Source organism: Pseudophryne corroboree, chromosome 2 (genome assembly GCF_028390025.1).
Source record: "Pseudophryne corroboree isolate aPseCor3 chromosome 2, aPseCor3.hap2, whole genome shotgun sequence".
Taxonomy (NCBI): domain Eukaryota; kingdom Metazoa; phylum Chordata; class Amphibia; order Anura; family Myobatrachidae; genus Pseudophryne; species Pseudophryne corroboree.
Window position 1 is genome coordinate 760,709,685 of NC_086445.1, and position 144,179 is coordinate 760,853,863.

A 144,179-nucleotide genomic window follows, 5' to 3' on the forward strand; every position below is an offset into this window, starting at 1 on the left:
AACAATCGTCGCTGTCGGCAGGTCATGCATGAAGGATGTGGACTGTCGTCCACGACCTTCATGCAGGGCTGGCGGGGGCGTAACGTCACTGAGCGATATGAGCGGTCATATCGCTCAGTGTGTACAGTCGGCCGCCGGCCGGCCCGGGAGGGGGAAACATTAGACGATGTCGCTCACAGAGCGACATCGTTTAATGTGTATGGGCCTTTAGACTTTGGTCAAAATATTTTGCTGCCTTTGCAGCTGATGCAGGGAGGGGGGTAGGCGGCAGCAGCCTGTGACTGAGGCTGGAGGTAGACGTGAAATGCATTGCTTGTACGTGTGAGTGCGTGGTGTCAGGTGCTGTGCGTGTATATGTGTGTGTGTGTCAGGTGCTGCCTGTGTATCAGCTCCTGTGTGTGTGTATGTGTGTGTCAGGTGCTGCGTGTATATATGATTGTGTCTGATGGTGCGTGTGTATGCGTCAACTGCCGCACGTGTGTGTGTGTGTCAGGTGTTGCGGGTGTATATGTGTGTGAGTATCAGGTGCTCCGCGTGTGTACAAGTGTATGTCTGGTGCTGTGCATGAATACGTATGTCTGTGTCAGGTGCTGCGCGTGTACATGAGTGTGCGTCAGGTGCTGCGCGTGTACATGAGTGTGCATTAGGTGCTGCGCGTGTACATGAGTGTGCGTCGGGTGCTGCATGTGTACATGAGTGTGCATTAGGTGCTGCGCGTGTACATGAGTGTGCGTCAGGTGCTGCGTGTGTACATGAGTGTGCGTCAGGTGCTGCGCATGTACATGTGTGTGCGTCAGGTGCTACACGTGTCTATGTGTGTGTGAGTAAGGTGCTGCATGTGTATGTGTGTGTCTGATGGTGTGCGTGTATATGTATGTGTCAGGTGCTGCATGTTTATTTTATTGTGTCTGATGCTACGTGTGTGTGTGTCAGGTGCCGCACGTGTATATGTGTGTGTGTCAGGTGTTGCGCGTGTATGTGTGGGTCAGGTGCTGCATGTTTATTTTATTGTGTCTGATGCTACGTGTGTGTGTGTCAGGTGCCGCACGTGTATGTGTGTGTGTGTGTCAGGTGTTGCGCATGTATGTGTATGTCAAGTGCCGTTCCCCTTCTTCCCATCCCAGCTCTCTCTGTAGAATACAGCTCTACCCAGAGAGAGGGAAAGACCAGGGGGCTGATCACTGCACTGCTCACTTTTTGGTCATGAGTTCGGCCTCCTGTTTCTTCCAGTGCTGTGTTCCTGCAGCCCAGCCCTCCCTGTTGTGCCAGAGAATCAGCCCTTCCTTCCCCTGCCAGAGAGAGAGCCCGAGGCAGAGACACTCTTCCCGTAGCTGGCTTACCCCCAGTACTTCAGCACTGGCCATGCGCAGAGCCGGCCCTAACCAATATGATGCCCTAGGCAAGATTTTGGCTGGTGCCCCCTAGCACCACCGCTAGTTCCGCCTCTGACCCTGCACCCCTTTCCCAGCACCATCACCCCCCACCCATAGCAGTCCTTTTTTTTGTTTTCCTACCACCTGTAATTTAAATAAGAACAGTGTGCACATTTGGCCTTACACATATGCCGCACATTATTAGTGCCCTTATACACATAATGACACACTTAGTGCCCCTTACACATATGTTACACATTATTAATGCCCTTATACACATAATGACAAATGTAGTTCCCAGAGTGAGTCAACTGTCAGCTCTGCTAACGTCGGGTGCCTATGTTTTTATGAAAATTCATCTTATTTGCATTGCTACGTTGCTTGGAAACACAAGCAAGCTTCTGCTGATTAAAATGATATGTGGCATGCCTATATACTGTGTGCGACTGTGGCTGTATCTGCATACGAAATGCTACATACAGAATATAGGCATGCCGATATCATTTTAATCAGCAGAAGCTGCTGATGCCCCTAGGCATACCAGATGCCCTAGGCAATTGCCTAGTTTGCCTATACCTAGGGCCGGCTCTGGCCATGCGGCAGTCAACAAAGGAGACCAGCAGGGGGTTCTGGCAGCATCAGCTGTGGCCGCAGCTGGATCGGGGAGGCCTGTAGTGTCTGAGGTGGGCAGCACTTCCTCCGCCGCTGTCACCTTCCCCTGCCGGAGAGAAAGCCAGAGACATACCCTTCCCGCAGCTGGGCTACCCCTAGTACCTCAGCGCTGGCCAGGCGGAAGTCTATGGAGGGGACCGGCAGGGGTTTCAGGCCGCAGCAGCAGCGGCCGCAGCCAGATCACGGAGGCCTGCAGGGTCAGAGCTGGGCAGCACTTCCACCAACACTGTCACCTCTGTGCTGGGCATGTACACCAGTCCGTAAGGACGGAGGTTTCCACAACAGGCAGCAGTATAATGAGTCAGACAAACTCATTACACGCTGCCCACTGCTGCGCCGCATGCCCTCAATGGAGGAAGCCTAGATGCGGTCCCCAGCGGTAGCAAGGGAGAAGGGTGATCACATCACCCTTCAACCCGGCACCTCACAATCAGCAGGGGATCAGCAGTAGCTTCATCTCTCTCTTCCTCTCCCTCTCTGACAGCACAGCAGCCCTTCTGGGTCCCATGTAGCTCTGCCCCCCTGCTCACAGTTTACTCGGCCTCTCCTGATTAAAAAGAAAATAAGAGCCTGACCTGCTGCTCAGATGCGAGGAGGAGACGGGCGGTAGGTCCTCTGTGAGTACACTACACAGTCAAAATTAACTCTGACTCCTCACAACAGTGTGGACTGCGGGCGACGTCAGACGCCAATTTGGGTGTGCTTGCCGCACTACCTGCCCATCAAGCCCAACGTGGTGCCATGGTGCCAGCCCCGCCCACTATACGGATTCCATTTTGTATTAGGAACCCTAACAGCATTCCGACATCCCTCCCTATGACGCTGCCATCCATACACTGCCGCTCTCATACATCCGCACACTGCCGCTCTCACACAACTGTACACTGCTGCTCATACATCCATACACTGCCGCTCTCATACATCCGTACAACCCCGCTCTCATACATCCGCACACTGCCGCACTCTTACAGCCGCACACCATCGCACTATTACAGCCGCACACTATCGCACTCATACAGCCGCACAGTTATACAGCCGTACATTGCCGCTCTCATACATCCGCACACTGCCACTCTCATACATCCGCACACTGCCGCTCACATCTATACAAACATAGCCTCCATACATCTACACATCCAATCCCCGCGCAAGGGAACACTGAAATCACTATCACTTTTGCCCGGGGTGTGACCACAGCCAGCCACTACTCCGGCCACCTTCTTGTGACACCAAAATGCATCTTACCTATCATCAGGGTGGTGCTGCTGCTGGGGGTGGGTTGCTGCCTCAGTCTCCAGGTTGGTGCTGCGATTGGAGGGGGTACTGCTTCCCTGTGCTGCCACTGTCTCCCGGATCATCGTGCCACTGGCTGAATTGCAGCTGACGCTACTACTGCCGGGAGTAACAGCTTCCTGGCTGTTGTTGCTGGTGGCTGCCTACTGCTCATTGCCGCCGGAACACTGACCAGCTCGGCAGTAATGCTGGCGGAGGAGTAGTGGCGGTGGGGTGGGGGTGCCTGCTCCCTTCCCTCGAGCATGCCGCAGTGTAAAAAAATAAATAGAGAGCATACCAGGGTGAGAGTCTGTATGGATCACAGTGATTACACGGGGCACAGCATAAGGACACCTTGCTGTGAGGGGCTCTGCCCACACAGATTGCTGCACCCTCTCTGATGTCAGCCGCTGCCCTCTCGTTCTCTGGGCGGCCAGTTCCAGTGTGAGGTAGGAGAGGAAGAGAACACACAGGAGAGCAGCCCTGATATATAACAGAGGTGGAAGTTCTATAGGCAGCAGAGACGGAGACCAGCCAGCCAGTCTCCCAGTGCCCTGATCACTACACGCCGCCAGCACAGCATTACAGGAGGGTCCTATAGTGCTGCCCTGAGCTAACAGGTGTGTGTACCAAGTGTACCACAGTGTGCTGCGCCCTGGTGTCTCTGAGAGGGGTGAGGTCACCGTGCCGCTTTAGTATATGGCTTTTCCTTAGTACTGTACGTTACAGCCCTGCACTAGTAGTGGCAACTCTGCCCTATGTGAACCTGTGAGGTTATTTTCCTATTAACAGAATAACCGGGGAGAAGGCGGCCATATTGCGGCTCTCAAGTGAAGGCACTCTAGTACACCCCCTGCTGGCGGCCACTGTGCAGACGCAACAAATTGAAATGCCCGATCTCTATAATGGGGCATATTTCTCTTAATTAAAAAAAACCTGTAACTTTCTGAAAAACCACAACCCCAAAAGGCACTTCACTGGGACATGCTCTATCTAATAAAACAAACCCCAAGTCATATACATATATATATATATACACACACACTCATGTATATACATGTATACACAAATACCCGTATGTACATGTTTATGTATGTATAATACATTGATACAGTACATTATATTTATGAATTAATTGCTTCCCGATTCTGCAGCAGCATCATCAGCACCACCAGTGTTACTCACAGTCACTTCACACTGACTGCTGCACAACACATCACTTAATTTCCGGGCCGCCCGCCACCTGGTGAAGAGACATGGGAGATGAAGTACCAGCAGTGTGGCGGAAGTATTGTGAATTAGTTACCCACACACTCCTTGTGACACCTGCTCCCCGTCTGCCCTCCCTCCCACCCGCCGCCTGCCGTCCGGAACCCGCACTGACAAGTAAGTCTCAGCAGAATGTGTCTGCCGGCGGCTCCCAGTCCCCAGTGGTGTGGCGGCCGCGGCACACTAGGACTGAGAGACCGCAGCCGGAGAAAAGCACAGGTGGGCGGGAGGAGAGCATGGGCGGACATCACCACGTCACATTGCAAGGTGACGCCAGTCCCCCCAGTGAGGCCGCCGACAAATGCACTCAGCATAGTATTAGCAGCAGGCAGAGGGGGGGCGGGCGCAGCGGTGGTGGGAGGTACGGAAATGAGCTGCAGTCTAGGCTCCACCGATCACACACTCAGCGATCACTGTGCTACAGCAAGCGTGGCGTGCAGCGGTGCTGGACATTAGGGAGTGCCTGTGCGCACCAGGCACCCCCTGTACGCACGCCTATGCGCTACCACCCCCCATATGCCACACTACATCACTATGCTATAGCCCTCCCATATGCTGCATTTCATAATTACACTATACCCCCCATACAACATACTACATCACCACACTACTCACAATAAAATTAAAACATCCCAGTTCCTCATTCTTAATGAGCTCACGTGAGTTCTCTCCCCAACGGAGCTCCAGACCAAGTAACAATGAAGACACCAGCAGCGTGTAGGGGGCAGGCCTGGTCCACTTGTCAGGAGAGAGCAGTCACTGGAGGGTAAGAAGGGGGCGGGGCCTAGTCCTACAGACGGGAGAGAGCACAGACAGGAGAGAGCAAGGTACAGGGGTAGAAGGGGACGGCTGATGTGAAGGGGGCGGGCCTATTCTTACAGGCTTTCAAAATTCGATTTTTTTAAAAATTCGACATTTGAAAAATTCGACTTTTCTGCAATGGTACAAAAGCGGCAATTCGACAAAAGTATATTCAATTGAAGTTGGTAAATTCGACAACAGTGCTTTTAAACAGTAAATTCGTCATTTTCAATCAGCCACACTTTGCAGGCGGAATCTAATAAATAATAAGAATTTACTTACCGATAATTCTATTTCTCGTAGTCCGTAGTGGATGCTGGGGACTCCGTAAGGACCATGGGGAATAGCGGCTCCGCAGGAGACTGGGCACATCTAAAGAAAGCTTTAGGACTATCTGGTGTGCACTGGCTCCTCCCCCTATGACCCTCCTCCAAGCCTCAGTTAGGATACTGTGCCCGGACGAGCGTACACAATAAGGAAGGATCTTGAATCCCGGGTAAGACTCATACCAGCCACACCAATCACACCGTACAACTTGTGATCTAAACCCAGTTAACAGCATGATAACAGAGGAGCCTCTAGAAAAGATGGCTCACTACAGCAATAACCCGATTTTTTTTTTTTGGTAACAATAACTATGTACCAGTATTGCAGACAATCCGCACTTGGGATGGGCGCCCAGCATCCACTACGGACTACGAGAAATAGAATTATCGGTAAGTAAATTCTTATTTTCTCTAACGTCCTAAGTGGATGCTGGGGACTCCGTAAGGACCATGCGGATTATACCAAAGCTCCCAAACGGGCGGGAGAGTGCGGATGACTCTGCAGCACCAAATGAGAGAACTCCAGGTCCTCCTCAGCCAGGGTATCAATTTTGTAGAATTTTACAAACATATTTGCTCCTGACCAAGTAGCTGCTCGGCAAAGTTGTAAAGCCGAGACCCCTCGGGCAGCCGCCCAAGATGAGCCCACCTTCCTTGTGGAGTGGGCATTTACAGATTTTTGGCTGTGGCAGGCCTGCCACCGAATGTGCAAGCTGAATTGTACTACAAATCCAACGAGCAATAGTCTGCTTAGAAGCAGGAGCACCCAGCTTGTTGGGTGCATACAGGATAAACAGCGAGTCAGTTTTCCTGACTCCAGACGTCCTGGAAACATATATTTTCAGGGCCCTGACAACGTCTAGCAACTTGGAGTCCTCCAAGTCTCTAGTAGCCGCAGGCACCACAATAGGTTGGTTCAGGTGAAACGCTGAAACCACCTTAGGGAGAAACGGAGGACGAGTCCTCAATTCCGCCCTGTCCGAATGGAAAATCAGATAAGGGCTTTTACAGGATAAAGCCGCCAATTCTGACACGCGCCTGGCCCAGGCCAACAGCATGACCACTTTCCATGTGAGATATTTTAACTCCACAGATTTAAGTGGTTCAAACCAATGTGACTTTTGGAACCCAAAAACTACATTGAGATCCCAAAGTGCCACTGAAGGCACAAAAGGAGGCTGTATATGCAGTAACCCTTTTACAAACGTCTGAACTTCAGGGACTGAAGCTAGTTCTTTTTGGAAGAAAATTGACAGGGCCGAAATTTTAACCTTAATGGACCCCAATTTCAGGCCCATAGACACTCCTGTTTGCAGGAAATGTAGGAAACGACCCAGTTGAATTTCCTCCGTCGGGCCTTACTGGCCTCGCACCACGCAACATATTTTCGCCAAATGCGGTGATAATGTTTTGTGGTTACATCCTTCCTGGCTTTGATCAGGATAGGGATGACTTCATCCGGAATGCCTTTTCAGGATCCGGCGTTCAACCGCCATGCCGTCAAACGCAGCCGTGGTAAGTATTGGAACAGACAGGGTCCTTGCTGGAGCAGGTCCCTTCTTAGAGGTAGAGGCCACGGATCCTCCGTGAGCATCTCTTGAAGTTCCGGTTACCAAGTCCTTCTTGGCCAATCCGGAGCCACGAATATAGTGCTTACTCCTCTCCATCTTATCAATCTCAGTACCTTGGGTATGAGAGGCAGAGGAGGGAACACATACACTGACTGGTACACCCACGGTGTTACCAGAACGTCTACAGCTATTGCCTGAGGGTCCCTTGACCTGGCGCAATACCTGTCGAGTTTTTCCCAACGGTTTATAATCATGTGGAAGACTTCTGGGTGAAGTCCCCACTCTCCCGGGTGGAGGTCATGCTGAGGAAGTCTGCTTCCCAGTTGTCCACTCCCGGAATGAATACTGCTGACAGTGCTATCACATGATTTTCCGCCCAGCGAAGAATCCTTGCAGCTTCTGCCATTGCCCTCCTGCTTCTTGTGCCACCCTGTCTGTTTCCGTGGGTGACTGCCGTGATGTTGTCCGACTGGATCAACACCGGCTGACCTTGAAGCAGAGGACTTGCTAAGCTTAGAGCATTGTAAATGGCCCTTAGCTTCAGGATATTTATGTGAAGTGATGTCTCCAGACTTGACCATAAGCCCTGGATATTCCTTCCCTGTGTGACTGCTCCCCAGCCTCGCAGGCTGGCATCCGTGGTCACCAGGACCCAGTCCTGAATGCCGAATCTGCGGCCCTCTAGAAGATGAGCACTCTGCAACCACCACAGGAGGGACACCCTTGTCCTTGGTGACAGGGTTATCCGCTGATGCATCTGAAGATGCGACCCGGACCATTTGTCCAGCAGGTCCCACTGGAAAGTTCTTGCGTGGAATCTGCCGAATGGGATTGCTTCTTAGGAAGCCACCATTTTACCCAGAACCCTTGTGCATTGATGCACTGAGACTTGGCTCGGTTTTAGGAGGTTCCTGACTAGCTCGGATAACTCCCTGGCTTTCTCCTCCGGGAGAAAAGCCTTTTTCTGGACTGTGTCCAGGATCATCCCTAGGAACAGAAGACAAGTCGTCGGAACCAGCTGCGATTTTGGAATATTGAGAATCCAATCGTGCTGCCGCAACACTACCTGAAATAGTGCTACACCGACCTCCAACTGTTCCCTGGATCTTACCCTTATCAGGGAATCGTCCAAGTAAAGGATAACTAAAATTCCCTTCCTTCGAAGGAATATCATCATTTCGGCCATTACCTTGGTAAAGACCCGGGGTGCCGTGGACCATCCATACGGCAGCGTCTGAACGGATAGTGACAGTTCTGTACCATAAACCTGAGGTACCCTTGATGAGAAGGGTAAATTTTGACATGAAGGTAAGCATCCTTGATGTCCCGAGACATCATGTAGTCCCCTTCTTCCAGGTTCGCAATCACTGCTCTGAGTGACTCAATCTTGAATTTGAACCTCTGTATGTAAGTGTTCAAAGATTTTAGATTTAGAATTGGTCTCACCGAGCCGTCCGGCTTCGGTACCACAACAGTGTGGAATAATACCCCGTTCCCTGTTGCAGGAGGGGTACCTTGTTATCACCTGCTGGGAATACAGCTTGTGAATGGCTTCCAAAACAGTCTCCCTGTCAGAAGGAGACATCGGTAAAGCCGACTTTAGGAAACGGCGAGGGGGAGACGTCTCGAATTCTAATTTGTACCCCTGAGATATCACCTGAAGGATCCAGGGGTCTACTTGCGAGTGAGCCCACTGCGCGCTGAAATTCATTGAGACGGGCCCCCCACCGTGCCTGATTCTGCTTGTAAAGCCCCAGCGTCATACTGAGGGCTTGGCAGAGGCGGGAGAAGGTTTCTGTTCCTGGGAACTGGCTGATTTCTGCAGCCTTTTTCCTCTCCCTCTGTCACGGGGCAGAAATGAGGAATCTTTTGCCCGCTTGTCCACGAAAAGACTGCGCCTGATAATACGGCGTCTTCTCATGTTGAGAGGCGACCTGGGGTACAAACGTGGATTTCCCAGCTGTTGCCGTGGCCACCAGGTCTGAAAGACCGACCCCAAATAACTCCTCCCTTTAATAAGGCAATACTTCCAAATGCCATTTGGAATACGCATCACCTGACCACTGACGTGTCCATAAACCTCTACTGGTAGAAATGGACAACGCACTTTGACTTGATGCCAGTCGGCAAATATTCCGCTGTGCATCACGCATATATAGAAATGCATCTTTTAAATGCTCTATAGGCAAAAATATACTGTCCCTATCTAGGGTATCAATATTTTCAGTCAGGGAATCCGACCACGCCAACCCAGCACTGCACAACCAGGCTGAGGCGATTGCTGGTCGCAGTATAACACCAGTATGTGTGTAAATACATTTTAGGATACCCTCCTGCTTTCTATCAGCAGGATCCTTAAGGGCGGCCATCTCAGGAGAGGGTAGAGCCCTTACAAGCGTGTGAGCGCTTTATCCACCCTAGGGGGTGTTTCCCAACGCACCCTAACCTCTGGCGGGAAAGGATATAATGCCAATAACATTTTAGAAATTATCAGTTGTTATCGGGGGAAAACCACGCATCATCACACACCTCATTTAATTTCTCAGATTCAGGAAAACTACAGGTAGTTTTTCCTCACCGAACATAATACCCCTTTTTGGTGGTACTCGTATTATCAGAAAAGTGTAAAAACATTTTTCATTGCCTCAATCATGTAACGTGTGGCCCTACTGGAAGTCACATTTGTCTCTTCACCATCGACACTGGAGTCAGTATCCGTGTCGGCGTCTATATCTGCCATCTGAGGTAACGGGCGCTTTAGAGCCCCTGACGGCCTATGAGACGTCTGGACAGGCACAAGCTGAGTAGACGGCTGTCTCATGTCAACCACTGTCTTTTATACAGAGCTGACACTGTCACGTAATTCCTTCCAACAGTTCATCCACTCAGGTGTCGACCCCCTAGGGGGTGACATCACTATTACAGGCAATCTGCTCCGTCTCCACATCATTTTTCTCCTCATACATGTCGACACAAATGTACCGACATACAGCACACACACAGGGAATGCTCTGATAGAGGACAGGACCCCACTAGCCCTTTTGGGAGACAGAGGGAGAGTTTGCCAGCACACACCAGAGCGCTATATATATACAGGGATAACCTTATATAAGTGTTTTTCCCCTTATAGCTTTAATACTGCGCGTAATTAGTGCCCCCCCTCTCTTTTTTAACCCTTTCTGTAGTGTAGTGACTGCAGGGGAGAGACAGGGAGCTTCCCTCCAACGGAGTTGTGAGGGAAAATGGCGCCAGTGTGCTGAGGAGATAGGCTCCGCCCCCTTATCGGCTGCCTTATCTCTCGTTTTTCTATGTATTTTGGCAGGGGTTAAATGCATCCATATAGCCCAGGAGCTATATGTGATGCATTTTTTGCCATCCAAGGTGTTTATTATTGCGTCTCAGGGCGCCCCCCCCCAGCGCCCTGCACCCTCAGTGACCGGAGTGTGAAGTGTGCTGAGAGCAATGGCGCACAGCTGCAGTGCTGTGCGCTACCTTGTTGAAGACAGGACGTCTTCTGCCGCCGATTTTCCGGACCTCTTCTGCCTTCTGGCTCTGTAAGGGGGCCGGCGGCGCGGCTCTGGGACCCATCCAGGCTGGGCCTGTGATCGTCCCTCTGGAGCTAATGTCCAGTAGCCTAAGAAGCCCAATCCACTCTGCACGCAGGTGAGTTCGCTTCTTCTCCCCTTAGTCCCTCGATGCAGTGAGCCTGTTGCCAGCAGGTCTCACTGAAAATAAAAAACCTAAACTAAAACTTTCACTAAGAAGCTCAGGAGAGCCCCTAGTGTGCACCCTTCTCGTTCGGGCACAAAGATCTAACTGAGGCTTGGAGGAGGGTCATAGGGGGAGGAGCCAGTGCACACCAGATATTCCTAAAGCTTTCTTTAGATGTGCCCAGTCTCCTGCGGAGCCGCTATTCCCCATGGTCCATACGGAGTCCCCAGCATCCACTTAGGACGTTAGAGAAAAAAGGTTTTTTTTTGGTAATAGCATATCTATATTAGAAGGGATTAGGTACTTGGTTTGTCTTTTTTGGAGGCACAAGTATTATTTATATATTTTTTAAAAGATTATTATTATTTTTAAATGGAATGTAAAAAACCCGGAAAAAAAAAAATTGCGTGGGGTCCCCCCTCCAAAGCATAACCAGCCTCGGGCTCTTCGAGCCGGTCCTGGTTCTAAAAATCCAGGGAAGAAACAGACAGGGGATCCCCCGTATTTTTAAAACCAGCACCGGGCTCTGCGCCTGGTGCTGGTGCAAAAAATACGGGGGACAAAAAGAGTAGGGGTCCCCCGTATTTTTTACACCAGCATCGGCCTCTACTAGCTGGACAGATAATGCCACAGCCGGGGGTCACTTTTATACAGTGCCCTGCGGCCGTGGCATTAAATATCCAACTAGTCACCCCTGGCCGGGGTACCCTGGGGGAGTGGGGACCCCTTCAATCAAGGGGTCCCCCCCCCAGCCACCCAAGGGCCAGGGGTGAAGCCAGAGGCTGTCCCCCCCATCCAAGGGCTGCGGATGGGAGGCTGATAGCTTCGAGAAAATGTAAAGAATATTGTTTTTTCCTGTAGTACTACAAGTCCCAGCAAGCCTCCCCCGCAAGCTGGTACTTGGAGAACCACAAATACCAGCATGCGGGAGAAAAACGGGCCCGCTGGTACCTGTAGTTCTACTGAAAAAAAAATACCCAAATAAAAACAGGACACAGACACCGTGAAAGTATAACTTTATTTCACACCTGCCGACACACACATACTTACCGATGTTGACACGAAGCAGTCGGTCCTCTTCTCCAAGTAGAATCCACGGGTACCTGAAAATAAAAGATAATTATACTCACCTGATCCAGGTTCCAGATTAAATCCACGTACTTGGCAAAACAACAAACCGAACACCCGGACCAGACGGACTGAAAGGGGTCCCATGTTTACACATGGGACCCCTTTCCACGAATGCAGACATCCGAATCTCGTGAGAATCCGACAGCGGGATGATGACGTTCGGGCGCGCTCGGGTTAGACGAGCAAGGCGGGAAGGTTCGAACCTGCCTCGTGTAAAATGGGTGAAGTTCGGGGGGTCCGGATTCCGACGAACCGAACCCACTCATCACTAGTATGTGCGTGTGTGTGTCAGGCGCTGCGTGTGCGTGTCAGGCGCTGCGTGTGCGTGTCAGGCGCTGCGTGTGATTGCGTGTGCGTGTCAGGCGCTGCGTGTGAGTGCGTGTCAGGCGCTGCGTGTCAGTGCGTGTGCGTGTCAGTGCGTGTCAGGCGCTGCGTGTCAGTGCGTGTGCGTGTCAGGCGCTGCGTGGGAGTGCGTGTCAGAGTCAGGCGCTGCGTGGGAGTGCGTGTCAGCGTCAGGCGCTGCGTGGGAGTGCGTGTCAGCGTCAGGCGCTGCGTGGGAGTGCGTGTCAGCGTCAGGCGCTGCGTGGGAGTGCGTGTCAGCGTCAGGCGCTGCGTGGGAGTGCGTGTCAGCGTCAGGCGCTGCGCGGGAGTGCGTGTGAGCGTGTCTGTCAGGCGCTGCGTGTGTCAGGCGCTGCGTGTCTGTCAGGCGCTGCGTGTCTGTCAGGCGCTGCGTGTCTGTCAGGCGCTGCGTGTCTGTCAGGCGCTGCGTGTCTGTGTGTGTGTGTGTCAGGCGCTGCGCGTCTGTGTGTGTCAGGCGCTGCGCGTCTGTGTGTGTCAGGCGCTGCGCGTCTGTGTGTGTCAGGCGCTGCGCGTCTGTGTGTGTGTGTCAGGTGCTGCGTGTCTGTGTGTGTCAGGCGCTGCGCGTCTGTGTGTGTGTGTCAGGTGCTGTGTGTCTGTGTGTCAGGTGCTGCGTGTGTGTGTGTGTCAGGTGCTGCGTGTGCGTGTGTGTCAGGTGCTGCGTGTGAGTGTCAGGTGCTGCGTCTGTGTGTGTGTGTCAGGTGCTGCGTGTGTGTGTGTGTGTGTCAGGTGCTGCATGTCTGTATGTGTGTGGGTGTGTCAGGTGCTGCATATCTGCGTGTGTCTGTCAGGCGCTGCATGTCTGCGTGTGTGTGTCAGGCGCTGCATGTCTGCGTGTCAGGTGCTGTGTGTGTGTGTGTGTGTGTGTGTGTGTGTGTCAGGTGCTGTGTGTGTGTGTGTGTCAGGTGCTGTGTGTGTCAAGTGCAGCGTGTGTCAGGTGCTGCGTGTGTCAGGTGCTGCGTGTGTCAGGTGCTGCGTGTCTGCGTGTGTCAGGTGCTGCGTGTGTCAGGTGCTGCGTGTGTCAGGTGCTGCATGTGTGTGTGTGTGTGTGTCAGGTGCTGCGTGTCTGCGTCAGGTGCTGCGTGTCTGCGTGTGTGTCAGGTGCTGCGTGTGAGTGCATGTGTCAGGTGCGTGAGTGTGTGTGTCAGGTGCTGCGTGTGTGTGTCAGGTGCTGCGTGTGTGTGTCAGGTGCTGCGTGTGTGTGTGTGTGTCAGGTGCTGCGTGTGTGTGTGTGTGTGTCAGGTGCTGCGTGTGTGTGTCAGGTGCGTGTGAGTGTGTGTCAGGTGCGTGTGAGTGTGTGTCAGGTGCTGCGTGTGTGTCAGGTGCTGCGTGTGTCAGGTGCTGCGTGTGTGTGTGTGTCAGGCGCTGCGTGTGTGTCAGGCGCTGCGCGTCTGTGTGTGTCAGGCGCTGCGCGTCTGTGTGTGTCAGGCGCTGCGCGTCTGTGTGTGTGTGTCAGGTGCTGCGTGTCTGTGTGTCAGGTGCAGCGTGTCTGTGTGTCAGGTGCTGCGTGTGAGTGTGTGCGTGTGTGTGTGTCAGGTCCGTGTGAGTGTCAGGTGCTGCGTCTGGGGACGGCCGGACACACGGCGGGGAGATGGACGGACACACGGCGGGGAGGGCAGGAGAAGTAGAAGAAAAATAAGAAATGATGGCATACATCCTGCCGACGCTCCCGCTGAGGTAAGTGGACCTGCGGCTATCTCCTCCCGCTGACACTCCTGAAGGGGACCCGGCTTCCTCCGGCTTCTTCCGGTGTGACTGCTCCGTCGTTCTCCTCCCCCAGTAAGGCTCCCTCCGTCGCTCACGTCCCGCGATCTCCTCCGGATCTTGTAGACGCTCCCTCCTTCTCGTCCTCCCGCCGCCTGCAGCTGTCCTCGTCATGCACGAGACACTGCTTCCCGCTCGCTCCTCATGCCCAACTGCCAGTACAAGCCAGTGAAGCTCATCTGTGTTCACCCCCTGCTGGCGGCCACTGCGCAGCCGCAACAAATTGAAAAGCCCTATCTTTATAATGGGGCATATTTTACTTAATTAAAAAAAAATTATAACTTTCTGAAAAACCACAACCCCAAAAGGCACTACACTGGGGCAAGATCTATCTAATAAAACAAACCCAAAGTCTTAATTTGTCCTCTATCCTGAGTTATGCCTTCCCAAAAAAATTCTGATTCACTCTATGGGAATACGTTGTCAAAAAGCCACAGAGGAAATCGCAGAAAAAAACTGACAGTTGGAAATTTAGGTTACTCCCAATTCCTCACTTTTTATTATTTTGCCCTGAAATTTGGCATGCAGCACCGGGTGACGATTCTACGTGCCCATGCCAAATTTCAGCTCAGTACGTCCAGTCACTTTTGAGTTGTAGCCCCTCAAACACCATGCCCCCATCTCAGAAATTCCCTATGGGAGAATTCCGTTTGTTCGATTCAGCCTTAATATAAGGGCACGACCGTGCCCTTATAATATATATATATATATATATCATACTTGCCTACCTGACCCTCTCCATGAGGGAGAAAATGCTCTGTTCCTGGACTTTCCTGGTAATGTATGATTGCCATCACCTGTGGTGAAACACCTTTCTTATCAATTAACTAGCTCACCACAGGTGATGGCAATCATACATTACCAGGAAAGTCCAGGAACAGAGCATTTTCTCCCTCATGGAGAGGGTCAGGTAGGCAAGTATGATATATATATATATATATATATATACTAGTGCTGGGCAACGATTAAAATTTTTAATCGCAATTAATCGCAGAATTTCATGCGATTAATAGCGATTAATCGTATTGTTAGCCGACTAAAGACAATAATGAATTCAAAAGTAGTGTATTGCGCACTTTTAGTACTTCTATATGAACTACACAGCAAAAACATTTGGTTGTTTTCCCTTAACACAGTAGCATTTAAAAAACTTTAAAAATTAAAATTAAAAAATAAAATATGTTTTCTGAGAATCTAAATCTGTTTTCTTACCCAGATTTTTCTTCCCACCAGATTGGACAGATATATTTTAGGTGTGTAACCTATTTACTGCTCTGCACCAAGCCAGTTGCTAAGACACACAAGGTTATTTACATTTTCAGATGATAAAGAAACTCTCTTCTTCTGTACAATATGACCAGCAAGAGAAAACAACCTTTCACAGGGTACTGATGTTGCAGGTGTGGCCAAGTACTTCTGTGCAATGGAGGCCAGCCTGCTGTGTGAGCCTGCATGTTTGGACCACCACTCTAATGGACAGGACTCTGTACTGATGGTGGGCTCCGCTCTGAATCGACGCACACTGTTCTCAACTGAATCTTCCTCCTGTTCAGAATCAGACTCTGATGAAGCAGCCAATAGGGCTAACTTTTTATTTGGTGGCTCTGATGTTGTTGCTTCCACAGGTTTCTCTGCAACAAACCTCTGTTCCTTTAGTAAGTTGGTGACTAAGGCCCACACCTCACCCCTCTCAGCTCTGGGTATACACTTGAGGTCCTTGAATCTAGGGTCCAATGCGGTAGCAATCTTCAGATATGCAATGTTGGCATTTTCTTTGCGTGTCTCCAGGTCTGTTCTGAATGTAGACTTAAATTTGACCACGTAGGCTGGGTCATCATCTGAACTCTCCATGACCCGAGAGAGATGGCAAAAAGCAGGCAGAACCACAGAGCATGAAACATACTTTTCTCCTCCCAGAAGTTCAGTCACATACCTGCAACAGTAAAAAAAAATCAAACCCATTTCTTTGGGTACGGGAGAATGTGTGCCGACTTTATCTGAAATGTTCCACTCCTGTGCAACATGAATAAAATGTTCAGCGCACGTTTCAGCAAAATGTCTCTCTTCTGTTTTCATTACAGTCAGAGCATGTGAATGTAGCTCCCAGTGTTCATCAATATAATGCACTGTAACTCCGAGGTAATTATGGTTACCCAGCGATGTCCAGTAATCTCCAGTGAGAGCAACATGTGGTACACATTGTAACGCCATCGCTTTTGTAGTACTCTCCTTTTCATACAAGTCATGTATTCTTCTTGTGATGGTGCGTCTTGAGGGAGGCTCATACGTGCTGTCATTCATTGCGATCCTAAGAACATTCCTCAGACCGACATCTTCGACAATACTAATTGGCCTGCAGTTTGTAGCTATCCACTTCGCTATGTTATTTGTTAGCTTTTCTTGCTTTTGTTTATCTATACTTCTCCCATACGCTGTATCCAATGTAGTCTGCCGAAGCTTGCCTCCACTGTTTGTTTGAGTGGGTGAGTTGCTGGCATCAACGGTGTGTATTGCATTTAAGTGATACTTCAGACTTGAAGTACTCCGGTGATAAGAAAATTCAGCTTTGCAGTGTTTATAAATAACTTTGGTTTTATCAACTGTGCCATCTGGTAGAGATTTAAAATGAAAATGTCCATGTAAGATTTCGGTTCCTTTCTCCATTTTCTGTGAAAACATTTTTAAATAAATAAAATAAAATTTATTAAAAAAAAGTAAAACAAACTGTATTTTTTGTTTATAGCAGATTAGGCACCCCAGCAATAAAAGGGAGTATAATAGCTCAGCAGGGAGACCTTAATGAACGAAGGAGGCCCAAACTTCCACTAACTCTCCTGTTAATATAAGCAATATCAGCCCCAATGTACATAATGTACATAAACCCGTCACATCCAGTCCCACAGCGGCGTTGATAGAACTTGCGCACACGCTGCGGAACCATTCTCATCCAGTCCCACAGCGGCACCCGCCAGAGAAGAGAAGGGCTGCCCTGCTCGCTGCAACCCACGCGACTGAGGTTTCTCCTCAGCCGCGTAACTAAGTTACCCAGTTCCGGCCAGCGCGCGCTACGGGATCCCACTCACCCAGTCCCACTGCTTGTGTTCTAGCTTAGAACTCTTAGAGCTTAGGCTCTGTATAAAAACCAGTACTCACAGAGATATTGTGAAGATGTCTCGGTCTCAAGAGGTTATGGCGGCTGGCGGCTTCCTCCTCTCCGGCGGCATCCGGTGGCTACCTCTTCTCCGGCGACATCCAGCGGCTTCTCCATCAAGGGGGTCAGATGAATAACTGCTTCCGGCGGCTTCTTCCGGCGCAGCAGCATTAACGGCGTTAACAATGTTATCGCCGTTATTGCCTTATGGCGTTAACGTGTTAATAACGCGTTATCTTGCCCAGCACTAATATATACATATATATTCAATGCATCCGAAATGCATTCACAGCGCTTCACTTTTCCCATATTGTCTATGTTACAGCCAAACTGGAATAAATTGATTTTTTGTCCTCAAAAATTCTACACACAATACCCCATAATGACAACCTGAAAAAAGTTTTTTGTGATTTGTGCAAATTTATTAAAATTAAAAAACTAAGAAATCACATGTACACAAGTATTCACAGCCTTTCCCATGAAGCTCAAAATTGAGCTCAGGTGCATCCTGTTTCCACTGGTCCTCCTTCAGATGTTTCTACAGCTTAATTGGAGTCCACCTGTGGTAAATTCAGTTGATTGGACATGATTTGGAAAGGCACACACCTGTCTATATACTGTAAGGTCCCACACTTGACAGTGCATGTCTGAGCACAAACCAAGCATGAAGTCAAAGGAATTTTCTGTAGACCTCCAAGATAGGATTTGGGGAAATCATCCAAGGCACAAATCTGGGGAAGGGTACAGAAAAATATCTGCTGCTTTGAAGGTCCCAATGACACAATGGCCTCCATCATCCATAAATGGAAGAAGTTCAGAACCACCAGGACTCTTCCTAGAGCTGGCTGTCCGTCTAAACTGACCGATTGGGGGAGAAGGACCCTAATAAGGGAGGTGACCAAGAACCGGTCAGAGCTACAGAATTCCTCTGTGGAAAGAGGAGAACCTTCCAGAAGGACAACCATCTTTGCAGCAATCCATCAATCAGGCCTGTATGGTAGAGTGGCCAGATGGAAGACACTTCGTAAAAAGCACATGGCAGCCTGCTTGGAGTTTGCCAAAATGCACCTGAAGGTCTCTCAGATCATAAGAACAAAATTCTCTGGTCTGATGAGACAAAGATTGAATTTTCCGTGAATGCAAGGCGTCATCTTTAGAGGAAACCAGGCACCACTCATCACCAGGCCAATACCATTCCTACAGTGAAGCATGGTGGTGGCAGCATCATGCTGTGAGGATGTTTTCAGTGGTAGGAACTGGGAGAATAGTCAGGATAGAGGGAAATATGAATGCAGCAATGTACAGAGACATTCTGGATGAAAGATAGAAAAGAGAATTACAGCGCTAAGGATTTAAATGAATAAATCCCAGATGGAACGTGAGGGAATGAAGGTCCTAAGAAGTGAGTGTATTTGCTGCTATTACAAGACCTCCATTCCCTCACATTCCATCTGGAACCAGTTTGGCAATAATCAATGGATGGTTATACATCTAATTGCCTAATATTATGAACTGCCCAGTCGTCTAAAAGGGTTTAGGTCATATTTCAATTGCAGCTTACACCTATTACCTAATTGAATAATTTTTAGCTTGTTTTTTAATTATTCATGTGTTAATATTTTATGTATTATATTAAATTGTGATTTATTCATTTAAATCCTAAGTGCTGTAATTCTCTTTTTGTATCTATTATCCAAACAGGGAGACTATCTCCCATTATACAGCAGCTGGAAAAGCACTCATTGTAGCGCCTCAATCTACATACTTGGTATATAAAATCTTGCACACATCCTGGATGAAAACCTGGTCCATAGCGCTCTTGACCTCAGACTGGGGCGACGGCTCATCTTTCAGCAGGACAACGACCCTAAGCACACAGTCAAGATAACACAGGAGTGGCTTCAGGACAACTCTGTGAATGTCCTTGATATGCCCAGCCAGAGCTCAGACTTGCATCCGATTCACTGGAGAGATATGAATATGGCTGTGAACCGACGCTACCCATCCAACCGATTGGAGCTTGAGAGGTGCTGCAAAGAGGAATGGGCGAAACTGCCCAAAGATAGGTGTGATAAGCTTGTGGCATCATATTCAAAAAGCCTTGAGGCTGTAATTGCTATTGTTGTTTTATATATATATATATATATATATATATATACTGTATATAATGTCTGGTACTCCAGCAATACCACAGCAACACGTCTGGTCCCCTTCCACACAAAATTGTATGTGTTGTAACAAATACAGGACAGCACTCTGGAACTATCACTCATGTAATCACCAAAGGGGTCAAAGTGTGATCAACATCTCAGGGATCATGTCTCTTTTATCGAGACATAAAATTTATTATTTAACAAATACACTTCTGATGCAGCTGATGTAGGTTCCTGATCGAGATGGGCACCTTACCTAGGCAATGCACCTCACTGCATAATCTTGCAATTAATGGAGGAAATGGTAAAAAGGGCGGAGCTGGACATATTTGCAAATCTGTGTACAGCATGTCTACATTTTTGCCCCCTCTACTCTTGTTTTGAATCTACAGTAATGAGAAATGTAAAGCTTCTTAGAAAAGACTAGAATATCTCTTAGAAATATTTACACCTATAAAGTGAAGAAGTCACAGTGTCTTGTCATTGACCCAATTTGGGTTATTGCACATAATGGTTATAGCTGTATGCTGTAATAAGTGTTTTTTTAAATCAGTGCTCAGGGCGTGCTAGCACAATAACATTCATTGTGAATCTGTTTTTCCATGATGTAGTAAAGCTGTGGTTTCAGTTATTAGGAAGAACGAATGGAAAGACTTGTGCAAGATGATTTATTAAATTATTCAATCATACCAATTATTTATCTAATAGAGTAAGTTGGCACAAAATGCACAACAGTCTGTTAGATGCAGAGGAAATTCAGCTAAAGATTTGTAAAACACTGCTGAAAATATATTACCTTATGTTTGCAAATGATTTTTCCCATTTGACTTCATGAGAATCTAGATCTAATTCATCCTCACACCACCAACACCACCCAATCCTCCCCACACACACACACACCACCACGGAACACATTAAGAGGTTGATTCAAAGCTGATCGTAGATGTGCTAAAATTAGTGACATGCGGGGGGAACGCCTAGCACAAGGCTAGCCCACCCTGCATGTGCATAATTTTTGCATCTTCTTCTCCAGCCCCCATTGTAGGCTATAGGCTACACTTCACAAAACATTTTGTGAGAGGGTTCTATAGGATCACTCTCTGGCATCCACCACTCATGCATATGTGGCCAGCAGACTGCATATGTGCGGTAAAGAGATCACTTATACAATCACTTTAGTTTTACAAATCACAGGGACAGACCATAAAATATCTGTGCGGTAGATCATTTTTTATAATTATAATTATTGTGTCAAAAGCCTGAAATAATAAATGGGACCAGCAGCAGCATTCATAAGGGGAAATGTTTCTTCGCACAAGTCATCATGGTTTATAAAGTAATGACAGTCAAAGCTATAAACTTCATATAGAGCCTCAATAAATTAAGGACAGATGTCCTCAATGTACAGTATGTGCCATGGCCTCCCTCTCTCAATACCCACTTGGATATTGTTAGCAATAGACCTGGAGGATTGCCCTTTAGATAAGCTATAAAAGAGGGGGTGGGGGGATTATTTGGAAAGAGGGGTATAACTACACAGCTTTGTGCCGTCCTGCAGGCCCCAAAATATGAGGGTTGGGGTTGCTGCAATGTCTTTAGCAATGCGCTCGCATTTTAGTGGGGGGGGAGAAGACCCAGCAAGTGGAGCGGCCCTGTGCTAAGCATCCCATCGCATGCTAAAGAATGGAGTTGTAGTTTTGCAATTTATCGCAAAACTACAACTCATGCTGAATTATTCCCTAAAACCCCTATGGAAAGCAGATGCACACTATTAAAATGCTGTGAAAGCAACTTGAAATACTGTATATAACAAATTTATAACAAAATATACAGTAAGAGATATGCTGCTACACTTCAATTGGATCAATTAGTACTTTCTTTCAATGAGTGCTCAGAGAACACAATTCCTTAGAAGTATACTCTTTTTGGTGAAGGGCATGTTAAAGTTTTTTGTTAAGCTTGTTGAGATTATTTATTGGTTAATATATTTTATAAGCTTTTGTTTATTTAAATTTTTTTATTTAATTTTTTTCTTACCAATTGTAAAGGATCCACTGTCCTATACATGGAGCAAGCTGCACCATCCTGACTTTGGGCCTAATTCAGACTTGATCGTAGCCGTACAAGTACAAAAGCATAGCACAGCGGCGATACTTTTGTACTTGACGAGTAGCTCCCTACCAGTGCAGATCCAGCGCAGCTCCAGCGCGCTGGCAGGGAGCTACTCATTACTGTCCAGGTTGCAGCAGCTGCGTGTGACGTCACGCAGCCGCCGCTGCCCACCCGCCACGCACGGTCAGGGCATGCCTGCGTTGCCCGGACCGTGCCCTAAAATGGCAGCCAAACGCCGCCGGACCACCCCCTCTCGCCCAGTGACCGCCTCTGCCTGTCAATCAGGCAGAGGCGATCGCAGGGCTGAGATGGACGTCGGCTGTCTGGCATGTGCCAGAGCACTGCGTCGCCAGCACATGCACAGGCGACTGCGGCGCCAGCCCAATGTGCAGTTCAGACCTGATTGGTTGCTGTGCAAAAATGCACAGCAGTGATCAGGTCTGAATTAGGGGGGTCATTCCGAGTTGATCGCTCGCTAGCTAGTTTTAGCAGCCATGCAAACGCTATGCCGTCGCCCACTGTGGAGTGTATTTTAGCATAGCAGAAGTGTGAACGCATGTGCAGCCGAGCTCTGCAAAAACAGTTTGTGCAGTTTCTGAGTAGCTCTGAACCTACTCAGCACTTCCGATCGCTTCGGCCTATTCGTGTCCGGATTTGACGTCATACACCCACCCAGCGAATGCCCAGCCACGCCTGCGTTTTTTCAGACGCGCCTGCATTTTTGCATACACTCCCTGAAAACAGTCAGTTGACACCAAGAAACGCCCCCTTCCTGTCAATCTTCTTGCGGCCGTCAGTGCGACTGAAAACTTCACTACAACCTGTGCACAACCACAACGGGCTTTGTACCTGTACGACGCACGTGCACATTGCGGCCCATACGCATGTGCAGAAATGTCGATTTTTAGTCTGATCGCTGCGCTGCGAACAACGGCAGCTAGCGATTAACATGGAATGACACCCTAGGCCCCTTATGTCTAACAATGATGCCACATGTTTGCAGTTCTTCTGTCTTTCTGAAGATAGTCATTCTGTATGTACAGTAAGCTATTAGCAATAAAGCAATAAAGAAAATAGCTAAGATTTCTTTGTCTTATTGAATTAATTATGAGGTTTCCTTTATGGTTTTATACAGTAGCTGTTTGAAAAGCTGGTCCTGTTTAGCTTATAGGTACATCATTGTATAAAGGTTTCTTCTCAGAGAATGTTACATAGTTATTATTTGTGAGGAACAACTATTTTATATACTAATAAGAGATGAACTTAATTATATATGACCAAATGGAAACTCAGTCAGTTCATTCAAAAATGATGGTTACTTTTATAGTCTATACATCTTATAAATCAAAGTCTTTCCGTTTGTCTGATTGAGAAACTCTTAAACCACTGAACCAACTGAGATGCGATTTTCACAATTGTGTATGTCATTTTCCCAGGCATGCTTAGGCTAAGTATCATCACGATCGGTCATCAGGGGGCTGTGGGTGGGAACTATATATAAAGGTGTGTTATATTGACCGAAATCCCACTAACGTGATTGGACATACTTCCAGCTGTCAGCAAACCCCACAGAGTCACCGCTGTATCACTCCACAACACTAGCATCATTCACAGAGACACTACTCACAGATAGAAGCACAACACTGCCTCACTGACAGCAGCACATCACTGACTCACTGAGAGCAGCACATTACTGCCCTACTGATGGCAATCCATCACTGTCCTACCAAAAGCAGCACATCACTGCCCTACTGACTGCAGCACATCACTGCTCCATTACTGCCCTAATGACAGCAGCACATCACAGCCTCACTGACCCCCTCACCACCTTCCTGACAGCAGCACATCACCGCCTTGCTGACGGCAGCACATTACCACCTTTCTGACAGCAGCACATCCCGGCCTCACTGACAGCTGCACATCACTGCCTCACTAACAGCTGCACACCACTGCCCTGTTGACAGCAATACATCACTGCCCTGCTGACAGCATTACATACCTACCTTGCTGCCAGCAGCACATGCCTGCCCCATTGACAGCAGCACATCAATGCCTCACTAACAGCAGCACATCACCGCCTTACTGACAGCAGCACTCACTGACTGCAGCAGATCGTAGCATCACTGACAGCAGCACTTCCCTGCCTCGCTGACAGCAGCACATAACTACTCTGCTGACAGCAGCACATAACTCCCTCACTGAAAGCAGCACATAACTCCTTCACTGAAAGCAGCACCTCCCTACCTCTTTGCCAGCAGGACTCATTGACAGCAGCACATAGCAGCTTCTCTGGCAGCAACACATCCCTGCCTCACTGACAGCAGCACATTACTGCTCTGTTGACAGCAGCACATCCCTGCCTCACTAAAAGTGGCACATTGCAGCCTTACTGACAGCAGCACATCACTGCACTGCTGAAAGCAGCACATCACTACCTCACTGAAAGCAGCACATCACTACCTCACTGACAGCAGCACATCCATACCTCATTGACAGCAGCACATCACAGCCTTGCTAACATCAGCACATCCCATTCCCTACTAACATCAGCACGTCCATGCCTCATTGACTGCAGCACATCACTGCCTCACTGACACCAGCACATAACGACCATACTGACAGCAGCATATCACTGCCCTACTAACAGCAGCACACTACTACCCTACTAACAGCAGCACATCACTGCCCTGCTAACAGCAGCAAATCGCTGTCTCACTGAGAGCAGCACATCACCACCTCACTGACAGCAGTACATCGCAGCCTCACTGACAGCAGCACTGCCATATGTCGAAGTCAAAAATATTACATAGAGAGAACATACAGACTCCACACATTATGAGTTGCTATACGTGCAAATACGCGCAGCGAGCACTGCAATATATGGTAACATACGTATTTACACAGACATGCCACAGAGAAAGATTCGACACATATTTCATACAGCACATTATTATAACATATCAAGCGCCAGACATCATAATGTTTTAAAATTATATAATGGAGTAACGTCATGTATGTGTATCATTGGAATGAAGCAAGATGGACATGTCGTGTTTGATATTAAAGCAACCAGATTAATGTGTATATCAATTTGATGCCTGTTATTAAGTTGTAGCTCATTGCAACAAGTAGATATGATTAAATGTATGAAAGCTAAAGTCACTCTTATTAGAACAATAGATTTCCTGGAAGACAGCATGATTGTAGCCTGGAGCCAGTGGCTATCTCATGTGATTACACCATCAAGGCTGGACCTTGCTTGCATATGAACTGACCAGTGACTCATCATGAATGAGAAAGTTCCCTCCCCTAGACTAGTCTGTGCACTCCCCCAAACTACATAGTACATAGCTGATTGCAGACACAAGAGAGCTCTCTGTTCTTTTTCCCCTGGATCCTGAGTGAGATGCAGTGTTGGTAATATTTTGCTTCTGTTAGCTGGAGTTGAAACACAGCTAAAGATGGAGGAACTGGAGTGTAAAAGCATTGAGCAAAATATGGTAATTGTATCGCTGGCCATGTATGTATTTGAATTAGTTTGTAATTACTGTATAAATTGTAACCATGTAACTATATATATACTGTACATTGTGATATATTGAATACCTATCCTTTTAATAACAAATATATACATCAATGAGCTTTGGAACTCAGATAATGTGTGGGTGTATTGTTTTCTCTTATGGGATGCAGTGATTAGTGCACATTCATGGCACATGGTAATAAGATGCGCAGGCATCCACAGTATATATTAGAGCAGACATTTTAAATAGTTGTTAGAAAGCAATTTGACTTTTACAGATGGGGCTGCGTCTGCGATATCACATTCTTAATGATGCACTGTACATTACAAGTGCGGCTGTGGTCAACCGGCTAATGATGGACGCATCGCGACATGCTGATGAATCACATCCACGTGTATTGTTGTGTTATTAGTAAGGCGCTGATATGAAATTCAAGGGACAATGTGTTTCTCATAATATTTAAGATTCTACAGCGTATTTTTATTGTTGCAAAACAAAGTTCAAATAAGTCACATTGTGTTTGATTCAGATTGGATTTTTATCTGTTAAGTAGATTTAAAATACATTTAAAAGCTGCTGCATAGCCATGATATAGCTGTGTTAGCATGCTGAGAAAATGTGTATATTTTTAAACTCAGGCCTAAAGTAACATTGGTGCCTGTATACAGTATTCTAGAAAGAGAAAAGAAGACTCTATCTTGGGGGCACTCTTTGAAATATAAATAGGGCCAGATATACCCTTAGGTATCATTAAAATATAACCTTTAATTGTACCTTTAAAATTAATAGGAATTTGAAAAGGAAAAATATATAAACACACACACAGGTTTATTCATATACACCTTGGGATCACTTGTCTATCACAAGGAGTTCAAAGAACACTGATTGCTCACTATGGAGCTTATTGGTTCAGAGAACACTGATTGCTCACCGAGGAGCTTGTTTTAATTATTTTTATTCAGATTTTTTTATAACCAATTATGATCTCTCACTGTTTAAACAACCATATCATGAATAGGTATTGATTTACCGAACGTCAGCTCCTATATTCTCAAACACATGTATAATTATAAAAATTCAAAATTTGCCCAAATGGTATATACACAGTGTTGAGAGAAGCAGAATGCCCATCATATTTATATGGTATCTTATGCGCTCATTAGTAGCCCGACATAAATAGTTGGTATAGAGAGAAAAAAGGAAAGAGTAAAAAAGATGATCAGTATGCCATGGTACATTGCTTCTACTGTCTCACCGTCATGAGCTCAAGGTTTTTGTTAGCTCAGCGGCCGGTGGATGAGAGGGCAGCAACCTTGAAATTTCTGACCAGAAAGAGGATAAGTGGCCGTACTGCTTTCCCTGTTAGAGCGGATGGAATGTCTCGATATCCTAGGACATTGCAGGACACTGCACCGCAATCCAGGGATGAGTGTTAACCGAAATTGAGTACAATTCCTGCCTGTTTAATTTTCAGGTAATTGCAGGGAGATGATAGGGAGTGGTTCAATGTTAAACCAGTGCCGTGCACATTCTCACATAGAAATGCATTTATCAAAAAAGCCGTTCTCCACACAGGCTATTAGCAAAGTACTTTCCCAAATTTATTTTCAGGTATACTTTATCGGTATACTAATATTGTTAGGCTCACTTAACATAATTAATTATTTTCTCTAACATTTGACCATAGGTCACTGAACAATATGTGTTGGGCTAAAAGGTAGCAGCAAACCCAGCTACAATGAAAAGTTTTTATGACCGCAAACCCAGTCCAGCCGCTGAGATCTCTTTTCGTCATGTACTCTGGTCACTAGGACCGGTGCAGCGGACGGCAAATATGAAACAGCAGCGCTTCGGGTATTACTGGCCGGAAAAAAGATTAGTAGCTGTGCTGCTTTCCACGTTAGAGCGGTTGCAGCGCCTTGATATCATAGGACAGAGCAAGGACGCTGCACCATCTTTTTGATGCCAGATAGTGCAGTGAAGTGAGCAAGCCTACGGGTGAAAATGCGTTTTGGCACGGCTGGAATCAGCATGGCAATGTCGCCTTGTGAAAGTTAGAATCACTGGTCCTACAACCAACATACGCTGCTCCGTCCAGAAGTCCTGCTGCCTTTAGAACGGTAATCTTCCTATTTTCAGCTAGCTCTCATCCACGGATTGTGGTGCAGCGTCCTTGCTCTGTCCTATGATATCAAGGCGCTGCAACCGCTCTAACGTGGAAAGCAGCACAGCTACTAATCTTTTTTCCGGCCAGTAATACCCGAAGCGCTGCTGTTTTCATATTTGCCGTCCGCTGCACCGGTCCTAGTGACCAGAGTACATGACGAAAAGAGATCTCAGCGGCTGGACTGGGTTTGCGGTCATAAAAACTTTTCATTCTAGCTGGGTTTGCTGCTACCTTTTAGCCCAACACATATTGTTCAGTGACCTATGGTCAAATGTTAGAGAAAATAATGAATTATGTTAAGTGAGCCTAACAATATTAGTATACCGATAAAGTATACCAGAAAATAAATTTGGGAAAGTACTTTGCTAATAGCCTGTGTGGAGAACGGCTTTTTTGATAAATGCATTTCTATGTGAGAATGTGCACGGCACTGGTTTAACATTGAACCACTCCCTATCATCTCCCTGCAATTACCTGAAAATTAAACAGGCAGGAATTGTACTCAATTTCGGTTAACACTCATCCCTGGATTGCGGTGCAGTGTCCTGCAATGTCCTAGGATATCGAGACATTCCATCCGCTCTAACAGGGAAAGCAGTACGGCCACTTATCCTCTTTCTGGTCAGAAATTTCAAGGTTGCTGCCCTCTCATCCACCGGCCGCTGAGCTAACAAAAACCTTGAGCTCATGACGGTGAGACAGTAGAAGCAATGTACCATGGCATACTGATCATCTTTTTTACTCTTTCCTTTTTTCTCTCTATACCAACTATTTATGTCGGGCTACTAATGAGCGCATAAGATACCATATAAATATGATGGGAATTCTGCTTCTCTCAACACTGTGTATATACCATTTGGGCAAATTTTGAATTTTTATAATTATACATGTGTTTGAGAATATAGGAGCTGACGTTCGGTAAATCAATACCTATTCATGATATGGTTGTTTAAACAGTGAGAGATCATAATTGGTTATAAAAAAATCTAAATAAAAATAATTAAAACAAGCTCCTCGGTGAGCAATCAGTGTTCTCTGAACCAATAAGCTCCATAGTGAGCAATCAGTGTTCTTTGAACTCCTTGTGATAGACAAGTGATCCCAAGGTGTATATGAATAAACCTGTGTGTGTGTTTATATATTTTTCCTTTTCAAATTCCTATTAATTTTAAAGGTACAATTAAAGGTTATATTTTAATGATACCTAAGGGTATATCTGGCCCTATTTATATTTCAAAGAGTGCCCCCAAGATAGAGTCTTCTTTTCTCTTTCTAGAATATTTGGTTTTCTGACTCTGGGGAGCAACACCAACCCTGTATTATGGTGAATCTACCCGAGTAATCATAGGTATTTGGTTTTCTTTAAAGAATTAACCCCCCTCGTGTGTTCATTTTGTGTGTAACTGTGTCATCCAGGCACAAACAAGGGGGTATCTTGTTGCGGATCATCACAAATGTTTCTTTCTGCCTGTATACAGTGTAATTTCTTTGTGACAAAGGAGCTGCATGGTCTGTCCTCCATTTTGGACTAAGCACATGGCCTGTCCACCATCTTGTGTAAACCTCATGGATGTGGAAAGGGGAGGAGCAGTGGCCATTTTAGGAAGGTAATTTTCTAAATGGCTGATTTTCAGTCTGCTCAGAACAATCAGTTTTCTTTGTCACAGTTTCCACATATCTACAAATTCAGCACCATTTAGGAATTTATTAAACCCATGCTATAATCAATTACAAATAGTTTCAATTGGGCCTAGTGAGAGTAAATGGTGAGGTAAGTGAATGTTTTCTTGTCTGTGTGTAATAACCTTACATCAAGTGGGGGGTTGCACACAGATATAAAAAGGAAAAAAATAGTTTTTTTTTTCCTTTCCTTTCTTTCAAGACTTGTGGAGTCTGTTTACTAGGATAGCCACTGAAATGCAAATTAACTTGTGTGACTACTTTTTAGTATAGGCAAGGCAAATATCTTTGATATGCAAATTAGAGGCCCTGAGAGAAACTAGTCATTCAGTGTGCCCACAAATACATATGACGGGGTTTCATAGAAGTGCAGTATATAGTGGGTGTATGTGTATGTGTATGTATATGTATATATATATATATATATATATATATAATATTATTATAATAATTATGTGTATATTTATATCACTGTATGTTCTGCAAGATAGCTATCCGATCTGAATCATAGCATTTAAATCATAGGTTATTGCAGTCATTATAGATCTGTGTGAAATCAGATACATTTGTTTGTTATATAGATAAATTTGAAATAAATGTATTTAAGGGTGTAATTATAAAACAAAAAATGCAGTTCTGGCCTGGTTGTTAAGGTTTATACAGAATAAGTGTGGGTTGTGTTAAGTGAGCGATTATAGTTAGTATTGCTCACATTTATAGAGACTGTGTGGTTTGTTGAATTACGGACGTATGTTGTACACGTGGTACGGACAAAATACAGGAGCGCACATAGCGTAAAGGCACGCACGGTCACGTGTTTATGCAAGGTTGCGTAGGATTACGGATACTAAGTACAAATCACACGATAATTGTTCAATTAAAGGCGGGATAGTATACATTTAATACAATAGCACATAACTATCCAATTTCAAAAGCAGATTAGTGTAAAACTTTGTTTAGATGGTACTGCCTTTGGGTTAAAACCATCAATCGGAGGGAGTGGTATTTTCTGTACAGAAAAGAAAAACAAGGTGTATTTGAGTGAGTGAAAGCGGAGTGAGTGGAGCTTAACCCCGGAAATTTGGGTCCCGTGGAAACACTGGGTTAGTAGAGGCCCGGTGGCGTAGGGTTCGCTACCTTGCGTGATCAGAACTAGGTGGTCTAGGTGATCTAGGTGGTCTAGGTGTCCCAAATCTAGGTTGTCTAGAGTGGTCTAGGTGTTATTGGTGGTCTACAGCAATTGTAGGGCATATAAATAACTAGTATTTATAGGCTGTGTGATTGAATCGTATGTCCGTGTGTTCTACACAGCGCAACGTGATACCAAGGTGCCATATGCACTGTGGAAAAGCATACGCAGACATGATTGTATAGACAAAGGGTTTTTTCTTTGATAACGTCAGGAAATCTCCCTGGTGGGCTTCCATTGGAAAGGGTGAACAATAGTTATCTAATTTCTCTGTTTTTCACCCTACAAAAATTCCAGTGCAAAAATACCGAAAAGGAATTTTTCGCTGCCTCTCTCAGGAAAATATTCTAACAGAACCTCCACCGAAAGAAGTTAAGGTGCTGTAAGGTCTTATAGGAGCCCTAAGTTGGGTACATTGCGATCCACTATCGACAGTGTATTGTTGTACAGGCCAGCGTGGGCGAGAGCGAGTGAAAGGCGCTCGAGTAACTTTCACTGTCTGCTTGCATTGAGTATTTTGGTGTTTGTGGGAATGGCCGAGAAGGCAAGACCCACAAATATGGGAGCCAGTTGCTCAAGTGAGAGACGTTTATGCAGGGTTCAGGCTGGAGAATTGTGGCCAAAAGGGTTAGCAAGGTTTATTATGTGTGAGAAATATGGTTCACACACGGAGGCTTTTTGCAATGAATGGGTACGTATGACTGCTGAAGATAGGGCATCATTCCCTGGGGTTGGTGAGTTTGATCCTAAGTTATTGCAGGTGGTATGTCTAACCAAAGTCATATAAGACAAGAATGGAAATATAAGAACTGTTTGAACTTGTAGCAACAATAAACAAGTAGGAAGAAAAAGAGAAAGCAAGTACACCACCATATGTAGATGTGGAAGCAGTTACGGCCAACATACAAACTATAGAAAATAATAAAAATATGAAAAAATATGAATGTAACCTATATATGTACTAATGTATGTCGAAGTTTTATTTAGGAGGAGAAGGCGACCTGATTGGTTTCAGCCATTTCTCATGCACTCAGAGGAGTATCCAACCGGTAAAACAAGAGCAGTAGCCTGCGGGGGAAGTGTCTGAGACCAGTGGAACTGGTAAGTATGGTATCATTCGTGTACATATATAGTGAAACCAAAAAATAAAATAAAATAAAAATCAAGAAAGTAACGACAGAAATGGAGAAAAACCTGTCCGCACATTAGTATTTGCCAGTAGGAAAGTGGACAGAGACAGGGTAATCCCTGGGTATTTCTTTTAGTTACCATATAAGAAGTATTCATTCCTAGTAATGCCCCTAGTCAAGATGAGCTAGGAAATGTTTGTTGGACCATGTACAGACCCTTAATACGGGATGAGAAGGATTGAATGAATACTTTGCATGACCTAGAAGCTTGTTAATTTTTTTCCTCTTTTTGTCTTTTGCAGTACTAGAAAATTCTCCATCTGGATAAGATCACTGGAAAACAAAAATTCGGCAAATGGGAGGAATGAAAGAAGTGCAACATTACCCTTTGACAAAAACCTGCTGAAGTTACGGATGGGCCACCACAATGCTAAACCCTTTCCTTTCCTTCTTTTTCCTAACAGCATTGGCCCTTGACTAACTTAATCGACAGAGATTTTGTTAAATGTGAAATACATATAATGTGCTCCCGCTCAGGAAGTGCAAAGTATGTTAGACACCCACGAAGACTAATGTTACATTACACTGTTCAAGGTTCATGTCCATCACAGGTAGAGGAAATTATCTCACAGATACCGGGTTCCCTATGATCTTAAGACAGGGCCGGTTCCAGGGCTTCTGGCGCCCCGGGTGGCATTAGGGGGTGTGGCTTCGTACATGGGGCGTGGTCATTTACGCCCCCTGTACAGACTGAAATGATGTGCGGTGCGCGATGACATCATCGCGCACCGCACAGTAAAGGACCTCTCCACGAAGGGAAACTAGACGCGTACGCGTCTAGTTACCCTTCCCAGCGGCAGCGGGGTGGCAGCGGCCAGCGGCAGCAGGGGGGCAGCGGGCAGCAGGGGGCACACAGCAGCAGCGGATGTTGTCCTGGTGCGGCGCCCTCCGGATGGCACCCTGCTTGCCCGTGGCAAGATCCGCTACTGACTTAAAATGGAAAGGACACTGGATTGATGGTGAATGTAGCCCCAGTAGTAGTACAAAGAAAAGGTGGCAGGATAACTCAAAAAAAATCCTCAGTATCCTCTAAAGCCAGAGGTAGAATTAGGAGTGTACCCCGTCATAGAGCGGCTGCTACAGCAGGGCATCCTAGTCAGGACATCCAGCACAGCCAATAGTCCCATCTTCCCTGTGAAAAAAGAGTGGGGGGGAGGGGTTACAGGCTAGTGCAGGATCTAAGGGGGAAAAACAAGATAGTTGAGAGTCAATTCCCCGTAGTTCCCAATCCAGTTGTCATTTTAATAAAATCTTCTCCACCTCTACAAACTTATCTGTCACCAACCTCTATTCTGTTTCTCCACAGTTTCCTCTTCATCTTTTGCGTTCATACAGGGTGGTACAATACATGGACCCGATTACAGTTCAAACACTACATGCCTCATTGGTCTTTCAGAGTTCTGCCCGAAACCAGTATATCTCACCAGCATGATAACACCAGTATTACTGCAGTGTGCCTTGTCATGCACAAAGGGTGGAGGAAGGATTTGAATACTGGTGAAGGGAAATTTTGTATAGACACTGATATGCCTGTAGGTGAATGGCAAACCTGACATTTTCTTTTTAATTTTCTTCTTCTTTCTCTCCTCTAAAGATGTTCTTTTCTTTGAGTTATGCTCATGGTACTCTACATTGCAAACACACAACAGTTAAATTAAGATACAAATTTGTGTTCCCTACAGGAAAAGGAGGTCTGGAAGTCGAAGGGCTGTGGTTTGGAGTCTCCAGGACTCTGGAGAGATGGACAAGGTAAGCCAGTGGCCCCCAGAGCATATCTCACAAGCCTAGCTGAGGCGGCATATGGTCTGACTCACCTAGGGTAAGGAAGGTATGTGCAAACTGGTAGGAGCCTACTGGAGTGCACCAGGGTACTCTTCTCATGCAGGTAAGGAAGCAATGACATGTCTTACTTGCTTGAGGAAGAATATTGGTAAGGCAATACCAACAGAGCCATCCCATATCCCTCCTGCAGACGGACCTTTTCAGGTAATACAAATCGACTTCGTACAGTTAACACCCTTTAGGAATTATTGTTATGTATTGGTGTGCACTGATGTTTTCTGAAAACTGGGTAGAGGCATTTCCTGCCACCACGGATGCTGCTGTGTTTACCGCAAAGAAAAATTGCACAGAAATTTGTGTGTAGATAATGGTACCCCTAGAAGTAGGAGCAAAGCTTGAAATTGGACTATTGTGGTCATAGACACTGCCACAAGTATTATGTAGCATTGGAACCACTCCCAGACCTTCACTTAACGAATCACCCTCTTCTAAATTTTTGTTTTGTTTTTGGGGGGTTTTGGAAGACAACCTCATGTCATTAATGATCCGCACAATGATCAGAAATACACCAATGAGGTGACAGTACAGTACCTTATCGAGATGAGCCAGCATTTGAGAACTTGACTAAAGAACTTGAAATTGTTGATTCCTGGTATGCCAAATACTAACTGTCTTGATTGTGAACCAAGAGACTGTGTGATTGTTCTTACGCTCAGGTTGCCTAATAGACAGGTGGGAAGGACCGTACCAAGTTTTGTAGACAGGATTATCCCAGTGAAAGTAGCCGAGAGAGAGACTTGGGTCCACGATTCCCATTGCAGGAAAGTCGGTAGTCCGGAAGTAACTCGTAAATGGAGTGAGATAGCAAAAGTATTACCAGAGAGTCTGTTCCGTGAAGACTGAGAGGTGGCACTATTGAACACTACCTGAGTGTACTAAAGTATTACAGAAAGACCAGACCAAACATTTTTTTTTCAGGACATTCTATTTTTGCGAGGTTTTTCATGAGGAGTCAAGTGTGGGACTGGAACTGGTTCTAGAGGAAGGAGTGGTTTCCTTATAGGATCCCAGGATTAGCCGACCAGTTTGTTAAAGCCAGAGAAAAACAAAGGTCTAGTAGTTACGGAGTTCGGAGGTAACGTGATAGGCTATTGTCTGAGGAATACTGTATTTTGTAGTTATTGTGACCCCATATTTGAAGATGAGTGCATCCAGAGATGTCAGTCTAACAATAGATTCGACACATATTTCATACAGCACATAATTATAACATATCAAGTGCCAGACATCATAATGTTTTAAAATTATATAATGGAGTAACATCATGTATGTGTATCAATGGAACGAAGCAAGATAGACATGTCTTGTTTGATATTAAAGCAACCAGATTAATGTGTATATCAATTTGATGCCTGTTATTAAGTTGTAGCTCATTGCAACAAGTAGATATGATTAAATGTATGAAAGCTAAAGTCACTCTTATTAGAACAATTTATTTCCTGGAAGAGAGCATGATTGTAGCCTGGAGCCAGTGGCTATCTCATGTGATTACACCATCAAGACTGGACCTTGCTTGCATATGAACTGACCAGTGACTCATCATGAATGAGAAAGTTCCCTTCCCTAGACTAGTCTGTGCACTCCCCCAAACTACATAGTACATAGCTGATTGCAGACACAAGAGAGCTCTCTGTTCTTTTTCCCCTGGGTCCTGAGCGAGATGGAGTGTTGGTAATATTTTGCTTCTGTTAGCTGGAGTTGAGACACAGCTAAAGATGGAGGAACTGGAGCGTAGAAAGCATTGAGCAAAATATGGTAATTGTATCGCTGGCCATGTATGTATTTGAATTAGTTTGTAATAACTGCTTACTGTATAAATTGTAACCATGTAACTATATATATACTGTACATTGTGATATATTGAATACATATCCTTTTAATAACAAATATATACATCAATGAGCTTTGGAACTTAGATAATGTGTGGGTGTATTGTTTTCTCTTATGGGATGCAGTGATTTGCAATGTATAGAGCACATTCATAGCACATGGTAATAAGATGCGCAGGCGTCCACATTATATATATTAGAGCGGCATTTTTAAATATTTGTAAGAAAGCAATTTGACTTTTACACATACTAACAGCAGATCATCACTGCTTCATTGACAGCAGCACATAACTGCCCTGCTGATAGCAGAACATCACTGCCCTACAGACAGAAGCACATCACTGCCTCACTGACATCAGCACATCACCACCTCATTGACCACTGTTCTAATGAAAGCAGCACATCACAACTTCACTGACAGCAGCACATCACCACCTCACTGACAGCAGCAAATTGTAGCTTCGCTGACAGCAGCACATTACTGCCTTAGAGACAGCAGCACATCATCGCATCACTGACAGCACCACTCATTTACACCAGCATATTGCAGCATCACTGACTGCAGCACATCCCTGCCTCACTGATAGCAGCATAAAACTGCCTCACTGACAGCAGCACTTTATTAGCTTACTGGACATCAGCACATCCCTGCCTCAATGACAGCAGCACATTACTGTTTCACTGACAGCAACACATCACTGACTCACTGACAGCAGCACATTAATGCCTTACAGACAGCAGCACATCACTGCCTCACTAACAGCAACACTCATTTACAGGAGCACATTGCAGTATCACTGACTGCAGTACATCTCTGCCTCACTGATAGCAACACATCCCTATCTCACTGACAGCAGCACATTGCAGCCTCATTGACAGCAGCACATCACTGACCTACTGACAGCAGCACATTACTGCCTCACTGACAGCAGCACATCCATGCCTCATTGACAGCAGCACATCACTGCCTCACTGACAGCAGCAAATCACTGCCCTAATAACAGCAGCACATCACTGCCTCATTGACAGCATCACTGCTCTGTTGACAGCAGCACATCACTGCCCTACTGAAAGCAGCAAATTACTGCCTCACTGAAAGCAGAAAATAACCGCCTCACTGACCGCTGCTCTACTGACAGCAGCACATCACTGCCTCACTGACTGCAGCACACCACCGCCTCACTGACAGCAGCTCATCACTGCCTCGCTGACAGCAGCTCATCGCAGCCTTGCTAACATCAGCACATACCTACCTCACTGATAGTCCTACCTTATTGCCAGCAGCACATCCCTACCTCACTGACAGCAGCACATCACCACCTTGCTGACAGCAGCACATCACTGCCCTACTGACAGCAGCACAACAAAGCCTCACTCACAGCAGCATATCCCAGCCTCACTGACAGTAGCACATCACTGCCTCACTGACACCAGCACATCACTTCCTTACTAACAGACATACATACACATTTCTGACAGAAAAATGTCAAAAAATTACAAAATTACTACATTACTCATAGGACCTGACATCAATCCCCACCAAAGATGACTGGTGCAATGATGATCTATTCAAATAACATCAACAAAACTATTAAACACACCGGACAAAATAATATGGACTGTAGAAAGACAAGTAGTATAAGTTCTACAATGTGGACGTGAACATGCGTGTAGGTGGTGGCACTAAAACTACTGGATGATCATTGTGAATGTCTGAGGTATTAACACAATGTGAATTTGTTGAGATAGTGTTTCTTTTTCAGGTGGAACCATGGGTCGTACATGTGATGTGACTGAGTGGCAAAAGTGAGCCATTGTGTTTGGCCGAGAGCATGTCCATAGCCTGGAGGAGGTGGAGCCGTTTGTTGGTGTGCCCTTGAAGACAGTAAGCAATATCACTATTTTCGTGGGCACACCAAAGGGCATTTAGACCACTCCATCCAACGCTTGGCATTGGACTTAGTGATTTGAGGCTAGCATGCAGCTGCTCATCCATTCCATTAAGCTCCCACTGCAGTTATTGTGCATACATTAATGCCAGTTGAAGTTTGGAACTCTTCAGCTATGGAATCAGCAGAACATTGGCAACATTTACACACCATATGCCTTAGCAGTGGTTTACTCTACTCTGTGCTTTATGTAGTCTTCTGTATCATGGCAGAGTTGCTGTTGTTCCTAAACACATCCACATTCTAATAATGGCCCTCATTCCGAGTTGTTCGCTCGCAAGCTGCTTTTAGCAGCATTGCACACGCTAAGCCGCCGCCTACTGGGAGTGAATCTTAGCTTAGCAAAATTGCGAACGAAAGATTCACAATATTGCGAAAAGATTTATCTGTGCAGTTTCTGAGTAGCTCCAGACTTACTCTTCCAATGCGATCAGTTCAGTGCTTGTCATTCCTGGTTTGACGTCACAAACACACCCAGCGTTCGCCCAGACACTCCCCCGTTTCTCCAGCCACTCCCGCGTTTTTCCCAGAAACGACAGCGTTTTTTCACACACACCCATATAACGGCCAGTTTCCGCCCAGAAACACCCACTTCCTGTCAATCACACTCCGATCACCAGAACGCAGAAAAAACCTTGTAATGCCGTGAGTAAAATACCAAACTGCTTAGCAAATTTACTTGGCGCAGTCGCAGTGCGAACATTGCGCATGCGCAATTAGCGGAAAATCACTGCGATGCGAAGAAAATTACAGAGCGAACAACTCGGAATGATGGCCAATATCACTTACAGTTGACCATGGAATTTCATGAAACGTCTTATTACAAAGGTGGAATCCTATCACGGTACCACACTTGAAATCCCTGAGCTCTTAAGAAGGACCCATTTTGTATTACAAATGTTTGCAAATGGAGACTGCATGACTGGGTGCTTGATTTTATACACCTGTGGCAATGGGTCTGACTGAAACACCTGAAATCAATAATTAACAGGTGTGGGCAAATACTTTTGTACATATAGGGGGTCATTCCGAGCTGCAACTTTTTGCTGCCTGTGTGATCAACTAAACGCAGCCTATGGGGGAGTGATTTTTTGCATCGCAAGGCTGCGATTGCTTGTGCAGCCCTGTTATGCAAAAAAAAGTTTTGTGCAGAACAAGACCAGGGTAAGAATTACTTATCCTGTGCGATGAATCCAGCGTTGCAGGTCCCGGAATTGATGTCAGACATCTGCCCTCCAAACGCCTGGACACGCCTGCGTTTGCCGTACCACTCCCAGAAAATGGTCAGTTGACACCCCGGAACCCCTTCCTCCTGTCAATCTTCTTGCGATCGCGGAAGCGATCACTTTCTTTGTTCTGCTTGTCGTTGCCCAGCAATGACGCGCCTGTGCATTGCGGCCACTGCACATGCGCAGAACCGACCCGTTCGCACCGCTGCGATATACAGAAGTGTGCGAACAGGTCGGAATGACCCCCATAGTGTGTGTGGGTGTCTGTGTATTAGAGATGAGCGCCTGAAATTTTTCGGGTTTTGTGTTTTGGTTTTGGGTTCGGTTCCGCAGCCGTGTTTTGGGTTCGACCGCGTTTTGGCAAAACCTCACCGAATTTTTTTTGTCGGATTCGGGTGTGTTTTGGATTCGGGTGTTTTTTTAAAAAAACACTAAAAAACAGCTTAAATCATAGAATTTGGGGGTCATTTTGATCCCATATTATTATTAACCTCAAAAACCATAATTTCCACTCATTTTCAGTCTATTCTGAATACCTCACACCTCACAATATTATTTTTAGTCCTAAAATTTGCACCAAGGTCGCTGGATGACTAAGCTAAGCGACACTAGTGGCCGACACAAACACCTGGCCCATCTAGGAGTGGCACGGCAGTGTCACGCAGGATGTCCCTTCCAAAAAACCCTCCCCAATCAGCACATGACGCAAAGAAAAAAAGAGGCGCAATGAGGTAGCTGACTGTGTGAGTAAGATTAGCGACCCTAGTGGCCGACACAAACACCGGGCCCATTTAGGAGTGGCACTGCAGTGTCACGCAGGATGTCCCTTCCAAAAAACCCTCCCCAATCAGCACATGACGCAAAGAAAAAAAGAGGCGCAATGAGGTAGCTGACTGTGTGAGTAAGATTAGCGACCCTAGTGGCCGACACAAACACCGGGCCCATTTAGGAGTGGCACTGCAGTGTCACGCTGGATGTCCCTTCCAAAAAACCCTCCCCAATCAGCACATGACGCAAAGAAAAAAAGAGGCGCAATGAGGTAGCTGACTGTGTGAGTAAGATTAGCGACCCTAGTGGCCGACACAAACACCGGGCCCATTTAGGAGTGGCACTGCAGTGTCACGCAGGATGTCCCTTCCAAAAAACCCTCCCCAATCAGCACATGACGCAAAGAAAAAAAGAGGCGCAATGAGGTAGCTGACTGTGTGAGTAAGATTAGCGACCCTAGTGGCCGACACAAACACCGGGCCCATTTAGGTGTGGCACTGCAGTGTCACGCAGGATGTCCCTTCCAAAAAACCCTCCCCAATCAGCACATGACGCAAAGAAAAAAAGAGGCGCAATGAGGTAGCTGACTGTGTGAGTAAGATAAGCGACCCTAGTGGCCGACACAAACACCGGGCCCATTTAGGAGTGGCACTGCAGTGTCACGCAGGATGTCCCTTCCAAAAAACCCTCCCCAATCAGCACATGACGCAAAGAAAAAAAGAGGCGCAATGAGGTAGCTGACTGTGTGAGTAAGATTAGCGACCCTAGTGGCCGACACAAACACCGGGCCCATTTAGGAGTGGCACTGCAGTGTCACGCAGGATGTCCCTTCCAAAAAACCCTCCCCAATCAGCACATGACGCAAAGAAAAAAAGAGGCGCAATGAGGTAGCTGACTGTGTGAGTAAGATTAGCGACCCTAGTGGCCGACACAAACACCGGGCCCATTTAGGAGTGGCACTGCAGTGTCACGCAGGATGTCCCTTCCAAAAAACCCTCCCCAATCAGCACATGACGCAAAGAAAAAAAGAGGCGCAATGAGGTAGCTGACTGTGTGAGTAAGATTAGCGACCCTAGTGGCCGACACAAACACCGGGCCCATTTAGGAGTGGCACTGCAGTGTCACGCAGGATGTCCCTTCCAAAAAATCCTCCCCAATCAGCACATGACGCAAAGAAAAAAAGAGGCGCAATGAGGTAGCTGACTGTGTGAGTAAGATTAGCGACCCTAGTGGCCGACACAAACACCGGGCCCATTTAGGAGTGGCACTGCAGTGTCACGCAGGATGTCCCTTCCAAAAAACCCTCCCCAATCAGCACATGACGCAAAGAAAAAAAGAGGCGCAATGAGGTAGCTGACTGTGTGAGTAAGATTAGCGACCCTAGTGGCCGACACAAACACCGGGCCCATTTAGGAGTGGCACTGCAGTGTCACGCAGGATGTCCCTTCCAAAAAACCCTCCCCAATCAGCACATGACGCAAAGAAAAAAAGAGGCGCAATGAGGTAGCTGACTGTGTGAGTAAGATTAGCGACCCTAGTGGCCGACACAAACACCGGGCCCATTTAGGAGTGGCACTGCAGTGTCACGCAGGATGTCCCTTCCAAAAAACCCTCCCCAAACAGCACATGACGCAAAGAAAAATAAAAGAAAAAAGAGGTGCAAGATGGAATTGTCCTTGGGCCCTCCCACCCACCCTTATGTTGTATAAACAAAACAGGACATGCACACTTTAACCAACCCATCATTTCAGTGACAGGGTCTGCCACACGACTGTGACTGATATGACGGGTTGGTTTGGACCCCCCCCAAAAAAAGAAGCAATTAATCTCTCCTTGCACAAACTGGCTCTACAGAGGCAAGATGTCCACCTCATCATCACCCTCCGATATATCACCGTGTACATCCCCCTCCTCACAGATTATCAATTCGTCCCCACTGGAATCCACCATCTCAGCTCCCTGTGTACTTTGTGGAGGCAATTGCTGCTGGTCAATGTCTCCACGGAGGAATTGATTATAATTCATTTTAATGAACATCATCTTCTCCACATTTTCTGGATGTAACCTCGTACGCCGATTGCTGACAAGGTGAGCGGCGGCACTAAACACTCTTTCGGAGTACACACTTGTGGGAGGGCAACTTAGGTAGAATAAAGCCAGTTTGTGCAATGGCCTCCAAATTGCCTCTTTTTCCTGCCAGTATAAGTATGGACTGTGTGACGTGCCTACTTGGATGCGGTCACTCATATAATCCTCCACCATTCTTTCAATGGTGAGAGAATCATATGCAGTGACAGTAGACGACATGTCCGTAATCGTTGTCAGGTCCTTCAGTCCGGACCAGATGTCAGCATCAGCAGTCGCTCCAGACTGCCCTGCATCACCGCCAGCGGGTGGGCTCGGAATTCTGAGCCTTTTCCTCGCACCCCCAGTTGCGGGAGAATGTGAAGGAGGAGATGTTGACAGGTCGCGTTCCGCTTGACTTGACAATTTTCTCACCAGCAGGTCTTTCAACCCCAGCAGACTTGTGTCTGCCGGAAAGAGAGATCCAAGGTAGGCTTTAAATCTAGGATCGAGCACGGTGGCCAAAATGTAGTGCTCTGATTTCAACAGATTGACCACCCGTGAATCCTTGTTAAGCGAATTAAGGGCTCCATCCACAAGTCCCACATGCCTAGCGGAATCGCTCCGTGTTAGCTCCTCCTTCAATGTCTCCAGCTTCTTCTGCAAAAGCCTGATGAGGGGAATGACCTGACTCAGGCTGGCAGTGTCTGAACTGACTTCACGTGTGGCAAGTTCAAAGGGCATCAGAACCTTGCACAACGTTGAAATCATTCTCCACTGCGCTTGAGACAGGTGCATTCCACCTCCTATATCGTGCTCAATTGTATAGGCTTGAATGGCCTTTTGCTGCTCCTCCAACCTCTGAAGCATATAGAGGGTTGAATTCCACCTCGTTACCACTTCTTGCTTCAGATGATGGCAGGGCAGGTTCAGTAGTTTTTGGTGGTGCTCCAGTCTTCTGTACGTGGTGCCTGTACGCCGAAAGTGTCCCGCAATTTTTCTGGCCACCGACAGCATCTCTTGCACGCCCCTGTCGTTTTTTAAATAATTCTGCACCACCAAATTCAAGGTATGTGCAAAACATGGGACGTGCTGGAATTTGCCCATATTTAATGCACACACAATATTGCTGGCGTTGTCCGATGCCACAAATCCACAGGAGAGTCCAATTGGGGTAAGCCAATCCGCGATGATCTTCCTCAGTTGCCGTAAGAGGTTTTCAGCTGTGTGCGTATTCTGGAAACCGGTGATACAAAGCGTAGCCTGCCTAGGAAAGAGTTGGCGTTTGCGAGATGCTGCTACTGGTGCCGCCGCTGCTGTTCTTGCGGCGGGAGTCCATACATCTACCCAGTGGGCTGTCACAGTCATATAGTCCTGACCCTGCCCTGCTCCACTTGTCCACATGTCCGTGGTTAAGTGGACATTGGGTACAACTGCATTTTTTAGGACACTGGTGAGTCTTTTTCTGACGTCCGTGTACATTCTCGGTATCGCCTGCCTAGAGAAGTGGAACCTAGATGGTATTTGGTAACGGGGGCACACTGCCTCAATAAATTGTCTAGTTCCCTGTGAACTAACGGCGGATACCGGACGCACGTCTAACACCAACATAGTTGTCAAGGCCTCAGTTATCCGCTTTGCAGCAGGATGACTGCTGTGATATTTCATCTTCCTCGCAAAGGACTGTTGAACAGTCAATTGCTTACTGGAAGTAGTACAAGTGGGCTTACGACTTCCCCTCTGGGATGACCATCGACTCCCAGCAGCAACAACAGCAGCGCCAGCAGCAGTAGGCGTTACACGCAAGGATGCATCGGAGGAATCCCAGGCAGGAGAGGACTCGTCAGAATTGCCAGTGACATTGCCTGCAGGACTATTGGCATTCCTGGGGAAGGAGGAAATTGACACTGAGGGAGTTGGTGTGGTGGTTTGCGTGAGCTTGGTTACAAGAGGAAGGGATTTACTGGTCAGTGGACTGCTTCCGCTGTCACCCAAAGTTTTTGAACTTGTCACTGACTTATTATGAATGCGCTGCAGGTGACGTATAAGGGAGGATGTTCCGAGGTGGTTAACGTCCTTACCCCTACTTATTACAGCTTGACAAAGGGAACACATGGCTTGACACCTGTTGTCCGCATTTCTGTTGAAATAGTTCCACACCGAAGAGCTGATTTTTTTGGTATTTTCACCAGGCATGTCAACGGCCATATTCCTCCCACGGACAACAGGTGGCTCCCCGGGTGCCTGACTTAAACAAACCACCTCACCATCAGAATCCTCCTGGTCAATTTCCTCCCCAGCGCCAGCAACACCCATATCCTCCTCATCCTGGTGTACTTCAACACTGACATCTTCAATCTGACTATCAGGAACTGGACTGCGGGTGCTCCTTCCAGCACTTGCAGGGGGCGTGCAAATGGTGGAAGGCGCATGCTCTTCACGTCCAGTGTTGGGAAGGTCAGGCATCGCAGCCGACACAATTGGACTCTCCTTGTGGATTTGGGATTTCGAAGAACGCACAGTTCTTTGCGGTGCTACTGCTTTTGCCAGCTTGAGTCTTTTCATTTTTCTAGCGAGAGGCTGAGTGCCTCCATCCTCATGTGAAGCTGAACCACTAGCCATGAACATAGGCCAGGGCCTCAGCCGTTCCTTGCCACTCCGTGTGGTAAATGGCATATTGGCAAGTTTACGCTTCTCCTCCGACAATTTTATTTTAGGTTTTGGAGTCCTTTTTTTACTGATATTTGGTGTTTTGGATTTGACATGCTCTGTACTATGACATTGGGCATCGGCCTTGGCAGACGACGTTGCTGGCATTTCATCGTCTCGGCCATGACTAGTGGCAGCAGCTTCAGCACGAGGTGGAAGTGGATCTTGATCTTTCCCTAATTTTGGAACCTCAACATTTTTGTTCTCCATATTTTAATAGGCACAACTAAAAGGCACCTCAGGTAAACAATGGAGATGGATGGATACTAGTATACAATTATGGACGGACTGCCGAGTGCCGACACAGAGGTAGCTACAGCCGTGAACTACCGTACTGTGTCTGCTGCTAATATAGACAGGTTGATAAAGAGATGTCGTAGTATGTATGTATGAAGAAGAAAGAAAAAAAAACCACGGTTAGGTGGTATACAATTATGGACGGACTGCCGAGTGCCGACACAGAGGTAGCCACAGCCATGAACTACCGTACTGTACTGTGTCTGCTGCTAATATAGACTGGTTGATAAAGAGATGTCGTAGTATGTATGTATGAAGAAGAAAGAAAAAAAAAACACGGGTAGGTGGTATACAATTATGGACGGACTGCCGAGTGCCGACACAGAGGTAGCCACAGCCGTGAACTACCGTACTGTACTGTGTCTGCTGCTAATATAGACTGGTTGATAAAGAGATGTAGTAGTATGTATGTATAAAGAAGAAAGAAAAAAAAACCACGGGTAGGTGGTATACAATTATGGACGGACTGCCGAGTGCCGACACAGAGGTAGCCACAGCCGTGAACTACCGTACTGTACTGTGTCTGCTGCTAATATAGACTGGTTGATAAAGAGATGTCGTAGTATGTATGTATGAAGAAGAAAGAAAAAAAAACCACGGTTAGGTGGTATACAATTATGGACGGACTGCCGAGTGCAGTCTGCTTACGGTTTAATTATTTATTTGTGTTTATTGCTGCTATCACACATGCATTTTGAAGGACCATCTCTCAGCACACAGGTGCAAGTATTTGTAATTGAAGGCGGTACGTATGGGAGTTAAATAAGGGCTAAGACAGAATGAGCCCTATAGTCTTGAGGAAGTCCCGAGTCCCGGGACGAAACGCGTTGACGTCATCTCCCTGTCTGTCTGACCACACACTGACGGAAGGATCCACACGCACTGAGCCGCTGACCGGAGTTCCCGATTGTCAGCCTGCCAGCACCTGAGAGTGTACTACCTCCAGCGGTCTTAGTACAAGCGGCGGCTCTATCTCAGACGCTGATCAGAAAAACCCGCTGTCCGCCTGCCAGGACCTGAGAGTGTGCTATCTCCAGCGGTCATACTACAAGCGGTGGTTACATCTGAGACGCTGACTGGAGCTCCCGTTGTCCGCTTGCCAGGACCTGAGAGTGCAATATTTCAGCGGTCACACTGCAAACAGTGTACTGGTATCATACCGATCCACCTGCCCGCCAGGACTGAAATTAATAAACTACTCACCGGCGGTAAGCATTACAGTTTGAAGCTATACAGAATCTGTATTCCTCCGGGTGCGTGCATTCTTATACTGGACATTCCCGCAGGTCGGGTAATAATTCAGCAATCAATCCTCTGCACTGGGACGCCAGTAGCAGGAGGATGTGAGAGACTTGCATGTGATACATATTGGCAGTTGTTACAGTACTTATATTCATTGTGACACAATTGGATGTAACAGATTGGATAAGTCTGTTTAGTGTCACTCATATACACTGTTGCCAATAATACAACTATACTGTTGCTGCCAAGCTCTTTCAGTATTAGTGGATTCTATCTGCCTTCTATTATAGTGTGTGGAATATACAGAATTTTAGTTATTCATGTATGTGTGTCATTTTATTTGAGTAAAATAATTATATATAAATCAAGGCAGACTCTCTGTTGTTTATTTCGGTGGTGAGTGAAAGCGAACACCTACTGATATATATATATATAAATAATTACAAATGGTTTAAATTTAAGCGCACCATTGTTTTTCCTTTTTCTTTAATACGGACTGCCGAGTGCCGACACAGAGGTAGCCACAGCCGTGAACTACCGTACTGTACTGTGTCTGCTGCTAATATAGACTGGTTGATAAAGAGATGTCGTAGTATGTATGTATAAAGAAGAAAGAAAAAAAAACCACGGTTAGGTGGTATACAATTATGGACGGACTGCCGAGTGCCGACACAGAGGTAGCCACAGCCGTGAACTACCGTACTGTACTGTGTCTGCTGCTAATATAGACTGGTTGATAAAGAGATGTCGTAGTATGTATGTATGAAGAAGAAAGAAAAAAAAACCACGGTTAGGTGGTATACAATTATGGACGGACTGCCGAGTGCCGACACAGAGGTAGCCACAGCCGTGAACTACCGTACTGTACTGTGTCTGCTGCTAATATAGACTGGTTGATAAAGAGATGTCGTAGTATGTATGTATAAAGAAGAAAGAAAAAAAAAACAAACACGGTTAGGTGGTATACAATTATGGACGGACTGCCGAGTGCCGACACAGAGGTAGCCACAGCCGTGAACTACCGTACTGTACTGTGTCTGCTGCTAATATAGACTGGTTGATAAAGAGATGTAGTAGTATGTATGTATAAAGAAGAAAGAAAAAAAAACCACGGGTAGGTGGTATACAATTATGGATGGACTGCCGAGTGCCGACACAGAGGTAGCTACAGCCGTGAACTACCGTACTGTGTCTGCTGCGACTGGATGATAAATAATGATATAAAATATATATATATATCACTACTGCAGCCGGACAGGTATATATATTATATAATGACGGACCTGCTGGACACTGTCTGTCAGCAGAATGAGTTTTTTATAGAATAAAAAAAAAAACACCACACAAGTGAAGTCACACGACGAGTGTTTAACTTTTTCAGGCAATCACAATATAGTATACTACTAACTATACTGGTGGTCAGTGTGGTCAGGTCACTGGTCAGTCACACTGGCAGTGGCACTCCTGCAGCAAAAGTGTGCACTGTTTAATTTTAATATAATATGTACTCCTGGCTCCTGCTATAACCTATAACTGGCACTGCAGTGCTCCCCAGTCTCCCCCACAATTATAAGCTGTGTGAGCTGAGCACAGTCAGATATATAATATATACATAGATGATGCAGCACACTGGGCTGAGCAGTGCACACAGATATGGTATGTGACTGTCTTGTACTCCTGGCTCCTGCTATAACCTATAACTGGCACTGCAGTGCTCCCCAGTCTCCCCCACAATTATAAGCTGTGTGAGCTGAGCACAGTCAGATATATAATATATACATAGATGATGCAGGCATGCAGCACACTGGGCTGAGCAGTGCACACAGATATGGTATGTGACTGAGTCACTGTGTGTACCGTTTTTTTCAGGCAGAGAACGGATATATTAAATAAAACAACTGCACTGCTGGTGGTCACTGTGGTCAGTCACTAAACTCTGCACTCTCTTCTACAGTATCAGCCTCAGGTCAATCTCTCTCTCTCTCTCCTAATCTAAATGGAGAGGACGCCAGCCACGTCCTCTCCCTATCAATCTCAATGCACGTGTGAAAATGGCGGCGACGCGCGGCTCCTTATATAGAATCCGAGTCTCGCGAGAATCCGACAGCGTCATGATGACGTTCGGGCGCGCTCGGGTTAACCGAGCAAGGCGGGAAGATCCGAGTCGCTCGGACCCGTGAAAAAAAACATGAAGTTCGTGCGGGTTCGGATTCAGAGAAACCGAACCCGCTCATCTCTACTGTGTATATATATATATATATATATATATATCAGAGATGAGCGAGTCCAGTTCTCTGAGAACTGGACCGACTAGAACATAGCATTCCAAGCTGGGTTCCAAGTCTGGCTTGCGGTTTCCCGCTTGATTTCAAAACAAGGCAAAATGTCACCATTTCACTCAGATTATCGTTGGTTTTGGAGTCTATATAGGCATACGGTGATTGGCGCCATTTCGCTTCAGCTGTGGAGCCTGTAGTGAGAGGATGTGCCTGTGTTGTGTCTGCCCAGGGGTGATGTGTTGTCCATCCAGGGGTGCTGCAGTGTATCTATCAAGGTGCTGGAGCTGCTTTATCCAAGAGTGCTCTGCCCATGCTGTGTCTATCCAGGGATGTTGCAATGTATCTATCAAGGAGCTGGGGCTGCTTTGTTCAGGGGTGATCTGTCCTTGCTGTGTCCATCCAGGGGTGCTGTGTTGTCCATTCAAGAGGTGCTCTGTCAATCTAGGGGTGCGTTCCCAGTGTACAAATAAAATGAAAGAAAAAAATAAAGAAAAAAAATTGAAAAAATAAATAAAATAAATAATAAGAATAACATTTTATATATATATATATATATATATATATATATATATATATATATATATATATATATATATATACGAGATGGAGAAACTGGCGCCACTTAAGGGGTCTAACCGAAAAAGTAAAAATCCACTGCAGACACAGTGTATATCATTCTATATATTCTGCTTTTTGGAGGGCAACGGGGCGCGGTATGTGTATTGGACTGATTGCCGGTCATTAATGTGGATTATATATATATATATATATATATATATATATATAGTGCTATTCCCCAGTGTACTATAATATTATTTTTCTGTGACACTGCCTGTCAGTCCACAGTGTATCATACACATGTTGTGACACTATATAGGTGGTCCATCCCCAGGTGTGCTCTGTTGTACATAAAGGGGTGCTGTGTTGGACAAGGGACTGCTATGTTTATCCAGATGTATGCTGTCAATCTAGGGGTGCGACCCCAGTGTAAAACAAAAAAGCAAATAATATAATTAAAAAAATAAATTAATAAAAAAATAGAAAGAGAGAGAGAGAGAGATTTGTGCTGTACCCCAGTGTACTATACTATTATTTTTCTGTGACAGTGCTGGTAAGACTGCAGTGTATTATACACGTATTGTGACACTGTAGGTGGTCCGTCCCCAGGTGTGCTCTGTTGTACATATAAGGGTGCTGTGTCAGACAAGAGACTGCTGTGATCATCCAGGGGTGCTCTGTCAATCTAGGGGTACGACCCCCAGTGTTAAAAAAAAAAATATCAAAGCCAAAAATATAATTTAAAAAATATATCTATATTTACTTTTGTGCTATCCGCCAGTGTACTACAGATGTGTCCACATACACCGTTCCAATATCCTGCCATGTAAGGCACGGCTTGGCATGCTATATACTGTGTACTAAGATTTAGCCATGCTTTGTGATTTTTCTTAATTTGCTTTTTTAATATGCTAGTATACTATTATTTTTCTGTGCCACTCACTGTTGTTTCCATAATGGGTGCAGTGTGCGCTGTGCACACGGGCCCCTGAGTCCAGAGGGGGCCCCCACCGCACACGCTGCACCCATTTTCTAAATACTCACCCCTCCAGAGTCCCACGGCGGTATTAAAACTCTGTGAAAATGGCCCAGCGGCCATTTTCACGGAGTTCTGCGCATGCGCAGTAGAGAAATCTCAGGGAAAATGGCCACCGTGCAATTTTCCCGGAGATATGTGCATGCACAGTAGTCTAGGCGCTAAAGTGCTCAGACTCTCAGCACTGCCGGAAGAGAGGAGGGGGCCCGATCGGAGGAGGCTGCACCCGGGCCTCCTACTCTCTTGAAGTGCCCCTGGTGACACTGCTGGTCAGACCACAGTGTATCATAGATGTATTGTTACACTGTTGGTGGTCAGTCCCCAGGTGTGCTTTATTGTACATAAAGGGGTGCTGTGTCTGACATGGGACTACAGCAGCATGTACAGTATTATGTGACACTGTAGATGGAAGTGAACTACTGTGTAATATATATTCTGACTCATACACGTATTGTGTGACACTGTAGGTGAAAGTAAACCACAGTGTTATATTATTATTTATGACTCATACACGTATTGTGCAAATAAACATAGGCAGAGAAAGCACAAACAAAACTCTAAAAGCTATGTGTGCAAATGCTAGGAGTTTAGGAATAAAATCCCAGAACTAATTGCAATAATGACAAGGGATGATCTAGACATTGTGTCAGAGTCATAGCACAATGAAAATCATGACTGGGACATACTTTATTTAGGAAGGACAGAATTGGAAAAATCGGAGAAGGGGTAGCAATGTATGTAAAAAAAAGCATAAATACTACCTTAATACAAAGTATTGAAGAAAAAACTGAGGCCCTTTGGGTGACCATAGAAACAGAGGAGAAGTTGATTATTTGTATTGGCGTGTTATACAGGCCACACGGTCAGGAAGAGGAAGTCGACAAGAACCTATTGCAGGACATAACTAAAATGGCATTAAAAGGAGAGGTAATAATCATGGGAGACTTTAATCTTCCTGATGTAAACTGGGAGGTGTCTGTTGCTAGTTCCACTAGAAGTAGAGACATTTTAAATTCCCTTCAGGGAGCATCCATCCACCAATTGGTGAGGGAGTTGTTAGGATCTCCTGCTCTGTGCTGCCACGTCGCCATGGCAACCGGGAGGCAAGTGTTAGCGAAGTAACCTGAGCGCAGCTGATACTCCGGTCCGGGTTTTTACTGTGTAGTGGTTACAGGCTCTGTGCACGGCAGGGAATCCGGCGCTGGTTTTGTGCTCACAGTCTGAGAGGTCTGAGTGGGGCGTGGACAGCACCTGCTATATAAACCATCCTCTCAGGCTAGGCAAATGCTGCTGAATCTTTGTTTGTTAGTCAGTTCCAGAGAGTTAGCTAGTACTGTGTGACTTTGTATTTACTTGTTGCTTACTGCGAATAGGCCTTGGGATTCGGTACTTCATTCTGCCAATCCGGACCTAGCAGTAAGACTGGAGTCAGTTGTTTGACCTGCTGGGGTTCTTTTGGTATTCTGTGAACCCAGCAGGTTTGCGGCTGTACTCTCAGACCTGCTTGCTTAATCCTCCCACACTGTGCAGGGCGTCCAGGTGTCAGTTTAGTGGCAGTAAGCTGAACCTGTGCCCTGCAAGTGGGGGTTAGGATTGTGGATACTCTCCTTGTGTCTATATTTCTATCTCTGACCAAGGAGTTTATTCCCACACCCGTTGGTAACCCTTTGGGGTTTTTTCTGTTGCTCTTAGCAACATCATTTCAGGTGCTCCACATGTTAAATCACTACACATCGCTTCATTGTCCGCTCTATTCCATCTGAGCATTCCTGACACTAGGGAGACACCCAATTCCTGAGCCTTTGGGCTTCTCCGTTCACTTTGTGTTTATTAGTTATTCCATCACCTCCTGTGTATGTTATGTTATACTGTCTGTGAGTTCGTTTGCTTCGCTTCCCTCTCTGTTCATACACCGGTATACTCCTGTTAGCACTGGTGTGCGTAACAGGAGTACACTCGGAAAGATGCAATATTTGACTTAATACTTACAAATGGAGACATAATATCGGGCTTAAAAATGGGTGAAAACCTGGGATCCAATGATCATCAAGCAGTATGGTTCAGAATAAAGACAGAGACTGACTCATCCCATACAAAAACAAAGGTGTTGGATTTTAGGAAGGCTGATTTTGTAGGGATGGGAAAATGTGTAAGCGATTCTTTGGCAGAGTGCAGGAACTTGGAAGCAGTGCATGAGAGGTGGGAAACATTAAAATGTGCAATATTAAAGGCAACAGACTTTTGAATCAAAAGTGTTAGGAAAAACACAAGGAAAAGGAAGCCAGTGTGGTTTGCAAAAGAAGTAGCAAATATTGTGAAAGCAAAAAAGATTGCTTTTAGGAAATATAAGCAGACACAAAATAATGAAGACAAAGAGATATATCTTGTTAGACAGAAGGACACTAAGAAGGTAATCAGATATGCAAAGGCACAAGCTGTGGAGAAAATGGCCCAGTCAGTGGGTAAAGGAAGCAAAACTTGTTTTAGGTATATAAGCGAAAGGAGAAAAACAAAAGGCGGAATAATAAAACTAAAGACAGAGACTGGGAGTCTTGTTGAGGGAGACAATGTAATAGCAGATCATCTTAATAATTATGTTTGCTCAGTATTTACTATTGAAAGAGAGGGGAAGGGGCCACAGTTAAGTTGCAAGGATATTCAGGAAAATTAAACAAGTACATTTACAAAGGAGAAGGTTCTAACAGAACTCTCAAAGCTGAAAGTGGACAAATCTATGGGGCTAGATGGGATACATCCAAGGATACTAAAAGAACTTAAAGAGGTGCTGGAAGCACCATTGACAGAAATATTCAACCAGTCATTAGCTACAGGAGTAATTCCAGAGGACTGGAAAAGAGCAAACGTAGTCCCACTACACAAAAGTGGAAGTAAGGAAGAGGCGAACAACTACAGACCAGTGAGTCTTACATCAGTAGTAGGGAAATTGATTGAAACACTCTTAAAAGAAAGAGTTGTAGATTATTTAAAATCCGGCAATTTACAGGATCCCAAACAGCATGGATTCACTGGGGGGAGATCATGTCAAACAAATCTTATTGACTTTTTTCACTGTGTGACTAAAGTGATGTATAAAGGTGGAGCTATGTATATAGCTTATCTAGACTTTAGTAAGGCAGAGGAGCCTTGTGAGAAGAAGAAGGTAGAGTATGAAAAGGGATTGGAGGTGCTGGACACGCAGAGTGAGGAGCTGGTAGGAGCTGAGTAACAGATGCAAACCGGATGGTCACACTGGTGAGAGCAGCACTGCAGAGAAGAAGCAGGGGGTGCTGCCAGAGAGCAGAGAACCGGGTGAGCAAATGTGAGATGTTGAAGCCGGGGACCAGACAATGCCAGGCCAACTGAAAGGCTTAGACGCTGTGGCCATCTTGTGCTGAAACAGGTCCAGCTAATGAGTACATCTCCACAGTAGTTCTGAGTGAGTACACAGAGACTGTTGTTATTATTATTATTGTGAGCAACAGGCAAAGTGCCAAGTCCAAGTGTTCATTTGTCAAATGCTGCACATTGTAACTGGAATAAGCAGTGTAATACAGTCCTTCAAAGTAACATCTTTCAAACCAGCCCCTGCTTACGTGCAGCTGTTAAGACAAACACACTCTGTGTAAGAACAGCTTAAAGACATACTTAGTGTCCTTTAAGGAAAAAGAGACTGAGTTATTTGTGCAAGTGAAATTAAGTTATTTTACATGGAAAGGACTGAGTTTATTTACCCATGGAAACCTTACTGCATTTGTTGAGAGACACTAATATACAGTACCTTCGCTATTTCATCCTCTTTGCATAGAATTACTTACAGTGACATTCTTGTTAACCTAGGATTCATTGTGTTCATGTGTGCCATCGCCCCCATTTCGTCCCCATTGTAAAACTGTGGCACTTCAGGATTTAAAAAGAGCAGCAACATTATGTGCTGGTGAAGATTGAAACATCCTTGTTAAGGAAAGCTAAGCATATAGAAACTGTCATTGTGAATTGTATTTTCATCACTCTTCTCATCACCACATTATTATTGTGTCATATTGCTATAAGCATATATCTGTGATTAGAGTGATTATCCTATTGAATTACTAAATGTTTTCTGCATGTCATTAGCTAAAGTCCACTGTGATTTACCAATCTTTTTTGATCCAAGTCAGTCTTGTGATTGTCTAATTTTTGCCAAACAACTAATCATCTTCTTTAATCCAGAGTTCATTGCAGTTCAATAAAAAGACATCCTGCTGTCTCATTCTTTGTTGTGTATTAATCTATCCTACCTCTCTGAACAAGGTACTACAGACAAGTATGGGGAAGAACACTTCAGAGAAAAGGTCTATCACATAGCCTCCTAACATCTGTGATACCTCTTCCAACCACTTAGACATACCCACCAACCCCAGGATGTTACACACATATATAGCAGTTTATTAAATATGTTTATTCAGGAATACATTTTCTTAATTGTTATAGAATTATATAATAATAATAAAAATAATAATAATAATATGTTGTCACTGATAATTCCATTTCCAATAACTCTGAGCATTAAACATTATAGATTTGAAGTGGTGACACCTTATTTCTGCAAATGTAGATCTTGGTTTGCATGTGTAAACTGAAAGAATGTCAGTAATCTACCATAAAATTCTTTTTTTACAGTTTAATTTCTGTTTTAGTTGGTATTTAAATTAATTATAAGTAGAGATGTGCATTTTTCGTGTTTTGTGTTTTGGATTTGGGTCCGCTGTAGTGTTTTGGATTTGGACGTGTTTTGGCAAAACCACCCTTTCGGATTTTTGTTGGATTCGGATGCATTTTGGATTCGGGTGTTTTCTTAAAAAAAAACCCTCAAAAACAGCTAAAATAATAGAATTTGGGGATAATTTGGATCCTATAGTATTATTATCCTCAATTTCCACTCATTCTCAGTCTATTCTGAACACTTCACACCTCACAATATTATTTTTAGTCCTAAAATTTGCACTGAGGTCGCTGGATGACTAAACTAAGCGACCCAAGTGGGCGGCACAAACACCTGGCCCATCTAGGGGTGGCACTGCAGTGTCAGACAGGATGGCACTTAAAAAAATAGTCCCGAAACCGCACATGATGCAAATAATAAATAAAAGAAGAGGTGCAAGATGGAATTGTCCTTGGGCCCTTCCACCCACCCTTATGTTGTATAAACAGGACATGCACACTTTAACTAACCAATCATTTCAGTGAGAGGGTCTGCCACACGACTTTGTCTGACATCTCTCCTTGCACAAACTGGCTCTACAGAGGCAAGATGTCCACCTCCTTCTCATTGACCGATTCCTCACCCCTTTCACTGTGTACATCCTCCTCCTCCTCACAGAGTACTAATTCATTCCCACTGTAATCCACCATCACAGGTCCCTGTGTTCTTTCTGTAGGAAATTGCTGTTAAATGTCTCCATGGAGGAATTTATAATTAATTTTGATGAACATCATCTTCTCCACATTTAGTGGAAGTAACCTCCTACGCTGATCGCTGAGAAGGTGACCGGCTGAACTAAACACTCTTTCGAAGTACACACTGGAGGGGGGGCAACTTAGGTAAAATAAAGCCAGTTTGTGCAAGGTCCTCCAAATTGCCTCTTTTTCCTGCCAGTATACGTACGGACTGTCTGACATGCCTACTTGGAGGCTGTCATGCATATACTCCTCCACCATTTTTTCAATGGTGACAGAATCATATGCAGTGACAGTAGATGACATGTCAGTAATCGTTGGCAGGTCCTTCAGTCCGGACCAGATGTCAGCACTTGCTCCTGACTGCCCTGCATCACCGCCAGCGGGTGGTTTTGGAAATTTTTTCCTTTTCCTGGCAGCTCCAGTGGCGGTAGAAAATGAAGGAGGAGCTGTTGGCGGGTCATGTACCGCTTGAATTGACAATTGTCTCACCAGCAGGTCTATGAACATCTGCAGACTTGTGTCTGCCGGAAAGAGAGATACAACATAGGCGTTAAACCTGGGATCGAGCACGGTGGCCAAAATGTAGTGCTCTGATTTCAACAGATTGACCACCTGTGAATCCTGGTTAAGCGAATGAATGGCTCCATCCACAAGTCCCACATGCCTAGTGGAATCGCTCCATTTTAACTCCCCCTTCAATCTCTCCAGCTGCTTCTGCAAAAGCCTGATGAGGGGAATGACCTGGCAGTGTCTGTGGCAAGTTCAAAGGGTTGGAGAACCTTGCACAACAAGGAAATCATTCTCCACTGCGCTTGAGTCAGGTGCAATCCCCCTCCTTTGCCTATATCGTAGGCAGATGTATAGGCTTGAATGGCCTCTTGCTGCTCCTCCATCCTCTGAAGCATATAGAGGGTTGAATTCCACCTCGTTACCACCTCTTGCTTCAGCTGATGGCAGGGCATGTTCAGGAGTGTTTGCTGGAGCTCCAGTCTTCGGCACTCGTTGGCTGAATGCCGAAAGTGGGCAGCAATTTTTCGGGCCACCAACAGCATCTCCTGCATGCCCCTCTCGTTTTTCAAAAAATTATGCACCACCAAATTAATTGTATGTGCAAAACATGGGATGTGCTGGAAATTGCCCAGGTGTAATGCACACACAATATTGGTGGCGTTGTCAGATATCACAAATCCCCAGGAGAGTCCAATTGGGGTAAGACATTCTGCGATGATGTTCCTCAGTTTCCGTAAGAGGTTGTCAGCTGTGTGCCTCTTATGGAAAGCAGTAATACAAAGCGTAGCCTGCCTAGGAATGAGTTGGTGTTTGCGAAATGCTGCTACTTGTGCCACCGCTGTTGTTGCTGTGGGAGGCAATACATCTAACCAGTGGGCTGTCACAGTCATATAGTCCTTAGTCTGCCCTGCTCCACTTGTCCACATGTCCGTGGTTAAGTGGACAGTGAGTACAACTGCATTTTTTAGGACACTGAGGGCACTTTTTCTGACGTTTGTGTACATTCTCGGTATTGCATGCCTAGAGAAGAGGAACTTAGATGGGATTTGGTACCGGGGACACACTACCTCAAGCAATTCTCTAAGTCCCTGTGAACTAACGGTGGGTACCGGATGCACGTCTAACACCAACATAGTTGTCAAGGACTGAGTTATCCGCTTTGCAACAGGATGACTGCTGTGATATTTCATCTTCCTCGCAAAGGACTGTTGGACAGTCAATTGTTTACTGGAAGTAGTACAAGTGGTCTTCTGACTTCCCCTCTGGGATGACGATCGACTCCCAGCAGCAACAACAGCAGCGCCAGCAACAGCAGCAGTAGGCGTTCCACTCAAGAAACCATCGGAGGAATCCCAGTTAGGAGAGGACTCGTCAGACTTGCCAGTGACATGGACTGCAGAACTATTGGCGTTCCTGTCTAAGGAGGAAATTGACATTGAGGGAGTTGGTGGTGTGGTTTGCAGGAGCTTGGGTACAAGAGGTAGAAGGGAATTAGTTGTCAGTGGACTGCTTCCGCTGTTACTCAAAGTTTTTGAACTTGTCAATGACTTCTGACGAATGCGCTCCATGTGACGTATAAGGAAGGATGTTCCTAGGTGGTTAACGTCCTTACCCCTACTTATTACAGCTTGACAAAGGCAACACACGGCTTGATACCTGTTGTCCGCATTTCTGTTGAAATAATTCCACACCGAAGAGCTGATTTTTTTTTGTATTTTGACCAGGCATGTCAATGGCCTTATTCATCCCACAGACAACAGGTGTCTCCCCGGGTGCCTGACTTAAACAAACCACGTCACCATCAGAATCCTCCTCGTCAATTTCCTCCTCAGTGCCAGCAACACCCATATCCTCATCCTGGTGTACTTCAACAGTGACATCTTCAATTTGAATAACAGGAACTGGACTGTGGGTGCTCCTTCCAGCACTTGCAGGGGGCGTGCAAATGGTGGAAGGTGCCACCTCTTCCCATCCAGTGTTGGGAAGGTCAGGCATCGCAACCGACACAATTGGACTCTCCATGGGGATTTGTGATTTAGAACGCACAGTTTTTTTGCTGTGCTTTTGCCAGCTTAACTCTTTTAATTTTTCTAGCGGGAGGATGAGTGCTTCCTTCGTCATGTGAAGCTGAACCACTAGTCATGAGGAACATAGGAGAGCGCCTTAGCCTTTCCTTGCCACTCCGTGTCATAAATGGCATATTGGCAAGTTTACGCTTCTCCTCAGACGATTTCAATTTAGATTTTTGGGTCATTTTACTGAACTTTTGCTTTTTGGATTTTATATGCTCTCTACTATGATATTGGGCATCGGCCTTGGCAGACGATGTTGATGGCATTTCATCGTCTCTGCCATGACTAGTGGCACAAGCTTCAGCACTAGGTGGAAGTGGATCTTGATCTTTCCCTATTTTACCATCCAAATTTTTGTTCTTCATTTTTTAATGTGTGGAATTATATGCCTGTAATATATCTGGAATTAGACGGCAGTAATGTCTGGAATTAGTTACCACTAGATACTGTAGATACCAGATACCACTGTGACTGGAATGATGATGACCTATGCACAGTGACAGGACACTACCCCAGCACCCTACAGCAGAAATGATGCAGCACAAGACACTGTACTAGTATTAGTAATGTAGTATTACTGAACACCACAAGACAATGAGCAGTGATACTGAGCACTGATGATACTGAGCACTGATGATACTGATACTACGGAGAACTGACACTGAGCAACACGATTAGCACAAGACACTGTACTAGTATTAGTAACGTAGTATTACTGAGCACCAGAAGACAAGGTGGTAATTCTGAGTTGATCGCAGCATCAGCAAAACCATGTGTACTGCAGGGGGGACAGATATAACATTTGCAGAGAGAGTTAGATTTTGGTGGGTTATTTAGTTTCTGTGCGGGGTAAATACTGGCTGCTTTATTTTTACACTGCAATTTAGATTTCAGTCTGAATACACCCCACCCAAATCTAACTCTCTCTGCACATGTTATATCTGTCCCCCCTGCAGTGCACATGGTTTTGCCCAACTGCTAACAAATTGCTGCTGCGATCAACTCTGAATTAGGCCCAATGAGCTGTGATACTGAGCACTGATGATACTGAGCACTGATGATACTGAGCACTGATACTGAGCACTGACGATACTGAGCACTGATACTGAGCACTGATGATACTGAGCACTGTTTATACTGAGCACTGATGATACTGAGCACTGATACTGAGCACTGATGATACTGAGCACTGATGATACTGAGCACTGATGATACTGAGCACTGATACTGAGCACTGATGATACTGAGCACTGATGATACTGAGCACTGATGATACTGAGCACTGATACTGAGCACTGATGATACTGAGCACTGATGATACTATGGAGAACTGACACTGAGCAGCACGATTAGCACAAGACACTGTACTAGTATTAGTTATGTAGTATTACTGAGCACCACAAGACACTGAGCACTGATGATACTGAGCACTTATGATACTACGGAGAACTGACACTGAGCAGCACGATGCAGCACAAGACACTGTACTATTATTAGTGATCAGCACAAAAGCACTCTGGAATTGTCACCCCCCAAATACCACTGTGACTGGAATGATGATGACCGATGCAGTCACAGGACACTACTACCAGAGCACCCTACAGCAGCAAGATGCAGCACAAGAGAGACACTGTACTAGTATTACTGAGCAGCAATAAGCACTGATACTGAGCACTGATACTGAGATTTGACACTGAGAGAACGTAGCCACGTCCTCTCTGTAGACTCTACAATGCACGAGTGAAAATGGCGGCGACGCGCGGCTCCTTATATGGAATCCGAATCTCGCGAGAATCCGACAGCGGGATGATGACGTTTTGCCTCGATCGGGTTTTCCGAGTCAGGTGGGAACAAACGAGCCGGGCTTGGACCCGTGTTTGACACGTGGAGTTCAGGGGGGTTTGGTTCTCGGAGAACCGAACCCGCTCATCTCTACTTTAATAAGTTGCAAGCACAACACACCGGTGAAACTTCTCAGACTCTTCACAAACCTGCGATAGTACATTATGCCGTGAGTGGTCTAATGATGAGAAGTGCTCATACTCCATCCCCAGCATTTGTATCTTCCTTCCAGGAACTCTCCCAGAGGGGCACATTTTATAGTTGGGCAAAGATAGTAAGATAGATCGATAGACCGATCAATCGATAGATAGATAGATAGATAGATAGATAGATAGAAACTGAATCAAGCATGTTATATGTAGTGATGTGCACCGGACATTTTTTGGGTTTTGTGTTTTGGTTTTGGATTCGGTTCCGCGGCCGTGTTTTGGATTCGGACGCGTTTTGGCAAAACCTCCCTGAAATTGTTTTGTCGGATTCGGGTGTGTTTTGGATTCGGGTGTTTTTTTACAAAAAACCCTCAAAAACTGCTTAAATCATAGAATTTGGGGGTCATTTTGATCCCATAGTGTTATTAACCTCAATAACCATAATTTCCACTCATTTCCAGTCTATTCTGAACACCTCACACTAGAGATGAGCGGGTTCGGTTTCTTTGAATCCGAACCCGCACGAACTTCACTTTTTTTTTCACGGGTCCGAGCGACTCGGATCTTCCCGCCTTGCTCGGTTAACCCGAGCGCGCCCGAACGTCATCATGACGCTGTCGGATTCTCGCGAGACTCGGATTCTATATAAGGAGCCGCGCGTCGCCGCCATTTTCACACGTGCATTGAGATTGATAGGGAGAGGACGTGGCTGGCGTCCTCTCCATTAGAATAGATTAGAAGAGAGAGAGAGAGAGAGAGAGATTGTGCAGACAGAGTTTACCACAGTGACCAGTGCAGTTGTTGTTAAGTTAACTTTTATTTAATATATCCGTTCTCTGCTATATCCGTTCTCTGCCTGAAAAAAACGATACACAGCAGTCACACAGTGTGACTCAGTCTGTGTGCACTCAGCTCAGCCCAGTGTGCTGCACATCAATGTATAAAAGCTTATAATAATTGTGGGGGAGACTGGGGAGCACTGCAGGTTGTTATAGCAGGAGCCAGGAGTACATAATATTATATTAATTTAAAATTAAACAGTGCACACTTTTGCTGCAGGAGTGCCACTGCCAGTGTGACTAGTGGTGACCAGTGCCTGACCACCAGTATAGTAGTATATTGTTGTATACTATCTCTTTATCAACCAGTCTATATTAGCAGCAGACACAGTACAGTGCGGTAGTTCACGGCTGTGGCTACCTCTGTGTCGGCAGTCGGCACTCGGCAGGCAGTCCGTCCATCCATAATTGTATAATCATATACCACCTAACCGTGGTATTTTTTTTTCTTTCTTTATACCGTCGTCATAGTCATACTAGTTGTTACGAGTATACTACTATCTCTTTATCAACCAGTGTACAGTGCGGTAGTTCACGGCTGTGGCTACCTCTGTGTCGGCAGTCGGCAGGCAGTCCGTCCATCCATAATTGTATTATAATATATACCACCTAACCGTGGTTTTTTTTTCATTCTTTATACCGTCATAGTCAGTCATACTAGTTGTTACGAGTATACTACTATCTCTTTATCAACCAGTGTACAGTGCGGTAGTTCACGGCTGTGGCTACCTCTGTGTCGGAACTCGGCAGGCAGTCCGTCCATCCATAATTGTATTACAATATATACCACCTAACCGTGGTTTTTTTTTCATTCTTTATACCGTCATAGTCAGTCATACTAGTTGTTACGAGTATACTACTATCTCTTTATCAACCAGTGTACAGTGCGGTAGTTCACGGCTGTGGCTACCTCTGTGTCGGCACTCGGCAGGCAGTCCGTCCATCCATAATTGTATTACAATATATACCACCTAACCGTGGTTTTTTTATACCACCTAACCGTGGCAGTCCGTCCATAATTGTATACTAGTATCCAATCCATCCATCTCCATTGTTTACCTGAGGTGCCTTTTAGTTCTGCCTATAAAATATGGAGAACAAAAAAGTTGAGGTTCCAAAATTAGGGAAAGATCAAGATCCACTTCCACCTCGTGCTGAAGCTGCTGCCACTAGTCATGGCCGAGACGATGAAATGCCAGCAACGTCGTCTGCCAAGGCCGATGCCCAATGTCATAGTACAGAGCATGTCAAATCCAAAACACCAAATATCAGAAAAAAAAGGACTCCAAAACCTAAAATAAAATTGTCGGAGGAGAAGCGTAAACTTGCCAATATGCCATTTACCACACGGAGTGGCAAGGAACGGCTGAGGCCCTGGCCTATGTTCATGGCTAGTGGTTCAGCTTCACATGAGGATGGAAGCACTCAGCCTCTCGCTAGAAAACTGAAAAGACTCAAGCTGGCAAAAGCACCGCAAAGAACTGTGCGTTCTTTGAAATCCCAAATCCACAAGGAGAGTCCAATTGTGTCGGTTGCGATGCCTGACCTTCCCAACACTGGACGTGAAGAGCATGCGCCTTCCACTATTTGCATGCCCCCTGCAAGTGCTGGAAGGAGCACCCGCAGTCCAGTTCCTGATAGTCAGATTGAAGATGTCAGTGTTGAAGTACACCAGGATGAGGAGGATATGGGTGTTGCTGGCGCTGGGGAGGAAATTGACCAGAAGGATTCTGATGGTGAGGTGGTTTGTTTAAGTCAGGCACCCGGGGAGACACCTGTTGTCCGTGGGAGGAATATGGCCGTTGACATGCCAGGTGAAAATACCAAAAAAATCAGCTCTTCGGTGTGGAGGTATTTCACCACAAATGCGGACAACAGGTGTCAAGCCGTGTGTTCCCTTTGTCAAGCTGTAATAAGTAGGGGTAAGGACGTTAACCACCTCGGAACATCCTCCCTTATACGTCACCTGCAGCGCATTCATAATAAGTCAGTGACAAGTTCAAAAACTTTGGGTGACAGCGGAAGCAGTCCACTGACCAGTAAATCCCTTCCTCTTGTAACCAAGCTCACGCAAACCACCCCACCAACTCCCTCAGTGTCAATTTCCTCCTTCCCCAGGAATGCCAATAGTCCTGCAGGCCATGTCACTGGCAAGTCTGACGAGTCCTCTCCTGCCTGGGATTCCTCCGATGCATCCTTGCGTGTAACGCCTACTGCTGCTGGCGCTGCTGTTGTTGCCGCTGGGAGTCGATGGTCATCCCAGAGGGGAAGTCGTAAGCCCACTTGTACTACTTCCAGTAAGCAATTGACTGTTCAACAGTCCTTTGCGAGGAAGATGAAATATCACAGCAGTCATCCTACTGCAAAGCGGATAACTGAGTCCTTGACAACTATGTTGGTGTTAGACGTGCGTCCGGTATCCGCCGTTAGTTCACAGGGAACTAGACAATTTATTGAGGCAGTGTGCCCCCGTTACCAAATACCATCTAGGTTCCACTTCTCTAGGCAGGCGATACCGAGAATGTACACGGACGTCAGAAAAAGACTCACCAGTGTCCTAAAAAATGCAGTTGTACCCAATGTCCACTTAACCACGGACATGTGGACAAGTGGAGCAGGGCAGGGTCAGGACTATATGACTGTGACAGCCCACTGGGTAGATGTATGGACTCCCGCCGCAAGAACAGCAGCGGCGGCACCAGTAGCAGCATCTCGCAAACGCCAACTCTTTCCTAGGCAGGCTACGCTTTGTATCACCGCTTTCCAGAATACGCACACAGCTGAAAACCTCTTACGGCAACTGAGGAAGATCATCGCGGAATGGCTTACCCCAATTGGACTCTCCTGTGGATTTGTGGCATCGGACAACGCCAGCAATATTGTGTGTGCATTAAATATGGGCAAATTCCAGCACGTCCCATGTTTTGCACATACCTTGAATTTGGTGGTGCAGAATTTTTTAAAAAACGACAGGGGCGTGCAAGAGATGCTGTCGGTGGCCAGAAAAATTGCGGGACACTTTCGGCGTACAGGCACCACGTACAGAAGACTGGAGCACCACCAAAAACTACTGAACCTGCCCTGCCATCATCTGAAGCAAGAAGTGGTAACGAGGTGGAATTCAACCCTCTATATGCTTCAGAGGTTGGAGGAGCAGCAAAAGGCCATTCAAGCCTATACAATTGAGCACGATATAGGAGATGGAATGCACCTGTCTCAAGTGCAGTGGAGAATGATTTCAACGTTGTGCAAGGTTCTGATGCCCTTTGAACTTGCCACACGTGAAGTCAGTTCAGACACTGCCAGCCTGAGTCAGGTCATTCCCCTCATCAGGCTTTTGCAGAAGAAGCTTGAGGCATTGAAGAAGGAGCTAACACGGAGCGATTCCGCTAGGCATGTGGGACTTGTGGATGCAGCCCTTAATTCGCTTAACAAGGATTCACGGGTGGTCAATCTGTTGAAATCAGAGCACTACATTTTGGCCACCGTGCTCGATCCTAGATTTAAAGCCTACCTTGGATCTCTCTTTCCGGCAGACACAGGTCTGCTGGGGTTGAAAGACCTGCTGGTGACAAAATTGTCAAGTCAAGCGGAACGCGACCTGTCAACATCTCCTCCTTCACATTCTCCCGCAACTGGGGGTGCGAGGAAAAGGCTCAGAATTCCGAGCCCACCCGCTGGCGGTGATGCAGGGCAGTCTGGAGCGATTGCTGATGCTGACATCTGGTCCGGACTGAAGGACCTGACAACGATTACGGACATGTCGTCTACTGTCACTGCATATGATTCTCTCAACATTGATAGAATGGTGGAGGATTATATGAGTGACCGCATCCAAGTAGGCACGTCACACAGTCCGTACTTATACTGGCAGGAAAAAGAGGCAATTTGGAGGCCCTTGCACAAACTGGCTTTATTCTACCTAAGTTGCCCTCCCACAAGTGTGTACTCCGAAAGAGTGTTTAGTGCCGCCGCTCACCTTGTCAGCAATCGGCGTACGAGGTTACATCCAGAAAATGTGGAGAAGATGATGTTCATTAAAATGAATTATAATCAATTCCTCCGCGGAGACATTGACCAGCAGCAATTGCCTCCACAAAGTACACAGGGAGCTGAGATGGTGGATTCCAGTGGGGACGAATTGATAATCTGTGAGGAGGGGGATGTACACGGTGATATATCGGAGGGTGAAGATGAGGTGGACATCTTGCCTCTGTAGAGCCAGTTTGTGCAAGGAGAGATTAATTGCTTCTTTTTTGGGGGGGGTCCAAACCAACCCGTCATATCAGTCACAGTCGTGTGGCAGACCCTGTCACTGAAATGATGGGTTGGTTAAAGTGTGCATGTCCTGTTTTGTTTATACAACATAAGGGTGGGTGGGAGGGCCCAAGGATAATTCCATCTTGCACCTCTTTTTTCTTTTCTTTTTCTTTGCATCATGTGCTGATTGGGGAGGGTTTTTTGGAAGGGACATCCTGCGTGACACTGCAGTGCCACTCCTAGATGGGCCCGGTGTTTGTGTCGGCCACTAGGGTCGCTAATCTTACTCACACAGCTACCTCATTGCGCCTCTTTTTTTCTTTGCGTCATGTGCTGTTTGGGGAGGGTTTTTTGGAAGGGACATCCTGCGTGACACTGCAGTGCCACTCCTAGATGTGCCCGGTGTTTGTGTCGGCCACTAGGGTCGCTAATCTTACTCACACAGTCAGCTACCTCATTGCGCCTCTTTTTTTCTTTGCGTCATGTGCTGTTTGGGGAGGGTTTTTTGGAAGGGCCATCCTGCGTGACACTGCAGTGCCACTCCTAGATGGGCCCGGTGTTTGTGTCGGCCACTAGGGTCGCTAATCTTACTCACACAGCTACCTCATTGCGCCTCTTTTTTTCTTTGCGTCATGTGCTGTTTGGGGAGGGTTTTTTGGAAGGGACATCCTGCGTGACACTGCAGTGCCACTCCTAGATGGGCCCGGTGTTTGTGTCGGCCACTAGGGTCGCTTATCTTACTCACACAGCGACCTCGGTGCAAATTTTAGGACTAAAAATAATATTGTGAGGTGTGAGGTATTCAGAATAGACTGAAAATGAGTGTAAATTATGGTTTTTGAGGTTAATAATACTTTGGGATCAAAATGACCCCCAAATTCTATGATTTAAGCTGTTTTTTAGTGTTTTTGGAAAAAAACACCCGAATCCAAAACACACCCGAATCCGACAAAAATAATTCGGTGAGGTTTTGCCAAAACGCGTTCGAACCCAAAACACGGCCGCGGAACCGAACCCAAAACCAAAACACAAAACCCGAAAAATTTCAGGCGCTCATCTCTACCTCACACCTCACAATATTATTTTTAGTCCTAAAATTTGCACCGAGGTGGCTGGATGACTAAGCTAAGCGACCCAAGTGGCCGACACAAACACCTGGCCCATCTAGAAGTGGCACTGCAGTGTCAGACAGGATGGCACTTCAAAAAAATAGTCCCCAAACAGCACATGATGCAAAGAAAAAAAGAGGCGCAATGAGGTAGCTGTGTGACTAAGCTAAGCGACCCAAGTGGCCGACACAAACACCTGGCCCATCTAGGAGTGGCACTGCAGTGTCAGACAGGATGGCACTTCAAAAAAATACTCCCCAAACAGCACATGATGCAAAGAAAAAAAGAGGCGCAATGAGGTAGCTGTGTGACTAAGCTAAGTGACCCAAGTGGCCGACACAAACACCTGGCCCATCTAGGAGTGGCACTGCAGTGTTAGACAGGATGGCACTTCAAAAAAATAGTCCCCAAATAGCACATGATGCAAAGAAAAAAAGAGGCGCAATGAGGTAGCTGTGTGACTAAGCTAAGCGACCCAAGTGGCCGACACAAACACCTGGCCCATCTAGGAGTGGCACTGCAGTGTCAGACAGGATGGCACTTCAAAAAAATAGTCCCCAAACAGCACATGATGCAAAGAAAAAAAGAGGCACAATGAGGTAGCTGTGTGACTAAGCTAAGCGACCCAAGTGGCCGACACAGACACCTGGCCCATCTAGGAGTGGCACTGCAGTGTCAGATAAGATGGCACTACAAAAAAATAGTCCCCAAACAGCACATGAAGCAAAGTAAAAAAGAAGCGCAATGAGGTAGCTGTGTGACTAAGCTAAGCGACCCAAGTGGCCGACACAAACACCTGGCCCATCTAGGAGTGGCACTGCAGTGTCAGACAGGATGGCACTTCAAAAAAATAGTCCCCAAACAGCACATGATGCAAAGAAAAAAAGAGGCACAATGAGGTAGCTGTGTGACTAAGCTAAGCGACCCAAGTGGCCGACACAGACACCTGGCCCATCTAGGAGTGGCACTGCAGTGTCAGATAAGATGGCACTACAAAAAAATAGTCCCCAAACAGCACATGAAGCAAAGTAAAAAAGAGGCGCAATGAGGTAGCTGTGTGACTAAGCAAAGCAACACAAGTGGCCGACACAAACACCTGGCCCATCTAGGAGTGGCACTGCAGTGTCAGACAGAATGGCACTTCAAAAAAATAGTCCCAAACAGCACATGATGCAAAGTAAAAAAAGAGGCGCAATTAGGTAGCTGTGTGACTAAGCTAAGCAACCCAAGTGGCCGACACAAACACCTGGCCCATCTAGGAGTGGCACTGCAGTTTTCTAGCGAGAGGATGAGTGCTTCCATCCTCATGTGAAGCTGAACCACCAGCCATGAATATAGGCCAGGGCCTCAGCCGTTCCTTGCCATGCCGTGTCGTAAATGGCATATTGGCAAGTTTACGCTTCTCCTCAGACGCTTTTAATTTTGATTTTTGGGTCATTTTACTGAACTTTTGTTTTTTGGATTTTACATGCTCTCTACTATGACATTAGGCATCGGCCTTGGCAGACGACGCTGATGGCATTTCATCGTCTCGGCCATGACTAGTGGCAGCAGCTTCAGCACGAGGTGGAAGTGGATCTTGATCTTTCCCTATTTTACCCTCAACATTTTTGTTCTCCATTTTTTAATGTGTGGAATTATATGCCAGTATCAATAGCAATGGCCTACTACTATATATACTGCGCACAACTGAAATGCACCACAGGTATGGATGGATAGTATACTTGACGACACAGAGGTATGTAGAGCAGTGGCCTTCTGTACCGTACTGCTATATATTGATAATGCTAAATTCCCTTGTCGTATAAACAACCCTTTATGAAGCTAAGAACACTGTACGCTGTTTACTTAAGAAGTACCGTAATGGTACGCTAGTTGCGTAACGATCGCTCAGCCGTAGGCGAGACGCTCAAGCGTCACGTTCGCTCACGGCCCAGCGATCACAGGACACGTTATTGGCTATGACTAGAGTAATGATTCGCTATGGCGTAGCGGACGCTCGAGACCACGAGGAGATCACCAGCGGCGCAGACGCTCACAACGCTATACCTTTATGTCTAAACCTTATACCAATGAAATACACGGAATACCTTAATGTGAATACAGGGTGTAAGTGCAACCTTGTGTAACCTGACTAACTACAAAGCTGCTTGAGCGTCACCGACGCTCAAGTGAACACTTAACACTATAGGAAATACACAGATACTGGTTTAGGGTCCAAAGCCTATTAACTGTATTATATCTAGTATACTTGTAAAAAGGGGATAACAGTACAAATGATACACTACAATATAACAAAGACTTCCTAACCAAAATACAATACTATCTAATACAATACAATACTAGTCTAGGGGAGATACGAGAGAAAGAGAAGGGAAAGAGAGAGAGAGAGACGGAGAGAGATGAGAGAAATTGGCTCACAGAAAGACAATGATAACGGAGAGAAACTTACGCACAAGGGTAAACGATCGCATGCGCCTGGACATCCAGCACCCGATTTTCAGCAATGAGAACCGTTGAAGAGTGAGAGCTGGATGTGGTCGGCCTGCCTATTTATGCCCCACACACAATGCAATCCTACAGTCCCTACAATCCCATTGTCCATTGGACGTCGGAATTCGGCCCTGCATCATAACAAAAGGTCATAGGTTGATTCATACAGGTGGGCTGTGACGATTTCAAACAGCTCAGGTGGGTGGGGAACTAGGTTTCCCGCCGCATACCTGAGTATGAGTAAATAGTAGAAATGGACATAAACTTCTTATGTCCATAACTATTCGCACGAGCGATTAATACGCTCCAAACCAACACCGGAATATTGCTAATTAAATACTCTTCCGATGGGTACCAAACACTGCTGTATGATTCCTGTTAGACCCTTCGTACGATACAAAGAGGGATTCCTTAGCTCAGGGACCTTCTATATTAACCAAACTTTCAGAAACTATCAAAGGGACCATGATCTATAAACTACATTAATTGTGAAAATATGTAACGAATGAGTCGCACGCTACGACTACATAAACTCTACCGTAAATACGCATACCGCGCCTGCGAGTGCACGCTATTGCGGGTATGCGCCTTCACGGGAGAGCGTACGCATGCGCAGCACGGACCAGTGTGCGGTGCAAATATGGCAACGTGCATAGAGACATTTTTCTGACTTTGACAATATTATATACTGGTGGTCAGCAAACTGTGCAAAACTGAATGCACCACAGGTATGGATGGATAGTATACTTGACGACACAGAGGTAGGTAGAGCAGTGGCCTACTGTACCGTACTGCTATATAATATATACTGGTGGTCAGCAAACTGTGCAAAACTGAAATGCACCACAGGTATGGATGGATAGTATACTTGATGGCACAGAGGTAGGTAGAGCAGTGACCTACTGTACCGTACTGCTATATATTATATACTGGTGGTCAGCAAAATTATGCACTGTACTCCTACTATATACTACAATGCAGCACAGATATGGATCGTTTTTCAGGCAGAGAACGTATAATACTGGTGGTCACTGGTCAGCAAAACTCTGCACTGTACTCCTATATAATACTGGTGGTCCCCAGTCCCCACAATAAAGCAGTGTGAGCACAGATATATGCAGCACACTGAGCACAGATATGGAGCGTTTTTCAGGCAGAGAACTTATAATACTGGTGGTCACTGGTCAGCAAAACTCTGCACTGTACTCCTCCTATATAATACTGCTGGTCCCTAGTCCCCACAATAAAGCAGTGTGAGCACAGACATATGCAGCACACTGAGCACAGATATGGAGTGTTTTTCAGGCAGAGAACGTATAATACTGGTGGTCACTGGTCAGCAAAACTCTGCACTGTACTCCTCCTATATAATACTGCTGGTCCCCAGTCCCCACAATAAAGCAGTGTGAGCACAGATATATGCAGCACACTGAGCACAGATATGGAGCGTTTTTCAGGCAGAGAACGTATAATACTGGTGGTCACTGGTCAGCAAAACTCTGCACTGTACTCCTCCTATATAATACTGCTGGTCCCCAGTACCCACAATAAAGCAGTGAGCACAGATATTTGCAGCCACCTGAATAAAACTGAGAGGACGCCAGCCACGTCCTCTCACTATCATTTCCAATGCACGAGTGAAAAATGGCAGCGACGCGCGGCTCCTTATATAGAATCCGAATCTCGCGAGAATCCGACAGCGGGATGATGACGTTCAGGCGCGCTCGGGTTAACCGAGCAAGGCGGGAAGATTCGAATCTGCCTCGGAACCGTGTAAAATGGGTGAAGTTCGGGGGGGTTCGGATTCCGACTAACCGAATCCGCTCATCACTAGTTATATGGTACTCCTACCTCCATAGAATTAAATAATAAAAATTTTATTATGCTCTTATAGTAAACGAATACCAAAATATGCCCTTTAAAATGGACATTTAAGTTCTATTTGCTCCTTTAAATGGATTTTCAGATCAGTATGCTGAACTTAATGTTTCTTAATGTTTAAATGCTTTTTGCAACAGGAAGACATAAATTATTAAAACCAAGTGTCTATGTATTAGACTAACTCTGACTTTATTTCAATGTTTAAAGCTACGTATCATACATTAGGTAAAACTTGCTTCCAATAGATTGATATTGAATACCTTTCTTTGTTTTTGTATGTGATTCAGATTAACCAGATAATGCATACCTCACTTTAGCACACACCTAAAGGTAAGTATAAGTAATGGCTTTGGGGTTAGGGTTAGGTACTAGGGGGAGGGTTAAAGTTAGGCTTTGGGGGTAGGGGGGTTAGGCTACTGGAGGGGACAGTTAAGATTAGGCTGTAGGAGGGGGAGGTTAGGGTTAGTCTGCAGTACAGCTTGGTTAGAATTAGGGGTAGAGTAAAATATTTACTGTGATCTGTTGGTATTCTGATCGTGATTTTGTGCCCAGCCCCACAACAGTACAGTGTTTTAAAAGGGTGAGAGAAGTCAAAGGGGCTAACCAATGGTTTGGAATAGGGATGAGCGGGTTCGGTTCCCTGAGAACCAAACCCACACGAACATCATGTCCCGAGCCCGGATCTGAGCCCACCCCGGGACTTCACACCAGGCTCAGAAACCAGAATAAGGCAAAACGTCATCATCCCGCTGTCGGATTCTTGCAGGTTTTGGAATCCATATAAGGAGCCGCGCGTCACCGCCATTTTCACTCCGGAATTGGATAGTGTAGCGAGAGGGCATGTCTCCTCATTGGCTGTGCGAGAAAGTGGTGTGGTGCGTGGGGTGGCCACCTGCTCTTATGTGTCATTACAGTGCTGTGTTGGGCTGCATCAGTCCAGTGGTGGTGTCTTGTGCTGCATCAGTCCAGTCACAGTGGTGGTGTCCTGTGCTGCCATAAGTCCAGTGCTGCTGTATAAGTCCAGTCCAGTGAAGTGGTGCTGTGTTGTGCTGCATCAGTCCAGTGGTGGTGTCCTGTGCTGCCAAAAGTCCAGTGGTGGTGTCCTCTGCTGCCATAAGTCCAGTGCTGTTGCTGTATAAGTCCAGTGAAGTGGTGCTGTGTTGTGCTGCATCAGTCCAGTGGTGGTGTCCTGTGCTGCCATAAGTCCAGTGGTGCTGACGTATAAGTCCAGGGGTACTGCTGTATAAGTCCAGGGGTACTGACGTATAAGTCCAGTCCAGTGGTGCAGCCATATAAGTTCAGGGGTACTGCTGTATAAGTCATGGGGTAGTGCCATGTAAATCATGGGGTACTGCCATATAAGTCCATAGGTACTGCCGTCTAAGTTCAAGGGTACTGCCATATAAGTACAGTCCAGTGGTGCAGTGCAGCCATATAAGCCCAGGGGTACTGCCGTATAAGTCCAGGGGTACTGCCATAAAAGTCCAGGTGTACTGCAGTTTTAGTCCAGTCCAGTGGTGCAGCCGTATAAATACAGTGGTACTGCCATATAAGTCCAGGGGTACTGCCATATAAGTCCAGTGGTACTGCCGTATAAGTCCATTGGAACTGCATTATAAGTCCAGTGGTACTGCCGTATAAGTCCAGTGGAACTGCCGTATAAGTCCAGTGGTAGTGCCGTATAAGTCCTGTGGTACTGCCGTATAAGAAGGGCAGTCTGTTCGTATATGCCCCAGGAGTATAAGGACCCTATGCTGATAGCTGAGGGTCCCCACTTTCCAGTGGTACCAGATTTTTAAAAATTGGCTCTGGGGAACCGGAGATATCCGACTTGAAAGCAGTGGTCCCCATCCAAGCCTGTTAATTGCTTTCCCAGCCAGATATCTCGGGTTCTGTCTGATTCAGAATTTTTCTGAGGGCATAATCCTAAAGCTGTGACTCTCCCCTTTTGGTGGACACTGGCAGCTTGTTTCTACTATTCCCAGAACCAGAGATATCAGCTTTGTTTTCAGCAGCTTGTCCTGCTCCAGCTCCACACGCCTAATATGCAGTTTTAGATTTTCATTGGTGAATTGATCTGGCTCCTGAACTCTGATCCCCATGTACCCAGAACCTCCTGAAAGGTGGGACTCTCTCGTTTTTTGTACCATTCAAAGCTAAGAAATATATTTTCAGGAACTTGATATATCTGCAGTCAAGAAAGCTGTCAGGCTCCGGAGCCTTACCTCCAGCGGGGTGCTCCCGGGGGTTGCCGTCCCGCTGGTTGGCGGGGCTGCAGTGGCAGGGAACTGCTAGTGGTGGGTCCTCCTGGATGGATGTGCAGCTGCTGAGGGCTAGCGGTCTGGAGAGCTGGGAGCTGTGGCAGGCATCGCTGCAGTAAGGTCCTCTAGTGTGACACAATATAGTGTGTCATTGTCAGAAGCTGGCTAAAGCTGTGTGTTAACAGCTGAGTATGTCTCCTGTGCTGGAGGCAGCCATGTTGGAGACCAGAGCATTACTAATTAAGTTTCCATTCTGTGTCCAGCCAATCCTGCGTGTTCCCTCCTTACAAAAGGGGGTTGGCCCAGAGGGAGATTGCCAGTGCTTCAAGTTACCTCATTGTGAAAGGTTCTCCAGCTCTGTGCTCCCAGGTTACTTCTGGTGCCCTTGCCCTGGTTGCTCTCATCTATCGGTTAAATAAACACTGCTGCAGTCCTGCTGTCTATGTCCGTCGCCACTCATGGAAGCGCTCACAGGGTCCCAGGTTGTAGAGGAGCTCCAGGTGCTAACAGCAGTTTTCTCAGACGTCTTCATTTTTTCAAAGTCCAAGTACTTCAGCCTCGTCTTTCAATCAAAAATCACAAGTCTTCATTTCTTCAAAGTATAAGTTCTTCAGCCTCGTCTTTCAATCACAAATCACAAGTCTTCATTTCTTCAAAGTCCAAGTTCTTCAGCCTCGTCTTTTAATCACAGTCTACAGTTCTTCTTTACCGGAGTTCTTCAGCTTCACTCATCAAGTAATTTAACCATAGACTCTAATTCTTCCAGTTTCGTCAATTTATCCACTATTCGTGTACAGCCTGTTATTCATTAAAACTACAGTTATCTTCCTACGGAGTCCTCCTTTTCCATTACACCCTTCCGGCCAACGCTAACAATTAGTTTGGCCTCCACCCCATGAGGAGGAATTACGTTCAGCCACCTCGTTTACTCTTCTCACAGGTAGCTGTCCCTTCAGCCAAAACTCGGTTGTCGGAACCCCAACTTACGCAGAGCGTGATAGAAGCTTGCCTCCTACCAGAAAATGATAAACATTAAGCCCACTCCACTATCCACCCCTCCCCTACATAATAAACACCCCCTACCACCATGGAAGTCATGTACCAGGGCTTCTCCATTCAGCCCAAAGCACCCTTCTACAGTTTAGCCCCATCTGTGCAATAAAGAAGTAATTAGCAGAATTACTGCTCCAGGTCCTACATGCTGAGCAGAAGATAGAACACCCCCTACCACCCAAGGGACATCAAAGCTGCCACTGATAGCACCCCCACCCCTACCACTAGAGGATGGGTAGGGGGCCCAGTGCATTGTTGTGCCCACGGGCCTACACTGCTGTAAAGGTAGCCCTGCATATAAGTCCAGTGGAACTGCTGTATAAATGTAGTGGTACTGCCATATAAGTCCAGTGGTACTGCCGTATCAGTCCAGGGGTACTGCCGTATAAGTCCATGGGTACTGCCGTATAAGTACAGTCCAGTGCAGCCGTATAAGTCGAGTGGTGCTGTCGTGTGCTGTATATTATTTACTCCAAATAAAGGGGTTATTAATATTTAATCCAAATAATTGGTGTAGGGGTACACTATCCTGTGCCGCAAATTGTGTTATATAACTCTAGAAAAATTATTGAGAAGACAACTTTGGATGATAAAATAGGAAAAGATCAAGAACCACTTCCTCCCAGTGCTGAAGCTGCTGCCACTAGTCATGACATAGACAAAGAAATGTCATCAACGTTGTCTGCCAAGGCCGATGCCCAGTGTGATAGTAGAGGGCATGTAAAATCCAAAAAGCCAATGTTCAGTAAAATGTCCCAAAAAAATAAATTTAAACGGTCTGAGAAGAAACGTAAACTTGCCAATATGCCATTTACGACACGGAGTGGCAAGGAACGGCTAAGGACCTGGCCTATGTTCATGACTAGTGGTTCATCTTCACCTGACGATGGAAGCCCTCATCCTCCCGCTAGAAAAATGATGAGAGTTAAGCTGGAAAAAGCACAGCAAAGATCTGTGCGTTCTAAGAAGGTATCACAAATACCCAAGGAGAGTCCAAGTATGTCGGCGGTTGCAATGCCTGACCTTCCAAAACTGGATGGGAAGAGGAGTCTCCTTCCACCATTTGAATGCCCTCTGCAAGTGCTGGAAGGAGCACCCACAGTCCAATTTCTGATATTCAAATTGAAGATGTCACTGTTGAAGTACACAAGGATGAGGATATGGGTGTTGCTAGTGCTGAGGAGCAAGTTGACGATGAGGATTCTGATGGTGATGTGGTTTGTTTAAATCAGGCACCAGGGGAGACAGTTGTTGTTCGTGGGATGAATTAGCCCAATTTCATGCCTCGGAAAAATACCAAAAAAGCCACCTCTTCGGTGTGGAATCAAGCCGTGTGTTGCCTTTGACAATCCATAATAAGTAGGGGTAAGGACATTAACCACCTAGGAACATCCTCCCTTATACGTCACCTGCAGCGCATTCATCAGAAGTCATTGTCAAGTTCAGAAACTTTGGGTAAGAGTGTTAGCAGTCCACTGACACCTAAATCCCTTCTTCCTCCTGTCCCCAAGCTCCTGCAAGCTACACCACCAACTCCCTCAACATCAATTTCCTCCTCAGTCAGGAACGTCAGTAGTACTGCAGGCCATGTCATTGACATGACTGACGAGTCCTCTCATAACCGTGATTCCTCCTTCAGTGGTATGCCTACTGCTGCTGCTGCTGTTGTTGTTGCTGGGAGTCGATCGTCATCCCAGAGGGGAAGTCAGAAGACCACTTGTACTACTTCAACTAAGCAAATGATTGTCCACCAGTCCTTTGCGAGGAAGATGAAATATGACAGCAGTCATCCTGTTGCAAAGCAGATAACTGAGGGCTTTGCAGCTATGTTGGTGTTAGACGTGCATCCGGTATCTGCCATTAGTGCAGTGGAATTTAGACAATTGATGGAGGTAGTGTGTCCCTGGTACCAAATCCCATCTAGGTTCCACTTCACTAGGACAGTGATTCCTGGACTGTACAGGGACATTACAAAAAGTGTCCTCGGTGTTCTAAAAAATGCAGTTGTACCCAGTGTCCACTTAACCACAGACATGTGGACAAGTGGAGCAGGGCAATCTGAGGACTACATGACTGTGACATCCCACTGGCTAGATGTATTGCCTCCCGCAGCAACAACAGCAGGGGCACCAGTAGCAGCATCTCACAAACGCCAGCTCAATCCTAGGCAGGCTATGCTATGTATCACCGGTTTCCATAAGAGGCACACTGCTGACAACCTCTTACGGAAACTAAGGGACATCTTCGCACAATAGCTTACCCCACTTAGACTCTCCTGGGGATTTGTGAAATCGGACAACGCCACCAATATTGTGCGTGCATTAGATCTGGGCAATTTCCTGCACATCTCATGTTTTGCACACACAATTCATTTGGTGGTGCAGAATATATAAAAAAATTACAGAGACGTGCAGGAGATGCTGTCTGTGGCTCAAAAAATTGCAGGCCACTTTTGGCATTCAGCCACTGCATGCGGAAGACTGGAGCACCAGCAAACATTCCTGAACCTACCCTGCCATCACCTGAAACAAGAGGTGATAATGAGATGGAATTCAACACTCTATATGCTTCAGAGGATGGAGGATCAGCAAAAGGCCATTCAAGCCTATATATCCACCTACAATATAGGCAAAGGAGGGTGTAGTCACCTGACTCAAGTGCAGTGGAGAATGATTTCCATGTTGTGTAAGGTTCTCCAACCCTTTGAACTTGCCACACGTGAAGTCAGTTCAGACATTGACAGCTTGAGTTAGGTCATTCCCCTCATCAGGCTTTTGTAGAAGCAGCTGGAGAGATTGAAGGAGGAGCTAAGATGGAGCGATACCGCTAAGTATGTGGGATTTATGGATGAAGCCCTTCATTCGCTTTGCCAGGATTCAAGGGTGGTCAATCTGTTGAAATCAGAGCACTACATTTTGGCCACCGTGCTCGATCCTAGATTTAAAACCTACGTTGTAGCTCTCTTTCCGGCAGACACAAGTCTGCAGAAGTTCAAAGACCTGCTGGTGAGAAAATTGTCAAGTCAAGCGGAACGTGACCCGTCAACAGCTCCTCCTTCACATTTTCCTGCAACCTGGGGTGCGAGGAAAAGGCTAAGAATTCCGAGCCCACCCGCTGGCGGTGATGCAGGGCAGTCTGGAGCGAGTGCTGACATCTGGTCCGGACTGAAGGACCTGCCAACGATTACTGACATATCTACTGTCACTGCATATGATGCTGTCACCATTGAAATAATGGTGGAGGATTATATGGGTGACAGCATCCAAGTAGGCATGTCAGACAGTCCGTATGTATACTGGCAGGAAAAAGAGGCAATTTGGGGGCCCTTGCACAAACTGGATTTATTTTACCTAAGTTGCCCCCCATCCAGTGTGTACTCCGAAAGAGTGTTTAGTGCAGCCAGTAACCTTGTCAGCGATCAGCGTAGGAGGTTACTTCCACAAAATGTGGAGAAGATGATGTTCATCAAAATGTATTATAAATTTCTCCAGGAAGACCTTTACCAGCAATTGCCTCCAGAAAGTACACAGGGCCCTGTGATGGTGGATTCCAGAGGGGACAAATTAATACTCTGTGAGGATGAGGATGTACACACTGAAAGGGGTGAGGAATCGGAGGATGAGGATGACATCTTGCCTCTGTAGAGTCAGTTTGTGCAAGGAGAGATTAATTGCTTCTTTGTTTGTGGGGGACCCAAACAAACCAATCATTTCAGCCAAACTTGTGTGGCAGACCACCTCACTGAAATGATTGGTTAGTTAAAGTGTGCATGTCCTATTTATACAACATAAGGGTGGGTGGGATGCACCCAAGGGCAATTACATCTTGCACCTCTTTTTTTTCTTTGCATTATGTGCTGTTTGGGTCTAGTTTTTAAAAGTGCCATCCTGTCTGCCACTGCCGTGCCACTCCTAGATGGGCCAGGTGCTTGTGCCGCACACTCGTGTCGCTTAGCTTAGCCATCCAGCGACCTCATTGCGCCTCTTTTATTTCTTTGCATTATGTGCTGTTTGGGGCCTCGTTTTTAAAAGTGCCATCCTGTCTGCCACTGCAGTGTCACTCCAAGATGGGCCAGGTGTTGTGCTGCACACTTGTGTTGCTTAGCTTAGACATCCAGCGACCTCGTTGCACCTTTTTTTTCCTTCTTTGCATTATGTGCTCTTTGGGGCCTAGTTTTTAAAAATGCCATCCTGTCTGCCACTGCAGTGCCACTCCTAGATGGGCCAGGTGTTTGTGCCGCACACTCGTGTCGCTTAGCTTTGCCATCCAGCGACCTCGTTGCACCTCTTTTATTTCTTTGCATTATGTGCTCTTTGGGGCCTCGTTTTTAAAAGTGTCATCCTGTCTGACACTGCAGTACCACTTCTAGATGGTCCAGGTGTTTGTGCCGCCCACTTGTGTCGATTAGCAAAGTCATCCAGCTACCTCAGTGCAACCTTTTGTCCTAAAAACAATATTGTGAGGTGTGAGATGTTCAGAATAGACTGGAAATGAATTGAAATGAATTTCACTGAGGTTAATAATACCATAGAATCAAAATTACCCCCAAATTCTGTGATTTTAGTTGTTTTTGTGGCTCTTTAAAAAAAATCATCCAGATTCAAAACCAAAACCCGAAAGAGTGGTTTTGGCAAAACAAATCCAGATCCAAAACACGAGCGAGGATCCAGATCCAAAACCAAAACTCAAAACATGAAAAGTGCCTGCTGCACATCTCTAGTTTGGAATCACCAAACAAAACCCAACGTGATAAAACCCCTCTTTTGTGAGTATACTATCAACATCAAGTCCTGATTACAGAATCCTAAAAGTTGTAAGGGATAAGTATTGCTAGCAATGGTCAGATTTTGCTAATATCATAAAAAATTATTCTCTAAGGAAGCAAAAAATTCAAGACTGGGAATGCTATTATTCAGGTTTAAATCTTGATTTATAACCTCAAAAGAGTCACCAGTTTATCGCCCAACTCCACTCATTTATACTAAAAATAAAATTTCTACATGCTCCACTGAGTCAGATTTTCTCCCCAAATTTTATCCCAAAATGTTTTTTAATTCATAAACTGCAGGGTTTTTTTTATTATGTAATGCTTCTTTGCTGTACATGTTGTTTGCCACATATTCATGCAATGTTTGTTGTTACTACCGCTGTTTTTTCGATGTCATCTTCTTGACTGCCTCTCTGACTATAATTTTGATCTTTACATAAACTTATATGATTTTTTAAAAAAGTGCAGGAGATAGAGCCTAATTCAGTGAGGATCGTATTTGTAAAGCTGCTCGCAGCAGCATTGCAAATTAAATTCTTAGCAATGGACTTGTGATAGCAAGTCTTTGATGCAATCGCAGTCCAGAATGAACATTGGTCGCGATGTTCATCTGTGACAGCGTTCTGAGTAAGTCTGAGCTTACTCAGGCTTGCTGTTGCAGGGCGGCTTGCAAAGCCAAGGAAATGGAGTCTCGCAAAGCAGTTTTTGGCCACGCTGCTCCTGGAAAACAGGAGTGACACACCCCCATTTCCGGTAACACTGCCCACCCCATTTCTCCCCAGGAATGCCTTTGCCTGTCAAGCAGGAAGAGGTGTTCGCATATCTGTGATGTGTTTACAGGTCCAGGTTTGGACATGCATAGAACAAGTCCTTCATGTGCAAAAGCGATTCAAGCTGAATAAGGCCCATAGTAAATTTTTACACTAAATGTTCTAAAATATATATTTTTAGAGCTAAGCGGGTTCGGCTCTCCGAGAACTGGACCCACCCTAACTTTGCAATTCGAGTCTGGATCCAAGTCTGGTTTGGGGCTTTTTCGACAAACTAGGATCCCAAAACGAGGCAAAATGTCATCATCCCACTGTCGGATTCTCGCGGGTTTTGGATTCTGTAAAGGTTCCCGGTGATTAGTGTCATCTTCACTTTGGCTGTGGAGAGTGTACTGGACGGACGTGTCCATCTCAGTACTGTATAGTCTGGAGTGGGGTGGGTGCTCTGTCTGCTGTCTCTGAAAGGGGTGCTCTGCTGTATCAGTCTAGGTGGGGTGCCCTGTCTTCTGTACCTGAAAGGTTTGCTCTGTCTGCTGTATCTGAAAAAGGGAGGTGCTCTGTCTGCTGTATCTGAAAAAGGGGGGTGCTCTGTCTGCTGTATCTGAAAGGGGTACTCTGCTGTATCAGTCTAGGCGGGGTGCTCTGTCTTCTGTACCTGAAAGGGGTGCTCTGTCTGCTGTATCTAAAAAAGGGAGGTGCTCTGTCTGCTGTGTCTGAAAAAGGGGTGCTGTGTCTGCTGTATCTGAAAGGGGTGCTCTTCTGTATCAGTCCAGGTGGGGTACTCTGTTTGCTGTATCTGAAAGGGGTGCTCTGCTGTATCAGTCCAGGTGGGGTACTCTGTCTGCTGTATCTGAAAGGGGTGCTCTGCTGTATCAGTCCAGATGGGGTGCTCTATCTGCGATATCTGAAAGGGGTGCTCTGCTGTATCAGTCCAAGCAAGGTATTCTGTCTGCTGTATCTGAAAGGGGTGATATGTGCATCTATCCAGGGGCTCTGCCCCTGTGTAAAATTAAAATAATACAAGTTAAAAACAAAAAGCCTAAACATATAATTATAAAAAAATGTTTTTGTTTGTGCTGAACTCCAGTGTACTATACAATTTATTTTTTATTTTCTTAAGTACTGTGACACTGCCAGTCAGACCACAGTATATTATTATTCCATACTCATACACGTATTGTGCGACACTGTTGGTGAAGGTCAACTGCAGTGTTCGAGTACTATTTCTGATGCACACACATATTGTGTGACACTGTGGGTGAAGGTGGTACCACAGTAGTATATTTTATTTCCTACTCATACACATATTGTGTGACACTGTTGGTGAAGGTCAACCGCAGTGTAGTATATTGTATTTCTTTTTCATACACATATTGGCCCTCATTCCGAGTTGTTCGCTCGCAAGCTGTTTTTAGCAGATTTACTCACGCTAAGCCGCCGCCTACTGGGAGTGAATCTTAGCATCTTAAAATTGCGAACGACGTAATCGCAATATTGCGATTACACCTCTCTTAGCAGTTTCTGAGTAGCTCCAGACTTACTCGGCATCTGCGATCAGTTCAGTGCTTGTCGTTCCTGGTTTGACGTCCCAAACACACCCAGCGTTCGCCCAGACACTCCTCCGTTTCTACAGCCACTCCCGCATTTTTCCCAGAAACGGTAGCGTTTTTTCACACACACCCATAAAACGGCCAGTTTCCGCCCAGAAACACCCACTTCCTGTCAATCACATTACGATCGCCTGAACGATGAAAAAGCCGTGAGTAAAATTCCTAACTTCATAGCAAATTTACTTGGCGCAGTCGCAGTGCGAACATTGCGCATGCGCACTAAGCGGAAAATCGCTGCGATGCGAAGAAATTTACAGAGCGAACAACTCGGAATGACCCCAATTGTGCGACACTGTTAGAGAAATTAAACCACAGTGGTGACTGTCAACCGCAGTGTTCAACTACTGTTTCTGACTCATACACGTATTGTGTGACACTGTTAGAGAAATTAAACCACAGTGTTTGATTACTATTTCTGACTTATACTTCTCTTGTGTGACACTGAAGGTGGTACTTTTTTTGTAGAAATTGTAGTGAGTGCTGTACCCCACTGCATTCATGTTTGTGTATAGTCTGGAGGACAAAAAATTGAGAGGAACCAGGAAGCACATACATTACCAGTGGTGTAGGTGCTACCAGCAGTCATGATGATACATTAGCATTATCTACTAAAGCAGATACCCTGGGCCATAGAGGGCTTAAGTCAGGGCATGTAAAATCTAGAGATGAGCGCCTGAAATTTTTCGGGTTTTGTGTTTTGGTTTTGGGTTCGGTTCCGCGGCCGTGTTTTGGGTTCGAACGCGTTTTGGCAAAACCTCACCGAATTTTTTTTGTCGGATTCGGGTGTGTTTTGGATTCGGGTGTTTTTTTCAAAAAACACTAAAAAACAGCTTAAATCATAGAATTTGGGGGTCATTTTGATCCCAAAGTATTATTAACCTCAAAAACCATAATTTACACTCATTTTCAGTCTATTCTGAATACCTCACACCTCACAATATTATTTTTAGTCCTAAAATTTGCACCGAGGTCGCTGTGTGAGTAAGATAAGCGACCCTAGTGGCCGACACAAACACCGGGCCCATCTAGGAGTGGCACTGCAGTGTCACGCAGGATGTCCCTTCCAAAAAACCCTCCCCAAACAGCACATGACGCAAAGAAAAAAAGAGGCGCAATGAGGTAGCTGTGTGAGTAAGATTAGCGACCCTAGTGGCCGACACAAACACCGGGCCCATCTAGGAGTGGCACTGCAGTGTCACGCAGGATGGCCCTTCCAAAAAACCCTCCCCAAACAGCACATGACGCAAAGAAAAAAAGAGGCGCAATGAGGTAGCTGACTGTGTGAGTAAGATTAGCGACCCTAGTGGCCGACACAAACACCGGGCACATCTAGGAGTGGCACTGCAGTGTCACGCAGGATGTCCCTTCCAAAAAACCCTCCCCAAACAGCACATGACGCAAAGAAAAAAAGAGGCGCAATGAGGTAGCTGTGTGAGTAAGATTAGCGACCCTAGTGGCCGACACAAACACCGGGCCCATCTAGGAGTGGCACTGCAGTGTCACGCAGGGTGTCCCTTCCAAAAAACCCACCCCAATCAGCACATGATGCAAAGAAAAAGAAAAGAAAAAAGAGGTGCAAGATGGAATTATCCTTGGGCCCTCCCACCCACCCTTATGTTGTATAAACAAAACAGGACATGCACACTTTAACCAACCCATCATTTCAGTGACAGGGTCTGCCACACGACTGTGACTGATATGACGGGTTGGTTTGGACCCCCCCCAAAAAAGAAGCAATTAATCTCTCCTTGCACAAACTGGCTCTACAGAGGCAAGATGTCCACCTCATCTTCACCCTCCGATATATCACCGTGTACATCCCCCTCCTCACAGATTATCAATTCGTCCCCACTGGAATCCACCATCTCAGCTCCCTGTGTACTTTGTGGAGGCAATTGCTGCTGGTCAATGTCTCCGCGGAGGAATTGATTATAATTCATTTTAATGAACATCATCTTCTCCACATTTTCTGGATGTAACCTCGTACGCCGATTGCTGACAAGGTGAGCGGCGGCACTAAACACTCTTTCGGAGTACACACTTGTGGGAGGGCAACTTAGGTAGAATAAAGCCAGTTTGTGCAAGGGCCTCCAAATTGCCTCTTTTTCCTGCCAGTATAAGTACGGACTGTGTGACGTGCCTACTTGGATGCGGTCACTCATATAATCCTCCACCATTCTATCAATGTTGAGAGAATCATATGCAGTGACAGTAGACGACATGTCCGTAATCGTTGTCAGGTCCTTCAGTCCGGACCAGATGTCAGCATCAGCAGTCGCTCCAGACTGCCCTGCATCACCGCCAGCGGGTGGGCTCGGAATTCTGAGCCTTTTCCTCGCACCCCCAGTTGCGGGAGAATGTGAAGGAGGAGATGTTGACAGGTCGCGTTCCGCTTGACTTGACAATTTTGTCACCAGCAGGTCTTTCAACCCCAGCAGACCTGTGTCTGCCGGAAAGAGAGATCCAAGGTAGGCTTTAAATCTAGGATCGAGCACGGTGGCCAAAATGTAGTGCTCTGATTTCAACAGATTGACCACCCGTGAATCCTTGTTAAGCGAATTAAGGGCTGCATCCACAAGTCCCACATGCCTAGCGGAATCGCTCCGTGTTAGCTCCTCCTTCAATGCCTCCAGCTTCTTCTGCAAAAGCCTGATGAGGGGAATGACCTGACTCAGGCTGGCAGTGTCTGAACTGACTTCACGTGTGGCAAGTTCAAAGGGCATCAGAACCTTGCACAACGTTGAAATCATTCTCCACTGCACTTGAGACAGGTGCATTCCACCTACTATATCGTGCTCAATTGTATAGGCTTGAATGGCCTTTTGCTGCTCCTCCAACCTCTGAAGCATATAGAGGGTTGAATTCCACCTCGTTACCACTTCTTGCTTCAGATGATGGCAGGGCAGGTTCAGTAGTTTTTGGTGGTGCTCCAGTTTTCTGTACGTGGTGCCTGTACGCCGAAAGTGTCCCGCAATTCTTCTGGCCACCGACAGCATCTCTTGCACGGCCCTGTCGTTTTTTAAAAAATTCTGCACCACCAAATTCAAGGTATGTGCAAAACATGGGACGTGCTGGAATTGGCCCAGATTTAATGCACACACAATATTGCTGGCGTTGTCCGATGCCACAAATCCACAGGAGAGTCCAATTGGGGTAAGCCATTCCGCGATGATCTTCCTCAGTTGCCGTAAGAGGTTTTCAGCTGTGTGCGTATTCTGGAAAGCGGTGATACAAAGCGTAGCCTGCCTAGGAAAGAGTTGGCGTTTGCGAGATGCTGCTACTGGTGCCGCCGCTGCTGTTCTTGCGGCGGGAGTCCATACATCTACCCAGTGGGCTGTCACAGTCATATAGTCCTGACCCTGCCCTGCTCCACTTGTCCACATGTCCGTGGTTAAGTGGACATTGGGTACAGCTGCATTTTTTAGGACACTGGTGACTCTTTTTCTGAGGTCTGTGTACATTTTCGGTATCGCCTGCCTAGAGAAATGGAACCTAGATGGTATTTGGTACCGGGGACACAGTACCTCCAACAAGTCTCTAGTTGGCTCTGCAGTAATGATGGATACCGGAACCACGTTTCTCACCACCCAGGATGCCAAGGCCTCAGTTATCCGCTTTGCAGTAGGATGACTGCTGTGATATTTCATCTTCCTCGCAAAGGACTGTTGAACAGTCAATTGCTTACTGGAAGTAGTACAAGTGGGCTTACGACTTCCCCTCTGGGATGACCATCGACTCCCAGCGGCAACAACAGCAGCGCCAGCAGCAGTAGGCGTTACACGCAAGGATGCATCGGAGGAATCCCAGGCAGGAGAGGACTCGTCAGACTTGCCAGTGACATGGCCTGCAGGACTATTGGCATTCCTGGGGAAGGAGGAAATTGACACTGAGGGAGTTGGTGGGGTGGTTTGCGTGAGCTTGGTTACAAGAGGAAGGGATTTACTGGTCAGTGGACTGCTTCCGCTGTCACCCAAAGTTTTTGAACTTGTCACTGACTTATTATGAATGCGCTGCAGGTGACGTATAAGGGAGGATGTTCCGAGGTGGTTAACGTCCTTACCCCTACTTATTACAGCTTGACAAAGGGAACACACGGCTTGACACCTGTTGTCCGCATTTGTGGTGAAATACCTCCACACCGAAGAGCTGATTTTTTTGGTATTTTCACCTGGCATGTCAACGGCCATATTCCTCCCACGGACAACAGGTGTCTCCCCGGGTGCCTGACTTAAACAAACCACCTCACCATCAGAATCCTCCTGGTCAATTTCCTCCCCAGCGCCAGCAACACCCATATCCTCCTCATCCTGGTGTACTTCAACACTGACATCTTCAATCTGACTATCAGGAACTGGACTGCGGGTGCTCCTTCCAGCACTTGCAGGGGGCATGCAAATAGTGGAAGGCGCATGCTCTTCACGTCCAGTGTTGGGAAGGTCAGGCATCGCAAACGACACAATTGGACTCTCCTTGTGGATTTGGGATTTCAAAGAACGCACAGTTCTTTGCGGTGCTTTTGCCAGCTTGAGTCTTTTCAGTTTTCTAGCGAGAGGCTGAGTGCTTCCATCCTCATGTGAAGCTGAACCACTAGCCATGAACATAGGCCAGGGCCTCAGCCGTTCCTTGCCACTCCGTGTGGTAAATGGCATATTGGCAAGTTTACGCTTCTCCTCCGACAATTTTATTTTAGGTTTTGGAGTCCTTTTTTTTCTGATATTTGGTGTTTTGGATTTGACATGCTCTGTACTATGACATTGGGCATCGGCCTTGGCAGACGACGTTGCTGGCATTTCATCGTCTCGGCCATGACTAGTGGCAGCAGCTTCAGCACGAGGTGGAAGTGGATCTTGATCTTTCCCTAATTTTGGAACCTCAACTTTTTTGTTCTCCATATTTTATAGGCAGAACTAAAAGGCACCTCAGGTAAACAATGGAGATGGATGGATTGGATACTAGTATACAATTATGGACGGACTGCCACGGTTAGGTGGTATAAAAAAACCACGGTTAGGTGGTATATATTATAATAATAATACAATTATGGATGGACGGACTGCCTGCCTACTGCCGACACAGAGGTAGCCACAGCCGTGAACTACCGCACTGTACACTGGTTGATAAAGAGATAGTAGTATACTCGTAACAATTAGGATGACACTATGACGGTATAAAGAATGAAAAAAAAACCACGGTTAGGTGGTAGGTATATAATAATAAATAATACAATTCTGGTCGGACGGACTGCCTGCCGTGTGCCGACACAGAGGTAGCCACAGCCGTGAACTACCGCACTGTACACTGGTTGATAAAGAGATAGTAGTATACTCGTAACAATTAGGATGACACTATGACGGTATAAAGAATGAAAAAAAAAACCACGGTTAGGTGGTAGGTATATAATAATAAATAATACAATTCTGGTCGGACGGACTGCCTGCCGTGTGCCGACACAGAGGTAGCCACAGCCGTGAACTACCGCACTGTACACTGGTTGATAAAGAGATAGTAGTATACTCGTAACAATTAGGATGACACTATGACGGTATAAAGAATGAAAAAAAAACCACGGTTAGGTGGTAGGTATATAATAATAAATAATACAATTCTGGTCGGACGGACTGCCTGCCGTGTGCCGACACAGAGGTAGCCACAGCCGTGAACTACCGCACTGTACACTGGTTGATAAAGAGATAGTAGTATACTCGTAACAATTAGGATGACACTATGACGGTATAAAGAATGAAAAAAAAACCACGGTTAGGTGGTAGGTATATAATAATAAATAATACAATTCTGGTCGGACGGACTGCCTGCCGTGTGCCGACACAGAGGTAGCCACAGCCGTGAACTACCGCACTGTACACTGGTTGATAAAGAGATAGTAGTATACTCGTAACAATTAGGATGACACTATGACGGTATAAAGAATGAAAAAAAAACCACGGTTAGGTGGTAGGTATATAATAATAAATAATACAATTCTGGTCGGACGGACTGCCTGCCGTGTGCCGACACAGAGGTAGCCACAGCCGTGAACTACCGCACTGTACACTGGTTGATAAAGAGATAGTAGTATACTCGTAACAATTAGGATGACACTATGACGGTATAAAGAATGAAAAAAAAAACCACGGTTAGGTGGTAGGTATATAATAATAAATAATACAATTCTGGTCGGACGGACTGCCTGCCGTGTGCCGACACAGAGGTAGCCACAGCCGTGAACTACCGCACTGTACACTGGTTGATAAAGAGATAGTAGTATACTCGTAACAATTAGGATGACACTATGACGGTATAAAGAATGAAAAAAAAAACCACGGTTAGGTGGTAGGTATATAATAATAAATAATACAATTCTGGTCGGACGGACTGCCTGCCGTGTGCCGACACAGAGGTAGCCACAGCCGTGAACTACCGCACTGTACACTGGTTGATAAAGAGATAGTAGTATACTCGTAACAATTAGGATGACACTATGACGGTATAAAGAATGAAAAAAAAACCACGGTTAGGTGGTAGGTATATAATAATAAATAATACAATTCTGGTCGGACGGACTGCCTGCCGTGTGCCGACACAGAGGTAGCCACAGCCGTGAACTACCGCACTGTACACTGGTTGATAAAGAGATAGTAGTATACTCGTAACAATTAGGATGACACTATGACGGTATAAAGAATGAAAAAAAAACCACGGTTAGGTGGTAGGTATATAATAATAAATAATACAATTCTGGTCGGACGGACTGCCTGCCGTGTGCCGACACAGAGGTAGCCACAGCCGTGAACTACCGCACTGTACTGTGTCTGCTGCTAATATAGACTGGTTGATATTTAAAGAGATATTAGTAGTATACAACAATACTATACTGGTGGTCAGGCACTGGTCACCACTCCTGCAGCAAAAGTGTGCACTGTTAATTAATATAATTGTACTCCTGGCTCCTGCTAACAACCTGCAGTGCTCCCCAGTCTCCCCCACAATTAATTATAAGCTTTTAATTTATACATTGATGATTGTGCAGCACACTGGGCTGAGCTGAGTGCACACAGACTGAGTCACACTGTGTGACTGACTGTGCTGTGTATCGTTTTTTTTTTCAGGCAGAGAACGGATATAGCAGAGAGAAGTGAACGGATATATTATATTAAATAAAAGTTAACTAGCAACTGCACTGGTCACTGACTGTGGTAAACTAACTCTGTCTGCGACTCTGCACAATCTCTCTCTCTCTATCTAATCTATCTCTATTCTAATGGAGAGGACGCCAGACACGTCCTCTCCCTATCAATCTCAATGCACGAGTGAAAATGGCGGCGACGCGCGGCTCCTTATATAGAATCCGAGTCTCGCGATAGAATCCGAGCCTCGCGAGAATCCGACAGCGTCATGATGACGTTCGGGCGCGCTCGGGTTAACCGAGCAAGGCGGGAAGATCCGAGTCGCTCGGACCCGTGAAAAAAAACATGAAGTTCGGGCGGGTTCGGATTCCGAGGAACCGAACCCGCTCATCTCTAGTAAAATCATTTAATTTTGCAGTAATAAAGAAAAAGCATCAAAAGGAAAGTTAGATGCAGAAGCACCAAGACAAACTGTGCATTCAGAATCAGACTCATCAGACATTCTTGAGGAACATTAGGGGTGTTCGCATCAGCTATGTGTGAGTGTAATATTTCTCACACTGTCCTCATAGAGAAGCCTCTTTCACATTCTTACACCATTTCTGCACCATCTGCACATGAGGGGAGCAGTACAAGTAAAGATGGTGATGATGAGGAGGATATAATATAAATTGAGAATTTGTGTGTGGAAGTTGAACAGGATGAGGGGGATATGTATGTACTACTACTATCTGACACTAAGGATGTTGATGATGTTTGTGTAAGTCAGCCACTGGTGGCTGCAGTTGTTGTCCGTGATAAAAAGAAAGCCATTGCAATGCCCGGGCATAAGACAAAAAAAGCCACCTCTTGGCTGTGGGATTATATTTACCCCATTCCTGACTATGTTTGTAATAACATCTGCTCCATTTGTGAAGCCGAAGTTAGTAGAGGTAGGGACGTTAGCCATCTAGGCACCTCCTCCATGTTACGTCATTTGCGGCTAAGATATGAAATTTATTGTACAAGATTATAATGTAACTAACACCTCATTATCAACATCCTCAGTGTCATTACTTATCAGAGGTAGTCCTTCTAAAAAATTGTTTGTGTTGGCCCAAACAAACCAATCATTTCAGGCACAAGTGGCAGTCCCTGTCACTGAAATGATTGGTTTTTTAAACTGTGCATGTCCTCTTTAATATATACAACATAAGGGTGGGAAGGCCCAAAGTCAAAAGACCCAAAGGCAATTTCATCTACCACCTCTTTTCTTTGCATTATGTGCTGTTTGGAGCATTGCTGACTGTGACAACAAACATTTGTATAGTTTATTAAACTATCACCCTATCTGCCAGTGCAGTGCCATTCTGTTTCTTAGATGTGCCATGTTAGAAGTTTAAGTGTCACATGTTTGTGCTGCTAGTCATCCAGCTCCCTCAGTGCAACCTTTTGGCCTAAACTGGATGAAAACAATATTGTGAGCTGTGTGGTGGCCAAAATTGACTTGAAATGGGTGGAATTAATGTCATTGAGGTTAATAATACTGTAGAAACAAAACCAGACCCAAATTCTGTGATTTTAGCTGTTTTTATGCAAAAAAAAAAAACAATCCAGTATTTTTTTTTTTTTAATCATTATAACAGCTAAAATCACAGAATTTGGTTCTGGTTTTGATCCTATAGTATTAGCACCCAAAATTTGGGCCGGTGCACATCCATATATATTTTAGAGGGAAATTTTATAAGCAACACAGTGGGTAATTCAGACTGGATCGCAGCGGCAGCGATCGCAGTCTGAATTACTATGTGGAGTGCTCAGGCGCAGTGACCGCACTGCACATGCGCACCCCGGGAGCCCAGTGAGATGCTATCAACATCTCACTGGCTGCGATCACCTCTGCCTGATTGACAGGCAGAGGTGGTTGCAGGGCGGGAGGGGGGTGTGCCAACAGTGTTAGAACGGTCCGGACAACGGAGGCATGTCCAGACCATTGGGGGGGGCAACTGCTACAACCCGGGACGTGGACAGTAGATCCCTGCCAGGACGCAGGAGTTGCACTGGCAGGGAGATACTCGTCAGGTACAAAAGCATTGCTGCCGTGCGATGCTTTTGTACCTATGCGGGGGGTAAGGGGGGGGGGGGTAAGGCCTGGACTAGCCCTGTGCTGGGTGTCCCCCGCGAATGTCAGAGTTAATGTTCGTAGATATGCAAAATTTTGCACATCTATTATCAACTCTGATTTGTCCCCACAAATATTACATGTGGTTTTCACAGCTGAGCCATGGGTTTTGTTGTCTTGTTTCTTGAAGACTAAAAACACAAATTGCATCGGATGTGTGGTGGTTTGCAAAGTCCCAAACTGTGAGCAGATTACTACATATACTGTTTACAAAGAAAGAGTGTGTAGGCAGTGACTGTGTAGGTGGAAGGGAAAGAAATAGGCAGAAGGTATGATTGGTCAATAGTTCTCATGAAGACATGAATCAGGTCCATATAAAAATGTTGACATGGTCAAACTATTAACATCATGCCATTATGCTTATCGTGAAGACAGTGACCATGTCAACATTCATCATGTCTACATGGATGATACTGAATGATGACAAACAATCCCTGGATGTCTAGTGTTGTCTTTCCTTCTCCCAGAGGCCATGGTGACTCCATACAGCATCTTCTATCAGGTCCCAGTTTTCATATGGATGTTTAGTGTAGAGCTTAATATGTTAGAATATGTACAACCATTATATGAAGTCTCTATGTCTAGAATGTACCAGAAAAAACTGGAAAGTGGCTGGAGCAATAGCGAGACTACTTGGTATGACCAGGTATTTGAAGTGGTGATATAGGTTTCAGAAAGCAGTCTGCCACTCATCTTTAGATTTTATATATATATATATATATATATATATATACATATATATAAATATATATATATATATATATATATATATAGAATTGAAGACCACGGCGCTCGGGTGCAATTTATGTGGTAATAGTGCACAGTATAAAAAGTATTGTTTAGAAATATAGTAAAACGTAGTGAATATATTAAAAAAGATTTTAAAAGAAGATACGTGAGGTAAAAGTCCCTATTTCATATAAAAGCACTTCTCAGTAAATTATCAGAGCGGCAGCTTGTAATACATATAGATATGCTTAGCATGCATATAAAATTTGTTGCAAGAATTGGAAAAACAAGCGCCCAAGAGTGTAATTATTAGGGTCAGGGAAAATGAAGGTATAAAAAATGGATGATAAGGATCGATTTAAAACACTTATCTGGCAGGTAGAGACTTGAATCAAGTAGTAGTCTTTTTGAGGATTAAGAACATGCGGATAAAACAGAAAAAACTAACATAGTGTGTACCGTTTATGTTGCATATTATGTTACTGTTTAGTTTCACAGGCCTTATTAGGGAACTTAGCTTATTCCCACAGAGTATAAATTTGCAGCCTGCGCAGTATATATATTAAAAATACAAGAAAGTTTTTAATAACATAATCACATAAAAACACACACGTTTCGTCCGTCAGCAACACTTGATGAAGTCCTGTTGCTGACGGACGAAACGCGTTGGGAGTACCTGCAGACACCTCCTCTTGATGGACAGATAAGCCTAAAACTATTTTAAATCCTGTACGCATGCATTTCAGTCATATTCATGGACAGATAAGCCTGATTTAATTTTTTATCCTGTACGCATGCTATACAGCTATTTTTATGTGTGTTTTTATGTGATTATGTTATTAAAAACTTTCTTGTATTTTTAATATATATACTGCGCAGGCTGCAAATTTATACTCTGTGGGAATAAGCTAAGTTCCCTAATAAGGCCTGTGAAACTAAACAGTAACATAATATGCAACATAAACGGTACACACTATGTTAGTTTTTTCTGTTTTATCCGCATGTTCTTAATCCTCAAAAAGACTACTACTTGATTCAAGTCTCTACCTGCCAGATAAGTGTTTTAAATCGATCCTTATCATCCATTTTTTATACCTTCATTTTCCCTGACCCTAATAATTACACTCTTGGGCGCTTGTTTTTCCAATTCTTGCAATATATATATATATATATATATATACAGTATATGATCCACAAATATCTAGTTTGGTGAACAATTTAGCAAACCATAACATCTCAAAAAGTTCTGGAGTGAGAGGCAATGGCAGCGGTATCTCCTGATTGGCTGCCAGTCCACTAGCCACTAGGGGTGCAGATGTCCTGGAAAAAGACACAGAGGTCATTTTCCTTGTGATTTAACTAGTGCGCATGCGCAAAGTTTATAAAAGGAATGGGGGGCAGCGTATGCGGTGTAGACTCCTCTGGACTCAGGGGCCCATGTGCATCGCACATACTGCAACCATTATAAATACACCAGTGCATGTCACCAACTTTACACACATTTCCAACACAAAACAAACTAAATTATCTACCTCACTGAAACAAAAAACCCACCAGTATGTGTTGTAGACTTTGGGAATAAAATGGAGAATTCAGAGGATGCCGAGAACATATACACAGCCTTAGTGAGAATAAAGCTCATTGGCTAGCTGGTGCTAGCATAGCACTTACAAAGGTGCCACCATACCACTAAATGGACTACTTGCATAATATTGCACCTATACGTCACTGACGTATTTATAATGGCTGCAGGGCCAGGGTCCAGGATGGCCCACTCCTCACACCCTGAACCCATTATTTTTATTTGTCACCCTCAGGAGTCCCAAGGCACAGCAGCAGTGCTGCAGAAATCACTAGGAAAATGATGTGGCGCCCTTTTCCCCATGTTTCATGCATGCACAATAGGAAAATCACTGTTAAAATGGCTGCTGCACCATATTCACAGAGATCTGTGCATGCGCTCTAGGCTCTGGGACAGCGCTTGGGTCCCCTAGTGGGTCAAATCATGTACAAAAAAAATCTTCCTTGCAGCAATGTATTTTCTGAAAATGTTTGCTACTGTATGGGATCAGTATGAGATCCCGGCCTCCCCTACTGTATATAGCCAGTGGCGCCAATGACAGTTTGAAAGTTTATGATGCTAATGATCAGGGCAAAAAAAATGGTTTTGCACCTTTCGGGAACTTGTAAAACAATGGGCCTAATTCTTCAGACCTGATCGCTAGGCTACGTTTTCGTACAGCTGGCGATCAGGTCTAATCTGCACATGCGTATGCACCGCAATGCGCAGGCGTGTCGCACGGGTACAAAGCGGATCGTCGCTCAGCGATGGGTTTGTGCGAAGGATCCATTCTCACAGGCGTTCACAAGGAAATTGACAGGGAGAAGGCGTTTCTGGGTGGCAACTGACCGTTTTCTGGGAGTGTTTGGAAAAACTAAGGCATGTCCAAGCATTTGCAGGGCAGGTGTCTGACGTCAAGTCCGGTCCTGAACAGACTGAAGTGAACGCATTGGCTGAGTAAGTCCTGTGCCATGCAGACACTGCATAACATTTTTTGTACAGTTCTGCTACACATGCATTCGCACACTTGCACATCTAAAATACACTCCCCCTGTAGGCGGCGACTATCTTTTGCAGCAGTGCAAAAATCGCCTGCTAGCAATCAGGTCTGAATTAAGCCCAATATACCAAAGGAGAAAGCAAAAGCAAGCAATGTATTGTCTGGGTATTTGGCCTATATGAGTAATGACAACAAGCTGTGGGTTTGGATTTATTCCAGGACTTAATAAAACAAAAAGGGTCATGAAGACATGGGAAATTTGTAGAAAGAATTAAAAACCTACAGAAATCCCCAAAAGACTGTGAGTAAATATAGAGCTACTGTAACTAGTGGGGATGTTAAATAAATAAGCAAATTAGACAATGCTGTGGGTACTGTTCATGCTGCTATGATAGTGATCATATACAGGTTGAGTATCCCCTATCCAAAATGCTTGGGACCAGAGGTATTTTGGATATGGGATTTTTCCGTAGTTTGGAACAATTGCATACTATAATGAGATATCATGGTGATGGGACTCAAGTCTAAGCACAGGATGCATTTATGTTACATATACACCTTATACACACAGCCTGAAGGACATTTTAACCAATATTTTGTAGAACTTTGTGCATTAAACAAAGTGTGTGTACATTCACACAATTCATTTATGTTTCATATACACCTTATACACACAGCCTGAAGGACATTTTAGACAATATTTTTTATAACTTTGTGCATTAAACAAAGTGTGTCTACATTCACACAATTCATTTATGTTTCATATACACCTTATACACATAGCCTGAAGGTCATTTAATACAATATTTATAATAACTTTGTGTATTAAACAAAGTTTGTGTACATTGAGCCATCAAAAATCAAAGGTTTCACTATCTCACTCTCACTCAGAAAAGTCCGTATTTCGGAATATTTGGATATGGGATACTCAACCTGTACTTTATCTGAACATGTCACACAAAAAAAAGTTCCAGTATCAAAGAACTTGACACATTTTGTTCTCCCTTTTAAGAAAGGAAAAAGATTTGTTGACTTTTTATCATCTTATTGCTAACCTTCAGTGTCCTCTAACAGACGGTGCACAAAGTATTCCAGGCCCTAATGGTCAACATTTCTTATATTACCGAACTAATTGAAAGTGCACATAGGGATTCATGAAGGGTTGAACACATTTTGCACCAAAGAAACATATGTCAATATTAGAGATGAGAGGGCTTGGTTTTCCAAAAACTGAGCCCACCCAAACTTCAGGGATCTGAGGGAATCTGAGCGCTGTCTCAATTTTTCCCGTCTTACTCCATTTCGAGGCAAAACATCATCATTCCGGCATCGGATTCTCACAAGTTTTGTATTCAATATAAGTGCCTGCAGTGGTGACTTGGGCGCCATTTCACAGCAGATGCCAGAGAGAGCTGTGTGCCTCTGATGTCTGTGCTGACTCCATGCCAGTGCTGAATTATCTGTTCACTTCAGGCTGAGCTGCCTATCTATCAATCCACTGCAGTGCTGCTGAGCTGACCTATCTGAGTGTCCACTACAGTCCCCTTAGTGTAATATTGGTTGGGCTGGATATACTGTATAGGTAATTAGAAAGTCATTATTAATTTTTATAGTGCAGGAACTTGAAAGTTAACATTTATTGTCTAAGTGGGTCACACTGGTGATGCTGTTTAACCTAAGTGTCACACTGGTGCAAATGCATACTGCAACTGCAGTCCAGAGCTTCATATAGGACAGCATTAACCTTTGGTACACAGCAAACTGGTGTTTTAAACTTTTTGGTCACTGTCTAAGCTAACAACTGGTGCGTGATGTAGGTACTTGGCAGTTTTGTGTTCACATAATTAAAAATAAACACTTTGACTCCACAGGCTGTACCCAACTGCGTGCACAGAAATATAAGTAATGTGAGTTTGCAGTGTTAGTAGTCATTTTCAAAAAAGTTAAAGTAAATAATACTGTAGTTGATTTTTTTGTACAACTTGTGTTTACTGTACCCTATTGCGTTCACGTCACATAGAAACCACAATGTTAATGGTAATTGTTTAAAAAAAAGTTCAAGTAAATAATACTATAAGGCGCTCATAACTTTATTGTGATTACATAAACCTTTTCTTTAAGCTAGCTTATCACTAAAATAAACAACACCACACACTGAAATAAAGACACGGACACAGTAGCTGGAGTTAAAGGTCAGACGATGTTTATTAATCGCTGACCAACTCTTTAAACTATAATTGTGATCGAATTAGAATTGATTTTGAATATAGACTTAAATTTAGTTTGGAGGATGGCAAACAGAAAGTCGCTGCCAAACACCAGCACCAGTCACCTAGATGAAACCACCAAACCAAGGAGGGGAGTACACATACCCCGCCTCCTTCCCGCATAACCCGCATTGTGCTGGCCTTACCCCTCTTTCTCTGGCAAACGTTCGGTTCCCGCAGGGGAACGTCTAAATGTCCAACCGCAAGAAAAGGACACACCTGCCGTCCTTCTAAAGAGGGAGCCCCACAATGACCACTTATGCCTGTGTGACAGCTGGTTGGTAGCGACTTCCCGCCAATCTGGCTTTAAAATAGCCAACTGCAAATCAACAAACCGTAGCTGAAATCCGGGAGGGCGGGCGGGCATAAAATGAATGGCAAGAGGAAGTCTAGGAAAATGGCCCCCACCTATATACTATCCTAAGACCCTCCTATTAAGCTTGATGCACAACCTTCCAATCCAATAGGAAAAAACCAAAAGGGGAAACTGATCTGCCTAGCAACTGCTTAGTCACTTAACAACCAATCACAAAAAGTGGATCTCTTAAATGGCCTCAGGCTTATGCAGCCTTCAGCTTATCTAAGGCGCTCATAACTTTATTGTGATTACATAAACCTTTTCTTTAAGCTAGCTTATCACTAAAATAAACAACACCACACACTGAAATAAAGACACGGACACAGTAGCTGGAGTTAAAGGTCAGACGATGTTTATTAATCGCTGACCAACTCTTTAAACTATAATTGTGATCGAATTAGAATTGATTTTGAATATAGACTTAAATTTAGTTTGGAGGATGGCAAACAGAAAGTCGCTGCCAAACACCAGCACCAGTCACCTAGATGAAACCTCCAAACCAAGGAGGGGAGTACACATACCCCGCCTCCTTCCCGCATAACCCGCATTGTGCTGGCCTTACCCCTCTTTCTCTGGCAAACGTTCGGTTCCCGCAGGGGAACGTCTAAATGTCCAACCGCAAGAAAAGGACACACCTGCCGTCCTTCTAAAGAGGGAGCCCCACAATGACCACTTATGCCTGTGTGACAGCTGGTTGGTAGCGACTTCCCGCCACCAAGGTTTACCAAACCGCCACCGCCATCCGCAACAGTAACCAACTAAAAACAACTAAATAGCTCTACCGAAGCAGACAAAAAATATCCTCCAGGAAAAACTGCACTCCTTCCGGAGAAAGATGAACCCCATCCTCCTTGTAGAACTGCCTGTTCCTTAGCCCCAGTAGAGGATGCCTGATCGCCACTCCACCTATGGCCCTAACAAAAAGAGACACTGCCGGATTACCCTTCTTGCGTGCTTTCTCCAGCGCCGAGAAACGCACCGCACCACGCCAATGGAAACGAGGCACCATTTCCGACCAAACAATGCAGACTCCTGGCCAGTGACAACGGATTGCCACCAAATCCGCCTTAACGGACAAAACCAAATCTATCCCTTAACTCGACCTATATCATTCCCACCCAAATGAATGACAATACAACTGGGGCGACCCTGGCGGCGCTCCCGGGAAAAAAGGACCCGCAACAAATCACCCCATAACATGCCTAGAACACCTAACCATCTCACTTGCCTGGATCCAAAAACCTCCGCTGCCCTAAGTGCCATGGGATGCTAAAAAATATAGGAATGACCAACCAGCCATATTTGGTCCCCAAAATTGATGATAGCTGCAAAGAAAATATCCTAACATCAGATTATGAACGTAATACATACAAAAAACACAACGGAACAAAAAGAAACCCAAGTGATGGAGAAAAATCAAAAAACCTCCCGTGGACCTTGAGAGAACAGCCAATTGAAATTAGGCCCCCTCGGAGGAAAAATTTTAAAAATTCACTTCACACCCTCGATTCCTGAACGGTAAGCGTTCAAAAACCGACGAGTAAACACGTTTTTGGGTTAGCGCAACAGGCGCACTTATAACTTATACCAACGGACATATGACCTATAGGAGGCGGACTTCCAATGGCCCAGCTCCCGAACAGCCGCAGGGGATGAACCTGTAGCCGCTGCATGAGTAGCCGCCCCAATCCGCAAGGAATGGATACCGAAGTCCGCCCCCTGCAAGCCCAATGCCGCCAAACATTTTTTGAACACAGCAGCAAATTAAAATTTCGTCAGAGGGTCAACCTGCGCGTGCACCAGCAACTGGTCGCCCCCTGGAGGCCTCAACCGTACATACTCCTGCGTCAACCGCAGCGGGTAAACACCCGGTTCTTCCTGAGCCTCCAAGGACAACCAGCGACCCCGACCTGCTTGATCTGTCTTGGACCGCACAATCCTACAGAGTAACAGGCCCTCCTGCCAGCGCACATTTTCGTAAAGCCAACCCGACTCCCGAGACGTTTGCTGCATGCCACCAACTCGCTCACCCGAAAAGCCCCGAAAAAGGCCAGGGCATACGCACAACCAAACAACGCGACCTCGAATTCCGAGGACGCAATTTGAGGCAGTACCCGCAGTAAATCCGTTAGAAGCTGCAACGTTACGGGCCTACGTGAATCCGCAGGCGCCGGGCGCAACCTGGCCCAACCTTTCAGCGCTCTGGAAAGGACAAACGACCCCGTGGGGTCCGTCATCCCGTGGAGCCGCGAGTGAAAGGAAATGCCCGCAAGGGCAGATGCCATGGTCGCTTTTGACCTACCGTTTTGGCAATGTTCCCAAACAAAGGTCATCAGGGCGACGGCCGAGGACTCACCTGCTACCCCGTACCTACTCTGAAAGACCGACCAATCCCGCCCGGCTGCATCATACGCTCGGAGAGTGGAAGGAGCCAGCGCACACCTGGCTAAAGCATTTTAAACCGACTCGACCATCTGCCAGACAGAAGGTGGGCACTGTAACCCCTCCGCCGTCGCTCCCGGAACCCACGTCCTGAATTTGTCAAACTGGAACCGAGACAATGCATCCGCAATTCCATTGTCAACCCCAGGCACGTGGCGGGCCCAGAAATTAATATTGCGCTGCAAGCAAACTAACACTAGATGCCGTAGCAGCCTCAGAGCCTGCGGCGAGGAGGAACGCTGATTATTAATCGCATGTACCACCCCCAAGTTGTTGCAATGAAACAAAATGTCCCTATTTGCGAACTGGCCGGCCCATAATTCAAGCGCCACTATGATCGGGAACAATTCCTGCAAAAGGAGGTTTCTTGGTAAACTCACGCGTTACCCACGAGGCCGGCCAAGCCGCAGCGCACCATGCGCCAGCAACAAATGCGCCCTAAACCTCGACTGCCTGAGGCATCCGTGAACAATTGCAGCTGCTTACTGGAACAACAAGGCGCGGGCCACAAAACTTCCCTCTTGAAGGACACCAGGAAAGAGACCCAAATCCGCAAATCATTTCTGATCTCGCGGGAAAGGTACACGGTGTGATTCTGCCGGACCGTCCCCGCCGTGGCCCGCTCAAGTTTGCGACAGAAAATCCTACCCATGGGGATAATCCTGCACGCAAAATTGAGAGAACCCAGCAAGGACTGCACCTGCTTAAGCCGAACTCTGCGTTTGCCTAAACAGTCAGTAATTAAACCCAAAAGCTTACGCACTTTATCCTCGGGCAGGCGACAGCAACCCCCCACCGTGTCAATTTCGATACCTAAATAGCTAAGACAAGTGCAAGGGCCCTCGCATTTGTCTTGCGCGACAGGCACCCCTAGCCTTATGAACAAGGATCTAGCCACCAACAGAATATCCCCACAGATCGAACTGCCCCCCAGGCCCACAAAGAGAAAGTCGTCCAGGTAGTGACCCACCCCGCGTTGACCGGAGGCGGACTGGACGCACCAATGCAAAAATGTGCTAAAACTCTCAAAGTGGGCACAGGAGACCGAACAACCCATGGGGAGCCACCGATCCACGTAAAACTCGCCCCCTATTTTGAAACCCAGAAACCGCAGGGAATCCGGATGCAGTGTAAAAAGCCGGAAAGCCGACTCCACGTCCATATTTGCCAACAAGCCCCCCGGACCACAACCCGCACCAAGCGCAGAGCGTCATCAAAAGACTGATAACGTACCCTGCACATAGCCTGCGGAATAGCGTCGTTAACCGAAAAGCCCGGCGGGTGCGACAAGTGCTGTATCAGGCGGAACTTGCCCGTGGCCTTCTTGGGCACCACCCCACCTGGGGAAATGCACAAGGAGGGCAGTGGGGGAAAGGCGTGGGGCCCCAACATGCGCCCCAAGCCGATCTCCCCGACCACCTTCCGCCTAATCTCCTGCGGGAATTCGCGCGCCGCTCTCAAATTCTGGCGCGCCACCACGTGCACCGAATCCGAAATGGGCAAACCAAAAACGTGCAGAAAAAACCCACCAAGAGGAATGACGCTGCCGACCTGTCGGGGTATAAGCTCAGCCAGCGCCGCAACTCGGGAACTCGAATTGGGGAAAAAGGCCTTACTTGCCAATTCCCCTGGTCTCGGCAGGGGCGGAGGGCTTCCCGCTCGCCGCCGAGGTCTAATCTTTGGCCGGGTGACTGGCCCCGCACAACCTGCACGAATGGCGAAAACGACAATTCACCCCCTTGACGCAATTTCCCTCATTGTAGGCAAAACACTTCCCTTTCCCTATCGAGCGGGAACCCGGAGCCCCGGCCGCCCCGGGCTTCTTGACCGTGACGTCCGGGGCGGGCTTAACCTGCTGCGTGACCTCCAACCACACCTTGACATCCTTAAAACCCGCGGGAGGGCGGGGTTGTCATCCTGATTGCGACGGAATTTCTCATCGTAATCCCGCCAAGCATAACCCTTGGATTTCAAGTACATGTCATGTACTAAAAACAACTATTTCACTAAATTGTGATACTCCGCGGGTAGCGATTCCGTGTAGCAAGCAGTAAACCAAAAATCCTCGCAACCACTGGTGAAAATTGCGGCAAGCATTTTCCCCAATGCCGCCCGGTTTCTTAGCTGCGTCGAAACCCTGCCGCATCGCATCCTTAAGGGTGAAGATCCCTTTTCTGTGATTCCTTTGCCATGCGCCGCGCGATGAGTCTAGCTAATTTACGCGGGCGCCGCGGAGAGCCTGAATGAACACTGCTAGATGATGAGGAAGAACAACTAGATGAACTGTGTAAAGGAAGGGCATGCTCACCAGTGTCAGAAGAACCCGGAACAGCGTCGTCCGTTGCACCCGACTCAGTTGGTGGCCGAACTTCCCCCGTTGCTGCCGCGTCCCTCTGTGACCTTCGTCCCCCACGCGACGTAGCCCCGGAACCGGCCAGCACCTGTGAGGGAGAAACAGAAGGGACAACAGGCGCGGGGGAAACCAGCGCATAAATGGTAATGGGGTGAGCATGCAGGGGAGGAGGCCAAGTACAGCCGCCCCCCGCGGCGGAGGGCCGGCGGGGAGCGGCGGGTGAGGACCCCCAATTGAGGGGTACCTGACGGCGTGGGGGAAGGCAGTCCCGGCCCCCGCAGCGCCCCCCATGGAGTAAGCAGGCCGCCAAGAAGGATGCGGCATGTAACCGCCCGCCCCTGAAAATCCGGACGAAACCGGGGGGAACTGTGGAGGGGCAGGAAGGGGCGGCAAAATTTGCGCCAATTGATTGGCTACAGCTAGGGGCGGCCCGTGATGCGAGCCCGAAAAGGCAGGGAGGGGAACCATAACCAGGGGGGCCGCCGACCGACCACGTGGGCCAGACGCCGGAGCCCGAGCCGTCAAAGTAAGGGTAAAATTGTGGTGTGGACGCCACCGTTAGGCCCATGGAGGGTGCTCAGGCAGCTGCAGGGAACGCCGGCGCAATAGGCCAAGGAAGGACACCGGGGAAAAATTGGTCCCCAGCGAAACCTTGGGCGCGTCCATCGAGTGGGCAGGGCCGGGCAGGTGGTAAGCCGCCACGATGGACGACTGATTCGCCACCAACTGCAGCGCCCCCGGCGGGCCAGGAGGAGGCGCCTGGAGCCCGACGACCGGGGATGATGACACGGGCAGCCGCGCAACGGGCGACCGGGGGCCCAGCCAAAAGGCCCCCGATGCGTGACTCCCAACCGGGAACCCCAGCCATGCAACCGCAGGAGGGGCGGGCGCTGCGGCAGCACCAGCCACGCCCCCTACTCCTGAAACACCCGGTAGCGCCCCCGGCACCCCATTCCCTAACTGGGTACTACAGGCCCCTCCGCAGACAGGGGTACCTGTACCCCACAAACCGTACTGGGGACAGAGGGCACCTCACCCTGCTGCCCCAGACTCATATTCCCCACTGTTGGCCCAGCCCCCTCCCTCGCCCTCCGCAGCCCCGCCGCGGCCGCTCGACACCACGTGGGCGCCCGAGCCGCCGCTCAGAGCCGCTGTCGGGTAAGGCGGAGGAGACCCGGCGCTGCCCAGCGCGCCGGGCGAAGGAACTGTAGATGCCGCTGCAGCAGCCGGGGACGCCGGTGACCGCGGCCCGGCCGAGCCGCTCGCCCCAGAGACACGTGCAGAGCGGCCATTGGCCGTCTGCCTCGCGCTGACAGGGTAGCGGGTAGTCGTGGCCCGACTCTGCCGCGTGCCAGCCGACGCCAAAAGGAGTCTCCTAGGGGCCGCACTGCGGGAATGGGAGCGGGGGGTGCCCGCGGCCTCCACGAGGCGGGTGGGGGGAGCGGAGCGGCGCGGGCTCGGCAAACCAGGGGGAGAGGGGGAACCAATAAATACAATATAATAACATGTCACAGGAAGAATCACTGAAAAGAAAAGGGGGGAAGGGGGGGGGAGGTGCAGAACAGAAAGCTAATATACAAAGGAAAAACAGCAATGAAATTACAGTGCCAATGTACTTAACCTTCCTGGGCCATAAAATGAATGGCAAGAGGAAGTCTAGGAAAATGGCCCCCACCTATATACTATCCTAAGACCCTCCTATTAAGCTTGATGCACAACCTTCCAATCCAATAGGAAAAAACCAAAAGGGGAAACTGATCTGCCTAGCAACTGCTTAGTCACTTAACAACCAATCACAAAAAGTGGATCTCTTATATGGCCTCAGGCTTATGCAGCCTTCAGCTTATCTAGTTGTTGTTTTTTTACAAGTTGTGTGTGCTGTACCCTATTGCAATCATATCACATAAGCACTGTGAGTCTACAATGTGAGTGATCATTTTTGAAAAAGTTAATGTAAATAAATAATACTATATATATTTTTTTTTGTACAACTTGTTTGTGCTGTACCCTACTACATTCATTTCATTTAAGCAGTGTGAGTGGTCATTTTTTGAAAAAGTTCAAGTAAAAAAATAATACTATTATACGATAACAGTTTTTTTTGTATGACTGGTGTGTGCTCTACCCCACTATGTTCATAAAAATATGAACACTGAGTTGATATGGATCATGATCAGTTGATAGAAGAACAGGAGCAGCAACCAAGTACTAGTGCTGAGATACTGTCAGTTATGATACTATTACCATAACTATTAAGGGTGGTCCAGGGGGCAGAAAGTTTAGGAAAGGGCACCTGAAATCAAAATCTTTAACACTGTTAAATAAAAGGGGTAGAAGTGTCATATTAAAAACCGACAAATCAGTGTGTAAAAAAAAGAACTCTAAGGGGTAAGATTTACTAAGGATAGTGTTTGCCCAATTTGGCAACCATAGATGTGTTTGGCCATTTTTTCAATCATGGAAATTTACTAAAGTTCTAGAAGTTCAAAACATGGGTGGACATGGACATACTGTATGATCAAATACACTCAGATCTAATTTCCATAAACAACAGTGAAACACAGGAATTTGCCTAGAATAATTTCAGCAAACACACCCGTGAATTGTGCAAATGCGGACCAAAATGCACTTTTCAAATAGATGTCCCCTTCAGCAACATGTTCAGATCAGTGAGATCTGTGCAGTGCGCATAGATCTCACTGATCTGAACATGTTGCTGAAGGGGACATCTATTTGAAAAGTGCATTTTGGTCCGCATTTGCACAATTCACGGGTGTGTTTGCTGAAATTATTCTAGGCAAATTCCTGTGTTTCAGTGTTGTTTATGGAAATTAGATCTGAGTTTATTTAATCATACAGTATGTCCATGTCCATCCATGTTTTGAACTTCTAGACCTTTAGTAAATTTCCATGATTGAAAAAATTTCCATGATTGAAAAAACTATCTGTGTAAATGTCTGTAATAGGCTAAAAAATAAAATATGTCTGCGGTCCCCCACCCCTAAAAGCTTAACCAACCCTGGGTTCCTTGAGCCAGTCCTGGTTAGAAAAAGGCAGGGGAAAATTGTGTATGGTTCCCTTTATTTTAAAAACTAGCAGCAGGCACTTACCAACTCAAACTAACTTAAAGGACAATCCATTTGGCACCCACAGCCCAGGGGTGCTGGGCATAGCCCTGGGCTTCAGCCCTGGCTATGGCTGCCTGGATGGGAGTATATATATATATATATATATATATATATGTAACGGTGATGTTCGGCACTCTATAAAACTTGAATTATCAGCTCACCGGGTGCCTTCCACAGCGTTTGCAGCAATGTAGAATATGTAGACAGGCGGCACTCACGGATTTCTGAGCAAACAAGAAAAGAGATCACTCCTCCTTGTGTACTTAACGTTTTGGTTTATTAACCGTCTTCAGAAGTAACAATATACAAAAGTGACAAATCTTACCTTTATACATAACTGTGACCACCACGTGCAGAGTCCTCCATTCCCCAAACGGACTGACTTCCGGTTTCGTCATCATCCAAAGACAACGCTGTCAGAGAGATGACGTATGCCGGATTGTGATTGAACCATCACCAGAGTAACATAACAGCATGGCAACACAATGACAAGAGAATGCACTGTTTCCACATAATTACTATACTATACGTGTTTACAATAAAATCTTATAAATCTATGGTAACTAGATGAAGATCATACTTATCCACATAATGCAACTATAAAAAACTAAATCAAAATAAAATCTAGAAGAATAACATGTATGAAGGATCATTTTAGTTCAAACTCACAAGAAACTGACAAGAGATAGAGTTTCATTGAGACCGTGAGGAGCCACGGTATTTAACCGGTGTATACACCGTGCCTCCTTCTGTAACAAAATCTTGTGTGATGCCTGTCTACATATTCTATATATATATATATATATATATATGTATATATATATAAAATATATATATATACTGTATATATTGTTTTTGTGCTGGTTAATTGGTACACTTTGCTCAAGTACATTTTGTTCACTTGCATCTATAAGCCCTGTGATCCACGCAGTTATCTATGACATGACAAATAGATAACTATAAGTTTACCAAACACTAGTGCAGCAGTTGCCATAAGTCATGATAATGATGCTAGTCCAGCAATGTCATCTACTAAAGCCGATGCTCAAGGGCATAGAAGGTATAAGTCAGGGCATCTAAAATAAAAACCCAATATAAAGTGTTAAAGAAAAAGACATCTCTTATAAAGGGAAAGTTTGTTTCAGAAAAACATAAAATTGACAACATTCCATTCACCATTGGCAAGGAAAGGCTTCATCGTTGGTCTTTATTTATGAGTTGTGGTTCTGCAGCTCTCAGTGAGGCATATTTTTCTATCTCTTATGACAATGCAAGTCCTTTTAACTCAGAGTCTAGAAGAGGTGTAAAGAAATGAAATTCGCAAGGCAGTAGAACAAATTGTAAGTTCAGAAACAGAAATGTCACAAATACCTGAGGAGAGTCTAAGTGTGTCCAAGAGTGCTATATGTGAACATGATTTTTCTGATAATGTACTTGCAGAGAAGCCACCTTCCATCATTTCTGCTCCCTCTGCAAATGTGGGGATTAGCAGCAGAAGTATAGCTGATGACATAGAAATTGAGGATGACACTGTGGAATGCAAGAGAATGAGTGGGGTATTTGTCTAGCTGACGCATATGCTAATGAGGATGTTGAGGATGTTGTTTGATGTAAATCAGGCACCACTGGAAGCAGCTCTTGGCCATGATAAGATTGCCATTGTTACAGTATCCCTGGTCATAGGACCAACAACTCCACCTCTGATATGTGGCATTATTTTAAGCCAAATCCTGACAACATTTGTCAAGCCATCTGTAGCCTTTGTGAAACCACAGTAAGTAGAGGTAAGGACATTTAGTATCTAGGAATCTACACCCTCTTATGTCATTTGCAGCGAGATCATGACAAGTTATTGATAACATCAAAAGCTGGTGTTAAAAAAATAATAAAAAGCAGTCCAGCATCAGCTAGCTCCCATCTCTCAACTAGATCCCAGCACCTACAATCTCCAGTGCCAACACCTTCATACTCAATATCCTCAGAACTCATCTGAGGTAGTCCTGCATCCACTTTGTTAAGGCTAGGTAACTCCTCTCCATTCCAGGATTCCTCAGAAGAACCCTTGAGTGCTAAGCCTGCTGCTGCTGCTGGTGGTGGGGGGTGGATCTTCAAACCAGAAGGGAACCAAGAAGACTTCTAGTAGTATTGTAAAAAAAATTGACTGTGAATAATGTTGGCAGAGTGTTACGGTGTCGGATAGGGATGTTAGTCCGCACAATGGCACTTAATCAGGATGATTGGTTTATTCAGATAACAGAGATTAAAGCTTGTAGTATATTGAAGATGTTCTGCAGCTGCAGGAACTCACAGTATACATGTGTAGCAGTACAGTGGTAACACAACATCTTAGTATACACAGAGTGTGACTATGGGGTAGACTAGGTAAACAGGAGAGCTGAAGCTGCACGTCAGTGCAGTTGTCTCTCAAAGGAAGAACTTTCTCAGACTGTACACTAAGCATCTCCTCCTGCACTGAGCTAACACTAGGAGGGAAAACACTAGAGCAGTGAAGCTGCCTCTGATGCTGGGAATGGAGACAGACAGCAGAGTGATCCACTTTCTAACACCCCCCCTTGCTCAAGGCTGTCTCCGGTTACGTACGTTTTCATAACACTTTATCAAAACATTTCTCAATAAAAATTTCCTGTAACTTACAATACATTAATAAAGCACAGTAAATAAACAGTAAAACAAATCAATATTTCTCAAAAGAATTTCAGTCCACACTTCATCATAAACATATTCAGCAAGTGTGATGACAGTCCCTTTGTCAACATATCAGCAGCATTGCCCTTGCTTACTATGTAATCCACATCCTGGCTGGTTAGTGACATGGCCTTTACCATATTTATGCTTTTGTCAATGGGAGTGCTCACTGTTTTGCATCAGACATTCCATACTTGCAAAGTATTGCTTCAATATACAGTATGTCTGTTGATCAATTGTAACAGTCCCATCTTTCAGGTTTTGTACAATCCTCATATCTAACAAATGATTTGCAGGGCTTAAATCTTTTAGCTTGAATCTTTGTTTCAGCTGCTGTTTTACATCAGTAATGTGCTCTTCTTGACCTTCTAGCAATAGATCATCCACATACACAACCATGATGAACTTTTCTTCAATAGTTTTGTGAAATAAGCAGTGATCAGTCTCTGACCTAACAAAGTTCATCTCTAGCAGCACAGCATCCAGCTTTATATACCAACAATGACAACTTTTGCTTTAGGCCGAACAAAGATTTCTTTAAGAGGCAAACTTTTCCCTCTTGGAACATGCTCTCATCATAATGTTCAGGTGGTTCCATATAAATCTCCTCAATTAACTCTCCATTTAGGAATGCAGAATCAAAGTCTAACTAGTACTGTATAAAGATACATCATGAAGTGTAGCAATAATAAAGACCAGTGGTTCTCAAACTCGGTCCTCAGGACCCCACACAGTGCATGTTTTGCAGGTAACCCAGCAAGTGCACAGGTGTATTAATTACTCACTGAAACATTTTAAAAGGTCCACAGGTGGAGCTAATTATGTCACTTGTGATTCTGTGAGGAGACCTGGAAAACATGCACTGTGTGGGGTCCTGAGGACTGAGTTTGAGAACCTGTGATAAATACTAACCTCAAGGTGCTATACCTTGCGACAGGCGAAAAGATCTCTCCATAGTTGATCCCAGATTTTTGTGTGTATCCTTTAGCAACAAGGCGGGCTTTATAACGAGTAATAGTCCTATCTGCATTCAGCTTTCTGCAAAAGATCCACCTGTTCTTGATTGTCTTACGGTTATTCGGCCCGTCAACTACAATCCATGTACTGTTATCATCCAGAGCTGACAGCTCTGTATCTATTGCTGACTTCCATTTTTTCCAGTCGCTACTTGATTTTGCTTTCTGTATACAGTATTTTGGGGTTCACAGTAGGCTACATTTGCATATTCCTCACTGTGTCTTTTGGATGGAACACCTTTATTGCTCCTCATGGATCTTCTGTTTTCTGATTGGGTATTCACATTAACTCTTTCAGGTTCAGACACGCTTTCTGCTGCCTGTACATCCAGCTATACATATTGTTGCTGTAATTATTGTTCCACTGTTCCAGTGATTAATGCTGTCTCATGGAACTCCACATCTCTAGACTTTAAAAGACGTTTGTGTGCAATGTCCCAAAGCCTGTACCCTTTACTTTATTCACAGTATCCTAGCATAATAAATTCCACTGACTTTGGATCTAATTTCTATCTTTTCTCCTTAAGTATATGTGCATAAGCTTTACAACTGAATGTACGGAGATGATTGACAGCTGTCTTTTTCCTGGACCACCCCTCCAGTGGCGTTTTACCTTTTACAGCTACTGTGGGTGCACGGTTTTTAAGATAAACTGCAATAGACACTGCTTCTGCCCAAAAGCTTTTCTCCAGGCCTCCATCATTCAACATAGTCTGTGCTCTCTCAACAATTGTATGATTTGCACGCTTACTCATACCGTTTTGTTCTGGCATATAGGCAATTGTTATTTGATGCTGTATGCCATATTTTTTCAGGAACTGTGCTAAAACTCTGTTGTCATACTCTCTGCCATTGTCAGATCTCAAGAGTCTTAATTGCAGACCCGTCTGAGTCTCCACCAGGTTCTTGTATTCCTCAATTTTATTGACAACTTCACTTTTAGCTTTCATGAAATACACGTGTCATCCTTGTGGCATCATCAATAAATGTTATAAAATACCTGTAGCCACTCATTTATTCCTTCTCCAATGGACCGCATACCCCAGTATGCAATAGGGCTAGTGGTATTTCCGATTTACTAGTAAACTTAGGGAATGGGGTGCAAGTCTGCTTTCCTTTTATACAACTCTCACACACAGGTCTCTCAGTATTACTCACAATAATTCCAGTTACCATCGAGTAGTTCTGGATGTTATCATATCCCAGATGACCTAGCCGCCTGTGCCACAGCTCGATTGACTGGTTTGAATCAGAGGCCGCCATTGCAGAACACTGCTCAGTGTCTAGGACATACAGTTGGTTGCAGCGTGTTGCTGAATCAAAAACAGTCACTTTCTCATTTTGCACCATACATTTGCCCTTTGCAAACTGGACTCTGTAACCCTTTTTTTTCCAGGACACTTATAGCAATGAGATTGTGTCCCAATTCTGGCACAAACAAGACATCTTGGATGTCCGTACTAACTGTTTCACCTTTAATTCTTAGACTGACTGTGATTGAAATTTTGAAGAAGTAAGGACTTTGTCTCCAATCCTTTTTACTGTAATGGGTTCACATGCTGTCAGTGAATTAAACCATTCCTGATTACAACTGAAATGCCTAGTGGCCCCCGAGTCCATGTACCAGCAATTGTTTTTGTGACTATCTGCTACATTCAATGCTGACTCATTTGGTTTGTCACGCTTCTTCTGCGTACCACTGCAATTTCTCAGTCTGCAATCTGAGGCCTTGTGCCCCACTTTGTGACATATAAAGCACTCGAACTTGAGCTTTCTGGACTTAGCACCTTTTGTGAATAAGGCAGAACCCTCAGCATGTGTCTCGAGGAGGAAGAGTTCCCCTCAGCCCGTGACCTGGAGATCCAGTTCCTGGAAAGGCCGGCAGTGGCCCCCATAGGACAGCCAATGGAGAAGGCAGTGTGGAAGCCCCTGCCCTGGTGAGTACTAGCAGCGGCCCCCAGACCAGCGACTTCTTAGCCATGGCCCGTGGCCCCGCTGGCTCAACCCATACACTGACTCTCCCACCTACTGCTGCCCCCAGTATGCACATCTCCTGGTCATTCATTCAATGAATGGCCTAGCCGCTGCCCTGCTGGCTCATTCCCCTCACTGGCCTGTGGCCCTGCTGGCCAACCTCCCTCACTGGAACTCCCCCCTGCTGCTCCAGCCATGGGCCCCATACCTGCTGGCTCATCCCCCTGCTGCTGCTCCATCCATGGCCCTTGGCCAGGATGGCCCATCCCACAACTCCAGATCCTGTAGTTGCGATGCAGCAGCAGCCCCTGGGAGCTGCAGTGACAAGCTTATCCCCTGCGGCTCCACCAGGAGGCACAACAGAGCAGAAAAGGCCCTTGTGATAATGACTGGTGGTTGCCCTGCAACCAAACTCCCAGCAGTGGAACAGCAACAACCCAGGCTGGCATGCTTGCCCACCCAGGATGAACTGGGCATGCCTGCAGCTGCGGATGAAACAGCGGACAGGGTGCCCGAGTGGGACACTTAGCGGACTGAAGGGAATGGAGCACACAAAAGGCACGGGACCCGCAAGAGGGGCTGCCGTGCTGGGACCCTAGTCAGGTGGAGACGCAGAGGCAATCGATCTGCTCTTCCAGCAATCCTACTCTCAAACACTCGATCCTTCACAAACAAGAGGGATGAGCTATCCCTGCTCATGAGTGATGCAAGGTCGGGTACTGCTGGGTCATACATCCTATGCTTCACTGAGACGTGGCTGGATGACCTAATTTTTGACTCCACACTGTCACTGATGGGCTACAGCCTCTTCAGGGCCGACCGTGATAAGGACCTCACTGGAAAAACCAGAGGCGGTGGCATCTGCTTCTACATAAACGAAGGGTGGTGCTCCAAAGTTACTATCCTAAGTAAATCAGTGAGCATGCAATTGGAGATGCTCATCATTAACTGCAACCCATTCTATTCCCCCAGGAATTTGCCTCAACAGAACTGGTGGGAGTGTATATGTCTCCCAAGCAAGCACAAGCGATGCCCTGCAACAGCTGGCCACCAGTATAACAGATACACAACTCAAATATCCGGACTCACTGCTTATAGTACTAGAAGACTTCAACAACGCCAACCTGAGCCAGGAGCTACCTAAGTACAAGCAGCAAGTCAAGTGCCATACCAGGGAGGGGCAAACCATGGTCCACTGCTAAGCCTCCATCAAGACAGCTTACCTGTCCATCCCCCGCGCAGCCCTGGGCCTCTCCGACCACTGCATAGTCCACATGCTCCCCACATACATCCAGAAGCTGAGGACAGAAAAGCCCGTGGTCAGGTCCACCAAACGCCGGACAAGGGAAGCGAAGCTGAAACTTCAGGCCTGTGTTGACTGCACAGATTGGATGATTTTTGATACTGCTGCTACCGACCTCTATGACCTGGCTGATGTAGTGACATCCTACATCAGCTTCTGCGAGGACACTTGTGTGTCAACAAAAACAGTCCACACCTTCAATACCAACAAGCCTTGGTTCACCTCCAAACTCAGGAAGCTTCATCGGGCCAAGGAGGAGGCATACAGCAGCGGAAACAGGGCCCTGTATAAACTGGCCAGGAACTCCCTGACACGCGAAATCAGGCTGGCTAAAAACTGATTCTCCAACAAGCTGACTAACAACCTTTTGGCCAACGACCCAGTCTGGAGAGGTATGCATGCCATAACCAGCTACAGGAAAGCCTGAAAAACCCACTGTCCCGAAGCTGACCACCCACTCCCCTATCCTGGTCCCCACTCCCAGGCACTGTGGGTGGATCAGAAAGATGTAGAAGGAATGTTCAGAAGGGTCAAACTTAGGAAAGCTACAGGCCCGGATGGAGTATCGCCATCTGCCCTAAAGTACTATGCTGTTCAGCTCGCCCCCATCTTCTCCAGGATCTTCAGCACCTCACTGGAGACATGCAGAGTTCCCTCCGGCTGTAAATGTTCAACAATTATCCCAGTTCCAAAGAGCACAGCTGCAAAAAACCTAAACGACTACAGGCTGATCGCACTAACATCTGTGGCAATGAAAGTGTTTGAACGGCTGGTGTTGAACCACCTGAGAGAAGCAATTAACACTTGCAGTTCACATACCGTGTGAACAGGAGTGGCAAGGATGCAGTAAACTAGGGGCTGCACTACATCCTACAGCACATAGACCAACCGGGCTCTTATGCGATGGTCCTTTCTGTCAACTTCAGTTTGGCATTCAACACAATCATCCCCAGTATCCTGCAAGCCAAACTCCTCTCCTTAGGGGTCCCAGAATCAACATGCTTCTGGATCGTCAACTTCCTGACAGCAAGGAAACAGGTGGTGAAAGCTGGGCCATTCATGTTTAGTGGGCATAAGATCAGCACGGGGGACCCTCAAGGATGTGGCCTCTCTCCCTGCTCTTCTCTCTATCTACCAATGACTGCATATTGGCCGAGCAATCAGTAAAAATTATAAAATTCACAGACGACACTACCATCATCAGCTTAATCAAGGGCGAAGATGAATCTGCATACAGGCGCAAAGTGGACTGGCTAATGCAGTGGTGCGGCAGGAACAACCTTGACCTAAATTACATCAAAACAATTGAGATGGTGGTGGACTTCAGAAGGAAACCAAATGCCATGCAACCACTCGTAATAGCCGACAGTAAGGTTTCGTGGGTCGACTCCTTCAAATTCCTAGGGTCAAAAATTTCCCGACACCTCAAATGGGGACCCAACATAAGCACTGTTGTAAAGAAGGCCCAGCAGCGGATGTTCTTTATGAGGCAACTCAGGAAATTCAACATCCCGCAGAAGCTGCTGCTCATATTCTACACAGCGATCATAGAATCGGTCCTATGTTCCTCGATCACAGTCTATTATGGAGCTGCCAATAAGAGTGATAGACGGAAGCTGCAAAGGGTGGTGAGGACAGCTGAAAAAAGCATTGGGGCTGACCTCCCTCCCGTCCAGAAATTATACCAGTCAAGGGTCAGGAAGCGTGCAGAGAAAATCAGGGCAGATATGCAGCACCCAGGTCACAAACAGTTTGAACCAATTTCATCAGGCAGATGCTATAGGTCCATTCCTGCGAAGTCAACCAAATCCATTAAAAGCTTCTTCCCACTAGCCGTCCACCAGCTGAACAATATATTAAGAGTCTAAAATGTATAATATGTCTAATATGGCAAGTCTATCGTACAGTTGCAATGTGCAGTATGAACTCATACGTGTAATGTGTGTAATGTATGCTACGTTTTTCCCCCTTCTTATGCTATGTATTCCACCTTTATGTTGCTGCTTGGCGATGCATTGTACCGCAAAACATTCCTAGTGTACGTGAGTACACCTGGCCAATAAAGCTGATTCTGATTCTAATACATTCTTGAACTTCAGCAGCTTGGCTCTTACAATTTCTGTCATCAGCTTTGTATCATTAGACTCCAAAGCTGCTACCAGGAAATCGAATTCTGGTGTCAGATTTTGTAACATCGTCACCACCATTTCCTTGTTGTCCATCTGTGCCCCCACAGATGCCAACTGCTGAGCTATTGACAGTATTTTGTCCATATAATCATTTATGTCCTTACAGGCACATAACTTTGTCCTGTACAGCATATGCCTTAATTTTATTCTTCTCATCAGATCTTTGTCCTCATACGCAATTTGCAGAGCTTCCCACATATATTTGGCTGACACTTTCCCGCTGATAATGGAGTAGATGTGTTGTTCCATGTCCAAGCCTAACATCCCAATGGCTCTATCCACTTCAACAGGGTTTGGGTCTGCTCCTGGCTCAATTGTGCCTTTCCACAATTTATCCCGCTTAAGTTGCTTCTCCATGGTGAATTTCCATGCTGTGTAATTCTCTGAGCTTTTTACCTTTGCAAAGTTCATGTTGTTCCCTGTACTGTACATTCTTCTCTATATTTAGTAAAAGTTTTCCTTCTTTAATGAGCTGCACTTTTATTTCTTATGTAACTCTGCTTTAGAATGCCTTTCCGACTTGGGGTCCGGGGCCCATAACCTGTGGGCAGAGTGTTGCGGTGTCGCATAGGGATGTTAGTCCACACAATGACACTTAACCAGGATGATTGGTTTATTCAGATAACAGAGATTATAGCTTGTAGTATATTGAAGATGTTCTGCAGCAGCAGGAACTGACAGTATACATGTGAAGCAGTATAGCGGTAACACAGTGTCTCAGTACACAAAGGGTGTGGCTGCGGGGTAGACAAGGTCACACACTCAGTAGAGCAGAAGCTGCACGTCAGTGCAGTTGTCTCTCCCAGGAAGAACTCTCTCAGACTGTGCACTAAGCACCTCCTCCTGCACTGTGCTAACACTAGGAGGGAAAACACTAGAGCATTGAAGCTGCCTCTAGTGCTGGGAACAGAGACAAAAAGCAGAATGATCCACTGTCTAACAAATCAATCCTTTGTAAGGGGAAGCAAGTATGACAGCTCGCACCCAGTCGCACAGCAGATCACTGGCACCATCACGGTTATGCTTGTATTAGATCTGCATCCAATATCCACCATTAATGCAGAGGGTTTTACACAGTTAATTGAGGTCTCTGTCCCTGGTATTAAATTCCATCTTGGTTCCATTTTAGCAAAAATCCATTCCTCAGCTGTACCAGGATATTAAAAATTACTTAATTGTACCCACTGTCCACTTAACAACAGATATGTGGACAAGCAGTAGTGGGAAACTAAAGATTACATGACTGTGACAGCCCACTGGGTGGGTGAATCACCTTCATCATCAGCAGCAGAAGCATTATCTAACAAACGCCAGATGATTTAGAGGCAGACTACTCTGTGTATCACCGGCTTAACCAAGAGGCATACTGCTGAAAACCTCTTATAAAAAATGAGGGATGTCATTGAAACATGGCTTACCCCACTTGGATTCTCCTCAGGATTGTGATTTCTAATAAATCCACAAATATTGGAGAGCATCACAGCTGAGTGAATTCCAACACATCCCCTGTATTATGATCAACTTAGGGGTACATGGCTTAAAAAAAAAATGACAGAGGCATGCAGGAGATGCTGTCTGTGGACCCAAAAAATTTGGGACATTTGCAGCATTCAGCAACAGCATGCAGGAGATTGCAGCACCTGCAAGATAAGCTTAATTTTCCCTGCCATCTGCTAAAGCAAGAGGTGGTAATAAGTTGGAACTCCACCCTTTTATATGCTCAAGCAAGTAGAGGAATAGCAAAAAGTGATCCAAAGCTACAGTATACAACAAGCCATGACATTGGGAGAGGAGGGGAAATGTGCCTTTGCCTAGCACAGTGGAGAGTACTTTCTGTCTTGTGCAAGGTGCTGAACCCATTTGCAGTAGCCACCTATGAAGTGAGTGCTGACACTGATAGCTTGAGTAAGGTGATTCCCCTAATTAAGCTTTGGGAAAATCAGCCGAGAAATTGAAGGAGGAGATTAAACAAAGCAAATCCGCAAAGTATGCTGGGCTTGTAGATCAAGTCCTTTATTTGCTTTATTCACGGGTTGCCGATATCTTAAAATCTGATCACTACATTTTAGCAACCATGCTTGATCCTAGGTTTAAGTCGTACGCTGTGTCATTATTTCCAACTGATCCAGTTCTTAAGAGTTGCAAAGAGCTCCTGGTGAGCAAGTCGGCAGCTCAAGTGACACATGGCATGACGACGTCTCCACATTGAGTTTCTTCTGCAGCAGCCAGAAAAATCTCAGCTTTCCCAAAAGACCCAGTGGTGATGCAGTGGACCGAGTGATGATGCAGATCTGGTTGGGTCTAAAAGAATAGCCCAATATTAGTGACATCTCTATTTTCACTCCATCTGATACCATCACCATCCAAAGAATGGTGGAGGATTATTTTCATGACACTGTACAAATAGATATGTTACAGATGGGCCTATACAGACGTGGATGCTGCTACAGCAGCGGTCATAGGCTGAAGCCCGGTAAAGTGTGTGCACATGCAGAAGCCGCACTGCACGTGCGCACACAGTGAGATGCAAATGCATCTCACTTGTGCAATCACCTTTGCCTGATTAACAGGCAGAGGCAATCGTGGGGCGGGAGGGGCTTTGCAATGGCTTTGCGTGGAATTGGGGGGGCATGGTCCGGACAATGCAGGTGTGTCTGCAGAGCCGGCCCTAACCAACATGACGCCCTAGGCAAGATTTTGGCTGGTGCCCCCTAGCACCACCGCTAGTTCTGCCTCTGACCCTGCACCCCTTTCCCAGCACCATCACCCCCCACCCATAGCAGTCCTTTTTTTGTTTTCCTACCCCCTGTAATTTAAATAAGAACAGTGTGCACATTCGGCGAACAGCCCAAAAAGTTATGTGTTTTTGCTGGCAAGGGGCATGGCCACACAATAGTACCACCAATTCAAATTATGCCTCACAGTAGTGCAACTTTATTCACAATTTATCATACGATAGTGTCCCTTATTCACATTACATCACACAGTAGTACCGCTTTACATTATATACGTTACTCCTCACAGTAGTGCCCCACATTCTCGTAACATCATACTGAATGGCTCCTTATTCACATTACACCACACCATATTGCTCTTTATTAACATTAGACCACACAGTAGTGCACTTTCTATACGTTATGCCACACAGTAGAGCACCTTATACACATAATGCCACACATTGGTAATGCATTTACACACACATAATACCACACAGTAATGCCCTTTACACATATGACACACATTATTAATGTCCTTATGAACATAATGCGCCTTACACATTATGCCAACCTTTATTAATGCCATTATACACATAATTTCCCTTACACATATGCAGCACATTGTTAATGCCCTTATACACATATTGACACACATAATGTCCCTTACACATATGCCACACATTATTAGTGCCCTTATACACATAATGACACACATAGTGCCCCTTACACATGTTACACATTATTAATGCCCTTATACACATAATGACACATGTAGTTCCTGGCGTGAGTCAACTGGCAGCTCTGAATTTATGAAAATGCATGTTATTTGCATTGCTATGTGGCTGTGATGCACAAGCAGCGTCTGCTGATTAAAATGATATGCAGCATGCCTATATACTGTGTGCGACTGTGGCTGTATCTGCATACAAAATGCTACATACAGAATATAGGCATGCCACATATCATTTTAATCAACAGAAGCTGCTTGTGCCCCTAGGCATACCAGATGCCCTAGGCAATTGCCTAGTTTGCCTATGCCTAGGGCCGGCTCTGTGTGTCTGGACCATTTGCGAAGCGGGCTGCGATGGCTGCATGACATCACATGCAACAGCTGTGACAAGAAACAATGCAGTAAGCTGTCTGCATTCACATCTAGGCTGCGCAGCCAGAAGGCTACTCTAAACATGCAAAAGCATCACCGCCGTGCGATGCTCTTGCATGTTTGTGGAGAGGGGACTGGATCTGGTATGCAGGGCAGACATGCCCTGTACTGGGTGTCTCCCCCGCATGTCAAAGTAATTGATTGTAGATATGCTTTTTTCTAGACAATTTACGATCAACTCTGAATCGGCCCAGAGTCCTTTGAAGAACTGGAAGCATAAAAGGGCAATTTGGAGACCCTTGTACAGGGTTCAGTGTGATTTACTGCCAGTCTGGATGCCGGCCATTAGTATACCAACAACGGCATCTCGGCTGCCAGTATGCTGGCAGTGGGGCAAGTGCAAAGACTCCCCCTGCGGGCTTGCCAAAGGTTTTATTCACACTCTATGGGTGTTGTGGATACCCACAAGTGGGAATAGTCCTGTTTGGCCAGTATTCTGGCTGCCAGCATTGCCAGTTGTCGGGATTATGGCATTGGTATCCTGAACACTGGGATCCCGACTGCCGGCAACATAAACGTATACCCTTGTACAAAGTGTATTTGCATTACTTAAGCTACCCACTCTCCAGTGTGTACTCAGAGAGAGTTTTCAGCACAGCCGGGAACCTTGTGAGTGAATGGCGTAGGATAATACTTCCTCAAAATGTAGAAAAGATGACGTTCAGCAAAATAAACTGGAAATTCCTTTCCAGGCAATTATGTCAAAGTATAGAGACTTCTGAATTAATATTGTGTGAGGATGATGTACACACTGATGATGGTGAGTATGGCAATGACAATAATATCTAGCCACTGTAAAACTGTTGCCATAAGTTGATTGATAGCTTATTTTGTGGGCGCACAAACAAACCAAGCACTCCAGCCACAAATGTGGCAGCCCCTGTCTCTGAAGTGCTTGGTTTGTTAAAGTGTGCATGTTATTTTTAATATCCAACATAAGAGTGGGTGGTAGGGCCCAAAGACAATTTCATCTTGCACCAGCTTTCATTTCTGCCACTACTGTTTGACCAAGTTTCATAGATGTGCTATAAATTGCAGAGTGTTTGTGCCATTGCTCTGTCTGTTAGTAAACAAACAGCTCACTGCAGCCTTTGGCCAATAATGGTGAAAAAAATAATGTGATCTGTGAGGTGGTCAAAATTGACTGGAAATGACTGGAAATTAATGTTATTGAGGTTAATAATAGTCTAATAACAAAAAAGGCCCAAATTATGTGATTTCAACTTTTTGGTCAATATTGGAAAAAAATTCATAGCCAAATTCAAAGCCAGTCACGGCAGTTTGGCAAATCCAAATCCAAAGATGGATGAATCAGAGGCAAATCCAAATCCAGCAAAAATGGTACTGCGCACATCTCTCATAGCATATATTACGTTTGCCGTATTGCAAGTAAAAAATTCAGTGATTTTATATGTAAAATTATTAATATTGGCTGTTTCAAAAAGGGATGGAGCCTCGTGCGTGGTCAAATCCATAACAAAATGAAAGGGGGGGGAAAATATTTACAGTATATATATATATATATATATATATATTAGAGATGAGCGCCTGAAATTTTTCGGGTTTTGTGTTTTGGTTTTGGGTTCGGTTCCGCGGCCGTGTTTTGGGTTCGAACGCGTTTTGGCAAAACCTCACCGAATTATTTTTGTCGGATTCGGGTGTGTTTTGGATTCGGGTGTTTTTTTCCAAAAACACTAAAAAACAGCTTAAATCATAGAATTTGGGGGTCATTTTGATCCCAAAGTATTATTAACCTCAAAAACCATAATTTACACTCATTTTCAGTCTATTCTGAATACCTCACACCTCACAATATTATTTTTAGTCCTAAAATTTGCACCGAGGTCGCTGTGTGAGTAAGATAAGCGACCCTAGTGGCCGACACAAACACCGGGCCCATCTAGGAGTGGCACTGCAGTGTCACGCAGGATGTCCCTTCCAAAAAACCCTCCCCAAACAGCACATGACGCAAAGAAAAAAAGAGGCGCAATGAGGTAGCTGTGTGAGTAAGATTAGCGACCCTAGTGGCCGACACAAACACCGGGCCCATCTAGGAGTGGCACTGCAGTGTCACGCAGGATGTCCCTTCCAAAAAACCCTCCCCAAACAGCACATGACGCAAAGAAAAAAAGAGGCTTTTTACTGATATTTGGTGTTTTGGATTTGACATGCTCTGTACTATGACATTGGGCATCGGCCTTGGCAGACGACGTTGCTGGCATTTCATCGTCTCGGCCATGACTAGTGGCAGCAGCTTCAGCACGAGGTGGAAGTGGATCTTGATCTTTCCCTAATTTTGGAACCTCAACTTTTTTGTTCTCCATATTTTATAGGCAGAACTAAAAGGCACCTCAGGTAAACAATGGAGATGGATGGATTGGATACTAGTATACAATTATGGACGGACTGCCACGGTTAGGTGGTATAAAAAAACCACGGTTAGGTGGTATATATTATAATAATAATACAATTATGGATGGACGGACTGCCTGCCGACTGCCGACACAGAGGTAGCCACAGCCGTGAACTACCGCACTGTACACTGGTTGATAAAGAGATAGTAGTATACTCGTAACAACTAGTATGACACTATGACGACGGTATAAAGAATGAAAAAAAAACCACGGTTAGGTGGTATATATTATAATAATAATACAATTATGGATGGACGGACTGCCTGCCGACTGCCGACACAGAGGTAGCCACAGCCGTGAACTACCGCACTGTACACTGGTTGATAAAGAGATAGTAGTATACTCGTAACAACTAGTATGACACTATGACGACGGTATAAAGAATGAAAAAAAAACCACGGTTAGGTGGTATATATTATAATAATAATACAATTATGGATGGACGGACTGCCTGCCGACTGCCGACACAGAGGTAGCCACAGCCGTGAACTACCGCACTGTACACTGGTTGATAAAGAGATAGTAGTATACTCGTAACAACTAGTATGACACTATGACGACGGTATAAAGAATGAAAAAAAAACCACGGTTAGGTGGTAGGTATATAATAATAAATAATACAATTCTGGTCGGACGGACTGCCTGCCGTGTGCCGACACAGAGGTAGCCACAGCCGTGAACTACCGCACTGTACACTGGTTGATAAAGAGATAGTAGTATACTCGTAACAATTAGGATGACACTATGACGGTATAAAGAATGAAAAAAAAACCACGGTTAGGTGGTAGGTATATAATAATAAATAATACAATTCTGGTCGGACGGACTGCCTGCCGTGTGCCGACACAGAGGTAGCCACAGCCGTGAACTACCGCACTGTACACTGGTTGATAAAGAGATAGTAGTATACTCGTAACAATTAGGATGACACTATGACGGTATAAAGAATGAAAAAAAAACCACGGTTAGGTGGTAGGTATATAATAATAAATAATACAATTCTGGTCGGACGGACTGCCTGCCGTGTGCCGACACAGAGGTAGCCACAGCCGTGAACTACCGCACTGTACACTGGTTGATAAAGAGATAGTAGTATACTCGTAACAATTAGGATGACACTATGACGGTATAAAGAATGAAAAAAAAACCACGGTTAGGTGGTAGGTATATAATAATAAATAATACAATTCTGGTCGGACGGACTGCCTGCCGTGTGCCGACACAGAGGTAGCCACAGCCGTGAACTACCGCACTGTACACTGGTTGATAAAGAGATAGTAGTATACTCGTAACAATTAGGATGACACTATGACGGTATAAAGAATGAAAAAAAAACCACGGTTAGGTGGTAGGTATATAATAATAAATAATACAATTCTGGTCGGACGGACTGCCTGCCGTGTGCCGACACAGAGGTAGCCACAGCCGTGAACTACCGCACTGTACACTGGTTGATAAAGAGATAGTAGTATACTCGTAACAATTAGGATGACACTATGACGGTATAAAGAATGAAAAAAAAACCACGGTTAGGTGGTAGGTATATAATAATAAATAATACAATTCTGGTCGGACGGACTGCCTGCCGTGTGCCGACACAGAGGTAGCCACAGCCGTGAACTACCGCACTGTACACTGGTTGATAAAGAGATAGTAGTATACTCGTAACAATTAGGATGACACTATGACGGTATAAAGAATGAAAAAAAAACCACGGTTAGGTGGTAGGTATATAATAATAAATAATACAATTCTGGTCGGACGGACTGCCTGCCGTGTGCCGACACAGAGGTAGCCACAGCCGTGAACTACCGCACTGTACACTGGTTGATAAAGAGATAGTAGTATACTCGTAACAATTAGGATGACACTATGACGGTATAAAGAATGAAAAAAAAACCACGGTTAGGTGGTAGGTATATAATAATAAATAATACAATTCTGGTCGGACGGACTGCCTGCCGTGTGCCGACACAGAGGTAGCCACAGCCGTGAACTACCGCACTGTACACTGGTTGATAAAGAGATAGTAGTATACTCGTAACAATTAGGATGACACTATGACGGTATAAAGAATGAAAAAAAAACCACGGTTAGGTGGTAGGTATATAATAATAAATAATACAATTCTGGTCGGACGGACTGCCTGCCGTGTGCCGACACAGAGGTAGCCACAGCCGTGAACTACCGCACTGTACTGTGTCTGCTGCTAATATAGACTGGTTGATATTTAAAGAGATATTAGTAGTATACAACAATACTATACTGGTGGTCAGGCACTGGTCACCACTCCTGCAGCAAAAGTGTGCACTGTTAATTAATATAATTGTACTCCTGGCTCCTGCTAACAACCTGCAGTGCTCCCCAGTCTCCCCCACAATTAATTATAAGCTTTTAATTTATACATTGATGACTGTGCAGCACACTGGGCTGAGCTGAGTGCACACAGACTGAGTCACACTGTGTGACTGACTGTGCTGTGTATCGTTTTTTTTTTCAGGCAGAGAACGGATATAGCAGAGAGAAGTGAACGGATATATTATATTAAATAAAAGTTAACTAGCAACTGCACTGGTCACTGACTGTGGTAAACTAACTCTGTCTGCGACTCTGCACAATCTCTCTCTATCTAATCTATCTATCTCTATTCTAATGGAGAGGACGCCAGACACGTCCTCTCCCTATCAATCTCAATGCACGAGTGAAAATGGCGGCGACGCGCGGCTCCTTATATAGAATCCGAGTCTCGCGATAGAATCCGAGCCTCGCGAGAATCCGACAGCGTCATGATGACGTTCGGGCGCGCTCGGGTTAACCGAGCAAGGCGGGAAGATCCGAGTCGCTCGGACCCGTGGAAAAAAAAGTGAAGTTCGTGCGGGTTCGGATTCAAAGAAACCGAACCCGCTCATCTCTAATATATATATGTAATCCAATGTTCCCAGCACTCGTGTCACCAATGTTTTTGTGCTGCGGTGCCCTCCAGGTGAAGCCTCAAGAAATCACTCAAGCAGACTGATGCAGTAGATTATGAGAGTGTCAGCTTATTGTGCCGACATGTTCCAGGGAAAACACTCCGTCCTCTGGGCCAGACAAACAGACTAAGCTTAAAAACCAACATATATACCACACAAAATAAGACATTAGTGCAGTAACCATACTCACTAGCTCCACGATGCGTCCGCCCACCAACGTGCTCAGTCCGCTTTCGAGTCGCATGGCTCTAACGTCACGGCGTGCCGCGCAACAGGGGAGTTTCCATGGAAACCGTATCAACTATCCAGTAAAAGCCACGGATTATACCTGTGAACCATCATAAATCAAATGTGAGATACATAAAACATAACATGATCAATAAAGGAATGACATGTGGACAAAGGGTACTCAGAAAAAACTACTCAGCATGGACATTGTCAGTATAAATAAAGCATCTATATGGATAACATAAGTGTATAAGTACCCACTAATGTACTAGAACATGTGTTCGAACTAGACCTCTAATAACATTCCTGGCTACCTATTATGTAATATGTGTAGCTTATGTTAAGTGTTCTCAAATGGTGCTAAAGCAACTCATAAAAAACAGTGGAGTTCCAGATTTTCATTTAAGCCCCTGGGAGACAATGTCCCCAGTGCGTAGATCCACCAGGATTCCTTCTGTAGTAAGGACCTATCTCTGTTCCTTCCCCTTTAGAGAGAGTGGGACATGGTCTATGAGGATAGCTCTGAAGATTGCCACTCCATGGTTGGCTGCCACGCAATGGCATGAAAAGATTTGATCACTGTGGCCTTTCTTATGTGCTTTTTTGATGGCCCTACGATGGAGTGCCATCCTTTCACGGAATTGCTGCATGGTCTTGCCCACATAGGCAAGTCAGTCGGTATTTGATTTTCACTTTTCTACCTGTAAGTGAGTGATTAAAAGTAGGACCAGTTATTAACGGGATACGGTCATTAGGTCGACCACTATTGGCCGACATGCATTAGGTCGACATGGTCACTAGGTCGACATGGTCACTAGGTTGACATGTACTAGGTCGACATGGAAATAGGTCGACATGAGTTGTTTTTTTTTAAATACCCTTTTTCATACTTTACGATCCACATGGACTACGATTGGGAACGGTAACCTGTACCAAGCGCCGCAGTATTGGAGCAAGCCACCTTGCCCAAAGCATGGCAAGCGTAGCGAACCATGTGAGGGGACACGGTGCACTAACTGGGGTTCCCCGCCACTTTACAAAGAAAACAACACCAAAAAAAGTTAAAAAAACTCATGTGCACCTTTTTCCATGTCGACCTAGTACATGTAGACCTAGTGACTATGTAGACCTGGTGACCATGTCGACCTAATGCATGTCAACCAATAGTGGTCGACCTAATGACTGTCAACCTAAGTGTAGTCGACCTAGTGACCCATACCCGTTATTAACGTATTACATTTAGCACAACCGAGACATCTGAAACAGCCTTTTTCGTGACATCTAGCTTTATGACATAGTCACCTATATTCCTGCCATGTGTATAGCTAGGTAATAGGCTAGTATCAGCTAGGTTAGACAATGCGGTATCTGTTTTTATAATCGTCCACATTTGTTTAGCCCTTTTGACAGACTGAACTGTTGTGATGGTATATTTGTTGACCCATGGTAATCTCTTAGTAGCTGCTTCAACATTCCTGTCTTTAGGACTTAACGTTTGGTCACGTGTCAATTTCAATACACGAGCTTTGGATAACTTCAACTCCACATCAGGTCTGAGGTAATACGTCGCACTCGCAAGAATTGCGAGTACGGTAAACCCGTCCGTGATGCCCCCGGAAGGAAACTCTGATGACTCAACAGGGTATTTCTATCAGTCGATTTGACGTATAAGATAGTAGCAAGTTCATCACCATTGCGTGTGATAGTTACATCCAAGTGGTTAATGGCGATCTCATCTATGACATAAGTAAACTACACTACATGCTGTGTGTCATTATGATTGTCCCAAAGCAAAATGAGATCTTCCTTGGGACCCTGCCAAAATACTAGCAGGTAATCTATACAGCGTTTATAATATGTCACATGAGAGGTAACTTTGGGCTTTAAATAAAACATATTCTTTTCCACCTGATACATAAGGGCATTGGCATACGACGGGGCCACTGATGACCCCATCGCACACCCCACCACCCGTAGAAAGAAACCGCCATAAAATCCAAAATACTTCCTATTAAGAACCTTGTCAAAGAGCTGCAAGAAAAAAAGCCAATATCTGGGCCCAGATAGGCTTCATTATCTTCAATTAATCATCTCACAGCCTCCACACCTGCATCATGTGGGATGCAGTTGTAGAGGCTCGTGACAGCCGCACTGCATAACAACATCCTTTCAGGCAGTGGTCCCAAGTGCTGCAATTGTACAAAAGGGACTTAGTGTCCTTAAGGTAGGACAGCAGGGCTTGTATGCAGGGATTTTGATAGGCATCCAGATATACAGAAATGAGGTGATATAATGACCCTCTGGCTGACACTATAGGGCGGCCAGGTGGGTCAACCAAGGATTTATGCACCTTGGGTACCGTATAAAACAATGGTGCTTTAGGGAACTCTACAGTAAGAGCTGTGCTTACATCCAAATAAAATGATGCCTTGATCCTTGGAGTTCAACAATAACTGATCTAACTCAATCTTATACTCCTTTGTAGGATCTGTGCAAAGCCAACCTATAAACAGTGGTGTCATTAAGTTGTCGGTCAAATTCTCCTACATGGGCTTCTGTATCCTGGATCACTATTGACCCCCCCCCTTGTCCGCCTTGCGGATCACTATATCTGATCTCTCTGATAGATCTCTTAGTGTAGACATTTCCTGTTTTGTCACATTGAAATGTATGGGGTCAGACACTGCCTGATTACCCTCCAATTCCAACATTTGAACATTCCAACTGACGATGGGTGTATGCCCGAAACTTAGTAAAATAAAGTCATCTTTTAAACTACGTGACCAGTCTGCTGAGTGCTGCCGAATCTATAGATAAGTGTGTGGAGCATGCAAGCTCATGGAAGGCACCGCAGCAAGTTATTTATTTCTCCCATACTGAGTGCCGGACATTTGGGTAACTGTGTGTATATATATATATATATATATATATGTATATATATATATAAAAGTAGCGGTTTAGGTTCGGCACTCAATGTGGGTATGCTGGAATACTTGCTGCGGTGCCCTCTGTGATCTATGGCAAGATCCAATATAGCAAAGAAGGAATCAGCGGCACTCAGCAGTCTGGATTTCAACGTGAAGGTTCTTTAATGCAGTCAATGGACTGCATTAAAGAACCTTCACGTTGAAATCCAGACTGCTGAGTGCCGCTGATTCCTTCTTTGCTATATATATATATATATGTATATAGCGTGGATAAGCGGCGGCACTCAAACAGACTCCTTAGTATGAATAATCAGGTCATTTATTTAGACCAATGCAACCGACATGTTTCGGGGCGGATCCCCGTCCTCAGGGTCAGACAGCAAGTAAAAGACACAATACAAAATAACAGACATATATACCCTAACTCATAAACGTGAACATACTCACCTGTTCATCGGCGCTCCCGCCCGCCACTCCGCTCGGCTGTGTGCTGCGTCGCTGGATGCTGGCGTGTCAGGTGCGCCGGAAGAACAGGGTGGTTACCATGGGAACGGCCATAGCGTCCGGCTGGGCGCCACCGCTGTATCCCAAGTGTCATCCTATGTGAAAAAGTAATAGAATATAGTGAACATTCTACAAGACAAACAAAAATTGATAATCAAAACTATTAAAAAACGGCACTTAGTAAACACTAACTTGCATTAGCTTTGTAACAATAGCTTGAGATTAACCAAGTCGTTGATAATAATATATCCAACTAAGCAAACTTAACATAATGCTAACTGTTTACCACATTGGACACTAAATCGCTACTAAAGTGACATATAAGGCATGCACAAGGTGCTGAATATACTGATAATGTGAGTTCGTTTATAAATACCTATACTACAAGGGCTGATTAATCAAGTAAACTATAGATAGCTTTGTAAACTCATTTGCTCATTTAGACCTCGAGGGGCTAGTGTACCAAGGGAAAATATACATCGGGTTTCCTTCTGTAAGAGTCGTCTAGCCCTATCTCCACCCCTAGGCATAATGGGTACATGGTCAATTAGGGTAGCTCTTATGCTGGATACCCCATGTTTAGCGTGTAGGCAGTGTCGTGCAAACGGCTGCTCACTAGTACCCTTTTCATAGGCTTTTTTAATGGTACTGCGATGTAGTGCCATCCTTTCTCTGAATTGACGAATGGTCTTGCCCACGAAGGCAAGGCCACAAGGGCAGGTCAAAATATAGACCACATGTGTAGTCGTACATGTGAGTCTATGCATGATCTTTAGTTTTTTACCAGAGTGTGGGTGATTGAATGTGGTGCCAGACACCAGGGTATTACAAGTAGCGCACCCAAGGCATCTGTAGCATCCATTCTTTGGTCTAAGGAAATGCGCTGATTGTATCTTAGTATGTGTTGAAATATCTAGTTTCTTTACCATGTCTCCTATATTATTACTGTGTTTAAAGCTTGGGAGTAACCGTGTTTCTGATAAATCAGACAGTGCCTTATCCGTTTGAATGATAGGCCACAATTGTTTAGCTCGTTTGACCACTGCCATAGAGGCTGTGGTAAATTTATTAACCCATGGTAAACAATCCGTATTCCTTTCTTTTACTCTGGGTTTCAGAGTCTGCAGTCTGGATAATTTTAAAACTTTTCGTTTAGCTATCTCAAGTTCCCTCAAGGGGTACCCTCGCTGTACAAATTTCTCTATCATTTGGTCAAGAGCAACCACAGTCTCACCTGGGTCAGATGTGATACGTCTGACACGTAGGAACTGTGAGTAAGGCAGCCCTCTACGTAATGACTGTGGGTGAAAACTATGATAATTTAACAAACTATTGCGATCAGTGGGTTTAATATATATAGATGTAGTCAGTTTGTCTCCACTGTAGCGAATATTTACGTCTAAGAAATGTATGTTAACGCAATTGATATCATAAGTAAATTTCACTGGATGTTCTTGTGAATTAAATCATTCCCACAATTCTATCAGATCAGTTTCTGAACCCTGCCACAGGACCAACAGGTCGTCTATAAAACGCCTGTAGTACCAGGTGTGTGAAGCTACTGCTGGGTCCAAGTAAAACATTTGTTTCTCCACTGCATACATGAAGGCGTTGGCGTACGATGGGGCCACTGCCGACCCCATCGCACAGCCAGCAATTTGCAAATAAAAACGCCCATCATGAAAAAAATAATTGCGATACAGTACCTGTTGTAATAGTTTGAGGAAAAAATCTGTATCCGGACCGTGATAGTCAGGATTATCCTCAATCAAGGATCTCACCGCCTCCACTCCTGCATCATGAGGGATGCAGGTGTACAGGCTTGTGACATCCGCACTGCAAAGAATTAGGTCTTTTGGTACTGGAGTAAGTTATTCTAACTGAATTAACAAAGTGGTGGTATCTCTTAAATAAGAGGGCAGAGTCTGTATACAGGGATTAAGGAGTGAATCTAAGAAGACCGATATAGGGTGATAGATTGAACCCCTGGCGGAGACTATTGGTCGCCCTGGGGGATCAACTAAGGTCTTATGTATCTTAGGTACAACATAAAATAACGGTGCCCTGGGAAAATCAACTTTTAAAGTAGTACATAATTCTGACGAAATAATTTTATCGTCACATGCTAAATCCAAAATGGTATCAAGTTCCTCCTTGTATTCATTGGTGGGGTCCTTGGTCATCAACTTGTAGGTAGTCATGTCACTCAATTGCCGTTTACACTCATCCATATATTTGGATAAGTCTTGGACGACCACCGCCCCACCCTTATCTGCCTTGCGTTTGACAATATCAGTTCTCTTAGAGAGGTCTTGTAGAGTACTGCGTTCAGCTTTAGTTAAGTTGAATCGTACTGGGAGATGGGAAGATCCTTCACCTTCTTGTTCCAACATTCTGGAGAAGGTGCGTATTGACGCATTAGTCGAAAAGGGGTCAAATGAGGATTTAGGTGCTATGGATCGTAATTGTATCGGAACATCGTTAACTATTTCACTCTTGGGTTTTCCGTTGAAGAATTCTTTCCTTTTAAGTGTTCTGTTTAATCTGTAAATATCTATTTTCCACTCCAACTCATCAACAGGGTGAGTGGGGACATAGGAAAGTCCTTTGGTCAGCAATCGATGCTCAGAATCAGTGAGAGGAGTAGAGGACAGGTTAAAGACTAGCTCCTTCAAGGACGAGGTTGTTTTTTTGCGTAAGATCCTTTGGTTTTGGCCCGCTTTCCTCGTCCTCGGCCGCGGGCTGGGCCTGGGGTCTGGTTGGAACGTGTGGCGACGCCTGATGGTAAGTGCCCTAAAGGGGTGGCAGCCTCAGTGGTTGTAGAGATTTGTGATGTACCATAATCAGTTTCTCTAGCTGAGGTACTGTTATCTATCAGCTTCTCTCTTCTACGGCGTGCCTGATGACGTCTGCCAGATACTTGATAATCCTGTCTTGGTCTCGTGTTTCCCAACCAAGGATAAACCAACCTTTGCTCATAGTCCTTTTTGACCTTGATGAGTTTGTCAATTTTGAAGCGCAGGAGATCTTGCCTGTATTGGTCCATCTGCGTGGTAATCTTGGTAATCCAATCAGTCTGTGTGTCCTGTCCAAGGGTAGCCTTATGTTGATTCTCAAAGACTGTCAGCTGATCAGTAATGAGGCCTAGCTCCCTCGTGGATTCCTCAACTACCAAGAGGATCAGGTCCATGGAGCATTTATTGAGGATGGCAACCCACCTACGGCAGAATTGTGCATTATATCTGTCAATTGTAGGTGAGTTGCGCACCCTAAAGCCTCGTGGTATCATATTGTTGCGGTAGTAGTCGGACAATGAGATACCGTGGTATGTGAAATCACATTCTTTCTGCTTTAATTTAAGCCATGTTCTAAATAGTGCATCGTTGGTATCTTTAGCTGGTTCGTCCTGCATACTCCGCTTGACCAGTATTGCTTGTGCCTCCACATCTGAAAAACTGAGACGATCACTGGCATCCTTATATATCAGATTCAGTGTGTCCTCCAATTGAGGGTTAAGTTCAGCCATGATAATAAAAAATTTACGTGGCAAATAGTAATGCTGCAAGTTAGTGCTGGTTTACCAGGGTCCATCAGGATAAAAACCGACTGCTGCGAGTTGTTCAAGTCCTGAGTCCTCAGGTCATAATGGGCTGCGGGTGCCTTGGTAGGTGTCACACCTGAGGTATATGGCAATACCTGCTGTGTGGACCAATGTATACTGGCTGTATTTGCAAATTGCTGGCTGTGCGATGGGGTCGGCAGTGGCCCCAATCGTACGCCAACGCCTTCATGTATGCAGTGGAGAAACAAATGTTTTACTTGGACCCAGCAGTAGCTTCACACACCTGGTACTACAGGCGTTTTATAGACGACCTGTTGGTCCTGTGGCAGGGTTCAGAAACTGATCTGATAGAATTGTGGGAATGATTTAATTCACAAGAACATCCAGTGAAATTTACTTATGATATCAATTGCGTTAACATACATTTCTTAGATGTAAATATTCGCTACAGTGGAGACAAACTGACTACATCTATATATATTAAACCCACTGATCGCAATAGTTTGTTAAATTATCATAGTTTTCACCCACAGTCATTACGTAGAGGGCTGCCTTACTCACAGTTCCTACGTGTCAGACGTATCACATCTGACCCAGGTGAGACTGTGGTTGCTCTTGACCAAATGATAGAGAAATTTGTACAGCGAGGGTACCCCTTGAGGGAACTTGAGATAGCTAAACGAAAAGTTTTAAAATTATCCAGACTGCAGACTCTGAAACCTAGAGTAAAAGAAAGGAATACGGATTGTTTACCATGGGTTAATAAATTTACCACAGCCTCTATGGCAGTGGTCAAACGAGCTAAACAATTGTGGCCTATCATTCAAACGGATAAGGCACTGTCTGATTTATCAGAAACACGGTTACTCCCAAGCTTTAAATGCAGTAATAATATAGGAGACATGGTAATGAAACTAGATATTTCAACACATACTAAGATACAATCAGCGCATTTCCTTAGACCTAAGAATGGATGCTACAGATGCCTTGGGTGCGCTACTTGTAATACCCTGGTGTCTGGCACCACATTCAATCACCCACACTCTGGTAAAAAACTAAAGATCATGCATAGACTCACATGTACGACTACACATGTGGTCTATATTTTGACCTGCCCTTGTGGCCTTGCCTTCGTGGGCAAGACCATTCGTCAATTCAGAGAAAGGATGGCACTACATCGCAGTGCCATTAAAAAAGCCTATGAAAAGGGTACTAGTGAGCAGCCGTTTGTACGACACTGCCTACACGCTAAACATGGGGTATCCAGCATAAGAGCTACCCTAATTGACCATGTACCCATTATGCCTAGGGGTGGAGATAGGGCTAGACGACTCTTACAGAAGGAAACCCGATGTATATTTTCCCTTGGTACACTAGCCCCTCGAGGTCTAAATGAGCAAATGAGTTTACAAAGCTATCTATAGTTTACTTGATTAATCAGCCCTTGTAGTATAGGTATTTATAAACGAACTCACATTATCAGTATATTCAGCACCTTGTGCATGCCTTATATGTCACTTTAGTAGCGATTTAGTGTCCAATGTGGTAAACAGTTAGCATTATGTTAAGTTTGCTTAGTTGGATATATTATTATCAATGACTTGGTTAATCTCATTACAAAGCTAATGCAAGTTAGTGTTTACTAAGTGCCGTTTTTTAATAGTTTTGATTATCAATTTTTGTTTGTCTTGTAGAATGTTCACTATATTCTATTACTTTTTCACATAGGATGACACTTGGGATACAGCGGTGGCGCCCAGCCGGACGCTATGGCCGTTCCCATGGTAACCACCCTGTTCTTCCGGCGCACCTGACACGCCAGCATCCAGCGACACAGCACACAGCCGAGCGGAGTGGCGGGCGGGAGCGCCGATGAACAGGTGAGTATGTTCACGTTTATGAGTTAGGGTATATATGTCTGTTATTTTGTATTGTGTCTTTTACTAGCTGTCTGACCCTGAGGACGGGGATCCGCCCCGAAACATGTCGGTTGCATTGGTCTAAATAAATGACCTGATTATTCATACTAAAGAGTCTGTTTGAGTGCCGCCGCTTATCCACGCTACATATCGTGACCCAGAGTCACTCGGAGGGCACCACAGCAGTTACATATAAGGCGTACAGGAGTGCCGGGCCATCTACAGCCTATATATGTATATATATATATATATATATATATATATTTATTTTTTATTTTTTTTATTATATTCATATATATATCTTTTTTATATATTATATACTGAGTTCTCCTACTTTGTTATGACACCAATGGTCGCTTAGAAGTACCTTATCCCCCCTTTTGTTCAAAATCTATGGTTAGCACCCATACCAGTGCTTAATTTACTTAAGGTACAGCGGACGCCCTACCATACATATGGAGTGTCACAATAGGAGACAGGACGCACTATTGCCCTTGGTCTGAGTACTAGTGTTTACAGTGGGCACTGCATCTTGGCGCTAATAGATTCCTCTGTACACACACACACACACACACACACACACACACACACACACACACACATATATATATTAAGAAAATGGAGTAAAAAGGAGCGCCTACTAGTGTCAGTGAAAGAAACGTGATAAATAAAACCATATACTGAATATCAACTTAGCTTAAAAAACTTTCAGGCTGATGACTCATAGGAGCAGGACATGTAAAAGAGAGATAAATGCCACATACAGTAGTGTCTACTGTTTTTGAATTATCACAGAAGCTTAAGAATTAGGAACTATGCTGGTTCCAATTTTTTATAATAAAGCAACATAGATTAAAAACAGTAACAATTTAATAAACACAATCCTGCCACAAATGCAGGTCACAAATGAATACAATTAGAAAAATGACATTAAAAAACAGATATAAATATATAGCAGCTTGTCTGTTCGTAAGTGTAGGTAATAACCGTACAAGATTAAGGAATATAGCCAGCTTATCTATCCGCATGTGGAATATCCAAGATTTGAAAGGATATATAGGCAGATTCTCTATCCATAAATGCAGGTAACGAACGTACAAGATTGAATATTAAAAACAGCTTATCTGTTCGCAAGTGGGAAGTCCAAGGGGTGAGCATCAAGTCCCTGTCCCAGTGTCCCGCTTCTGTAATTTTTTTTGTTATAGTCCCCTTTTTTGTTTGTACTGCTACACCTGTTTTTTTTTATAGTGCTCCCCTTTTCTGTTTTTGGTTAAAGTCCCCTCCTCTCATGCCTGTGTTTTTTGGTTACAGTGCAAACCCCTGTCCCTCCATCCCCCCTCCTCCATCTCAACCTACCTTGTCTTTACTCACTGCAAAGCCAATGCCTGTATTCTTCTCCCAACTTCTGTCGGGCAAGGTTGCGTCCTCAATACAGCAGATGTGCAATGCTGCTGGGAGCTGGGAACCGGTGGTGCTATCTCAGGGATCTGCAGGCATGTAAGGGACCAAGGGGTAAGTCTGCAGTGCCTTTTCAAGATGAGGTTTTTCCGTCCGGGCAATGGTGATGGACCATATGGATGGGATTATGTGGGCGGCAGACCAGCTCCGACTCTGTAGGCAAACCTCTGACTTGCACCCTCACCACACTGGCACCCAGGGCACATAACCAGCTAGCCCCACCCTTGGTCTCCACAGTAGCTGCACGGGAAGGGTTGACAGCAGCAGCCTCATCCTGTTGGCCCCTCTACAAATGCAACTACAATGAAATAAAAATAAATTCTTCCAAACGACAAGTGGGAGGGGGGGGGGGTCACATGCCTGAGCACCCCCTATCCTGAATCTGCCGCTGGCTTCACAGGAAGTTTCCCACTGATGTCACGAGGGGCCTGCCCAGTTTCACTTGAGATTCTGGGCTGCCCCCAGAAACTAGTTCCTGCTATGCCTGCTGTCACACTACAGCACCAAGCTCCTGTAAACTGCGGAGGAGCAGACATTTTGGTGTCACCCCTTGGAAGAGGAAACCCAGGTGCGGCCTGCACCCTCTTGTGATTCATGTACCTAAAAAGGTACCAAGAGAACTGAATATATAAATATTGACAATTCATAGAAAGAACCCCGGAAACTTTTAGCTGCCCCGTTCCAGTATTAAAGCATGAAAAACAGAAAGAACATCACAATGTTTATTTGATGGTAAAAAAATAACAATTTGACATTGCGATGTAATGGGGTGTCAGCCTGCTGTACACCTCTTCTCGTCTGCATTGTGATTACCAATGCTGGCACTGTATTGTATTATCATTGTACAGTATTTCATGTAATTATACAATTCTTAAATGTTACCACCAGGTAGGATTGCTAATTATGTTAAACATGTCTTTTGTTTGTGCACTGTAACCAGGGAGTATGCATCTCTGTGCAACCCCCACTTCCTAACCCATTACGTCATGCCAGTAGCAGTAGAAAGTGGAGAATTGCCTGGACGCTCTTGAATGCTCTACACACAGCAGGGTGTGCCCTTTGGATGTTCCTGGCAGCACTGAAGCAGCGCTACTGTCTGCAGGGTGCCATTTCTGACACAATGCTAACCAGATGCAGGAACACTGCTCTCATACTCTATGGCAGGCATGCCCAAACTGCGGTCCTCCAGCTGTTGTGAAACTACACATCCCAGCATGCCCTGACACAGCTTTAGCATTCTCTGACAGCAAAACTGTGTCAGGGCATGCTGGGATATGTAGTTTCAAAACAGCTGGAGGGCCGCAGTTTGGACATGCCTGCTCTATGGCCTTCACATTATTTTTAGATAGCAATTTAGATTTCAGTTTACGCACACCCCTCTCAAGTCTAAATCTCTTTGCACATTTAACATTTGCCCACCCATCTGCAGCATACTTGCCTACCCTCCCGGAATGGGCGGGAGGCTCCCGAAAATCGGGTGACCCTCCAGACCCCCCGGAAGAGCAGGCAAGTCTCCCCATTTCAGGGGTCACCCCCTGCCCGGCCGCCCACTTAGCGAGTAAAGTGGGCGGTCCAGGCGGCGATGACACGATTCTTGTTGAATCGCGTCATCATAGCCATGCCCCCTGCTGTATAATGCCGGTAATAGCGGCATTACACAGCGGAGGGCGTGGCTTTCATGACGCGTCCAGCAGCCACGCCCCCTTTCCGCCTCTGGTCCACCCCCGTTCCGCCTCTGGCCCACCCCCCTCAGCACGTCCCCACACTGCCCGCCTGCCCTGCTGAGCAGACCGGCTGCTCTCTCCCGGAGAGAGCAGCCTAAAAGTCGGTAAGTATGATCTGCAGTGTAACACGTGTTTTGTAAAGGTACAAAGTTACCTGCATTTTTTTGTTTTGCTCAAAATTGAGAATCAACAACGTGTCTCCTAATACAGATGAAGCCACACTCATTGTTGCAAGCTGCATTATACACCCTGTGACTAGTTGCAGCCGGCATTTGCACCAAAGAGGTCTGTGCCGTGCATGTGCGTATGAGAGACGGGCACACTAGTCAAGCCATCCATGCCACAATGCATATGCTTCATGGATGGATGAGTGTGGCTACATCTGTAAGTGACCTATCTTCAGTTTACTTACCAGGTAACCCTATATTATCATAATATGAGGCTGTCAAAATAATAATAATCTATGTAATTTATTGTTTGACTTTAATCAAGTAAAGGTTAATTTACTATGACATTTTTATATGGTATGCAGAATGCTTTACCATTGAGTGGGTGCTTTTTCACACACTTCATTTTCAACAAATTCCTTAGTTTGTTCCTTTCCACAGGTATTGACATTGTGAATAATGTAAGTGCACAACTGGGTATTGTCGCTTTGATTTTATGCCATTAATACTGTAAGTGTCCCTTTGTAAAAATGCATATACAGTAATGCACCTTCTGCACAGGGATTCTCTTGGTTAGACAAGCCCTTATTCACCCCTGTGATTGTGGGTTGAACCATGGAAAGGGGCCTGGTGCATACATGTTTTAAGACCAGATGGAGTATAGGACATCACAGGTTGGCAATAAACAGTACTAGCTGTTTTACCTGTTCTTCGCACGGGAGTTTCTGATTTTCACAGTTGTAAATATAAATGAGTGTTAAAAATTTGGTAAATCTATAGAGATGTGAATTTGAGACGTCTCAATTTAAGTAAATATTAATTCATGGTTCTTGGCATTATCCAAGGATCACACATAGCAGATACGGTAAAAAGTGACAGGACCATTTTTGTAGTTTATTAAATTATACACACTGGAGGTGCAATCCAAATTTTGATCCGATTGTCCGTGTGGGCGTTATCGTTGACATCATTATGTTAACCCCCTGTTCATCCCTTTAGGGGAGGTTTATTAAAATTCTGATTACGTAGTTTTCCTATTTTCCACCTGCAGAATATCTATGTTAAATTTTGTCTTCCTAACATATCGGGAAGTTAGAGACTTAGTTATCAGTTAGTCGGTGAGTGAGTGAGGGCTTCTGCAATTTTGTAGTTTATTAAATTCTACACACTGGAGGTGCAATCCAAATGTTGATCCAATTGTCTGTTTGGGCGTTATCATTCATGCAACGCAAGCCATGCAATGGTAATGATGTCATTATGTTAAACCCCTATTTCATCCCTTTAGGGGAGGTTTCTTAGAATTCTAATTATGTAGTTTTCCTACTTACCACCATAAAAATACCTATGTTAAAGTTCAGCTTAGTAACTTATCGGGAAGTAAGAGAATTAGTGATGAGTCAGTGAGTGAGTGAGTGAGTGAGTGAGTGAGTGAGGGCTTTCACATTTATATTGATAGCAAGTTTAACATCATTAGTGGTATACAAGGGTATGCCAGACCATCCCTTGAAGTCCAAACTTATATTGAACACTCCATCAAAAACTTAGAACTTGCAAAAGCTGTCTGTTTTCCAGTGATGGCGACAATCCATGCCTTAGGTATACTCATTCTCACTGTTATCATTTACATTGTGCTCAAACACAGCTACCCATTATTTCCAGCATTATTCTGCTTCTACAGTATTCTGTTGTGCCTTGTCAGTTTTTGTCTATGCATATGGTTATTGCACATACAATAGGTTACAGGTGTTTGGTGTCTTTCATGTTATCAGTTTCATGCATGGTTTACGTTATGCATTCCTTTTACCAGTTTTCACTTAAATATTGTTTATATTTCAAAATACATCTTTTTTTTCCAGTTTTTTTGCTGCATATTTGTTTTTACATTTATGGCATAGCTAGCCAGCTTGTGCATCAGTCAAGGATTTGGCTGTATACTTGGTTGAATTCAATTCTTCTAACACTTTTTTTTCCATGTCTAAGTTGGATCAATCTGTCACAGATCTCCTTATCATCTTGTTACTGTATTTTGATCTCTCTAGTGCCTGCCAAGTCTGCCAATAAAAAATCTGAGTTTCTCAGTTGAAGAGTTGAGTTAAAAGGGCACTTAGAGGTGGCAAAGCAGCAGCAAGTACGGATTGCTTAAACATTTTTATATAGTCCTGTAAAATGTCTGGTGGTGTGTCATGCCTGTAATTTATCTAGGTGTGGCCTAATGCTTTTTAATCAGTGACCAACATGCTTTTCTTCAGGGACAGTTTGAGAGAGGCAGGGCTTGTGTGTAGTCTCGTGGGCCCTTCTCTTGTCTGTGAAAATTGCCCAGAATATTTTGGCCTTGTGCCTGGGTTTAGGTCTCCAGGAGCATGGTGCCTGCTGACTGATGATCTTTGGAATGCTGATTCCAGATAGGTAAGAATAATATAGGAGTGCACAATGTGCAGCGTGAGCCCGACTATACCTAAGGGCCCATATGCACCACACACCCTGGGGTATATTTACTAAGCTCCCGATTTTGACCGATTTGCTGTTTTTTCTTCAAAGTGTCATCTCGGGAATTTACTAAACTAAAATCTCGGCAGTCATGAGGGCATTCGTATTTTTTTGGAAGTCAAAGAAAAAAAATACGAATGAATACACCATCGGTCAAAGACGCCTGTTATTTCATACAACTCGGTAATTTACTAAAAATTCTATTTCACAAACACTGCGGGCAATAGCCAAACACTGCCGTGAAAAAATACAAATCGTAAAAAAAAGCAGTTTTAAAATAGACCTGCTTTTTTTTACCGTGTTCTGATAGTCATGCACGGAACCATGAGATCTGTGCATGTTTATCAGTGGGAAGGGGTGGGAAAGTGTTAAAATTCTAAAAAAAAAAATGCGTGGGGTCCCCCCTTCTAAGCAAAACCAGCCTCGGGCTCTTTGAGCCGGTCCTGGTTGTAAAAATATGGGGAAAGAAATGACTGGGGTTCCCCCATATTTAAACAACCAGCACCAGGCTCTGCATCCGGTCCTGGTGAAAAAAATACGGGGGACAAAAAACGTAGGGGTCCCAAGTATTTTTTGAACCAGCACCGGGCTCCAATAGTCAGAGAGGTAATGCCACAGCCGGGGGACACTTTTATATCGGTCCCTGCAGCCCTGGCATTAAATCACTAACTAGTCACCCCTGGCCGTGGTACCCTGGAGGAGTGGGGACCCCTTAAATCCAGGGGTCTCCCCCTCCAGCCACCCAAGGGCCTGGGGTGAAGCCCGAGGCTGTCCCCCCCCCATCCAAGGGCTGCGGATGGGGGGCTGATAGCATGTGTAAAAATAAGGATATTGTTTTTTGTAGCAGTACTACAAGTCCCAGCAAGCCTCCCCCACAAGCTGGTACTTGGAGAACCACAAGTACCAGCATGCGGTGGAAAAACGGGCCCGCTGGTACCTGTAGTACTACTACAAAAAAAATACCCAAATAAAAACAGAACTCACACACCTTGAAAGTAAAACTTTATTACATACAAGCACACCTACATACACACATACTTACCTATGTTCACACGAGGGTCGGTCCACTTCTCCAAGTAGAATCCATGGGGTACCTGTGAATAAAATTATACTCACACAATCCTGTGTAGCTTGTTTATAATCCACGTACTTGGCAAAAAAACAAACCGGAAACCCGAACCACGCACTGAAAGGGGGCCCATGAAAGGGGGCTTGCTGGGACTTTTAGTACTGCTACAAAAAACAATATTCTTCTTTTTACACATGGCTATCAGCCCCCCATCTGCCGCCCTTGGATGGGGGGGACAGCCTCGGGCTTCACCCCTGGCCCTTGGGTGGCTGGAGGGGAGGACCCCTTAATTTAAGGGGTCCCCACTCCTCCAGGGTACCCCGGCCAGGGGTGACTAGTTAGTGATTTAATGCCAGGGCCGCAGGGACCGATATAAAAGTGTCCCCCGGCTGTGGCATTATCTCTCTGACTAGTGGAGCCCGGTGCTGGTTCAGAAAATACGGGGGACCCCTACGTTTTTTGTCCCCCATATTTTTTGCACCAGGACCAGGCACAGAGCCCGGTGCTGGTTGTTCAAATATGGGGGAACCCCTGTCAATTTTTTTCTCATATTTTTACAACCAGGACCGGCTCAAGGAGCCCGAGGCTGGTTTTGCTTAGGGGGGGGGGACCCCACGCCAATTTTTTCTAGATTTTTAACACTTTTTTTTATTTTATAAAGGTGCACAATGAAGCCCTGCACGGATCTCACAGATCCGGCCGAGATTCATTGTGTTAATGTCGGCAGTGTTTTACTATTCACTCCCGTAAAACACTGGCTGAAAATACGAATGACATCGACATCGGAAAACTCGAAAATGTAGAATACGACAGCATAGTAAATGAGGCGTAAAAAATTCTAAAAGTTGCAATTTCACACATTCGATGTCATTCGTGTTTGAACTTTAACCTCATTCAGAAAAATACGAATTTTATTAAATATACCCCCCTGTATCCATTATAAATACAGTACGCCTATACTTTTTTTCTTTGAACATTTGTGGCATGGATTTTTTGAAGTTGCCATTAGTTTAATACAATAGAGACAATGGCGCAGTTAAAGTGGAAAGTACCACTTAAATTGAATGACAATGGTAGAAATGTTCACACTTTTTTTGTAATGACAAGACTTAAATGCATTAGAGTAGGCATTCCCAACCACGGTCCTCAAGGCACACCAACAGTGCAGGTTTTAGTGATATCCAGGCTGCAGCACAGATGGTTAAATCAAAATAACTGAGCTACTAATTAAGTCACCTGTGCTGAAGCCTGGATATCACTAAAACATGCACTGTTATAGGCCCTACACACTGGCCGATTTTTTGAAAGATATGAACGATCTCGTTCATAAATGAACGAGAACTCGTTCATATCTTTCAGTGTGGAGACTCCTGCGATGAACGATGCGCGTCCCCGCGCTCGTTCATCGCTGGTCTCCCGTCGGCAGTGCATGCAGGCCAATATGGACGATCTCATCCATATTTGCCTGCACTTCAATGCAGCCGCGTGACGGGGGGAGTGAAGAAACTTCACTCCCCCCGTCACTGCCCCCCCGCCGCCGGGTCGCTCGTCGGCCGTATCCGCCGTCGGGCAGCTCGGCGGCGGGTCGGCCAGTGAGTAGGGCCCCTAAGTGTGCCTTGAGGACCGTGGTTGGGTATGCCTGCATTAAGGTGGGTACACACTATTAGATATATCTGCAGATCAATTGATCTGCAGATATATCTATGTACGGATCGGGCAGTGTGCTGTGCATACACACAGCCCGATCCGTCGGGGGACTGACGTAATGAACTGGGCGGGCGGGCACGAGCACCCGCCCAGTTCACCTGTCAATCACCGCCGGCCGCCGCAGCATGTGTACGGGCGGTCGGACGACCGCCCCGTACACACACAGCGACCGGCCAATATATTGTTAGATATATTGGCTGTCGGCTGTGCTGCGCGGCCGACGCGATACGTCTGTGAACGACGTATGGGCCTTTAGAGTAATGGGCCTTTAGAGTAATATTTGAATTTAACCACATAAGTATAGGAGGTATTATAATGCATATAAAAACTTGCATGAGCAAAACTATTCAAAGTGTCATTAATGCCAAAATACAATGCTACTAAATAAAGCTAAAACAAGACAAAAAGCTACATGTTTTGGAGCATTATTTATTTGGTCATACTGTAGTCTTCCTAGAAATCTATCTGTGATATTGCTGTGATACACTTAAGTAATGCAGAGATCCATTTTTGGAGGACTTTCCACAAAAATCTTTTAGTTCTATAGTATATTTTCAGAATTGTCCTTCACAAACTAGTTAACAGTACTTAGGGCCTAATTCAGATCTGATCGTAGCAGCAAATATGTTAGCAGTTGGGCCAAACCATGTGCACTGCAGTGGGCCAGATATAACATGTGCAGAGAGAGTTAGATTTGGGTGGGGTGAGTTCAAACTGAAATCAAAATTGCAGTGTAAAAATAAAGCAGCCAGTATTTACCCTGCACAGAAACAATATAACCCACCCAAATCTATCTCTCTCTGCACATGTTATATCTGCCTCCCCTGCAGTGCACATGGTTTTGCCCAACTGCTAACAAACTTGCTACTACGATTAGATATGCATTACTCACTTAATTTGGCTGTTTTCTAAAACAATCTTATCTCTATTAGCTAAGTACTGCATGCTCTAATGGGGTCCATACATTAGAGGAGCACTGGGGAAATTCCTAGTTCTCCCGATGCCTAGGTCAAGGAATCAGGGAAATCCAACATGTTGGAAATCCTTGATTCAGAGATTCCAACCAAAAAATTATCTGGATTGGATTTTTTAACCTGCTTTTTATCTGGCTGAAGGATTGCAGATCATTGAAGTCCGCCAATTGACAGATCAGATCTGCAGAAAAGAGATGAGATGTATGGCATAGGGCTCAATATAAATCTCCAGGTTTCAACATTTATATTGTTAGATCTGAGGCACATGCATTTCACATTCAGTTTTTCCTCTTCATTTTCAGTATTATTTGTGGTTGTCTGCTTTCCATGGTCCTGAAGCTTTTTTATGCATAAAAACATTCAACAATATAATGTTTACTTGTGAATTGAAATAAATAAAAAACACATATACTTTTATGGTTTTCCGGGATCACAGATCTCAGTGCAAAGGTGGAAGTCAACATTTTATTTGAATGTTTCATGCAATACTTAATACTTAATCACCAAAATGCTATAACTATGCATTGCCTAAAATCATGGGTAATTAACCCTATTTGATATGGCTAACCAAAACCACATGCTCACAGACCGACGCAAAATAACCAAAGGCATTTGTTCTCTCAGTTTCAAATGTAATAGAACGTTTTGTACAAGTGATAACATTGTATATCAAAGGTATAAGTATTAGTATTAAAGTCATGCACTGTTGTTCAAATCAATAAACAACAAGAGAGAGGTTACATTAGCTCAGCCCTATAGGGTATTTATAAATTCAATGGTATTACACTTATCTAAGGAGCATTTGAATTTACAGTATAAAGCTTTTAATTTGTATACTGCATGCAAAGTGGAACAGAACATTATAACATTCATTGTAAACAATAAGGTTTTACCTTATATAACTGAAGAATGTACAGTATGGTGAATTTTGCAGCAACATTACATTTACAATCTCAAATCCTTATTGACTATAAGAAACTCTATATACTCTGTATACTCTATGTGCTATAGGGCCAATTACCCATTGTTGTTAAAAAGCCTACTTTTTCTTACCTTTTCTTAACTGATGATAAAATTAAGCCATCAATTACAGTATGTGGATGGACTCAACCAGTGATAGCTCCAGAGGTGGGGCTGCAGCGCAGTCCAAAGTCCAAGTAGGGGAGCCACACCAACTTTCAGTGAGGCAGTTTGGGATTCCAGTTAGTAGTAGTTGGTGTGGCTCCCCTATATGAATTTTGGAGTGCGCTGCAGCACCACATCTGGAGCCATCACTGGACCCAACTAGTTCCATTGACCCCATGCTCACTTCTGTTTGGCTCTGCAGTTGGGGGCACATATGCACAGCAATATCATTAAGATAGCTGTCTGCTCTATTCACTAATAGCCAATGCAAATCATGCACGCAGGTCAACAGAGTATTCTGTGTCAAGTCCCCTGACCAGTATTAGAGGCAGAAAGGACTTATAATGGTCATATCTATAAATGGTTGCAGAGTACACATGGGCCCAGAGGTCCACAGGGGAACCACCCACACGCTGCATCCATTGCATTTATCATACTTACCTCTTCATTAAAGCCACATATATCACTGGGAACATGGCTCGGGCAGAGAAGAGAGCACAAAGGATGCGCTGTGAGATAATAGGTGCAAATTGCGCAAAAGCATGTCCCAGGACTATGCACACGTGATTTTTATGATAAAAATACAGAGGTATTGTGAAAATACAGGGGTGCTGGTTCTGTCCTGTATGCTGTAAAAAAATCAGGGGTGTTGTAAAGGTACAAGGTACACTGGCCTTGTCTTGTATGCTGTAAAACTACAGAGGTGCTGTAAAAATAAATGTACACTGGCCCTGTCTTGTATGCATTAAAATACATGGGTGCTGTGAAAATACAGGGGTGCTGCCCTGTCCTGTATGCTGTAAAATTACATTGGTGTTGTTTGACATACAGGGGTGCTGGACCTGTCCTGTATGCTGTAAAAAATACAGGGGTGCTGTAAAAATACAGGGGTGCTGTGAAAGTAAATGTACACTGGCCCTGTCTTGTATGCTATAAAAATACAGGGGTGCTGGCCCTGTCGTGTATGCTGTAAAGTTACAGGGGTGCTGTAAAAATAAAGGTACACTGGCCCTGTCTTGTATGCTGTAAAAATACAGGGGTGCTGTGAAAATAAAAGGGCACTGTTCTGTGTGCTTTAATAATAAGAGGGTGCTGACCTGTAAATGGATAACAAAAATTTGGAGTAAAATATAGTGAAAGATCAGGAACCACTTCCAGTTCCTAGTACTAGTGCTGAATCTGCTGCTGTCACCAGTCATGACATTGACAATGCAATTCCATCAGTGTAGTCTGCTAAGGCCAATGCCCAATGTCATAGAGGGCATGTAAAATCCAAGTAGCAAAAATTAATAACCAGAAAAAAAAGAAATTATCTGATGAGTAACATAAAATTGCCAATATATCATTCATGACACGAAGTGGCAAGGAAAGGCTAAGGCCTTGGCCTATGTACATGACTGGTGGGCAGCTTCTCATAAAGATGGAATCCCTCCTCGCTCTTGAAAAATTAAAACAATTACGCTTGTTAGAGCACAGAAAAAAACAACTGTGCATTCAGACATATCACAATTCCCCAAGGAGAGTCCAAGTTTGTCAGCGGTTGTAATGTCTGGGCCTGACCTTCCCAAGACTGTATGGGAAGTGGAGAATCCTACCACCATTTGCACTTCCCTTCAAAAGTGCTGAGAGGAGCACTGCCAGTCCAGTTGCTGATATTGAGATTGAGGATGTCACTGTAGAAGTACACCAGGATGAGGAGGATATTGGTGTAGCTGGCGCTGAGGAGGAAGTTGACGATGAGGATTATGATGGTGATGTGTTTTGTTTGAATAAAGCACCAGTGAAGACAGTTGTTGGCCATGCAATGAAAATGCGCATTGTCATTCCTTGGCAAAATACCAAAAAGCCACCTCTTTGGTGTGGAATTATTTCTCCACAAATCCGGACAACAGGTGTCAAGCCATTTGTTGTCTTTGTCAATCCATAATAAGTAGGGGTAAGGAAGTTAACCACCTAGGAACATCCTTCCTTATACGTGACCTGCAGTGCATTCAATAGAAGTCATTGTCAAGTTCAGAAACTTTGGGTAATAGTGTAAGCAGTCCAATAACACCTAAATCCCTTCTTCCTCTTGTATCCAAGCTCCTGCAATCCACACCACCAACTCCCTCAATGTTAATTTCCTGCTTAGTCAGGAAATTAAGTAATCCTGCAGGCCATATCACTGACATGACTGACGAGTCCACTCCTATCCAGGATTCCTACAGAGGATCCTTGAGTGGTATGCCTACTGCTGTTGTTGCTGCTGGTAGTCGATCGTCATCCCAGAGAGGAAGTCGGAAGACCAGTTGTACTACTTTAACTAAGCAACTGACTGTCCAACAGTCCTTTTCAAGGAAGATGAAATATGACAGCAGTCACCCTGTTGCAAGCAGATTACTCAGGGCATACCAACTATTCTGGTGTTAGACGTGTGTCCGGTATCTGCCATTAGTGCAGTGGGATTTAGACAGTTGATGGACATACTGTGTCTGCATTACC